This window comes from Dryobates pubescens, chromosome Z, assembly GCF_014839835.1.
Source record: "Dryobates pubescens isolate bDryPub1 chromosome Z, bDryPub1.pri, whole genome shotgun sequence".
Taxonomy (NCBI): Eukaryota; Metazoa; Chordata; class Aves; order Piciformes; family Picidae; genus Dryobates; species Dryobates pubescens.
This window is the reverse complement of record NC_071657.1, coordinates 78,375,835-78,492,826: the sequence shown is the minus strand read 5'-3', so window position 1 is coordinate 78,492,826 and position 116,992 is coordinate 78,375,835. Positions and strand designations below refer to the sequence as shown.

The 116,992-nt window shown below is 57.8% G+C and overlaps 2 protein-coding genes across 2 annotated transcripts; one reads left to right on the top strand and one right to left on the bottom strand.

Annotated features, from left to right (window-relative positions):
* Positions 1-50,046: 50,046 nt before the first annotated feature.
* On the bottom strand, positions 50,047-79,008 carry MELK (maternal embryonic leucine zipper kinase). Its single transcript, XM_054177800.1, has 18 exons — positions 78,929-79,008; positions 77,985-78,070; positions 76,025-76,141; positions 75,374-75,517; positions 72,345-72,413; positions 70,950-71,042; positions 68,727-68,825; positions 67,929-67,997; positions 66,319-66,417; positions 62,192-62,278; positions 59,733-59,864; positions 57,938-58,084; positions 56,390-56,515; positions 56,293-56,344; positions 55,856-55,922; positions 53,478-53,646; positions 51,300-51,403; positions 50,047-50,218 (listed from the first exon to the last, which is right to left on the bottom strand). The coding sequence occupies exons 1-18, from the start codon at positions 78,990-78,992 to the stop codon at positions 50,047-50,049; spliced, it is 1,896 nt and encodes a 631-aa protein (XP_054033775.1). The 5' UTR covers positions 78,993-79,008.
* A 1,901-nt stretch (positions 79,009-80,909) lies between these two features.
* Positions 80,910-116,686, top strand: ERAP1 (endoplasmic reticulum aminopeptidase 1). The gene is made up of 24 exons (XM_054177799.1): positions 80,910-81,111; positions 82,172-82,260; positions 87,073-87,636; positions 88,066-88,173; positions 88,287-88,451; positions 91,529-91,629; positions 92,582-93,979; positions 95,142-95,280; positions 96,130-96,264; positions 97,325-97,445; positions 98,836-98,990; positions 101,027-101,140; positions 103,281-103,412; positions 104,379-104,510; positions 106,169-106,246; positions 106,646-106,803; positions 108,397-108,476; positions 110,862-111,045; positions 112,070-112,226; positions 112,319-112,503; positions 112,951-113,112; positions 113,892-114,032; positions 114,116-114,197; positions 116,519-116,686. Exons 1-24 carry the CDS (start codon positions 80,910-80,912, stop codon positions 116,684-116,686), a joined length of 4,950 nt encoding a protein of 1,649 aa, XP_054033774.1.
* Positions 116,687-116,992: the final 306 nt, after the last annotated feature.

Here is a 116,992-nt window from a genome sequence, read left to right as displayed (position 1 = left end):
CTGCAGACTCCCTTCTGAAGGGCAGAGAGGCCCCAGTGTGCCAGGCTGTGCCCCTCACCACAGGCAGGTCTAGAGCCTGAGCCTGGCACAGCAGCAGGAGTCTGCCCAGCCTGGAGTGGCTGTCAGACCCCTACCCACTGCTGGTCTCCCCAGGAGGCTGCACCCCACAGTCTGAGGGGAACCAAGAGACACTGCAAGGCCTTGGCGGGGGTTGGTGAAGGAGCCTGGGGCACAAGGGAGTCTCTTTGCACTCCTGCCAGTGGCAGGAGGTGGCACAGGGTGGAACAGAAGGATCCAGCCCACAAACAACTGGGTGCCAGCCTGGGGCTGCAGGCAGGGCTTTGGGCTCTCTGCTCAGGGCTGGGTTTGTCAGCCCCCAGCCCTGCCAGGGACAGAGGCTGCTCTGGCAGGGGGCAAAGAGCCCCAGGACAAGGATTATCAGGGCTCACTCCCAGGGCTTTCAGGTGGATGGGGAAGGGGCTGCAGCTGGGGTGGCACCAGTGGGGCACTGCTGTGGTGTGCATGGAGAGCAGGCGGCCTCCCACCCCCTAGGGTGGGCTCAGCCTGCTCAGCTCAGCCTCAGTGGTGGCTACTGGGGTTGGCATCACTTAGAATCCTGGAATCATGGAATGGTTTGGGTGGGAAGGGACCTCTCAAGGTGATCAGCCCCCTGCAGGCAGCAGGGACACCCCCAACTAGATGAGGAGGAGTGAGGGGCCCAGAGCTGAAGGCAGCACTCAAGCTGCAGCCTCAGCAGTGCCCAGCCCAGGGGCACAAGCCCTGCCCTGCTCCTGCTGCCCACACCATTGCTGCTCCAGCCCAGGCTGCTGCTGCCCTTCTTGCCCCCCTGGGCACCCCCAGTGCATGGGGAAGGAGCAGGAGGAGTCAGAGATGTGTGTGGGGTCAGGGGGCAATGCCAGAGCTCTGGTGGCACAGCTCAGGGGGCTGGGCTGTGGCCAGGGAGGTCTGTGTCTGTCTGAGGACAGAGAGGGCACTAAGGGGAGGTTGCTTTGCACCTGAGAGAGCAACCACAGCCTGTTGAGGTCTGTCCAGGTGTGGGTGAGGGGTGAGGTGACAGCATGGGGGTGGCACTGAAGGGACAGGCTGGCATGGGGGACACTCCTGTGGGTGCCTGGCACAGGCAGAGGAAGCTGATGAGGCCTTCTGCAGGCAGGTGGTGGCAGCCTTACAGCTCTGCTTCTCATGGCGGGGTTTGAGCTCCCTGGGCATTTGCTGGAAGGCCTCAGACTGCCACCCACTGCCCAGGAGGTGCCTCCAGGGCACTGATGATGACTTCTTGATGCAAAGGGTAGAGGAGGCAGCTGGGAGAGGAGCACTGCTCACTGACAAGGGGGCTGTCTGAAGCAGTGAAGGTCGAGGGCAGCCTGGGCTGCAGCCAGCATGAGATGCTGGAGTTGAGGGTCTGGTGTGGTAGGAACAGAGCTCCAAGCAGCATCACAAGCCTGGACTTCAGCAGGGCCAGCCTTGGCCTCTTGAAGCAGTTGCTGAGGGGGATGAAATCCCATGGGAGCGATACAGAGGAAGAAGAAGACAAAGAAGAGGAAGACAGAGAAGAAAATAAAGACTATGAAGAAAAAGAAGGTGAATTAAAGAGGAAGAAGAAAGGCATTTGGGGAGAGCAGGGTGGGCTTGGGGAGAACAAGGGAGAGCTTTGGGGGGACCTGGTGGGTTTGGGGAGTCCCTGGTGTGGTGCACCAGGGGAAGCAGGTGGTGGGCAGAGGGAGGGCTTGGGTAGAAATGATTCTTGTTCTCGTCCTCCTGTGTCATCCTCTCTTGCCTCAGGGCCTTCTTCCCCTTCCCCTTCCCCTTCTCCTGTGCCCTCCTTGTCCTCCCCTTTCTGTGTTGTCCTCTTCTGCTTCCTCTCCCTTCCTTCTCTTGCACCCTCAGTTTTGCCTCTTTGCTGCCATCCTCTTGCATCCTCCTCTTCCTCTGTGCTGTCCTCTTTGTGTCATCCTTGTCCTCTGCATCTTCCTCTTGGCACCATCCTTGTCCTTTGTGTTGCCCTTTCTGTGTCATACTCTTCCTCTGCATAGTGCCCTTGGTGCCATCTCCTTCCTCTGCATTCTTCCCTTGGCACCAGCCCCTCCTCTCCTACTTCTCTCTTCCCCTTCTTGTGCCTCCTCCTCTCCTGCCTTGTGCCTTCCTCTGCACTCGCCTCCTCTGCCTCCTTCCCTTCTCCTCCTTTTGTTTCATTTCCTTGGCTCCTGCTCTGCCTTCCCCTTCCTCTCCTTCCCTCTGTGTTGTCCTTTCTTCCCTTTGGGCCCTTCCTCTTCTTTCCCCTTTTCCTCTTGGAGGAGAAGATTGTGGGCTTGTGGAAGAAGTGCTGGTGGGCATGGGTGGTCATGGGGAGAAGAGGGTGGGTTTAGGGGTAACCAGGGATGGGTAGAGAGGAAGAAGAAGAGAAGGAAGATGAAGAAGAGGTAGAAAAAGAAAGAAAAAGGAGAAGAAGAAGCTGAATGAGAAGAGGGAAGAGGAAAAGGATTTGGGGAGAGCATGGTGGGATTGGGAAGAAGAGGGTGAGCTTGTAGGGGAAATGATGGGCTTGGAGGTGGGCATGGTAGGCATGGGTGGGCATAAGTTTGGGGAGAATATGGGATGGATACAGAGGAAGAAGATGGGGATGAAGCAGAAGAAGAGGCACAAGTGAAACTGAGGAAGGAGGAGAAAAGGGGAAGGAGAAGGGGAAGGAGAAGGAGAGGAAGAAGAAGGAGAAGGAGAGGAAGAAGAAGGAGAGGGAGAGGGAGAGGGAGAGGGAGAGGAAGAAGAAGGAGAGGGAGAGGGAGAGGGAGAGGGAGAGGGAGAGGGAGAGGGAGAGGGAGAGGGAGAGGGAGAGGGAGAGGGAGAGGGAGAGGGAGAGGGAGAGGGAGAGGGAGAGGGAGAGGGAGAGGGAGAGGGAGAGGGAGAGGAAAGGTGCAGCTGTGGTGAGGTTTTGGCTGCTACTTGAACATCTCCATCTTTCCTGTCTGCTTCTGTAGGCAGCTAGGAGCTGGAACCCCTCAAGTACTCCTCCCAGGCAGCCACAGCCACCTCAGTGTCCAGATGGAAAGCAGAAGGCTGCACTAAAGGTGTCCTAGGTTGCAGCAGGGGGGTTGGACAAGATGACCCTGGCAGGTTCCTTCCTTGCCAGTGCAAGCTGTGAATGTGGTGATCTGCAGGCAGCTTGGGTGCTGCAGGCCTGGGGTCATTCCATGCTGATGTAGCACCTGAAGGTCCTCACATGCCAGCTCTGGTAAAGTCTTCATCAGGACACCTTCTGATGCTGGAGGCAGAGGCTAATGCACTAGTTTATCCCTTTTCAGGATACCCCTCCCTGTTCTAGGCAATTAGTGAATGATTAGGCTCTTTTGTCTATTTACCTCCTGTCTTTGGAAATGCCAGAGCTGGTGGCTTGCCAACAGCCAGCAGAGAAGGCTAGACAGCAAAGCTTGAGAAGGCAGTGCCAGAACAAGGACCATGCAGTGGGCACCAGCTCCTCCCTGCCTCAGCTGGCCAAGAGGGAGCCAGGAGCCTTCTGCACCACCATCCAACACTGTCCTGTCCTTTGAGGGAGATGCAAAGAGGCTCAAAGCCTCCATCCAGCATGGAATCACAGAGTGGTTTGGGTTGGAAGAGCCCTCTGAGGTCACCCAGTCCAACTGCAACCCAGCCCCACCATGGGCACCAAACCAAAGGAACAAATCTGCCCTTTGGTCAGTAGCTTTTATTTGGGTGATTGTTCTTTGATACAGAGCCAATAAAAAGCTCTGGGGATCACAGCGTGGCAGGGGCTGGGAGGGACCTCTGGAGAGCACCCAGCCCAAACCCCCTGCCAGAGGGACATGACCCTCCAAGAGCTGCTCTGTTAGTGATGTGAACCTGGCTGGGGCAGAGGGACAAGCTGGTGGGACAAGCTCAGAGCAGTGCCAGCAGGAGCAGGATGAGTGCTGGGAAACACACCACAGACTTCCACACACCACCAGCTGTGTAAAGCAGAGCAGGGCAGAGGGGTTGGGCTGGGAAGGTGCTTCTGAAGGTCATCCATTCCATCCCCCCTGCAGCCAGCAGGGACATCCCCAGCCGGAGCCCCAGGCAGCCTGAGCTGGGATGGTTCATAGAGCACAAACATTTGTGTTAAGTAAGAAATGCCTGGGTGAGGTCCCCTGGGCTGCAGCCTCCTCTCAGGGAGCTGCAGAGAGCAAGGAGGTCTCCCTCAGCCTCCTCTGCTCCACACCAACCCCCCCAGCTCCCTCAGCTGCTCCTCCCCAGCCCTCTTCTCCAGACCCTTCCCCACCTTTCTTGCCCTTCTCTGCCCCTGCTCCAGCCCTCAGTCTCCTTCTGGCAGTGAGGGGCCCAGAGCTGAAGGCAGCATCAAGCTGCAGCCATTAGGATCCACACTGGACCCTGCCTGCTGTCTCAGCCCTCCCCAGACCACTGTGGTCCTCCTCCAAGCCCAGCAGAGATCTCTTCCCTGCAAGTTTCACCAAATGCCAACAGCTCTGTTTGGTCCCTGAATGCCTTTTGTCATCATCATCAAGCTGTGCTTACTGATCATTTCCTAGGGGGTCAGTTTGAGTGGGCACCTATGGATTTTCCTTCTCTTTGGGTTAAACCTGGAGGTGTCACCTCGGGGGTGGGCTCCTGTCAGTCAGCTCTGACCCTCTCCTCCTCCTCCCTGCCCACAGCCCAGAGCTGCTGCACCAGCCTGAGGAGGTAGAAGGGCTGCAGTGGGGCAAGGGGAAGGGCTCTGCAAGGAGGCCACATGGTTGCATGCACTTCATCAAGTCCTAATTAAGCCTGGTTGGCAAATTCCAAGCCCTCCCAGCTGGAGATGATAGAGTGCCTTGGCTAGGGCTGTTAGGGCTCATAGCTGACACAGGATCACACAGGATATCAGGGGTTAGAAGGGGCCTCTGGAGACCTCCCAGTGCAAGCCCCTGCCAGAGCAGGAGCAGAGAACCCAACACAGGTCACACAGCAACACATCCAGACAGGGCTGCAAAGGCTCCAGAGAAGGAGACTCCACAACCTCTCTGGGCAGCTTGCTCCAGGGCTCTGGCAGCCTCCCACTGCAGAACTTCCTCCTCCTCTGGAGCTGGAACCTGCTGGGCTGCAGTTGCCATCCACTGCCCCTTGGCCTCTGGCAGGCTGCAGCTGAGCAGAGCCTGTCCCCTGCCTCCTGACCCCCAGCCCTCAGCTCTTGAGAGACATTGATCAGATCCCTCTCAGCCTTCTCCTCTGCAGACTGAACAGCCCCAGGGCTCTCAGCCTCTGCTCCCCAGGCAGTGCTCCAGGCCCTTCCTCATCCTTGTAGCCCTCCCTTGGGCTGAGTGCAGCAGCTCCCTGTCCCTCCTGAGCTGGGGAGCCCAGAGCTGGCTGCAGTCTTCCAGGTGAGGTCTCAGCAGGGCAGAGCAGAGGGGGAGGAGAACCTCCCTGGCTGTGCTGGACACACTCCTCTGAATGCCCCCCAGGACCCCCTTGTCCTTCTTGTCCCCCAGGGCACATTGCTGTGCCATGCAGAACTTGCTGCCCCCCAGCACTCCCAGGTCCTTCTCCCCAGGGCTGCTCTCTAGGGTGGGTTTGGGTTTGCCACATCTCTCCTTACCCTGAGCTTTGCTTTTGAGGTTTGGTTTGGGGTTGTGTTGTGGGTTTTTTTCCCACCTAATAAAACCAACTTTTAAACATAACTGCAAGCCTGAGTTCATTCACTCCTGTGCCCAGGTCCCTGAAGAGGCAGGGAAGTGAATTATATTCTCCCTCCTGGTCTTGTGCAGTTCCTAAATTAGATTTTTAGCACCTGAAATTAGCAGCTAAGTGGAGGCTGGCAAGGGAGGGAGGAAGGGAGAGGAGGTAATGAATTGTCTGAAGATGAGAGGAAAGAGCTCTGCTTCTCCTGCCTGCTCTTGCTGAGCCAAGGAACCAGCAGGCAGACCTCAGCCCATGAACAGCCACAGCCCAGCACTGCTGGGGCCACACCTGGAAGCCTGGGGTTAGGTTTGGGCCTTTCATCCCCAGAAGGAGGGCAGGGAGGCTCTGCAGAGGGCCCTGGGCAGGCTGCATCCATGGGCTGAGGCCAATGGGATGAGGTGGAACAAGGCCAAGGGCTGGGACCTGCCCTTGGGGCACAACCACCCCAGGAAGGCTGCAGGCTGGGGGCAGAGTGTCTGGGAAGTGCCCAGCAGGAAAGGCCCTGGGGGTGCTGGGTGGCAGCAGCTGGAGCTGAGGCAGCAGTGGGCAGGGGGGCAAGAAGGGCAGCAGCAGCCTGGGCTGGAGCAGCAATGGTGTGGGCAGCAGGAGCAGGGCAGGGCTTGTGCCCCTGGGCTGGGCACTGCTGAGGCTGCAGCTTGAGTGCTGCCTTCAGCTCTGGGCCCCTCACTGCCAGAAGGAGACTGAGGGCTGGAGCAGGGGCAGAGAAGGGCAAGAAAGGTGGGGAAGGGTCTGGAGAAGAGGGCTGGGGAGGAGCAGCTGAGGGAGCTGGGGGGGTTGGTGTGGAGCAGAGGAGGCTGAGGGAGACCTCCTTGCTCTCTGCAGTTCCCTGAGAGGAGGCTGCAGCCAGCTGGGGCTTGGGCTCTGCTCCCATGGAACAAGGACAGGACAAGAGGAGATGGCCTCAAGCTGCCCCAGGGCAGGTTCAGGTTGGCCATGAGGAACAATTTCTACCCCTTAAGGTCTGTCCAGACCTGTCCCAGGCTGCCCAGGGCAGTGCTGGAGTCCCCATGGCTGGAGGGGTTTCAGAGCTGTGGTGCTGAGGCCATGGCTTAGTGCTGCCCTGGCAGTGCCCTGGCCAGTGCCAGGCTAACAGCTGGGCTGGGTGGTCTCAAGGATCTCCTCCAGCCCAAATGATTCTGTGCCTGCATGGCTCTATGGAGCACCTGCTGTGGGTGCTGATGCCCCCAGAGTGCTGTCCTGGGATAGAAGGCTGGGAGCTGGCCACCCCCCACGTGGCTGGCAGGGCTGGGAGCGGCTGGGCAGGGGCAGACCTTGGGACCAGCAGCAGTTTGTGCCATGCCTGATACCAGCCAGGAGTGAGAAAACAGAGCTGGCCTGGGAGAAGGGAGGTTGCAGATGTCTGTGGGTGAAGCCCAGGGAGATTTCTGCTCCTCCACTCCATGTGCCCAGCAGATCTCAGCTGCCAGCTGAGCTGAAGCTGCTCTCTGGGCTGTGAGCTTCCTGGAGGGACATGAAGCAGCTGTGGTGAACAAAGGCTGCTGCTGGCTCTACCTTCTGCACAAGTCTCTGCCCCAGCCCCCCCCTGCAGCTCACTCTAGGACAGGTCCCAAGGGTGCTCCTGCACTGCTGCTGGCTCACCAGGGAAGGGAGTCCACCAAAAAGGGATTTCCACCTGAGGGAGGGTGACCACCACAGAGGGGGACACCCAGATGAGCAGAGGGCTGAAGAACCTCCCCTGTGGTTGCAGGCTGGGAGAGTTGGGGCTGTGGAGGCTGGAGAAGAGAAGGCTCCAGGGAGACCTCAGAGCAGCCTCCCAGGACCTCAAGGGGCTCCAGGAGAGCTGGGGAGGAACTTGGGACAAGGGCTGGGAGTGCCAGGACCAGGGACAATGGCTTGGAGCTGGGAGAGGGGAGACTGAGAGTGGAGAGGAGGAAGAAATTGTTGGCAGTGAGGGAGGGGAGAGCCTGGCACAGGTTGCCCAGGGAGGCTGTGGCTGCCTCCTCCCTGGAGGTGTTCAAGGCCAGGCTGGAGGAGGCCTTGAGCAGCCTGGGCTGGTGGGAGGTGTCCCTGCCCATGGCAGGGGCTTGGTGCTGGGTGAGCTTTGGGGTCCCTTCCATCCCCACCCATTCTGTGACTGTGATCTTCACAGAGAAGCTGAGATGACTTTCTTCAGGCTTTGCCATTTCATCTTGGCTGTTGCAGCATCTCAACTAAAGCAGCTGCAGAGGGGGAGACCTGCTCTGGTGACCACAACCTGCTCCCTGCTGTGTGGGAACAGCAACACCTGACCCTAACCCAGCAAAGAAAAGGAGGAGGGGGGTGGGGGGTGGGGAAATATATATAATAAAATAATTAAAGCAAGGTTGAAGGAGATAAAGTAAAGCCAAATAATTCAAGGAGAGCAATTTAAACTCATCCTGGCAATAATAATGTGCACTGGTCCACATCTGATCTGCTGCTGCTTCCAAATTACACAGAGATAATCAAAAAGAAAGAGGATCTGCTGCACCTCCCTCTGCAGAGCTGCAATTAGTGAGCCCAGGCCTAGGGCTGATCAATAGTGACCCTCCCTGGCAGCTCTGGGTGGTTCTGCCAGGGAAAGGTCACTGCTGCTCTCCTCCAGCTGCAGGGGGAAGAGGAGAGGAGCTTTACCCTGTGGGTGCTGGCCCTGGCTGGAGCAGGAGTGTGGCCCAGGAGGGTTTTGTCATGAAGTGCCCACCCTGTGGCACTGAAGGATGTAGGCTGCACAGAGCAGGGCTCCTCTCAGCTGCTTCTCAGGAAGGTGCCAGCATGGCTGAGGCTGGCAGAGGCAGACCCACAGAGAGCTGGAGCTGCTATTTGCATCCTTGAAGGGCACCGTGGCGGCAGGCAGCGGCATGGGGGCCTGGCACCTGGAGGGGAGGGAAGGATCCTCAGCTTCTCACCAGGCTTCTGTCAGGTCTGATCCCACTGCTCCGTTGCCAGCAGGCTGGCAGCTCACATCCAGCCCTGGATCCTCCTCCCAGCCTGGCTCAAAGGCAGCAGAAGTACAAACAGGGCCGAGAAAGAGCGGCAGGAGCAGCCCCTGCCACCAGCTCCTCCTGGCAAGGAGAGGACAGCCGTAGCGCTGCTCCAAGTGTCAGCCCCTGACAGCTTTCCCCTGGCTGCAGTGCTCTGAATCTCCTCCAAGCCTGCCCAAGCCTCCAGCCTGGGCTCTGCCAGGGAAAGACATCGCCGAGTCCCAGAGTGCCAGGCTGGAAGGGACCCCAGGGACCACCTGGTCCAAGGCTGCTGGGTGCCAGGGTTGAGCTGATGTGGTGGTGGGAAGTCACACCACCCACCACGGCTGGGGGGATGATCCCAGAGGTCTTTTGCAGCCTGAGGCATTGTGTGGTTCTGTGCTGGTGCAGTGGCAAGGAGCTGGCTCAGCACCCTGCCAGGCTGAGCCCTCACACTGCCCCAGGCAGGGGACTCCGCTGCTGCCCCTGGGAGGTGATTCCAGTGTCTGACTGTGCCCATGGGGAACATTTCCCTCTGCAGCCCCAGGGGAATGTCCCCAGCAGGAGCTTGTCCCCACCACCCCTCCTCTGCTCCTGCCACTCCTTGGACCAAGGGAGCCTCCCCACTGCTGGCAGCCTCCTTGGTGTCCTGGCCCATGGCAGTAAGGTGTCCCCTGAGCCCTCTCCTCTCCAGGCTGCACAGCCCCAGCTCTGCTCAGCCTCTCCTCACATGGCTGCAGGGTTCCTCTGCCCCTCTGCCCTCTCCAGGAGGTGCTGAGGTCTGCACCTGGAGTCACAAAGTCATTTTGGTGGTCAAAGCCCTTCCAGATCCTCCTGCCCAACCCTTCTCAGCTCTGCCCAGGCTGGGGCTGACCATGGCCCTCAGCACCACAGCTCTGCCCCCACCCTCTGCAGAGGGTGCACTCAGTGCCACTCTCCATGCCACCCACAAAGATGTTAAACAGGACTGGTCCCACGGCTGATCCCTGAGGGACTCCACTTGTCACTGGCCTCCACTGGGACATGGCATCAAGCCAGTACTTTATCCACTGAATGGTCCATCCACCAGACCCATTCTGCACCAGCCTGGAGACCAGATTGTGGTGCAGGACAGTGTCAAAGGCTTTGCTCAGGTCCAGGTGAATGATGTCAGCTGCTCAGCCTTCATTTATTGGTGTTGTGACCTTGTCACAGAAGGCCACCAGGTTTGTCAGGCAGGATTTGAGGCTATTTACTGACAGGATAAAGTGGACAGAACAGAAAAGGGGAGACAGAGAGGGGGGGGATGAAGAAAGAGAGAAGCAAGGAATTATATTACCACCCTCCTCCCCCCAGTCCCAAGAGAGTTTGGGTCTGTGGAAGGCTGCTGCTGCATCCTGGGTGGCTTTGCTGTCCTCCCTGGAGGAGGGGAGGGAGTGATCCCAAAGTCCAAGTCCTTCTCTGAGCAGCCTCCAGCATGCTTTGTCTTCAGTCAGGAAGTCTTTTCTCTTCTCTAGGAGCTGCAGCAGGCACAACTCAGGGCAGGGAGAGAGGGTTCCTCCTGGTCTGCTGCCTCCAGGCTGCATGGTGATGTCTTTTCTCCTCTGTCCTTTTCCCTCCTTCTGTTTTCCTCTTCTCCCGAGCAGGGATCGTTCAGAAGGTGTTTTTTACAGCTCTTTCAATCACAGTTTCTTCAGGTGTGTGTCCAGGCATTGTCCCCAGGGCATGCCAGGTGGTGAATCCATTGTATTTTCACCATCCCCCCCTTTCAAGACTCCAGAGAGTCCTTTATCCAGTGGCTGCCCTCCCTTTACACACTTCTGTTGTCTGGGGGCAAAGGTGATTTTATCTTTGTTGATTTATCTGGAGAGAGAGGAGATTTAGTCTCTATCAGACAGCAGGCAGCTCCCTTAGCTCTCCTGGGTGCACCCCACCAGGCTCCACGGGCTTGGGTTTGTGCCCAGGTCAGCTGCTCCCTAGCCTGATCCTCCTGCACCAAGGTGAAGTGTTGCCTGCCCTGGCTTTCCCACCAGCCTCACCATCGAGGGGAGGGGGGGAGGGGGAGGGGGAGGGGGAGGGGGAGGGGGGAGGGGGAGGGGGAGGGGGAGGGGGAGGGGAGGGGGAGGGAGAGGAGAGGAGAGGAGAGGAGAGGAGAGGAGAGGAGAGGAGAGGAGAGGAGAGGAGAGGAGAGGAGAGGAGAGGAGAGGAGAGGAGAGGAGAGGAGAGGAGAGGAGAGGAGAGGAGAGGAGAGGAGAGGAGAGGAGAGGAGAGGAGAGGAGAGGAGAGGAGAGGAGAGGAGAGGAGAGGAGAGGAGAGGAGAGGAGAGGAGAGGAGAGGAGAGGAGAGGAGAGGAGAGGAGAGGAGAGGAGAGGAGAGGAGAGGAGAGGAGAGGAGAGGAGAGGAGAGGAGAGGAGAGGAGAGGAGAGGAGAGGAGAGGAGAGGAGAGGAGAGGAGAGGAGAGGAGAGGAGAGGAGAGGAGAGGAGAGGAGAGGAGAGGAGAGGAGAGGAGAGGAGAGGAGAGGAGAGGAGAGGAGAGGAGAGGAGAGGAGAGGAGAGGAGAGGAGAGGAGAGGAGAGGGGAGGGGAGGAGAGGAGAGGGGAGGAGAGGGGAGGGGGGGGGAGGGGAGGGGAGGGGGGGGGGGGGGGGGGGGGGGGAGGGGAGGGGAGGGGAGGGGAGGGGAGGGGAGGGGAGGGGAGGGGAGGAGCTTATTGTGGTACAACCAGTTTAGGTTCCTTATCTCTCCAATGGGATAGCTTAGAATGATCTTTATTTTCCTTTCCACACCCAGCAGTGATTTGTTTACATTTTGCTACTTTTTCTGCTGAAGATCTGTGAAAAAAAATAGTAAAGGCATAGCCTAAAACTACCACATTTAAATATTTCATATTTAACATTCCAACACCAGCACAACTTACTTACAAAGTGTGTCCACAGGTTCTGTCACTCGGTTCTGAGTGACACACTCCACATGTGAAGGCACTTACAGGATTTAAGGACAGATGGAAGACTTTCCAAGCCACTGATTCAAACTGCAAATACAGCTGCTGTGACCTGTGCTTTGTGTCCCCACAAGTGGCATTCTGTGGCAGATTAGCCTGGCACTCATGACCTGCTCCTCTCTCTGGTATCTTCCCTGATGCAGTGGGAGTTGCCCTTGGCTCAGAGAGGGCTAAGAGCCTCTCTCCTCTCATGCCCAGTTCACAGTCTGCAGCTTGCCCTTGGCTCAGAGAGGGCTAAGAGCCTCTCTCCTCTCATGCCCAGTTCACAGTCTGCAGCTTGCCCTTGGCTCAGAGAGGGCTAAGAGCCTCTCTCCTCTCATGCCCAGTTCACAGTCTGCAGCTTGCCCTTGGCTCAGAGAGGGCTAAGAGCCTCTCTCTCATGTGCTCTGTCCCTGGGCTGTAGCCTTTCTGTGGCTCTTCTGGGACTCATTTCTCTTGGAGCTTTCCCCTTTCCGCCTTGGTCCAGGTGCAAGGCCTGGGTGTAATTGTTGCCTGTTAGGCCAAGTTCTTCAGCTGCTGCCCTGGCAGCATTTGGCTGTTGTTGCTGTCTGGGTGAGACCAAGTCAAGTTGCCCAACTTCTCCTCTGCTGTAAGTACTGTCCCAAGACAGCTAATGCCCTTTGGTGACAGAGAGCCCTGACAGCTGGACCTACGTGATGAGGCATATCCAGACATGTCCAGGGGCACACACAGTTCACAGCTGTGTCACAAAGCTAATCACATCTGGTACAGGTTTCTCTGGACCCCAGGAACTGACCAGGTCTGCATATTCACAGCTGCTTAGCCCCTTGTCTGGGTTAGGGCATGCTCAGAGTTTGACCCTTCAGGACATCCCCATCACACCAGGACCCTGCAATGGCACAAGGACCCCTCCTTGCTCCTTGCTGGTGGACTTCTCAGGGAGGGACTCCTGGGAGCTGTTTTTCCTGACAGGGTTGTGAGAGCTTTCCCCACAGCTCTGTCAGATGGGACCTCCCTCCTTCCTCTGGGTACCCCTGGGGTTGGCCTCCTTTAGCCCTCTCTTGCTGGCTGAAAGCTGCCTCCTGGTCAATTTACCCCAAGGTCTCTGTTGCCATCATCCTGGGCTACCACTTCCTCAGCTGCTCCTGGTGGTCCTTTTCCTACCCTGTGGATCCTAGTTTGAAGCTCTCTGTACCAGGCTGCCCAGCCTGCTGGCAAAGGTCCCTTGGGCTGTGCTTGGTCAGGTGGATCCCATCTCTTCCAAGGAAGCCTCAGTCTCTAGTTGGATCCCCTGGTCACAAAACCCAAACTGTGCCAACATCAGAGCCACAACTAATTGTTAACCTGCAAGATCTACCTGCTCCTCCTTGTCCTCCTCCAGCCCTTGTCCCTCACTGACAGGATCAAGGAGAGAACTGCCCAGACCCTCACTGACCAGAGAGCCAACAAGTCAAACTTGATGCTTTCCAGGTCACCCTGGCAGAAACTTGGGTGCAAGTTCCAGGTCTGGGCTGGAGCAGGTGGATGGATCACAGGAATCTCAGGATGGTTTGAGATGGAAAGGAACCAAACTTCCTTGCTTTGGGCAGGGACAGCCTCCACCAGGCCATCTCACCTGGCCTTGGGATGAGCAGAGGGCTGGAGCTGCTCTGCCATGGAGACAGCCTGAGAGAGTTGGGGCTGTGCAGGCTGGAGAGGAGAAGGCTCCCAGGAGAGCTTCTTGTGGCCTTCCAGGATCTGCAGGGGGCTGCAGGAAAGCTGGGGAGGGACTTGTGAGGGTGCCAGGGAGTGATAGGCCTGGGGGGGATGGAGCAGAACTAGAAGTGGGGAGATTGAGCTTGGCTGTGAGGAAGAAGTTGTTGCCCATGAGGGTGGTGAGAGCCTGGCACAGGTTGCCCAGGGAGGTGGTGGAAGCCTCCTGCCTGGAGGTGTTTGCAGCCAGGCTGGAGGTGGCTGTGAGCAACCTGCTGTGGTGTGAGGAGTCCCTGCCCATGGCAGGGGGCTGGGGCTGGGTGAGCCTTGAGGTCCCTTCCAGCCCTGACAGTTCTGTGATTCTAGGACATCCACAACATCTCTGGGCATCCTGTTTCAGGGCTTTATCAGCCTGCTGGTGAAGACATTTCCAGTGCTGTCTTGGTCCAGAGGAAGGAGAGAGGCTCAGTCCTCTTTGGAACATTTCTGTGTTGTGAAATTAGGGCACAAGAGAGGGCCAAATATCAAAAGCAAGGCTATTTACTGAAAGAGAGAAAAAGAGGAAGAGAGCAGGACAGGATTACCATCCCCACCCCTCCAAGACAATTTAGGTCTGAGGAAGGGAGTTGCTACCTTGGCTTGGAGATGTCCCAGGGTTCACCTCGTGCTGGAGGAGAGGAGGGAGAGATCCCAAAGTCCAAGCCCTTCTCTGAGAATCACAGAATCATAGAATAGTCCAGGCAGGAAGGGACCTCCAAAGCTCATCCAGTCCAACCTCCTGCAGCCAGCAGGTTTGTCCCCAAACAGATCAGGTTGCCCAGAGCCCTGCCCAGCCTCACCTTGAACATCTCCAGGGATGGAGCCTCAAACACCTCCCTGGGCAGCCTGTGCCAGTGTTTCAGCAGCCTCCTGGTGAAGAGCTACTTCACATCCAATCAAGATCTGCTCTGCTCTAGTCTGGAGCCATTGTCCCTGTTCCTGTCCCTGCAGGCCTTTGCAAACTGTCCCTCTGCAGCCTTCCTGTAGCCTCTTCAGGTACTGGCAGGCTGCTGTTAGGTCTCCCTGGAGCCTCCTCCCCTCCAGGCTGAGCACCCCCAGCTCCCTCAGCCTGGTCTGGTAGCAGAGCTGCTCCAAGCCCCTGATCATTTTCATGGCCTCCTCTGGAGCTCTCCATCATTTTTCATCACTCCTGGCTCACTGGAGAGATCCCAGATGACTGGAAGCTGGCCAACGTGGTGCCCATCCACAAGAAGGGCCGGTTGGATGAGCCAGGGAATTACAGACCTGTCAGCCTGACCTCAGTGCCAGGAAAGATTATGGAGCAGGTCATCCTGAGTGCAATCACACAACACTTACAGGATGGCCAAGGGATCAGGCCCAGCCAGCATGGGTTTAGGAAGGGCAGGTCCTGCCTGACCAACCTGATCTCCTTCTATGATCAGGTGACTGCCTGGTGGATGTGGGGCAGGCTGTGGATGTAGTCTACCTGGACCTCAGCAAGGCCTTTGACACCGTTCCCCATAGCAAACTCCTGGCCAAGCTGTCAGCCCATGGCTTGGATGGGAGCACACTGAGATGGGTTAGGAACTGGCTGGAGGGCCGAGCCCCGAGAGTGGTGGTGAATGGTGCCACATCCAGCTGGCAGCCAGTCACCAGTGGTGTGCCCCAGGGATCAGTGCTGGGCCCCATGCTCTTTAACATCTTTATTGATGATCTGGATGAGGGCATCGAGTCCATCATCAGTAAATTTGCTGACGACACCAAGCTGGGGGCAGGAGTTGATCTGCTGGAGGGTAGAGAGGCTCTGCAGAGGGACCTCGACAGGCTGGGCAGATGGGCAGAGGCCAAGGGCATGAGATTGAACACATCCAAGTGCCAGGTTCTGCACATTGGCCACAGCAACCCCATGCAGAGCTACAGGCTGGGGTCAGAGTGGCTGGAGAGCGGCCAGGCTGAGAGGGACCTGGGGGTGCTGGTTGATGGTAGGCTGAACATGAGCCTGCAATGTGCCCAGGCAGCCAAGAGGGCCAATGGCATCCTGGCCTGCATCAGGAACAGTGTGGCCAGCAGGAGCAGGGAGGTCATTCTGCCCCTGTACACTGCACTGGTTAGGCCACACCTTGAGTCCTGTGTCCAGTTCTGGGCCCCTCAGTTTAGGAAGGATGTTGACTTGCTGGAATGAGTCCTGAGAAGCGCAACAAAGTTGGTGAGGGGTTTGGAACACAGCCCTGTGAGGAGAGGCTGAGGGAGCTGGGGTTGCTTAACCTGGAGAAGAGGAGGCTCAGGGGTGACCTTATTGCTCTCTACAACTACCTGAAGGGAGGTTGTAGTGAGGCAGAGGTTGGTCTCTTCTCCCAGGCAACCAGTATCAGAACAAGAGGACACAGTCTCAGGCTGCGTCAGGGGAGGTTTAGGCTGGAGGTTAGGAGGAAGTTTTACACAGAGAGAGTGATTGCCCATTGGAATGGGCTGCCTGAGGAGGTGGTGAGGTCGCCGTCGCTGGGGGTGTTCAGGGCGAGGCTTGACAGGATGCTTGGTGCCATGGGTTAGTTGATTAGGTGGTGTTGGATGATAGGTTGGACACGATGATCTTGAAGGTCTCTTCCAACCTGGTTTATCCTATCCTATTCTATTCTATTCTATTCTATTCTATTCTATTCTATTCTATTCTATTCTATTCTATTCTATACTGAGCCTCTCCATCAGCTCCAGGTCCTTCCTGTGCTGAGGGCTCCAGACCTGCACACAGCACTCCACGGGAGGTCTGAGCAGAGCAGAGCAGAGCCAAGTGGTGTCTTCAGTCAAGATGCCTTTTCTCATGTCCAGGAGGAATTCTTCTCTCCTTACAGCAGGCAAAACTCAGAGCATGGCACAGTGCTTCCCAGGAAGGCTGCTGCTGGAGCATGGTGGACAGAGGGCTCCTGGGCTGCAGCTTCCAGGCTGCATGGGCATGTCTTTCTCTCTTTTTTGAGCAGCTAAGGCTCATTGTCTTTTACTCAGTTAATGGCAGCTCCCCCTGGCCCACACCTGTAAGAGACTAAAGCTGCTCTCTCCTGATGTGAATCAACAAAGATAAAACCACCTTTGCCCCTGACCCAGTCAACAGCTGCCCAGGGAGGGGAGGGTACAGAGACCCCCCTGGGATGTCCAACAAAACGATCAGACTGCTGTGAAGGACCTTCCTGAGGGGTCAGCTCTGCACACTGAGAGCACCTGGCAGTCACATAGGCATTAATGTGACTGGGGTGTGGGCCAGGGGGAGCTGCCAGTGAGTGAGTAAAAGACACTGAGCCTGAGCAGCTCAAAAAAGAGAGGGGGAAGGACAGGCACAGAGAGAAAAAGACAGAAAAAGAAAGACACAGAGAGAAAAAGACATCACCAAGCAGCCCAGAAGCAGCAGCCCAGGAACCCTCTCTCTCCCTGCCCTAGGTTTTGCCTGCTGTAAGAAGAAAAGAAGAGCTCCTGGAGAAGAGAAAAGAGATCTTGACTGGAGACACCACACACTGGAGGCTGCTCAGAGAGGGACTTGGACTTTGGGATCTCCCTCTGCCCTCCTCCAGGGAGGACAGCACAGCCAACAAGAACATCTCCTCCAAGCCAAAACAGAACCAAGTCTCTCTCTCCATCCAGACCAAGACAACACCCAGGTCACATCAATGCTTATGTGACTGCCAGGGGCAGAACTGACCCTTCAGGCAGGTCCTTCACAGCAATCTGGTCTTTTTGTTGGCTTGCACCCTCCCCTCCCTGGGCAGCTGCTGCCTGGGCCAGGTGGTTTTATCTTTGTCATTCACATCAAGAGAGACAAGATTGAGCCATGGCACTGCTGCCCAAAACCGAGGATTGTGGTGCCCATGGTGGAGTAGACCTGTGAGGGTCAACAAGGCCAAGGGCAAGGTCCTGCAGCTGGCTCAGGACAATCCTTGATATCAATCCAGGCTGGGGGTGATGAGACTGAAAGCAGCCCTGCAGAGAAGGACTTGTGTGGCCTCCCCAGAGCTGAGTCCCAGGGCACAGTCCTCTCCCTGCTCCTGCTGGGCACAGCACTTCTGATCCCAGCCAGGATGCCTTTGGCTTTCTGTGCCACCTGGGCACTGCTGGCTCCTCTTCAGCTGCTTGTCCATTAGCAACCCCAGGGCCCTTTGAGCCAGCAGCTTTCCATCTGCACTGCCCCAAGCCTGTGGTTGCTGTGCCCAAAGTGCAGGATCTGGCACCTGGCCTTGTTGAAGCTCCTCCTGGTACTGCTGGCCATGGTTCATCACCGTGCTCACTGTGGCCAAGCTGCCTTTGTCCTTCCACCTGAGTCCTGCCTCAGCCCTTCCACCTCTGCCCTGGGACTGTGGGATAGTGAACATGGGCACTGGGCAGTGTCCCTGGGCACACAGCATGGCTGGGTGGGGAACATGGGCTCTGGGGGTGCTGGGTGGCAGCAGCTGGAGCTGAGGCAGCAGTGGGCAGGGGGGCAAGAAGGGCAGCTGCAGCCTGGGCTGGAGCAGCAATGGTGTGGGCAGCAGGAGCAGGGCAGGGCTTGTGCCCCTGGGCTGGGCACTGCTGAGGCTGCAGCTTGAGTGCTGCCTTCAGCTCTGGGCCCCTCACTGCCAGAAGGAGACTGAGGGCTGGAGCAGGGGCAGAGAAGGGCAAGAAAGGTGGGGAAGGGTCTGGAGAAGAGGGCTGGGGAGGAGCAGCTGAGGGAGCTGGGGGGGGTTGGTGTGGAGCAGAGGAGGCTGAGGGAGACCTCCTTGCTCTCTGCAGCTCCCTGAGAGGAGGCTGCAGCCAGCTGGGGCTTGGGCTCTGCTCCCATGGAACAAGGACAGGACAAGAGGCTTCCAGTTCTGCCAGGGGAGGTTTGGGTTAGGCATGAGGAACAATTTCTGTGCTGCTGGAGTTGTCAGGGACTGTCCCAGGCTGCCCAGGGAGGTGGTGAATTCCCCATCCCTGGAGGTGTTTAGAGGAGACAGACAAGGTGCCAAGGGCCATGCCAAGGAAGGCTCAGGTTGGACAGGAGGAACAATTTCTGCCCAGGAAGAGTTTCCAGGCTGCTCAGGGAGGTGGTGGAGTCCCCATCCCTGAAGGTGTTTCCAAGCCCCCTGGATGTGGTGCTGAGGCAGGTGGTGCAGTAGCAGTGGCTCAGCAGCAGTGCTGGAGTTGAGCTCTGGGTGAGCTGGGACTGGATGAGCTCCAAGGTCTCCTCCAGCCTCAGCAGTTCTATGCTGCTCTAATTTCAGGCAGTGTGAGCAGGGACAACCTCCTGTTGCAGTTGTACCTCCTGCTCCTCAGAGGACAGTGCTCAGGTGGCAGCAAGGCAGGAGGCAGAAGCAGGAGGTGAAGCTGAGGAGCAAAGAATCATAGAAGCACAGAATTGTCAGGGCTGGAAGGGACCTCAAGGCTCACCCAGTCCCAACCCCCTGCCATGGGCAGGGACACCTCACACCACAGCAGGTTGCTCACAGCCACCTCCAGCCTGGCTGCAAACACCTCCAGGCAGGAGGCTTCCACCACCTCCCTGGGCAACCTGTGCCAGGCTCTCACCACCCTCATGGGCAACAACTTCTTCCTCACAGCCAAGCTCAATCTCCCCACTTCTAGTTGTGCTCCATCCCCCCCAGTCCTAGCACTCCCTGACACCCTCAGAAGTTCCTCCCCAGCTTTCCTGGAGCCCCCTGCAGATCCTGGAAGGCCACAATTAGGTCTCCTGGGAGCCTCCTCCTCTCAGTTTGAGGAGGCCCTGGCCCAGCAGCAGCAGCAGCAGTGCAGGAGGTGAATCACTCTGCCAGCGTTCTGCAAGGCTAACTTTGACTTATCACAGAACTTAGCAGGTAACACCAGTAAGACCCTGCAGGGAGACTATTTTGGCAAGCAATTTGCCCTCCCTGACCTGCCTGTACTCCGTGGTGGCAGCTCTCATTGCTGCAGCGCTGAGTGGGCTGGAAAAGAGACAGAAGGATAAAAAGATGTCTTGGGGAGGAAGGGAAATGAAAAGAAAACCAACAGCAAAGAGAGAGAGAGAGAGAGAGAAGTGTTGCAGCAGGGAGCCTGCCACTGGCAGCCCCCAGCACAGGCAGCTGGAGGTGCTGCTGCCTGCCTGCTCCTCTGCCCTGAGGCTGTGGCACCCCTCCCACCCCCACCCTGCACCAGGTCCCCCTTGCTGCTGGGTGAAATTCCTCCCAGCAGCACCCAGCCCTGCTTCAGAAGAGCTCTGCTCTGCTCTGCTTCTCTGCTTCTCCCTGCAACCTCATCCCAGCAGCTGTTGCAGACCAGGCTGGACCAGGGTTTGGGGTTGGACTCGACCTCTGGAGGTCCCTTCCAACCCCTAACATGAATCACAGAAGCACAGAACTGTCAGGGCTGGAAGGGACCTCAAGGCTCACCCAGTCCCAACCCCCCTGCCATGGGCAGGGACACCTCACACCACAGCAGGTTAGGCCACACCTCCAGCCTGGCCTTAGAAAAACACCTCCAGCCTGGCCTTAGAAAAACATGCTGTGATCTGTGATCCTGTGACCCTGTGACAGGGCTCCAAGCAACCTCTTCCAGCTGAAAATGTCCCTGCTCAGCACAGGGCAGTTGGAGGAGAGGAGCTCTGAAGGTCCCTTCTCATCCAGACCAGTCTGAGATTCTGTGCACCTGGGCAGGGAGAACCTCCCGAGGGTCAACAAGGCCAAGGGCAAGGTCCTGCAGCTGGCTCAGGGCAGCCCTGGAGACCAATCCAGGCTGGGGGAGATGAGACTGAGAGCAGCCCTGCAGAGAAGGACTTGGGGTGCTGGGGGGCAGAAGCTGGAGAGGAGTCAGCAATGGGCACTGGCAGCACAGAAGGCCAAGGGCAGCCTGGGCTGCATCCAAAGCAGTGTGGCCAGAGCTGCAGAGAGGGGATCCTGCCCCTCTGCCCTGCTCGGGGGAGACCTCCCCACGGGGTAGCCAAGTCCCAAACTGCCCCTGAATCCTCAGCACAGATGAGAGATGCCTATTGCAGGGTCCTCCCTCACCAGCTGTGTTCCTGGGTTTGCTTCATGAGTTCAACCCTGTGGTGGGAGTGATCCCTGCCCAGGGGCTCTGCCACAGCCAGGGGTGCTCCTGGACCCTCCAGTCCAACCAGGGACCTGCATGGGAGGCAGGAGGGTGATAAAGAGACTTGACCAAGCTCCAAACCACAGGGCACTGAGACACAGACAGCTCCACATGTGGTGGCACCAGGAGGGTCACATCCCCAGGCACAGAGCCATGCAGGGCTGCTCCCAGCAGTGCAGTAGAAGTGGGGAGATTGAGACTGACTGTCAGGGAGAAGTTGTTCCCCATGAGGGTGGTGAGAGCCTGGCACAGGTTGCCCAGGGAGGTGGTGGAAGCCTCAGCCCTGGAAGTGTTTGCAGCCAGGCTGGAGGTGGCTGTGAGCAACCTGCTGTGGTGTGAGGTGTCCCTGCCCATGGCAGGGGGGTTGGGGCTGGGTGAGCCTTGAGGTCCCTTCCAACCCTGACAGTTCTGTGATTCTATGACAGTCCCAGACTGGTTTGGGTTGGGAAGGACATCTGGAGGTCACCCAGTCCAGGTCCCCTGCAGTGAGCAGGGACATCTGCAGCTGGGGCAGTTCAAATCCAACCACCAATCCCTGCCCCACCATGGGCACCAGACCCTGGCCCCAGGTGCCACGGCCACAGCTTGCTGCAACACCTCCAGCCATGGGGACTCCACCACCTCCCTGGGCAGCCTGTGCCAGTCCCTCACCACTCTGGCACCACAGAAATTGCTCCTCATGGCCAAACTCAACCCTCCCCTGGCACAGTTTCAGGACATTTCCTCTCCTGATGCAACCCCCCCACCACCACCACGATTGCTGTGAAGTGCTGCAGCTTCTGCAGGGTGAAACACCTGAGAAGTGTCAGCGTGGCTGCTCCACAGCCACATCACACTGTGACTAAGTGACACTTCCTTAATTACCTCCTTCTCTCCCCAAGGCAGATCAGCCACTTCAGGACACCACGAGGTTAAACGGCTCTGGATCTCTTCCTTTGTCTCTTCACAATTACTGCAAAAAAAAAAAAAATCAGAACTGCTTTAATTTCTCCAATTTTTTCCCTCTATTTTTTCCCCTCTCTTTTTTTACTCTCTCTTTTTTTTGCCCTCTTTTCCCCCCCTTTTTTTTCCCTCTTTTCCCCCTCTTTTTTCCTCTTTTTTTCCCTCTCTTTTTTTCTCTCTTTTTTCTCTCTCTTTTTCCCCCTCTTTTTTTATCTTTCTTTTTTCTCTTTCTCCTTTTTTCCTCTTTTTTCTCTCTCTTTTTATCTTTTTTCCCCCTCTTCTTTTCCTCCTTTTTTCCCCTCTTTTTTTTTAATCTTTCTTTTTCTCTCTCTCTTTTTTCCTCTTTTTTCCTCTCTTTTTTCTCTCTCTCTTTTTTCCTCTCTTTTTTCTCTCTCTCTTTTTTCTCTCTTTTTTCCCCCCCTCTTTTTTCCTCTCTCTTTTTTCCTGTCTTTTTTCCCCTCTTTTTTTTTTACTCTTTCTTTTTTCTCTCTTTTTTTCCTCTTTTTCTCTCTTTTTTTTTCCTCTCTTTTTTCTTTCTTTTTCTCTCTCTCTCTCTTTTTTTTCAATCTTTCTTTTTTTCCTTTCACTTTTTTCCTCTTTCTTTTTTTTTTCCTCCCTCCCTCCCCCCCCGCCCCCCAACCTGACCTGAAACAAAGCTGAAGCTCTGTAGCAGTGCTCAGCGCCAGGTGGACAGTGAGGTCTGAGCTGTGCTCTGTATGTACTGCATGGCATGGCCAGGGGTAAATTAATTACTGGAGGACAGCTAATGAGAGTTCTCCTACACACAGCCTCCAAGCCTTGGGCTGTGCACAGGCAGCCACTGCTGGTGGGGGTCCACCCAAGCCTCCTGAGACATCCCAGGGGCATCCAGCACCCTGATGGGTTCCTGCCAAGGAAAAGTGGTGGTCACTGGCACTGCTAGCACTTGGGGGGACTGGCAGGGAAGATGCCACCAGGCTCATGAAAGGTAGATGTGAGGTGAGAAGGAAGGAATCACAGAACCACAGCATGGCTCAAGCTGGAAGGGAGCTCAGAGCTCATCCCCTGCAGCCTCCCCACCATGCCCAGGGACACCTCTCAGCTGCACTCAGCTGCTCAAGGCCTTCAACACCCCCAGTCAGGAGGCAGCCACAGCCTCCCTGGGCAGCCTGTGCCAGAGTCTCAACACCCTGGCACTGCAGAACTTCTTCTCAGCTCCAGTCTGACCCTGCTCTGCCTCAGGTCCAAACCATTCCCCCTGCTCCTGTCTCAGACACCCTCACAGAAAAGGAGTGAGGAAGAGGAAGGGAAAGGAGCACAGAGACTGCCCACACACCACCACCCAGCTGAGCAGGCTGCTGAAGAAGCAAACCTACATTTTGTCACCTCCCTTCTGGGAAATCTGGGAAGAGCCTGCTCAGATGGGATCCCAGGCTCACAGGATGTTAGTGGCTGGAAGGGACCTCTGGAGATCTCCCAGTGCAAGCCCCTGCCAGAGCAGGAGCAGAGAATCCAGCACAGGTCACACAGGAACACATCCAGACAGGGCTGCAAAGGCTCCACAGAAGGAGACTCCACAACCTCTCTGGGCAGCCTGCTCCAGGGCTCTGGCAGCCTCCCACTGCAGAACTTCCTCCTCCTCTGGAGCTGGAACCTCCTGGGCTGCAGTTCCATTGTCTTTATCAATGGTCTGGGTGAGGGCTTGGAGGCTCCCCCAGGCAGTTTGCAGAGGACACCAAACTGGGTGGCAGTGGTGATCTGCTGGGGGGCAGGGAGGCTCTGCAGAGGGCCCTGGGCAGGCTGCATCCATGGGCTGAGGCCAATGGGATGAGGTGGAACAAGGCCAAGGGCTGGGACCTGCCCTTGGGGCACAACCACCCCAGGGAGGCTGCAGGCTGGGGGCAGAGTGTCTGGGAAGTGCCCAGCAGGAAAGGCCCTGGGGGTGCTGGGTGGCAGCAGCTGGAGCTGAGGCAGCAGTGGGCAGGGGGGCAAGAAGGGCAGCAGCAGCCTGGCTGGAGCAGCAATGGTGTGGGCAGCAGGAGCAGGGCAGGGCTTGTGCCCCTGGGCTGGGCACTGCTGAGGCTGCAGCTTGAGTGCTGCCTTCAGCTCTGGGCCCCTCACTGCCAGAAGGAGACTGAGGGCTGGAGCAGGGGCAGAGAAGGGCAAGAAAGGTGGGGAAGGGTCTGGAGAGGAGGGCTGGGGAGGAGCAGCTGAGGGAGCTGGGGGGGTTGGTGTGGAGCAGAGGAGGCTGAGGGAGACCTCCTTGCTCTCTGCAGCTCCCTGAGAGGAGGCTGCAGCCCAGGGGACCTCACCCAGGCATTTCTTACTTAACACAAATGTTTGTGCTCTATGAACCATCCCAGCTCAGGCTGCCTGGGGCTCCAGCTGGGGATGTCCCTGCTGGCTGCAGGGGGGATGGAAGGACCTTCCCAGGTCAGAAGCACCTTCCCAGCCCAACCCCTCTGCCCTGCTCTGCTTTACACAGCTGGTGGTGTGTGGAAGTCTGTGGTGTGTTTCCCAGCACTCATCCTGCTCCTGCTGGCACTGCTCTGAGCTTGTCCCACCAGCTTGTCCCTCTGCCCCAGCCAGGTTCACATCACTAACAGAGCAGCTCTTGGAGGGACATCTCAGCATCTTCTAGACAGCCCTGGGTGGAGTCCAGACCTGTGCAAAGCACCAAAACTGCTCCTTGGTGCTTGTACCTCACCACATGCCCTGTTCCTGCATGGTGACAAATCCTGGTCCAGGTGCAGCTCCTCAGTGGCTCTGAATCTCATGGACTGGCTCAGGCTGTGGCTGCCTTCTCCCTGGAGGTGTTGAGGGCCAGGCTGGATGAGGCCTTGAGCAGCCTGGGCTGGTGTTCCTGTCCATGGCAGGGGCTTGGAGCTGGATGGTCTTGAAGGTCCCTTGCAGCCCATCCCTGGCTGTGAGTCCATGACAAGGCCAGCCTGGGGACGTGGCAGAGGCTTTGCTGCTCCTTAGAGCTGCTGAAGTTGTTGTCCCAGGATGCTGACGAGGCAGAAGAGGTCTTGCAGCGGACAAGGGAAAGGACATTGGGCAAATGGCTTCTGGGGGAACAAAACACTGGGATGGCTGCAGCCAGACTCAGTCCCTGTGGGAGCTTCTCTCTGGCTCATGAACCACCTCTGTTCTCTGCTGCCTCCTGCTCTCAACCAGAGGATCACAGAAGATTTGCTTGGCAGAGACCTTTGAGAGCCTTTAGTCCAACCTGCAAGGTCTGGGAAGCAGAGGCGACGACTTTCTCCCTTGCTGCCACCCCATGTCCAAGGAGCAGGACCTGGCACAGGGAAGCCCAAGCCCCCCTGAGGCAACCTGGGGGTCGACCACCCCCCTGGAGGCCCCTGCCTGGTGGCCCAGCCCGGACCCTCCGTGCTGGCAAGCTGCCAGCCTCCCAGGAGGGACCTGGTGGCTGCAGGTCTGCCGCTTTTATCATGCACACTAAGAGGAGACATAATCAATTCCCCAGTTGGCACTTTGCACTGAATACCCACTTTTTCAGTCTGATAGCAGGACTAAATTAGTTATTTAGCAACGAGACCCTAATTTAAAGTGAGCAACTGCCCTGACAGGGATCATTGTTCAAGGCCGTCCCCCCTTTGCTTTCAGATGAGAGGCCCCCACCAGTCCCTGGAAGGTGATAAATAGACAATTAGAAAACAGATATATTTTGTTGGTTCTGCAAAGCTCCCTGGCGCTGTCAGGCTCACAATGAAGGGGGCTCCAGCAAATTGGTGGGCAATGAAAGCCAGCTGCACGGCCATCACTCCTGCAGACACCGAGCCATATGTGGCCATTTACAGGACATCCCCGGGAATGGATGGAGCCCAGAAGAACCAGGGGGGGAACTAAAAATACTTGACAAAGTTGGCTGCTCTTCATTTAACAAGAATAAAATATCTAATGGAGTGTAATGGAAGCCATCAATCAGCCCTGCGTGGAGCACGGCCTCCACACGCCACCCTCAACTGTTAGTGCAAGTTCTGATTCACCAGGGACAGCCCAGGGGGGACAGGATCCGGCCGGAGGCACAGCGGGGAACAGCCCAGGGGGAACAGGATCCGGCCGGAGGCACAGCGGGGAGCAGCCCAGGGGGGACAGGATGCGGCTGGAGGCACAGCAGGGAACAGCCTAGGGGGGAACAGCCCAGGGGGGACGGGATCCGGCTGGAGGCACAGCGGGGAACAGCCCAGGGGGGAAGGGATCCGGCTGGAGGCACAGCGGGGAACAGCCCAGGGGGGAAGGGATCCGGCCGGAGGCACAGCGGGGAGCAGCCCAGGGGGGAACAGCCCAGGGGGGACAGGATCCGGCCGGAGGCACAGCGGGGAGCAGCCCAGGGGGGACAGGATCCAGCCGGAGGCACAGCGGGGAGCAGCCCAGGGGGGAACAGCCCAGGGGGGAAGGGATCCGGCCAGAGGGACAGCGGGGAACAGCCCAGGGGGGAACAGCCCAGGGGGGAAGGGATCCGGCCTGAGGAACAGCGGGGAACAGCCCAGGGGGGAACAGCCCAGGGGGGAACAGCCCAGGGTGGGACGGGATCCGGATGGAGGCACAGTGGGGAACAGCGCAGGGGGGACAGGATCCGGCCGGAGGCACAGCGGGGAACAGCCCAGGGGGGAAGGGATCTGGCCGGAGGCACAGGGGGTGGCAAGGGATCCATGGACACCCTGGCCCCGGGACACACCATGGGCTTAGGACACACCATGGGCTTAGGACACAGCATGGGCCTAGGACACAGCATGGGCCTAGGACACAGCATGGGCTTAGGACACAGCATGTGCCTAGGACACAGCATGGGCCTAGGACACAGCATGGGCTTAGGACACTCCATGGGCCTAGGACACAGCATGGGCTTAGGACACACCATGGGCCTAGGACACAGCATGGGCTTAGGACACACCATGGGCTTAGGACACAGCATGGGCCTAGGACACAGCATGGGCCTAGGACACAGCATGGGCTTAGGACACAGCATGTGCCTAGGACACAGCATGGGCCTAGGACACAGCATGGGCTTAGGACACTCCATGGGCCTAGGACACAGCATGGGCTTAGGACACACCATGGGCCTAGGACACAGCATGGGCTTAGGACACTCCATGGGCCTAGGACACAGCATGGGCTTAGGACACACCATGGGCCTAGGACACAGCATGGGCCTAGGACACACCATGGGCTTAGGACACAGCATGGGCCTAGGACACAGCATGGGCCTAGGACACACCATGGGCCTAGGACACAGCATGGGCCTAGGACACAGCATGGGCTTAGGACACACCATGGGCTTAGGACACACCTTGGGCCTAGGACACACCTTGGGCTTAGGACACACCTTGGGCTTAGGACACACCTTGGGCCTAGGACACAGCATGGGCCTAGGACACACCATGGGCTTAGGACACAGCATGGGCCTAGGACACACCATGGGTCTAGGACACACCATGGGCTTAGGACACAGCATGGGCCTAGGACACACCATGGGCTTAGGACACACCATGGGCTTAGGACACAGCATGGGCCTAGGACACAGCATGGGCCTAGGACACACCATGGGCTTAGGACACAGCATGGGCTTAGGACACAGCATGGGCCTAGGACACAGCATGGGCCTAGGACACAGCATGGGCTTAGGACACAGCATGGGCCTAGGACACAGCATGGGCTTAGGACACACCATGGGCTTAGGACACACCATGGGCTTAGGACACAGCATGGGCCTAGGACACAGCATGGGCCTAGGACACAGCATGGGCCTAGGACACAGCATGGGCTTAGGACACAGCATGGGCCTAGGACACAGCATGGGCTTAGGACACAGCATGGGCTTAGGACACACCATGGGCTTAGGACACAGCATGGGCCTAGGACACACCATGGGCTTAGGACACAGCATGGGCCTAGGACACAGCATGGGCCTAGGACACACCATGGGTCTAGGACACACCATGGGCTTAGGACACAGCATGGGCCTAGGACACACCATGGGCTTAGGACACACCATGGGCTTAGGACACAGCATGGGCCTAGGACACAGCATGGGCCTAGGACACACCATGGGCTTAGGACACAGCATGGGCTTAGGACACAGCATGGGCCTAGGACACACCATGGGCCTAGGACACAGCATGGGCCTAGGACACACCATGGGCTTAGGACACAGCATGGGCCTAGGACACACCATGGGCCTAGGACACACCATGGGCTTAGGACACAGCATGGGCCTAGGACACAGCATGGGCCTAGGACACACCATGGGCTTAGGACACAGCATGGGCCTAGGACACACCATGGGCTTAGGACACAGCATGGGCCTAGGACACACCATGGGCTTAGGACACAGCATGGGCTTAGGACACAGCATGGGCCTAGGACACACCATGGGCCTAGGACACAGCATGGGCCTAGGACACACCATGGGCTTAGGACACACCATGGGCTTAGGACACACCATGGGCCTAGGACACACCATGGGCCTAGGACACACCATGGGCTTAGGACACAGCATGGGCTTAGGACACAGCATGGGCCTAGGACACAGCATGGGCCTAGGACACAGCATGGGCTTAGGACACAGCATGGGCCTAGGACACACCATGGGCCTAGGACACAGCATGGGCCTAGGACACAGCATGGGCCTAGGACACACCATGGGCCTAGGACACACCTTGGGCCTAGGACACAGCATGGGCTTAGGACACAGCATGGGCCTAGGACACAGCATGGGCCTAGGACACAGCATGGGCTTAGGACACACCTTGGGCCTAGCAGAGGGAGAGGGACTAGCTCATGGGGAGGGTCTAGCTAGTGGTGAGGGCCTAGCTAATGGAGAAGGCCTAGCTAATGGTAAGGCCCTTGACCATGGTGAGGGTTCAGCTAACGGTGGGGGCTTAGCTAATGGTGAGGACTGGCGAGTGGTGAGGGCTTAGATGACCGAGACGGCCTAGAAAGGCTGAGGGCACAGCTCATGTGCTGCGCCAGGAAACAGTGAGGGCTCCGCTCATGGTGAGGGCCGAGCTCCTGCTGAAGGCCTATGTAATGGTGAGGGCCCTTACTAGCAGTGAGGGCCTAGCTAGTGGTGAGGCCTAGCTAGTGGTGAGGCCTAGCTAGTGGTGAGGCCTAGCTAGTGGTGAGGCCTAGCTAGTGGTGAGAGCATAGGTAACGGTGAGGGCCGAGCAAGTGGTGAGGGTCTAGGAAGTGTTGAGGGCCTAGCTAATGGTGAGGGCCTAGCTAATGGTGAGGGCCTAGGACATGTTGAAGACCTAGCTAATGGTGAGGGCCTAGCTAATGGTGAGGGCCTAGCTAATGGTGAGGGCCAAGACTGTGCTGAGGAACTGTCTAATGCCGAGGGCCTAGGCAGTTGTGTGTGCCTAGTGACTGGTGAAGGAATAGCTAATTGTGAGGCCCAGCTAGTGGTGAGGATCTAGCTAGTTGTGAGAGCCTAGCTGAAGGTGCGGGCCTAACTAGTGGTGAGGGCCCAGCTAATGCTGAGGGGCTAGCTGGTGGTGAGGGCACAGCTAGTGGTGCAGGCCTAGATAATTGTCACAGCCTAGCAAGTGGTGAAGCCCTAGCTATGATCTGGTGACTGCCTGGTGGCTGTGGGGCAGGCTGTGGATGTAGTCTACATGGACTTCAGCAGGGCCTTTGACACCATTCCGCACAGCAAACTGCTGGCCAAGCTGTCAGCCCATGGCTTGGATGGGAGCACACTGCGATGGGTTAGGAACTGGCTGGAGGGCCGAGCCCAGAGAGTGGTGGTGAATGGTGCCACATCCAGCTGGCAGCCAGTCACCAGTGGCGTCCCCCAGGGGTCAGTGCTGGGCCCTGTGCTCTTTAACATCTTCATTGATGATCTGGATGAGGGGGTTGAGTCAGTCATCGGCAAGTTTGCAGATGACACCAAGTTGGGAACAGATGTTGATCTGCTAGCGGGCAAAAGGGCTCTTCAGAGGGACCTCGACCAACTGGACAGATGGGCAGAGTCCAATGGGATGGCATTTAATAAGTCCAAGTGCTGGGTGCTGCACTTTGGCCACAACAACCCCATGCAGAACTACAGGCTGGGGTCACAGTGGCTGGAGAGCTGCCAAACAGAGAGGGACCTGGGGGTGCTGATTGACAGCTGCCTAAACATGAGCCAGCAGTGTGCCCAGGTGGCCAAGAAGGCCAATGGCATCCTGGCCTGTATTAGGAATAGTGTGGCCAGCAGGAGCAGGGAGGTCATTGTGCCCCTGGACTCTGCATTGGTTAGGCCACACCTTGAGTACTGTGTCCAGTTCTGGGCCCCTCAGTTTAAGAAGGACATTGAGACACTTGAACGTGTCCAGAGAAGGGCAACAAGGCTGGGGAGAGGCCTTGAGCACAGCCCTCTGAGGAGAGGCTGAGGGAGCTGGGATTGTTTAGCCTGGAGAAGAGAAGGCTCAGGGGAGACCTCATTGCCCTCTACAACTACCTGAAGGGTGGTTGTAGCCAGGAGGGGGTTGGACTCTTCTCCCAGGCAACCAGCACCAGAACAAGGGGACACAGTCTCAAGCTGTGCCAGGGGAAGTTTAGGCTGGAGGTGAGGAGAAAGTTCTTCACTGAGAGTCATTGCCCATTGGAATGTGCTGCCCAGGGAGGTGGTGGAGTCACCGTCCCTGGAGGTGTTCAAGGGGAGATTGGACGTGGCACTTGGTGCCATGGTCTGGTCATGAGGTCTGTGGAGACAGGTTGGACTCGATGATCCTTGAGGTCTCTTCCACCCTCGGTGATTCTGTGATTTCTGTAATGGTGAGGGCTTCAAAATGGTGTGGGCCTAGCTAGTGTTGAGGACCTTACTCGTGGTGAGGGCCTAGCTGATGGTTAGGGCCTAGGCATTGGTGAGGGCCTAGCACATGGTGTGGGTCTTGTCAGTGATGAGGGCCAAGCTAATGGTGAGGGGCTAGGTAGTGGTGAGAGCCCAGATAATGTTGAGGGCCTATGAAACAGAATAGACTAGACTAGAATAGAATAGAACAGAACAGAATTAGCCAGGTTGGAAAAGATCTTCGAGATCACCGAGTCCAACCTATCACCCAACCTATCCAATCAACTAAACCATGGCACCAAGTGCCTCATCCAGGCTCTTCCTAAACACCTCCAGGCATGGTGACTCCACCACCTCCCCAGGCAGCACATCCCAAAGGCCAATCTCTCTTTCTAGGAAGAACTTCTTCCTAACCTCCAGGCTAAGATGAGGGCCAAGCTAATGGTGAGGGCCTTGAGAGTGGTGAGAGCCTAACTGGTGGTGAAGGCCAAGCTAGTAGTGAGGGCCTAGCTAGAGGCAAGGGCCTAGGAAATGGTGAAGGCTTACCTAGTAGGGAGGGCCTAGATAATGTTGAGAGTGTAGCCAGTGGTGTGAGTCTAGCAAATGGTGAGGGCCTAGCTTGTGGCGAGGGCCTAGCTAGTGCTGGCAGCCAAGCTAATGGTGAGGGCCTAGCTAATGGTGAGGGCCTAGCTAATGGTGAGGGCCTAGACAGTGGTGAGGGCCTAGACAGTGGTGAGGGCCTAGACACTGGTGAGGGCCTACCAGGTGGTGAAGGCCTAATAGTGGTGTGGGCCTAGCTGGTGGTGAAGGCATTGGAAATGGTGAGGGCCTAGCTAGAGGAGAGGGATTAGAAAATGCTGAGGGCCTGGCAGATGGTGAGGGCCCAGCATACGGTGAGGGCCTAGATAGTTGAAGGCCTAGCTAGTGGTGAGGGAGTAGCTAATGGTGTGGACCTAGGAAATGGTGAGGGCCTAGCTAGTGGTGTGGGCCTAAGAGATGGGAGGGCCTATCAAATGCCAAGGGCCTGGCTAGTGGCTGGGGAATAACTGGTGGTCAGGGCCTAGCAAATGGTGAGGGCATAGTTAATGGTATGGGCCTAGGAAATATTGAGGCCCTAGATAATGGTGAGGACCCAGCTGATGGTGAATGCCTAGCTGATGGTAAGGGCCTAGACAGAGGTGAGGGCCTAGCTAATGGTGAGGATCTGTGTAATACTGAGGGCCTTGAGAGTGGTGAGGGCCTAACTGCTGCTGAAGGCCAAGTGAGTGGTGAGGGCCTCGCTAATGGTGAGGGCACAGCACACAGTGAGGTCCCGGCTAGTAGTGGAAGCCCAGATGATGGTGAGGGCCTAGGTAAGGATGAGAGCGTAGCCAGTGGTGTGGGCCTAGCAAATGGTGAGGGCCTAGCTTGTGCTGAGGGCCAAGCTAGTGCTGGCAGCCGAGCTAATAGTCAGGGCCGAGGTAATGGTGAGGGCCCAGCTGCTGGTGAGGGTCTAGGTAATGGTGAGTGCCTCACAAAATGTAAGGGCCCAGATAGTGGTGAGGGTCCAGCAAATAGAATAGAATGGAATGGAATGGAATGGAATGGAATAGAATAGAATAGAATAGAATAGAATAGAATAGAATAGAATAGAATAGAATAGAGCAGGTTGGAAGAGACCTTCAAGATCATCGAGTCCAACCTATCATCCAACACCACCTAATCAACTAAACCATGGCACCAAGCACCCCATCCAGTCTCCTCCTGAACACCTCCAGTTATGGTGACTCCACCACCTCCCTGGGCAGCACATTCCAATGACCAATCACTCTCTCTGTGTAGAACTTCCTCCTAACCTCTAGCCTAAACCTCCCCTGGCACAGCTGGAGACTGTGTCCTCTTGTTCTGGTGCTGCTTGCCTGGGAGAAGAGACCAACCTCTGCCTGTCTACAACCTCCCTTCAGGTAGTTGTAGAGAGCAATAAGGTCACCCCTGAGCCTCCTCTTCTGCAGGCTAAGCAACCCCAGCTCCCTCAGTCTCTCCTCACAGGGCTGTGCTCCAAACCCCTCACCAACTTTGTTGCCCTTTTCTGGACACGCTCCAGCAAGTCAACATCCTTCCTAAACTGAGGAGCACAGAACTGGACACAGGACCCAAGGTGTGGCCTAACCAGTGCAGTGTACAGGGGCAGAATGACCTCCCTGCTCCTGCTGGCCACACTGTTCCTGACCCAGGCCAGGATGCCATTGGCCCTAGATGGTGATGAGGCCTGGCTAGTTGGGACAGCCTAGCAAATAGGGAGGGCCTAGCTATTGGAGAGGGCATAACTAGTTGTGAGGGCCTAGAAAATTGAGAGAGCCTAGCCTGTAGCCAGTGGTGAGGCACAGCCAGTGGGGAGGCACAGCGAGTGGTGAGGGCATAGCCAGTGGTGAGGGCATAGCCAGTGGGGAGGCACAGCGAGTGGTGAGGGCATAGCCAGTGGTGAGGGCATAGCCAGTGGGGAGGCACAGCCAGTGGTGAGGCATAGCCAGTGGGGAGGGCACAGCCAGTGGGGAGGCATAGCCAGTGGTGAGGGCACAGCCAGTGGTGAGGCACAGCCAGTGGTGAGGCATAGCCAGTGGGGAGGGCACAGCCAGTGGTGAGGTATAGCCAGTGGTGAGGCACAGCCAGTGGTGAGGCATAGCCAGTGGGGAGGGCATAGCCAGTGGTGAGGTATAGCCAGTGGGGAGGGCACAGCCAGTGGGGAGGCACAGCCAGTGGGGAGGGCATAGCCAGTGGTGAGGTATAGCCAGTGGTGAGGCACAGCCAGTGGTGAGGCATAGCCAGTGGTGAGGGCACAGCCAGTGGTGAGGCACAGCCAGTGGTGAGGCACAGCCAGTGGTGAGGGCACAGCCAGTGGTGAGGCATAGCCAGTGGGGAGGGCACAGCCAGTGGTGAGGCATAGCCAGTGGTGAGGCACAGCCAGTGGGGAGGCATAGCCAGTGGTGAGGCATAGCCAGTGGTGAGGCACAGCCAGTGGTGAGGGCACAGCCAGTGGGGAGGGCACAGCCAGTGGGGAGGGCATAGCCAGTGGTGAGGGCACAGCCAGTGGTGAGGGCATAGCCAGTGGGGAGGCACAGCCAGTGGTGAGGGCATAGCCAGTGGGGAGGGCACAGCCAGTGGTGAGGGCACAGCCAGTGGTGAGGGCATAGCCAGTGGGGAGGCACAGCCAGTGGTGAGGGCACAGCCAGTGGTGAGGGCATAGCCAGTGGTGAGGACACAGCCAGTGGTGAGGCACAGCCAGTGGTGAGGGCACAGCCAGTGGTGAGGGCACAGCCAGTGGGGAGGGCACAGCCAGTGGGGAGGCACAGCCAGTGGTGAGGCATAGCTAGTGGTGAGGCATAGCCAGTGGTGAGGGCACAGCCAGTGGTGAGGCACAGCCAGTGGTGAGGCATAGCCAGTGGTGAGGGCACAGCCAGTGGGGAGGGCACAGCCAGTGGGGAGGCACAGCCAGTGGTGAGGCACAGCCAGTGGGGAGGGCACAGCCAGTGGGGAGGCACAGCCAGTGGTGAGGCACAGCCAGTGGTGAGGGCACAGCCAGTGGTGAGGCATAGCCAGTGGGGAGGGCATAGCCAGTGGTGAGGCACAGCCAGTGGTGAGGGCACAGCCAGTGGTGAGGGCACAGCCAGTGGTGAGGCACAGCAAGTGGGGAGGGCACAGCCAGTGGGGAGGCACAGCCAGTGGGGAGGGCACAGCCAGTGGGGAGGCACAGCCAGTGGTGAGGCACAGCCAGTGGTGAGGGCACAGCCAGTGGGGAGGCACAGCCAGTGGTGAGGGCACAGCCAGTGGTGAGGCACAGCCAGTGGTGAGGGCATAGCCAGTGGTGAGGCACAACCAGTGGTGAGGGCACAGCCAGTGGTGAGGCACAGCCAGTGGGGAGGCACAGCCAGTGGGGAGGCACAGCCAGTGGGGAGGGCACAGCCAGTGGGGAGGCACAGCCAGTGGGGAGGCACAGCCAGTGGTGAGGCACAGCCAGTGGGGAGGGCACAGCCAGTGGGGAGGCACAGCCAGTGGTGAGGCACAGCCAGTGGTGAGGCATAGCCAGTGGGGAGGGCACAGCCAGTGGGGAGGCACAGCCAGTGCGGAGGCATAGCCAGTGGTGAGGGCACAGCCAGTGGGGAGGCACAGCCAGTGGGGAGGCACAGCCAGTGGGGAGGCACAGCCAGCGGTGAGGCATAGCCAGTGGTGAGGCACAGCCAGTGGTGAGGGCACAGCCAGTGGGGAGGGCACAGTCAGTGGGGAGGCACAGCCAGTGGGGAGGGCACAGCCAGTGGGGAGGCACAGCCAGTGGTGAGGGCACAGCCAGTGGTGAGGCACAGCCAGTGGTGAGGCATAGCCAGTGGTGAGGCACAGCCAGTGGGGAGGGCACAGCCAGTGGTGAGGCACAGCCAGTGGTGAGGCACAGCCAGTGGGGAGGCACAGCCAGTGGTGAGGTATAGCCAGTGCGGAGGGCACAGCCAGTGGTGAGGGCACAGCCAGTGGGGAGGCATAGCCAGTGGGGAGGGCACAGCCAGTGGGGAGGCACAGCCAGTGGTGAGGCACAGCCAGTGGGGAGGGCACAGCCAGTGGTGAGGCACAGCCAGTGGGGAGGGCACAGCCAGTGGTGAGGCACAGCCAGTGGTGAGGCACAGCCAGTGGGGAGGGCACAGCCAGTGGTGAGGCACAGCCAGTGGGGAGGCATAGCCAGTGGGGAGGGCACAGCCAGTGGGGAGGCACAGCCAGTGGTGAGGGCATAGCCAGTGGTGAGGGCACAGCCAGTGGTGAGGGCATAGCCAGTGGTGAGGGCACAGCCAGTGGGGAGGCACAGCCAGTGGGGAGGCATAGCCAGTGGTGAGGGCACAGCCAGTGGTGAGGCACAGCCAGTGGTGAGGCACAGCCAGTGGGGAGGGCACAGCCAGTGGTGAGGCACAGCCAGTGCGGAGGCATAGCCAGTGGTGAGGGCACAGCCAGTGGGGAGGCACAGCCAGTGGGGAGGGCACAGCCAGTGGGGAGGGCACAGCCAGTGGGGAGGCACAGCCAGTGGGGAGGGCACAGCCAGTGGGGAGGCACAGCCAGTGGTGAGGGCACAGCCAGTGGTGAGGCACAGCCAGTGGTGAGGGCACAGCCAGTGGGGAGGCATAACCAGTGGGGAGGGCACAGCCAGTGGTGAGGCACAGCCAGTGGGGAGGGCACAGCCAGTGGTGAGGGCACAGCCAGTGGGGAGGCATAGCCAGTGGTGAGGGCATAGCCAGTGGTGAGGCACAGCCAGTGGGGAGGGCACAGCCAGTGGGGAGGCACAGCCAGTGGGGAGGGCACAGCCAGTGGGGAGGCACAGCCAGTGGGGAGGCATAGCCAGTGGGGAGGGCACAGCCAGTGGGGAGGGCACAGCCAGTGGGGAGGCACAGCCAGTGGGGAGGGCACAGCCAGTGGGGAGGCATAGCCAGTGGGGAGGCACAGCCAGTGGGGAGGGCACAGCCAGTGGGGAGGCACAGCCAGTGGGGAGGGCACAGCCAGTGGGGAGGCATAGCCAGTGGGGAGGGCACAGCCAGTGGGGAGGCATAGCCAGTGGGGAGGCACAGCCAGTGGGGAGGGCACAGCCAGTGGGGAGGCACAGCCAGTGGGGAGGGCACAGCCAGTGGGGAGGCACAGCCAGTGGGGAGGCATAGCCAGTGGGGAGGGCACAGCCAGTGGGGAGGCACAGCCAGTGGGGAGGCACAGCCAGTGGTGAGGCACAGCCAGTGGGGAGGCAGAGCTAATTTTTAGGTCTAAGCGAATGGTGAGTGCCGAGGAAATGGCAGGCGATGGTGATGGCCCAGCTGATGGTGAGGGCCTGATTAGTGGTGATGGAGTAGCTAATTGTTTGGGCCGTGCTAGTGCTGAGGGCCTGGCTGGTGGTGAGGGACTGGACGATGGTGAGGGACTGGCTGGTGGTGAGGGACTGGACGATGGTGAGGGCCTGGCTGGTGGTGAGGGACTGGATGATGGTGAGGGTCTGGCTGGTGGTGAGGGACTGGATGATGGTGAGGGTCTGGCTGGTGGTGAGGGTCTGGCTGGTGGTGAGGGTCTGGCTGGTGGTGAGGGACTGGACGATGGTGAGGGACTGGACGATGGTGAGGGCCTGGCTGGTGGTGAGGGCATTGGAAATGGTAAGGGCCCAGGTAATGGTGAGGCCCCAGCTAGCGGTGAAGGCCCAGCCAGTGGTGAGGGCCTCGGTAATGTTGACAGCCTGGCTCATGGTGAGGGCCTGGACACTTGTGAGGGCCCAGGCAGCAGGGAGAGCCTAGCTAGTGGTGAGGGGCTGAGGCAACAGTGAGGGCCTAGCTAGTGGTGAAGGTCCGGCTAATGGTGAGGCCTAGGCAGTGGCGAGGGCCCAGCTAGTGCTGAGGGCCTAGCACGTGGTCAGGGCACAGGCCGTGGTGAGGGCCTAGCCCGTGGTGAGGGAGCATGGTGAGGGCCTAGCAAATCGTGTAGGCCTAGCTGGTGGTTAGGGCACAGGCAGCGCTGCAGGCCTGGCTTCTGGGGAGAGCCTATCTGATAGTGAGGGCCTAGCTGCTGGTGACGGCCTAGCGAACCGTGAGGGCCCAGCGAACGGTGCAGGCCCAGCTAGGGCAGACTGCCCTGCCGGGGGCGAGGGCCCAGCCGCGGGCGAGGGCCGAGCTGGCGGCGCGGGCCCGGGCAGCGCTGAGGGCGTAGCGAGCTTGAGCGCCTGTCACGTTGCCAGGGCCCAGCGCAGTGTGCAGGCCCTGCAGCGCCGACTGCTGGTGAGCAAACCGAGAGACAGAGGCGTGAGGGCCGCCCGGAAGGTAGAGAAGCAGAGAAGGGATCAGGCTGGAAGGGACCTCCAAGCTCATCCAGCTCCAGGCCCCTGCCATGGGCAGGGACACCTCCCACCCGCCCAGGCTGCTCAAGGCCTCATCCAGCCTGGCTGCAAACACCTCCAGGGAGGAGGCAGCCACAGCCTCCCTGGGCAACCTGTGCCAGGCTCTCCCCACCCTCACTGCCAACAATTTCTTCCTCCTCTCCACTCTCAGTCTCCCCTCTCCCAGCTCCAAGCCATTGTCCCTGGTCCTGGCACTCCCAGCCCTTGTCCCAGGTCCCTCCCCAGCTTCTCCTGGAGCCCCTTCAGGTCCTGGGAGGCTCTCTGAGGTCTCCCTGGAGCCTTCTCCTCTCCAGGCTGCACAGCTCCCTCAGCTTGGCCTCACAGGGGAGGTTCTGCAGCTTCTGATGGAGGCCTGAGGAGAGGAAGCCCCAGATCAGCAAGCAGCAAGCTCCGGGCGTCCGGACCCCCGCCCCGCCCAGCCCCGTCCTTGCAGGTAGGTAAAGGTGGCATATGCTGCAAGGTGGCTGCCTGCTCTCCCCTGCCTATTTTTAGCTGCTTTTGCAGGACAGGAGCTGTAATTTATGTTGCAGGACACCAAATGTCAGATCCTGTGAGCACTGTGTTGTGCAGGACGCAGTCCCCAAGCGGGGGAAGAGTGACCTTCCATAATGGAAGTGTCCTATAGAACTAATAGGAAATGATAACCCATAGGTTTTAGCAGGTAATTAGATCCCTCTTCTAGAGCAGCTGTAGAAGCCAAGGACGTCTCTCTGCCTCCACAAGGTTCTGCACTTCAGCCTCCTTTCACTGGGGGCTTTTGATGCTTCTTCCTTTCTTTCTTTTTCAATTCCATTAGAGCCCAAATCCCTTCAACCTCTGCCCACCTCCAGGGAAATTCACATTGGTGCTGGCAGGAATTCAGAGGTGAGGCTTTACCCCTTTCACTCTCAGCAAGCAGCCTGTCCTGCAGGCTTACAAGACCTGCAGTGCCCCAAATCCTGCTTAAATGACCTTAAATCTGCTATGTTTTATTGCCAGGGGGATTGATGCCTGCAGGATGCATATGGACACCTCTGTGGATGGCCACACTTGAGAGCAGCCCTTGGACCTCCTCTGCAGCTCTGAGCTGCCTGGAAGAGTTGGGGCTGTGCAGCACGGAGAAGAGAAGGCTGCAGGGAGACCTCAGAGCAGCCTCCCAGGACCTGAAGGGGCTCCAGGAGAGCTGGGGAGGGACTTGGGACAAGGGCTGGGAGTGCCAGGACCAGGGACAATGGCTTGGAGCTGGGAGAGGGGAGACTGAGAGTGGAGAGGAGGAAGAAATTGTTGGTAGTGAGGGTGGGGAGAGACTGGCAGAGGTTGCCCAGGGAGGCTGTGGCTGCCTCCTCCCTGGAGGTGCTGAGGGCCAGGCTGGATGAGGCCTTGAGCAGCCTGGGCTGGTGGGAGGTGTCCCTGCCCATGGCAGGAGCTTGGAGCTGGATCAGCTTTAAGGCTCCTTCCAGCCTCTCCCCTCCCCCCCCCCCCCCCCCCCTCCCCACCCCTGCCCTCCCCTCCCCTCCCCTGCCCTCCCCTCCCCTCCCCTTCCCTTCCCTTCCCTTCCCTTCCCTTCCCTTCCCTTCCCAAACCTTCCCAAACCTTCCCTTCCCTTCCCAAACCTTCCCTTCCCTTCCCTTCCCTTCCCAAACCTTCCCTTCCCAAACCTTCCCTTCCCAAACCTTCCCTTCCCAAACCTTCCCTTCCCTTCCCAAACCTTCCCTTCCCAAACCTTCCCTTCCCAAACCTTCCCAAACCTTCCCAAACCTTCCCTTCCAAACCTTCCCAAACCTTCCCTTCCAAACCTTCCCAAACCTTCCCAAACCTTCCCTTCCAAACCTTCCCAAACCTTCCCTTCCCTTCCCTCTGAACCAAACCTCTCCTCCTCTCTCCTCTCCTCCTCTCTCCTCTCCTCCTCCCTTCTCTTCTCCACTTCGTTTACATTTGGTGGAGCATATTGAGGCCGTGGTGGTGCTAATTGTGCCCCTGCCAGAGACATGATTCAGGATCTCAGCCCTACCCTTCTCAAATGGAATTGCCCACAGAGGTAATTGCTTTCCAGGAGGAGCTTCTGCTCATTCAGATGATTATGATTTGTTGATTATCTTTCTTTTTTATTCTTTTTCCCCCCCCCCACCTTTCCTTCTTCCTGTTCTGTGCATAGTAAGCAGGATCTTCCCCTTCTGTAACTTCATCATTTTAATAAACCTTGGCATGCCAGCAGCCACACAGAGATCATCCTGACCTGCCTGTGACCACCTGAGCCCTACTCCATCACCTTAATTAATTTACCTTACACAAGTCCTTTATATCAACTTTAATCAACTCTGTTTGATATGAGCCCCCCCCCTCCCCCCCAAAATCAACTGGGGGCCACTCTCCTTACCTTCTGTGAGGGGTGGGAGGTTGCCCAAGCTCCTGAGTTTGGGGCCATGGCTAAATGAAGTCACAGAAGCACAGAACTGTCAGGGCTGGAAGGGACCTCAAGACTCATCCAGCTCCAGCCCCCCTGCCATGGGCAGGGACTCCTCACACCGCAGCAGGTTGCTCACAGCCACCTCCAGCCTGGCTGCAAACACCTCCAGGGCTGAGGCACATGCAGGTGAGAAGCAGTTAGAGTAACTCAGAATCAATGAGTTAATGTTAGGGGTTGGAAGGGACCCCTGGAGATCATCCACTCCAAGCTCCCTGCTCAGCCAGGGGCACCCAGAGCAGCTTGCCCAGGACCATGCAATCACAGAACCATGGCTCAGGCTGGAAGGGAGCTCAGAGCTCATCCCCTGCAGCCTCCCCACCATGCCCAGGGACATCTCTCAGCTGCACTCAGCTGCTCAAGGCCTTGAACACCCCCAGGCAGGAGGCAGCCACAGCCTCCCTGGGCAGCCTGTGCCAGAGTCTCACCACCCTGGCACTGCAGAACTTCTTCCTCAGCTCCAGTCTGACCCTGCTCTGCCTCAGCTCCAAACCATTCCCCCTGCTCCTGTCTCAGACACCCTCATGGGAAGTCTCTCTGCAGCCTTCCTGCAGGATCCCTTCAGGTCCTGGCAGGCAGCTCTGAGATCTCCCTGGAGCCTTCTCCTCTCCAGGCTGCACACCCCCAGCTCCCTCAGCCTGGCCTCACAGCAGAGCTGCCCCAGCCCTTGGATCATCTTTGTGGCCTCCTCTGGCCCTCTCCAGCAGCTCTGTGTCCTTCTCCTGCTGGGGACAGCAGAGCTGGAGGCAGGACTGGAGGTGAAGTCTCAGGAGAGCAGAGTCCAGGGGCAGAATCCCCTCTCTTGCCCTGCTGCCCACACTGCTCTGGCTGCAGCCCAGCACACAGCTGCCTGCTGGGCTGCAGGAGGGCACTGCTGGCTCCTGGGGAGCTGCTCAGCACCCAGCCTGGATTTGTGCCTGGGGCTGGCCCAACCCAGCTGCAGCTCCCTGCACTGTGACTTGTTGCCCCTCCTGCTGTAGGCACTGGACCCTTCTCAAGGCTGCCAAGACCCTACTGGATGGATCCCTGCCCTCCAGTGAGTCCATGGCACCACACAGCTTGGTGCCACCCCGAAACCTGCTGAGGATGCCTCAATGCCACAGCCCAGGAGCACCATGGGCAGGGTGGGGGTTGGAAGCTCTCCACACCAGGAGACTCCACAACCTCTCTGGGCAGCCTGCTCCAGGCCTCCAGCACCCTCACAACAAAGTTTTCCTCAGCTTCTCCAAGCAAAGGCAAAATCCAAGAGGAGCCAGACTGGTCCATGCAGCCCCTCTGGGTGTGAGCAGTGTGGGATGTCCAGGGAGGAGAACAGCAAAATGGGAATCTCTTTTATTGAGCTTTTACCTCAGTATTTTCCCACTCAATAATGGTTTGGAGCTCCTGAGGCATCTCCTTTGTCCACCTCAGGAACACAGGGGAGGGCAAAGGAGCACCACATCCACCCTTGAGTTTATAAACTGGATGCAGAAAAAGCAGAGGGAGAAAAAAAGGGGGGGAAAGAGAAGAAAGAAAGGCAGAAAAGGATGAAAAGTTGACTCACAGCTTCAAACCTGGACAAAAAATGCAAGCTCATGTCACACTGGGAAAAGCACAGAGGGACACAAAAGCAGCTTGGGACCCTGAGGCACCACCATCCCTGGCAACCTGGGATGTGCTGTCCCCAGAATGACTGAGTGCAGCCTCAGCAGCTCTACAGAGGGCTCCAGGCTGAGTGGTGCTGGTGGTGAGGCTGAAGGGTGGGAGGGGAACCACCCAGAGGAACCTGGGCAGCCTGCAGGGGCTCAGGAGACCCTCAGGAGGTACAACAAGGACAAGGGCAAGGTCCTGCAGCTGGCTCAGGGCAGCCCTGGAGACCAATCCAGGCTGGGGGAGAGGAGACTGAGAGCAGCCCTGCAGAGAAGGACTTGGGGTGCTGGGAGGCAGAAGCTGGAGAGGAGCCAGCAATGGGCACTGGCAGCACAGAAGGCCAAGGGCAGCCTGGGCTGCATCCAAAGCAGTGTGGCCAGAGCTGCAGAGAGGGGATCCTGCCCCTCTGCTCTGCTCTGGGGAGACCTCCCCTGCAGGGCTGTGTCCAGCTGTGGGGACACCACCAGAGGAGAGCCCTGGAGCTGCTGGAGAGGCTCCAGAGGAGACCAGCAAGATGCTGAGAGGGCTGCAGAAGCTGTGCTGTGGGGCCAGGCTGATGTCCTAGAGGCTGCAGAAATCTTCAGGGTCATGGAGTCCAATGACTGCCAGGGCAGCACCAAGCCATGGCCTCAGCACCACAGCTCCACAGCTCTGAAATCCCTCCAGCCATGGGGACTCCAACACTGCCCTGGGCAGCCTGGGACAGGCTTGGACAGCCCTCAAGGGGTAGAAATTGTTGCTCATGGTCAACCTCAACCTGCCCTGGGGCATCCTGAGGCCATCTCCTCTTGTCCTGTCCTTGTTCCATGGGAGCAGAGCCCAAGCCCCAGCTGGCTGCAGCCTCCTCTCAGGGAGCTGCAGAGAGCAAGGAGGTCTCCCTCAGCCTCCTCTGCTCCACACCAACCCCCCCAGCTCCCTCAGCTGCTCCTCCCCAGCCCTCTTCTCCAGACCCTTCCCCACCTTCTTTGCCCTTCTCTGCCCCTGCTCCAGCCCTCAGTCTCCTTCTGGCAGTGAGGGGCCCAGAGCTGAAGGCAGCACTCAAGCTGCAGCCTCAGCAGTGCCCAGCCCCAGCAGTGCCCAGCCCAGGGGCACAAGCCCTGCCCTGCTCCTGCTGCCCACACAGGACCAGAGCAGGTATGAAGAGATTCATCTGTGGTTCTCTGGAGGCCAAAAGGCTGCTCTGCTCCCAGGGGTTCTCTGGGACTTCTGGAAGTCTCCATCTGCTCCCATGTGGAACCCAGAGGAAGTCAAACCAGAGTGCCAGGCTGGTTTGGGTGGGATGGGAACTTCCAAGCTCATCCAGGCCAACCAGGGACATCCCCACCCAGAGCAGGATGCTCAGAGCCATGAACAACCTGACCTGCAATGGTACCAGGTCTAGATGGCATGTAATGAAGGAGCTGGGTGGAGAAGCAGGGCCATGGCTTTGTGTGCCAGGCTGCAGAGAAGAGCATTGGGCAAAAGGTTTCTCTGCTGCTCCTGCATTGAGTGCTCCTCCAGCAGGCAGCTGGACTGGGAGGGGTAGCACAGAAGGGTTTGGGGTGGAAGCCACCTTGGGGATCAACTAGTTCCAATCCCCTGCCATGGGCTTTGGAGCTGAGGCAGAGCAGGGTCAAGCTGGAGCTGAGGAAGAAGTTCTGCAGTGCCAGGGTGGGGGCAAGCTGAGGGAGCTGGGGCTGTGCATCCTGGAGAGGAGAAGGCTCCAGGGGGGCCTCAGAGCTGCCTGCCAGGACCTGAAGGGATCCTGCAGGAAGGCTGCAGAGAGACTTCTTATGAGGGTGTCTGAGACAGGAGCAGGGGGAATGGTTTGGAGCTGAGGCAGAGCAGGGTCAGGCTGGAGCTGGGGAAGAAGTGCTTCAGTGCCAGGGAGGTGAGACTCTGGCACAGGCTGCCCAGGGAGGCTGTGGCTGCCTCCTGCCTGGGGGTGTTCAAGGCTTTGGGCAGCTGAGTGTAGGTGAGAGGTGTCCCTGGGCATGGTGGGGAGGCTGCAGGGGACTGGACGTGGCACTTGGTGCCATGGTGTAGTCATGAGGTCTGTGGTGACAGGTTGGACTTGATGATCCTTGAGGACTCTTCCATCCTTGGTGATACTGTGAGCTCTGAGCTCCCTTCCAGCCTGAGCCATGCTGTGACTCACCACAAGGCCTCTTCTCTAATGGACAGATGGGCAGAGTCCAAGGGCATGAGATTTAACACATCCAAGTGCCGGGTTCTGCACATTGGCCGCAGCAACCCCATGCAGAGCTACAGGCTGGGGTCAGAGTGGCTGGAGAGCAGTCAGGCTGAGAGGGACCTGGGGGTGCTGGTTGACGATAGACTGAACATGAGCCTGCAGTGTGCCCAGGCAGCCAAGAGGGCCAATGGCATCCTGGCCTGCATCAGGAACAGTGTGGCCAGCAGGAGCAGGGAGGTCATTCTGCCCCTGTACACTGCACTGGTTAGGCCGCACCTCGAGTACTGTGTCCAGTTCTGGGCCCCTCAGTTTAGGAAGGAGGTTGACTTGCTGGAACGAGTCCAGAGAAGGGCAACAAAGCTGGGGAGGGCTTTGGAGCACAGCCCTGTGAGGAGAGGCTGAGGGAGCTGGGGTTGCTTAGCCTGGAGAAGAGGAGGCTCAGGGGTGACCTTATTGCTCTCTACAACTACCTGAAGGGAGGTTGCAGACAGGCAGAGGTTGGTCTCTTCTCCCAGGCAAGCAGCACCAGAACAAGAGGACACAGTCTCAGGCTGTGCCAGGGGAGGTTTAGGCTGGAGGTTAGGAAGAAGTTCTACACAGAGAGAGTGATTGGCCGTTGGAATGTGCTGCCCAGGGAGGTGCTGGAGTCACCATCATTGGAGGTGTTCAGGAGGAGACTTGATGGGGTGCTTGGTGCCGTGGGTTAGTTGATTAGGTGGTGTTGGATGATAGGTTGGACTTGATGATCTCAAAGGTCTCTTCCAGCCTGGTCTATTCTACTCTGTGCAGAGGGCTTTGCAGGTCAGAGGATGCTGAGCAGCTCCTGACAGAGCTCCAACCATGGCCATTAAGTAAATTGATTATGTGGATGTCCCTGGAGGTAACTCAGGTCTGCTCCAGCTGCAGCAGCTCCATCCCAGCACTGCCTGAGCCCTCCTGGTGTCACCCCAGGGCCGTGCTTGGATAGAGAACCTCCAACACCACCTCTGACAGTCCTGGGCTGATCATCCTGGGGGTGTTTTAACCACTTATCAGGGATGATATAATCATCTTAGGGGCGTTTAAATATAATGGGGTGGGTGGGGGTGTTTTAATCACATTTTTGGGTGTTTAAATCACATGTCTTAAGTGTTTAAACCATATTTGGGGTGTTTTAGTCACATATCAGGGGTGTTCTAACCCCATTTTGGGGTTTAAATCACCTTTTGGGGTGTTTTAATCACCCATCTGGGGTGTTTTAGCCACATTTTGGGGTTTAAGTCACTTTTGGGGTGTTTCATTCTCCTCTCTGGGCTGTTTTAGCCACATTTTGGGGTTTAAAATCACCTTTTGGGGGGTTTTCATCACCCATCTGGGGTGTTCTAGTCACATTTTGGGGTTTAAATCACCTTTTCAGGTGTTTTAATCACCTCTGTGGGCTGTTTTAGTCACATTTTGGGGGTTAAATCACTTTTGGGGTGTTTTAATCACCCATCTGGGGTGTTTTAGCCACATTTTGGGGTTTAAAATCACCTTTTGGGGTGTTTTAATCACCCCTCTGGGCTGTTTTAGTCACATTTTGGGGGTTAAATCACTTTTGGGGTGTTTTAATCACCCATCTGGGGTGTTTTAGCCACATTTTGGGGTTTAAAATCACCTTTTGGGGTGTTTTAATCACCCCTCTGGGCTGTTTTAGCCACATTTGGGGGTGCTCCAGTCACCCATCAGGGCTATTTTAACCACTTTAGGGATGCTTCAATCACATTTTGGGGGAGGGCTAATCATAGCAGGAGTGCTTTCAATCACATCCCCTCGTTTTCAAATCATATTAGGGCAGTTTTGATCATCCTGGGGCTGTTTCCCAGCCCAGAATTCCTCCACTTCCCCCATCCCTGAGTTATTTATGGTGCTCCCAGCCAGCTTGCCTTCCCTTTCCACCCCCATGGGAAGCTCCACTTCAGCTCTCTCCTATTTTAGTGTGTGTGTGACACCAGATAGATGTCATTGTATCATCATTATTATTACTTTTAATTCTGGTTTAGGTTTAGTCAGGGCTACAAAATAGTTTACCAATGTTCATTTAAATTGAAATGAGTTGTGTGGTGGTTGGGACAAATCATCCTCAGCCCCCTAGAGCTCTTCATTCTCATTCTCCCACTGTTTCCCATGCATAAATTTCTCTCTCTCCCCCCCTTCCCCCCCCCCCCCAGCCCCTCACCCTTTTCATTTTGTTCCAAGTGCTGGTTAGAGAAATGTTAATTTTGGCTTCCCCCCCTCCTGCTCTACTACTCCTTTAATGTTATCTTCCCTCTGTGCTTAACAAGTCCATGATTAAAGTTTAATGTTAAAGACAAAGGCTGGAAACACACCCAGAACAAACCCCCCCTTCAAGGGGGTGGTGTCTGGGGATAAAGGGATTCATCCCTGGGGGTGCTCAAGGGTAGCTTGGATGAGGCCTTGAGCAACCCAAGACCTGGATGAACTTCCAGCTCCCTCCCAACCCATTCTATGAGTCCAGGAAGCTTCCAGCTCCCTCCCAACCCATTCTATGGATCCAGGAAGCTTCCAGCTCCCTCCCAACCCATTCTATGGATCCAGGAAGCTTCCAGCTCCCTCCCAACCCATTCTATGGATCCAGGAAGCTTCCAGCTCCCTCCCAACCCATTCTATGGGTCCAGGAAGCTTCCAGCTCCCTCCCAACCCATTCTATGGGCCCAGGAAGCTTCCAGCTCCCTCCCAACCCATTCTATGGATCCAGGAAGCTTCCAGCTCCCTCCCAACCCATTCTATGGGTCCAGGAAGCTTCCAGCTCCCTCCCAACCCATTCTATGGGCCCAGGAAGCTTCCAGCTCCCTCCCAACCCATTCTATGGGCCCAGGAAGCTTCCAGCTCCCTCCCAACCCATTCTATGGGTCCAGGAAGCTTCCAGCTCCCTCCCAACCCATTCTATGGGTCCAGGAAGCTTCCAGCTCCCTCCCAACCCATTCTATGGGTCCAGGAAGCTTCCAGCTCCCTCCCAACCCATTCTATGGGCCCAGGAAGCTTCCAGCTCCCTCCCAACCCCTTCTGTGATTATGTGAATCCATGAACTTTTTTTTGTGGAAGTGAAGGGTGAAAGCCAAACTCTCTCAGCATTGGGCAGACCTTGTGGTGTTTCCTCAGCAGAGGAGCAGAGATCAAGCTTTTGGAAGCAGCTCTTCCCCATCAGGGGTAGGAATGTGGTTGTCCACTGGTGCTTGGGCACTGCTGAGGCTGCAGCTTGAGTGCTGCCTTCAGCTCTGGGCCCCTCACTGCCAGAAGGAGACTGAGGGCTGGAGCAGGGGCAGAGAAGGGCAAGAAAGGTGGGGAAGGGTCTGGAGAAGAGGGCTGGGGAGGAGCAGCTGAGGGAGCTGGGGGGGTTGGTGTGGAGCAGAGGAGGCTGAGGGAGACCTCCTTGCTCTCTGCAGCTCCCTGAGAGGAGGCTGCAGCCAGCTGGGGCTTGGGCTCTGCTCCCTGGGAACAAGGACAGGACAAGAGGAGATGGCTTCAAGTTGCCCCAGGGGAGGTTGAGGTTGGCCATGAGGAGCAATTTCTACCCCTTGAGGGCTGTCCAGGCCTGTCCCAGGCTGCCCAGGGCAGTGCTGGAGTCCCCATGGCTGGAGGGGTTTCAGAGCTGTGTAGCTGTGGTGCTGAGGCCACGGCTTGGTGCTGCCCTGGCAGTGCTGGGCTCCATCTTCAGGCTCTCTTCCAAGCCTAACCCCTCTGTGGCTTCATGACTGTGCTGTCACCAACACCAAACCTCACCAGTGCTGGTCAGACACTGCTGGGATCCCCTGCCCTGTGTGGGCATCACCACTGACAGCAGCCCTGTGGCTGCCTCCCCTAGCAGAGGCACAGCCATGGATCACCCAAGCCCCCCCCCAGAACCCTGACCTAGACCCTGGCCCTGCCAGAAGTCCTCTGTTTAGTGGCCACCAACCCCCTCCAGCACCGTGGAGCCTCAGCTTTGCAGCCTCAGCCCCTGCAGCTCCCCCAGGACAACAGCTGACCAGGGCTGCTTGTTGGCTGCCCACCAGGCTTGTGTTCCTCTTCCTCAGGGTCCTGTTCAGAGAGGTCCTGTGCCAGATGTCCCCTCCAGGCTGAAGTTGATCACCTTCCACTCACCCTCACCAGGTGATATGACCTTGGTTCTCAGGACATCCTCTCAGCCATGCTCCTGCCAAGCTCTTCCCCATGTTGTCCTCTTCTCTTGCTCTCCACTTCTGCATCTCAATGGTTTCACCACCAGGAGCACTTCAAGGAGCAGCAGCTCCCTCCTTGCACACAGCCCTGGGGACACTTCTACCCTTTCTGGAGCCTTCAGTGGAAGTGTTCCTTGGAACTGAGGAGCAGCAGAGGGACAGCTTGGCATTGGAAAGAGCAAGGTGGACACTTCCACCTTGGCTGGTAGCTGCCTGGACAAACAAAGCCCTCCAGGCACTGCACTGAGGAGCAGGAGGGCAGAGAAGAGAGGAGGACCCAGGGGGGGCAACCATGTAGAGGGCCCCATAGCTGCTGAGGGTCCTGGAGCATCTCCTGGGGTGCATGGAGAAGAGTATGGGCAGCAGGGCAAGGGAGGTTCTCCTCCCCTCCGGCTCAGCCTTCATTTGGAGTCCTGCAATCATCTCTGAGCCCCCCAATTCAGTACAGACAGGGAACTGCTGGAGAGAGTCCAGGGGAGACTGTGAGGATGATGAAGGGACTGGAGCAGCTCTGTGAGCAGCAAAGGCTGAGAGCCCTGGGGCTGAGAGCCTGGAGCAGAGCAGCCCCAGAGGGCAGCTGAGCAATGCTCAGCAAGAGCTAAAGGAGCTGTGGGGGGCAAGAGGCTGGGGCCAGGCTCTGCTGAGTGGTGCCCAGGGACAGGCCAAGGGGCAAGGGGCAGAAAGTGGAGGGCAGGAGGTTGGATGTGAGCAGGAGGAGAAAGTTGTTTGGTGTGAGGGTGCTGGAGGCCTGGAGCAGGCTGCCCAGAGAGGTTGTGGAGTCTCCTATAGAGACTTTCCAGCCCTCTGTGTCTATTGTGTTCCTGCCCTGGGTGCCCCTGCCCTGGCAGGGGGCTGGGCTGGGTGATCTCTGGAGGTCCCTTCCAACCAGCTCTGTGGTTCTCCTGAGGTGAACCCCTCCACCCCATCCCCTGCCTCACTTTGCTGGCCCCTCTGTATTCCACATTTTATGTCTAGTGCCTGAGTTGTGTCCCAAGGAAGATGAAGGCCACTCTGAGCTCCTCCTGGCAGTCAGGGCCACCAAAGTCCTCTCCTTTCACAGCACCTCCAAGGTGCTATGGCTCTGAGGGAGCTTGATCAGCACCACTGAGGCTTCTTCATGAGATACAGCTTCAGTCCTGGCTGCCTTCACACCTGCTGTGGCCAACACAGAGCAGCTCTGGGAACCACAGCTGTGACCTCTGTAATCCTCTCCATAAATCCCAGGTGGGACCAGGAGAGTTCTGCAAACGACTGCTGCTGGCAGCTGGTAACTGAAGGCAACCCAAAATCCTCTCCAGCACCCACACAGCAGCACTCAGCCACAGAGGGGTTTGGGTTGGAATAGACTTCAAAGCTCACCCAGTCCAAATCCCCTGCACTCAGCAGGGACATCCTCCAGCAGAGCAGGTCGCTCAGAGCCATGTCCAGCCTCAGCTTGAATGTCTGCATGGATGAAGCCTCCACCTGTGCCAGGCTCTCCCCACCCTCCCTCTGCACAACTCCCTCCTGAGGGACAACCTAACCCTGCCCTGCTCCACTGCCAAACCACTGCCCCTGGGCCTAGCCCCACAGCCCCTTCTCAACAGTCCCTCCCCAGCTTGCCTGCAGCTGCCCTGCAGAGATGCAAATGCAGCTCTCAGCTCTGCCTGCAGCCTTCCCTTCTGCAGGCTGCACAGCCCCAGCTCTGCCAGCCTGGCCCCACAGCACAGCTTCTGCAGCCCTCTCAGCATCTTGCTGGCCTCCTCTGGAGCCTCTCCAGCAGCTCCAGGGCTCTCCTCTGGCGGTGTCCCCACAGCTGGACACAGCCCTGCAGGGGAGGTCTCCCCAGAGCAGAGCAGAGGGGCAGGATCCCCTCTCTGCAGCTCTGGCCACACTGCTTTGGGTGCAGCCCAGGCTGCCCTTGGCCTTCTGTGCTGCCAGTGCCCATTGCTGGCTCCTCTCCAGCTTCTGCCCCCCAGCACCCCAAGTCCTTCTCTGCAGGGCTGCTCTCAGTCTCCTCTCCCCCAGCCTGGATTGGTCTCCAGGGCTGCCCTCAGCCAGCTGCAGGGCCTTGACCTTGTCCTTGTTGAACCTCCTGAGGGTCTCCTGAACCCCTGCAGGCTGCCCAGGTCCCTCTGGGTGGTTCCCCTCCCAGCCTTCAGCCTCACCACCAGCACCACTCAGCCTGGAGCCCTCTGCAGGGCTGCTGAGGCGGCACTCAGTCTCTGTGTCATTGATGGAGATGTTGAGCAGCACTGCTGCCAGGGCAGACCCCTGAGGGCCCCCACTTATCCCCCATCCCCACCTGGACATGGAGCCATTGACCACCAGCCTCTGGCTGTGACCACCCAGCCCCCTTCCTCAGCCCCTGGCCAGCCCCCCAGCTGGGAGGGAAGGCTGCTGTGGGGCCGTGCCCATGGCTGGGCAGCACTGCTGCAGCCCCTGTGGATGACAGCAATCTGGAGTGGGGAAGCAGGCCCAGGGCTTGTTGCAGAGGGGCTGAAGTGACAGAACCTTTATTACAAACAGAGAGGGGCTGCCCAGAGGGCAGAGCAAGGCAAGGCTGAAATATCCCCAAGCAGCAGCAGCTGCACTCCAAGGGCCAGTGCCAGCCTGGCACAATCCCTTCACCCCTGGGGGTGAGGGCAGCTGGCAGCCCCCAGCAGGGAGCTGCTGGGTGCCAGTCAGAGCTGGCAGCTGGAGAGGATGTCTTCCACCAACCTCTTGTAGAGCCAGGCGTCCCCCCTCAGGCGGCGGCGGCGGACGCCCAGGGCGCCGGCGGCGCCCAGCTGGCACACCTCCAGCTCGAAGGCCAGCGACACCATGCCCTGCTCCCACTGGCAGCACAGGCTGTACCTGTGCACACAGGGGAGACACAAGAGTCCCTCCCTCACACCAGCACTGCCTGCTGGGGCGAAGGGACCCCTGCAGACCACCCACACCCACCCCCCCACACCAAGGCAAGGGGCACCCAGGGCACGGGAACACAGCCGGGCGGGTGGGGAGGGCTCCAGAGAAGGAGGCTCCCCCAGGGCACAGAAACACAGCTGGGGGCAGGGGGATGGAGGAAGGCTTCAGAGAAGGAGGCTCCCCCAGGGCACAGCAACACAGCTGGGGGCAGGGGGATGGAGGAAGGCTCCAGAGAAGGAGGCTCCCCCAGCCCCTCTCTGTGTGGTTTGGGATTACCAGGAGCACTTCACAGCTGCTGAAGCCACAGCTGGAGTCCTGGGGCCAGTTCTGGGCTCCCCAGGTCCAGAGGGACCTGGAACTGCTGGAGGGAGCCCAGGGGAGGCTGGGAAGAGGCTGAGGGACCTGGAGCAGCTCTGTGAGCAGCAAAGGCTGAGAGCCCTGGGGCTGAGAGCCTGGAGCAGAGCAGAGGGGACCTGAAGAGCTAAAGGAGCTGTGGGGGGCAAGAGGCTGGGGCCAGGCTCTGCTGAGTGGTGCCCAGGGACAGGCCAAGGGGCACAATCTGGACCCCAGGAGCTTCCCCCAGCTCCCTCAGCTGCTCCTCCCCAGCCCTCTTCTCCAGACCCTTCCCCACCTTTCTTGCCCTTCTCTGCCCCTGCTCCAGCCCTCAGTCTCCTTCTGGCAGTGAGGGGCCCAGAGCTGAAGGCAGCACTCAAGCTGCAGCCTCAGCAGTGCCCAGCCCAGGGGCACAAGCCCTGCCCTGCTCCTGCTGATCCAAGCCAGGATTGCTGTAGGCAATGAACCTGCTCTGAGCCTTCCCTGGAGGTGTTTCAGGGGAGGTTGGATAAGGCCTGGAACAACCTGAAGATCACCCAGTTCCAACCCCCCTGCCATGGGCTCTGCCCATGGCAGGGGGGTTGGAACTGGGTGATCTTCAAGGAGGGTTGAAACTGGATGACCTCCAAGGTCCCTCCCCAAGCCAGAGGGAGCTGTGTGTGGGCAATCTGAAGCCACCCCACTTCCTACTCACCCACTGAGGACATACTCCACGTGCTTCTGGGTCAGCACAGCCATGATGTCACTCAAGACTTGGTCTGGGTTGAAGAGCTGAGTGGTGGTGACGTTGTAGTGTGCCTGGCAAGAGGGTCCCAGAGCAGCCAAGGGGTGGGGGTGGGGGTAAGAAGGCAAGACACAAAGAAGAAGAAGAAACAAACATCACAAAAACCCTTTCACCCCTCCTGGAACTCAAAAAACACCCCCACACACATAGGGACATGAATGACAGCAAGCTGACAAAGCAGAGAGGAGCTGGAGAGCATCCAACCAGGCTGACCCAAAGCCACCTGCAGAGCTTCTCAACACTGAGGTCAGCAGCACTGAGGACACAACCAGCAGCTGCTGGGCAGCTGAAGACCAGAGCAGCTCCAAACCAGGAACCATCCTCAGATCCAAAGCAGAAGGGATGGGGCCAGGGCAGCGTGGAGGCTGTCAGGAGCCAGGGGGTGAGCCCCTGGAGAGGGCAACAGAAGACAGGAGCATGGTGGAGGTGGTGGAGCTCAGGGCAGCCTCCTGGGCACACCCCACAGCTGAGACTGGGCACTGCTGACACTGAAGGGCAGGCATGGCACCAAGTGGCTTCTCAGTGATTTCAGGGGCTTCTCAGGGACCTTAGTGCCTTCTCAGGGACCTCAGTGGCCTCCCAGGGACTTGAGTGGTTCCTTGTGGACTTAAGAGGCCTCATCATGTTAGCAGCAGAAAGGCAGCTCCTGAGCTGGCTGCTGCAGGGGGTTTGCATCACACCTATGGCTGGATGGAATGAGTTCTCCCCTGAGTGCATTCCTGGACAGCTTTCAGAGGCCATGAGGGAACTGTGCCACTACTGTACCAGGCCATGAGTGCTCCACCAAGCTCCTGGAGTCCCAGAGGCAGATGAGAGGAAGAGCAGGCCATAAAGCAGCCTGAGAAATGAAGAGAGGCTGAGGGTGCTCAGGGGGAGCAGAAACTCCCTTCAGAGCCATGTGGGCCCTGCCATGAGCGCTGCAAGGCTGTGGCAAGCAAGGTCCACCTCCCTCTGTCCTGCTCCAGGGTGGCTAAAACAGGAGGCACTCATTCTGCCTGTGCTAGGGGGAAAAGAAAGGGAAGCTGCTGCTGAAAGGATCAACTCTTGGAGACACTCAGAGCTAGCTCCTGAACGATCTGCAGCCAGGACTCTGCTGCTGTCCCACCAGCTGGTCAGGGTCTGCAGCCCAACAAACTGTCCTGAGCTCCACTGGCTGCCACTTTGCCTCTGGCAAGGGCCTCCTGGACAAGCTTCCAGCTGCACTGCAGGAGCTGAGGTCCATTTACACAGGCTGCAAAAACACAAAGGGCTTCTTTTTACTGGGTGGGCAGCTCCCTGCCCACCTGCAGGTGTCCTGGCAGCTACAGCAGGCAGCCAGCTGAAGGGGCACAGCACTGACTGCCATGGAGCTGCTGTGGCCTCTCTGCCAGCCTGGCCTCTCCCACGCTGCTCATGTGCCCCAAGCACAGCACACACAGATTCAGGGGCAGGTTCCTCCTGGAGTGGCTTCTGAAGAGCACTGGATGATCCTGAGTGCTGCATGCACAGCACCAGAGTGCACAGAGCCATGGGATGGGGTGGAAGGCACCTCCAAGGGTCACCCACTCCAAGCCCCCTGCACTCAGCAGGGACAGCTGCAGCCAGAGCAGGCTGCCCAGGCATACAGCCAGCCTCAGCTTGAGTGGCTGCAGGGATGGAGCCTCCACCACCTCCCTGGGCAGCCTGTGCCAGGCTCTCCCCACCCTCCCTCTGCACAGCTCCCTCCTGAGGGACAACCTAACCCTGCCCTGCTCCACTGCCAAACCACTGCCCCTGGGCCTAGCCCCACAGCCCCTTCTCAACAGTCCCTCCCCAGCCTGCCTGCAGCTGCCCTGCAGAGATGCAAATGCAGCTCTCAGCTCTGCCTGCAGCCTTCCCTTCTGCAGGCTGCACAGCCCCAGCTCTGCCAGCCTGGCCCCACAGCACAGCTTCTGCAGCCCTCTCAGCATCTTGCTGGCCTCCTCTGGAGCCTCTCCAGCAGCTCCAGGGCTCTCCTCTGGTGGTGTCCATGGCAGGGGGCTTGGAACTGGATGATCTTCAAGGTTCCTTCCAACCCAAACCATGAACCCTGGACCACAGAAACCTAAGCCCAGAGCCCTGCAGCCATACCTTGAGTTTCCTTGGGCCATCCCTGGTGTACCTCCTCTTCTTGCCTGGAGTCAGCATTGTGATCACCTTATCCAGGCCTCTTTCAAGGCTTCCAAAGATCTTGGCTTTCCTCTTCCTCTGGCTGCTGCCCACCTGAGCTGGGTGGAGGTCTGAATCCACTGCAAGGCTCCTGTGGAAATGACCAAATTTGTTTTTTGTTACTCATAAGGGTGGTGGTCAATGGCTCTGTGTTCAGGAGGGGATAGGGGATAAGTGGGGGCCCACAGGGGTCTGCCCTGGCAGCAGTGCTGCTCAACAACTCCATCAATGACACAGAGACTGAGTGCAGCCTCAGCAGCCCTGCAGAGGGCTCCAGGCTGAGTGGTGCTGGTGGTGAGGCTGAAGGCTGGGAGGGGAACCACCCAGAGGGACCTGGGCAGCCTGCAGGGGTTCAGGAGAGCCTCAAGAGGTTCAACAAGGACAAGGGCAAGGTCCTGCAGCTGGCTCAGGGCAGCCCTGGAGACCAATCCAGGCTGGGGGAGAGGAGACTGAGAGCAGCCCTGCAGAGAAGGACTTGGGGAGCTGGGGGGCAGAAGCTGGAGAGGAGCCAGCAATGGGCACTGGCAGCACAGAAGGCCAAGGGCAGCCTGGGCTGCATCCAAAGCAGTGTGGCCAGAGCTGCAGAGAGGGGATCCTGCCCCTCTGCTCTGCTCTGGGGAGACCTCCCCTGCAGGGCTGTGTCCAGCTGTGGGGACACCACCAGAGGAGAGCCCTGGAGCTGCTGGAGAGGCTCCAGAGGAGGCCAGCAAGATGCTGAGAGGGCTGCAGAAGCTGTGCTGTGGGGCCAGGCTGGCAGAGCTGGGGCTGTGCAGCCTGCAGAAGAGAGGGCTCGAGGGAGACCTAATAGCAGGCTCCCAGTACCTGAAGAGACTACCAGAAGGCTGCAGAGGAACTGTTCCCAAAGGCCTGGAGGACCAGGGGTAGTGGTTTGAAATGAGAGCAGAGCAGATGGAGATTGGATGTGAGGAACAAGTTCTGCACCAGCAGGCTGCTGAACACTGCCACAGGCTGCCCAGGGAGGTGGTGGAGACTACATCCCTGGAGACATTGGAGGTGAGGCTGGAGAGGGCTCTGGGCAACCTGATCTGGTTGGGGATGCAGGGGGTTGTACTGGGTGAGGGTGGTCCTTTCCTACCCAAACCATTCTATGTCTCCAAGTGCAGTGTAAGAGGTTCTGTGTGAGTCAGCTGAGGTCCAAGCCCAGAGATGTGCCCAGAAGCTGCAGCTCTCTGGGGCCACTGGAGCAGGAAGCAGCTCACACAAAGGCACACAGCAATGTGCTCTGAGGAGAAACCCTAAAAAAACCTAAAGAAACCCTAAAAGCACTTCTGCACCTTTTCACTGCCTCCAGAGCTTCACAGCAAATGTCAGAGGAGGTTTGTGGAAGGACTTCAACCAGAGGAATGGAAACAAGGAGCCTGCTGTTGTCAGAAGGCTTCCCAAGCAGTGGTTGGATCTCAGGCTCAGAGGATGTCAGGGGCTGGAAGGGACCTCTGGAGATCTCCCAGTGCAAGCCCCTGCGAGAGCAGGAGCAGAGAATCCAGCACAGGTCACACAGCAACACATCCAGACAGGGCTGCAAAAGCTCCACAGAAGGAGACTCCACAACCTCTCTGGGCAGCCTGCTCCAGGGCTCTGGCAGCCTCCCACTGCAGAACTTCCTCCTCCTCTGGAGCTGGAACCTCCTGGGCTGCAGTTGCCATCCACTGCCCCTTGGCCTCTGGCAGGCTGCAGCTGAGCAGAGCCTGTCCCCTGCCTCCTGACCCCCAGCCCTCAGCTCTTGAGAGACATTGATCAGATCCCTCTCAGCCTTCTCCTCTGCAGACTGAACAGCCCCAGGGCTCTCAGCCTCTCCTCCCCAGGCAGTGCTCCAGGCCCTTCCTCATCCTTGTAGCCCTCCCTTGGGCTCTGTGCAGCAGCTCCCTGTCCCTCCTGAGCTGGGGAGCCCAGAGCTGGCTGCAGTCTTCCAGGTGAGGTCTCAGGAGGTCAGAGCAGAGGGGGAGGAGAACCTCCCTGGCTGTGCTGGACACACTCCTCTGAATGCCCCCCAGGACCCCCTTGTCCTTCTTGGCCCCCAGGGCACATTGCTGTGCCAGGCAGAACTTGCTGCCCCCCAGCACTCCCAGGTCCTTGTCCCCAGGGCTGCTCTCCAGCAGTTCCCCTCCCAACCTGTGCTGCTGCAGTTTGTTCTTGCTGCCCAGCTGCAGGACTCTGCTCTCATCCTTGTTGAGCCTCAGCAGGTTCCTCTCTGCCAGCTCTCAGCCTATTCAAGTCTCTGAATGGCCTCACAGCCTTCATGTGTCTCAGCCAAGCCTCCCAGGTTGGTATCATCAGCAAACCTGCTGAGCAGGCTCTCTGTCCCCTCACCAGGGTCATTGGTGAAGATGCTGAACAGGAAGGCCAGCCCTGCTCCAAGACAGAAGTGCAACACCAACACCTGGACCTTTACCTTGCTTGCTGCAGATCCTCAGCTCCTCTGCCTCCCTCTGGCTCTGTGGGGCTTGCAGGCCTCTCCCTCAGGATGGCAGCAGGGATGTGGCTCTCTGCAAGACAAGCAGCCAAGCCACAGGCAGCTTGATTGATGCACAAAGGGTTTCAGGAAGGGTTTATCATCATCAACTACGAGCCCAGATCCCTTCTGTTGTTTTAACAGAGACTTATAAACAGATTGGGTGAGGCCTTGAGCAGCCTGGGATGGAACTGGAGGATCTTCAAGATCCAGGGTGCATTCCCCTTGGAATTCACAACCATTCCCAAGCAAAGCTGCCCAACATACCTGTGCAGCGCTGGAAGGGAGTGTTTGGCACTTGTGCCTCCAGCTGCTGCCTCTTTGGGAAGGGAGTCCCTGGAAAAGGCAGCACCAGGGGCACCACCTTCCTCCCAGCTGGCTGCGTGCGATTGTTCTCTTTGTTCTCATCCTGCTTGGAGGACACTTTTCTGGTGACTGGAGTGGATGGTGGGAGTTCCCTGTCCTCCAGCTCAGCAGCATGGCTTGAGGGCTGCAAGAGATGTGACCAGAGGCAGGCATGGAACCATGGAACCAACCACACAGCAGTCACAGAATGGTCTGGGCAAAACTGAAGGCAACCAAAAACCCAAACACCACAACTCAGAGACCCACAGAGGGGTTTGGGTTGGAAGGGATCTCCAGAGCTCACCCAGCCCAACCCCCTGCACTCAGCAGGGACATCCTCCACTAGATCAGGTTGCCCAGAGCCCTCTCCAGCCTCACCTTCAGTATCTCCAGCCTCAGCCACCTCCCTGGGCAGCCTGTTGCAGTGTTCCAGCAGCCTCCTGGCGCAGAACTTGTTCCTCACATCCAATCTCCATCTGCTCTGCTCTCATTCCAAACCATTGCCCCTTGGTTGCTGAGCAGAATGCCCCAGAAGCTTTCCAGGACTTCCCATGCCCTCCAGAACCACCACCAGCAAGCTGGCATCTCTTTATCTGCTCTTCCACACCCTTCAGCTCCCACATTTTAGGGCAGATTTGCATTGGACATCAGGAGGAAGTTCTGCACAGTGAGGGTGGGGGAAGACACTGAAACAGGCTATGGATGCTTCCCCCTCGGGAGGTGTTCCAGGGCAGGCTGGGTGAGGCCTTGAGCAGCTTTGGCTTGAGGGTGATCTTCAAGGAGGTTTGGAACTGGGTGGTCTTAAGGTCCCTTCCAACTTCAAAGCCTTACCAAGCTCTAGCCCAGCTCCAAGATCTTGTTTATAGAACCACAGCATGGCTCAGGCTGGAAGGGAGCTCAGAGCTCATCCCCTGCAGCTTCCCCACCATGCCCAGGGACACCTCTCAACTGCACTCAGCTGCTCAAGGCCTTGAACACCCCCAGGCAGGAGGCAGCCACAGCCTCCCTGGGCAGCCTGTGCCAGAGTCTCTCCACCCTGGCATTGCAGAACTTCTTCCTCAGCTCCAGCCTGACCCTGCTCTGCCTCAGCTCCAAACCATTCCCCCTGCTCCTGTCTCCAGACACCCTCATGGGAAGTCTCTCTGCAGCCTTCCTGCAGGATCCCTTCAGGTCCTGGCAGGCAGCTCTGAGGTCCCCCTGGAGCCTTCTCCTCTCCAGGCTGCACACCCCCAGCTCCCTCAGCCTGGCCTCACAGCAGAGCTGCTCCAGCCCTTGACCACCTGTGTGTGCTGTACCTTATCCTTCCCTCCTCACTGCCTCACCCTCCAGATGCTGGTTTCATGCACATCAAGAAGTCAAAGCTCAAGCTCTCACCCCATGAACCATGGCCTGGGAGGAAGCTGCAATTGTTTTGTTCAGCTGTGCACTTCACTCATTTCTCTCCTCAGTTTGTGACTCCCCTTGGCCAGGGTGAACCACACCTCTAAATACATCATTATTTGCCCCCTCCCACAGTGAGAACAGCAGCTCTTGGGTTCAGGGCTTAGTTACTTATTCCTCAAAACACCTGCTTTTTCTTGTGAGCTTTTAGGATTAATCTTTCTGGTGGAGACTCCTCAGGTGCAGAAGATGCAGCAGGAAACTCCATGGACCCAAACACAGTTGGCAGCTGACTGCAGCCTGGCATCTCTCTCTGGGTCACAGCTTGGTCAGGCTGGAAAGGAAGAGATTCAGCTGAGGTTCCACCATCCAAAGCAAGGTTTCAATCAGGAAAGCTCCATTACAGTCTTAAGCCTTAATTGCTTTTTAAGCTGCTAATTGATTGCTGGCAGCTCATGGAGGTTTCACCTGTTTGGGGCCCCAAGCTTTATGGTGTGGCTCTAACATTGCCATTGATGATTTGTCCTTTGAGGTTTAGGTTGGACACAAAGGACAAGGGACAGGAGAAGAGGAAATGGACTCAAACTGCTCCAGCAGAGCTTAGAGGAAGTATTTCTGCCCCAAAAGGGCTGTCCAAGGCCTGGCCCAGGCTGCCCAGGGCAGTGTTGGAGTCCCCATGGCTGGAGGGGTTTCAGAGCTGTGTAGCTGTGGTGCTGAGGGCCATGGCTTGGTGCTGCCCTGGGGCAGTGCTGGGCTCAGGGTTGGACTCCATGACCTTAAAAGTCTCTTCCAACCAAGACAGTTCTGTGACTCTGTGTGAAGTTACCCCCAGAGCACCCCCAGCAAGGCATCACTCACCAGTTCTGTCAAGAAGGGAAGCAACTGATGACTAAACAGCATCAGTCCAGGCTGGGGGGGATGAGACTGGGTCTTAGTCCAGGACTGAGGGGCTCCTACCTATACATTTAGGCCTCTCTTGCTTTGTGGTGCATAAAAAACCAACCAACAGCCACTGGAAGGTGAATTTTGAGCTTCTGAGGTTATTCAGCACAGTGCAGTGGTGATTGTGTCACAGGTGGGGGCCCTCAGGGGTCTGCCCTGGCAGCAGTGCTGCTCAACATCTCCATCAAGGACACAGAGACTGAGTGCAGCCTCAGCAGCCCTGCAGAGGGCTCCAGGCTGAGTGGTGCTGGTGGAGAAGCTGAGGGCTGGGAGGGACCTGGGCAGCCTGCAGGGGCAGCCTGCAGGGCTTCAGGAGAGCCTCAGGAGGTTCAACAAGGACAAGAGCAAGGCCCTGCAGCTGGCTCAGGGCAGCCCTGGAGACCAGTCCAGGCTGGGGGAGAGGAGACTGAGAGCAGCCCTGCAGAGAAGGACTTGGGGAGCTGGGGGGCAGAAGCTGGAGAGGAGCCAGCAATGGGCACTGGCAGCACAGAAGGCCAAGGGCAGCCTGGGCTGCATCCAAAGCAGTGTGGCCAGAGCTGGAGAGAGGGGATCCTGCCCCTCTGCTCTGCTCTGGGGAGACCTCCCCTGCAGGGCTGTGCCCAGCTGTGGGGACACCACCAGAGGAGAGCCCTGGAGCTGCTGGAGAGGCTCCAGAGGAGGCCAGCAAGATGCTGAGAGAGCTGCAGAAGCTGTGCTGTGGGGCCAGGCTGGCAGAGCTGGGGCTGTGCAGCCTGCAGAAGGGAAGGCTGCAGGCAGAGCTGCTCCAGCCCTTGGATCACCTTTGTGGCCTCCTCTGGCCTCTCTCCAGCAGCTCTGTGTCCTTCTCCTGCTGGGGACACCAGAACTGGAAGCAGGACTGGAGCAGAGTTCTGAGCAGAGCAGAGCCCAGGGGCAGAATCCCCCCTCCTGCCCTGCTGCCCACACTCCTCTGGCTGCTGATGTGGAGCTGCTGCTTGGAGGCTGAGCAGGGCTTTGGCTGAGTGCACAGCAGCCAGGGCAGCACTGCACCAGCCTTGCCCTGCTGAATTCCAAAGCCTTACCTTGAGGGCTGCAGGTGGTGTGGTGCTGCCATGGCCCTTCAGAGGTGGAGGAACCCTCAAGGAAACTCCTTTGCCACGACCCTTCTTGGAGTGGAGCAAGAGGTAGGTGGCTGAGATTTGGTCATATTTCCACTGGGAAGAGAACAAAACAGAACCCAAACTCATTTCATCAAGCACAAAGCAAGCTCAGCCTCCAGAAAACTTGTGAGCCACTGCAGGTTGCTCTACCTGACAGGCACCCCTGATGCTGGAGCCTCTCAGTGCTGAAAGCAGCTGGGAGATGGGTGGGGGTTTGGCTCTTCTCCCAAGCAACAAAGGGACAGGAGAAGAGGAAAGAGCCTCAGGTTGCACCAGGGGAGGTTTAGGTTGGACAGCAGAAGAAACTTCTTCCTTGAAAGGGTTCTCAAAGCCTGGTCCAGGCCTGCCCAGGCAGCTGTTTGAATCCCTGTCCTTGGAGGAGTTTCCCAGAGGCAGAGCTGTGGTGCTGAGGGCCATGGTTGGGCTGGAGGACCTGGAAGGGCTTCTCCAACCAGAATGATTCTTCCAACCCCACTTAGATGCATTCCTGTGTGCCCTGCTCTGGCAGGGACGTTGGGCTGGCTGATCTCTGGAGATCTCTGCTAACCCCTAAGATTCTCTGGTTCTCCTCATTCAATGTCACTTTGATCACCCAAGTGTCACTGCAGAGGATCCTCACTATGTGCCTGAGCCCTGGCTGCTCTTGGCCAGTTCAGGATGTGGGGGACACAGACCAGCCTGAAAACTGAAGCTGGGGCCAGACTCCAACACCTGCAGTGAGCTGCAGAGCTCTCCACTCAACTTCAGCCACTATTTCACCCAAACTCTGAGGTTTGTTGGAAGGCCTTCCCCATTCCTCTTGGGTGAAGAGTACTTGGGTGACGTTTGCTGCATCTTGCTGGACTAGTTGCAAGGGATTTGAGGTCCTCAAGCCCTCCATGCAGGTGCCACAAACCTCTTTTTTGCCCTGTGCAGATCACTCAAGACTGTCCTGTAGCTGCAGAACAGGGAACATTAACCCCACACAAACCCACCCTGAGCACCACACTCTTGAAAAGCTCTGCTGCTGCTGCTCTCACCTTGAAGAGAATTTGCCAAAGCCAAGAACTAGGTCACTGCCACCACCTGTGCTGGGCTGCAGCCAGAGCAGTGAGGGCAGAGGGCAGGAGAGGGGATTCAGCCCCTGGGCTCTGCTCTGCTGAGACCTCACCTCCAGTCCTGCCTCCAGCTCTGCTGTCCCCAGCAGGAGAAGGACACAGAGCTGCTGGAGAGGGCCAGAGGAGGCCACAAAAATGATCCAAGGACTGGAGCAGCTCTGCTGTGAGGCCAGGCTGAGGGAGCTGGAGGTGTGCAGCCTGCAGAGGAGAAGGCTCCAGGGGGACCCCAGAGCTGCCTGCCAGGACCTGAAGGGATCCTGCAGGAAGGCTGCAGAGGAACTTTTCCATGAGGGTGTCTGGAGACAGGAGCAGGGGGAATGGTTTGGAGCTGAGGCAGAGCAGGGTCAGACTGGAGCTGAGGAAGAAGTTCTGCAGTGCCAGGGTGGTGAGACTCTGGCACAGGCTGCCCGGGGAGGCTGTGGCTGCCTCCTGCCTGGAGGTGTTGAGGGCCAGGCTGGATGAGGCCTTGAGCAGCCTGGGCTGGTGGGAGCTGTCCCTGCCCATGGCAGGGGTTGGAGCTGGATGAGCTTTGAGATCCTTCCCAACCCAAACCATTCTGTGACTCCATGCACAGAGAAGCAGCAAAACATTTAGTCTGCAGTGAGACTTTCCAGAGCAAGCTTAAAGCTTTAAGGGCCTTCTACAGCCCACCAGGTCACTGCTAGCACTGAGGCTGGATTCTGGGAGCAGTCAGGTCCAGGTTTTGCTGTTTGTACCCAGAAGTGACTTGGTTTTAGTTTTCCATCTGTGAACAGTAACACCAATAAAACCCCACCACAAACACAGACCCAAAGTTATTCTTTGATGCCTGGGAGATGCTCTGTTAGTTTTATCCTGCCTCTTTTTCCTCCCTCTCTACTTACTGAAGCACTTCAGAGCCAAGTGGCAGCCCAGCAGGCAGCACCTGGTCTTCAGCTGTATGCTACTGGAAGCCTTTTGTGACTCCTAAGGGATTCAGAAGGATTTTCATCTGGTAGTGGAGGTGGAGTGGGGTGGGGAAATAAATCAGAGGTTTGCTTTTGTTATTGTTGTGTTATGCCAGGGAAACAGCAGTAAGCAAACACAGTAATGGAAACACTGCAAAGGCAGTAATAAAAATCATTACCAGCACAATTAGAGGAAGAAACAGGGCACAACCCCCAAGGCCAAAGCCAAAACCAACCCAACCTAATTTTGACTCCAGAGCTGTAGCTGTAAGCTAAGAAGTTCTGGAGATCTGCAGCAGTCTGCACACAGCAGATGCCACACCAGGGTGGTGTCTGGTGACTGATCATTCATCCTTACCTGGGAGATCAGCTCCAGCATGCTCTCCCTGCTCTGCTGATGGAACACAGAGAGCTCTGCCACACAGTCTTCATCAAGGTGTGCCAGCTGCAACAACACAGTCACAGAAACATGGAATGGTTTGGGTTGGCAGAGCCCTCCAAGCTCACCCAGTCCAGACCCAACCTCAACCCCACCATGGGCACCAAACCCTGGCCCCAGGTGCCATGGCCACAGCTTGCTGCAACACCTCCAGCCATGGGGACTCCACCACCTCCCTGGGCAGCCTGTGCCAGTCCCTCACCACTCTGGCACCACAGTAATTGTTCCTCATGCCCAGCCTCAACCTCCCCTGGCACAATTTCAGGCCATCTCCTCTTGTCCTGTCCTTGTTCCCAGGGAGCAGAGCCCAAGCCCCAGCTGGCTGCAGCCTCCTCTCAGGGAGCTGCAGAGAGCAAGGAGGTCTCCCTCAGCCTCCTCTGCTCCACACCAACCCCCCCCAGCTCCCTCAGCTGCTCCTCCCCAGCCCTCTTCTCCAGACCCTTCCCCACCTTCCTTGCCCTTCTCTGCCCCTGCTCCAGCCCTCAGTCTCCTTCTGGCAGTGAGGGGCCCAGAGCTGAAGGCAGCACTCAAGCTGCAGCCTCAGCAGTGCCCAGCCCAGGGGCACAAGCCCTGCCCTGCTCCTGCTGCCCACACCATTGCTGCTCCAGCCCAGGATGGGTACTGAAGCCTGAGGCTTTCAAGGGGTCCCACAGTCCATATCAGCCTGGAAACTACTAAGTCCATCACCCATGCTTTTACACCCTGCATTTTATACAGCCAGCACCAAACCTGACCCTTGCAGGGATCAGACTGGAACAGTCAAACAATTTCACCAAGTCCACAGCCTGGCCCTTCCTGGGTGAGAGGCTGCAGATGCAGGAAAGCTGACAACAGAGGACATTTGTCAGCAGAGTGGAAGCCACCCTTTCATCTCACCATAAACCTACACAGCTGCCAGAGGTGCTCACCACTTCCAGAGGCAATGGGGAGGGAAGCAGGCAGCAGAGGGAAGGTGCACCTTAGCTGGAGGAACAGTGGCATCCAGTGGCCACAGGGAAGCAGAGCTGCAGAGCTGCTCACCACCTCCAGGAGCCTCCCACACAAGTACAACACAGGACAGAGGCAGGAACAGCATTCCTGAGGATGCCTCAGTCCCTCTGTCAGTGCTGCTGACCAAGCTGTCCAACAGCACTGGTGCCTCAGGAGTGGGTACTGGGAGCAGTGCTGATGGAACAGCTCTGTGGGTGACATGAGCAGGGCCACTGAGGCTCCCTGAGCCTCAATTCCATCCCTTCGGGGGTGACACCAAGCTGTGAGGCCTTGTTGAGAGGCTGGAGGGAAGGGATCCAGCCAGAGCCTCCTGGACAGGCTGCAGGGCAGGGATCCAGCCAGAGGCTCCTGGACAGGCTGCAGGGCAGGGATCCAGCCAGAGCCTCCTGGACAGGCTGCAGGGCAGGGATCCAGCCAGAGCCTCCTGGACAGGCTGCAGAGCTGGGCCCAAGCCAACCTCCTACAGTTCACCAAGGCCAAGGTTCCTGCAGCTGGCTCAGGGCCATCCCCAGCACCAATCCAGGCTGGCTGAGGAGTGGCTGAGAGCAGCCTGCAGGAGAAGGCCTTGGGGGTGTCAGCTGGTGACAGACTCCCCAGGAGCCAGCAATGGTCCCTGGCAGCCCAGCAGGCAGCTGTGTGCTGAGCTGCAGCCAGAGCAGGAGAGCAGCAGCACTGGGAGGGGATTCTGCCCTCTGCTCTGCTCTGACCCCACCTGCAGCACTGCCTCCAGCTCTGGGACCCCCAGCACAAGAAGGACCTGGAGCTGCTGGAGAGGCTCCAGAGGAGGCCACAGAGATGAGCAGAGGGCTGCAGAACCTCCCCTGTGGGGCCAGGCTGGGAGAGTTGGGGCTGTGCAGGCTGGAGAAGAAAAGGCTGCAGGGAGACCTCAGAGCAGCCTCCCAGGACCTGAAGGGGCTCCAGGAGAGCTGGGGAGGGACTTGGGACAAGGGCTGGTGTAGGAGACTAAATCTTGTCTCTCTTGATGTGACTCAACAAAGATAAAATCACCTTTGCTGCTTGCCCAGACAATAGCTGATGTGTATTGGGCAGATACACATTGGCCACTGGATAAGGACTCTCTGGAATGTGCACAGACAAAATCATCTCTGCCCATCAGCTACCCTGGAAAGGGAGGATGGTGCAAGATTGCTCACCAGACTGCAGCTGCCCTGGAAACAATGGGCAGGGGCCACTGCTGTCCATACCCTCTGGAGTATGCACAGTCACCACCTGGACACATCCCTAAACAGCTGTAGCAAAGACCTGAGCAACTCCTGGCTGGGGAGAGGGAAAAGACCTGGGCAGTGCTGCTGTGAAGAAAAAGCAAGAGAATACCAGGAGAGAAAAGGACAGACAGGAGAAGACATCACCATGGAGCCTGGGGGCAACAGAGCAGGAGGAGGTTCAGGCTGGAGGTTAGGAAGAAGTTCTTCACAGAAAGAGAGATTGGCCATTGGAATGTGCTGCCCAGGGAGGTGGTGGAGTCACCATCACTGGAGGTGTTCAGGAGACTTGATGGGGTGCTTGGTGCCATGGCTTAGTTGATTAGATGGTGTTGGGTGATAGGTTGGACTTGATGATCTCAAAGGTCTTTTCCAACCTGGTTAATTGTATTCTAAGTTCCACCTGCTGCAACTCCTGGGGCTGAAGAGGCTGCTCAGAGAAGGGCTTGGACTGGGACTTTGGGATCTCTCCCTCCCCTCCACTGCTGGAGGACAGTGCAGCCAACCAGGATGACCTCTCCTCCAGGCCAAAGCTGCAGCAGGCTTCCTCACAGACCCAAACTGTCCTGGGGGGTGAGGGTGTGGTAAAAGAATTCCTTTCCTCTGCTCTCTCCCTCTTCTCTATTTTCTCTCTCTCTCCTGCAGATCCATCCACTTTATTCTGTTCATAAATAGTCTCAAGGGCTGTTGATATTTTGGCCTCCTTTGTGCCTCTAGTTTCACGACACTGAATATTCAAAGGAGCTGAGTCTCTTTCCCTCTCTGGACTGAGACAGCAAGGAGTGCCAGGACCAGGGACAGTGGCTTGGAGCTGGGAGAGGGCAGACTGAGGCTGGAGAGGAGGAAGAAATTGTTGGCAGTGAGGGTGGGGAGAGCCTGGCACAGGTTGCCCAGGGAGGCTGTGGCTGCCTCCTCCCTGGAGGTGTTGAGGGCCAAGGCTGGATGAGGCCTTGAGCAGCCTGGGCTGGTGGGAGGTGTCCCTGCCCATGGCAGGGGCTTGGAGCTGGATGGTCTTGGAGGTCCCTTCCTATTCTGTAGTTCCATAATCATCTGCTTTCTACACCTTCCAGCACTGAGCAAGCAGCCTGCAGAACCAGCTGGTCATTACCTGAAGAAAGAGTTCATGACCTGATGAGGGGTCAGGAGTTCTGCAAACTAAGTTGCAGAATAAAAATAAGGGAAAAAGAAACCCCAGCAACCACCACAACAACCACACAAAACCCAACCAGATCCACATTTCAAATCCCTTAAGAAAAATCAGCAGAGAGGAGAAACATTTTGGCACCAAGAGGAATCACAGCATGGAGGGGCTGGAAGGGACCCCTGGAGCTCCCCCAGCCCAAGCCCTGCTCCAGCAAGGCACCCACAGCAGCTTGCCCAGCAGCACAATGCCCAGGGGGGGTTGGAAGCTCTCCACACCAGGAGACTCCACAACCTCTCTGGGCAGCCTGCTCCAGGCCTCCAGCACCCTCACACCAAACAACTTTCTCCTCCTGCTCACATCCAACCTCCTGCCCTCCACTTTCTGCCCCTTGGCTCTTGCCTGTCCCTGGGCACCACTCAGCAGAGCCTGGCCCCAGCCTCTTGCCCCCCACAGCTCCTTTAGCTCTTGCTGAGCATTGCTCAGCTCCCCTCTGGGGCTGCTCTGCTCCAGGCTCTCAGCCCCAGGGCTCTCAGCCTTTGCTGCTCACAGAGCTGCTCCAGGACCCTCAGCAGCCTTGTGGCCAGGAATCATCCAGGACCACCTCAAAGCCCACCTCTGGAGAGTTGTTTTCACTCCTCCATGGTGAGAGGACAGCAGAATGCCAGGGGGGATGTCACAGATTCACTTACTGTGCACTTGCTCTGCCACTGAACAGCATCAGAATAACCTTGCATCAGCCAGGGGTGGCTCAGGAGATTATTGACTGTGATCCTCTTCTTGGGGTCCACCTGGGGGGACAATGAGAACTAAGTTAATCCTTCAGTGATTCAGGAAGGCTGATGGAACCATGTGTCTGCTGCTCAAAACATCAGGGTGGACAGAAGCTCACTGCAACTGCTCCACAGCTTCCACCAAAGGGAAGCTGCAGCCAGCTGGGGCTTGGGCTCTGCTCCTTAATATCAAGTGATGGAAGAAGATGAAAGGTCCTGAAATTGTGCCAGGGGAGGTTGAGGCTGGGCATGAGGAACAATTTCTGTGGTGCCAGAGTGGTCAGACACTGGCACAGGCTGCCCAGGGAGGGGGTGGAGTCCCCATGGCTGGAGGTGCTGCAGCAAGCTGTGGCCATGGCACCTGGGGCCAGGGTTTGGTGAGCATGGTGGGGTTGGACTGGATTGGATGAACTCAGAGGGCTTCTCCAACCCAAACCAGTCTGTGGTTCTGAGATGTGTGTCCCAGAAATACAGAGCATGGTCTTGGTCACTCAGATCCAGCCCAAACCCATATCTGATGCTACCTTCATTTATTGAGGAAGCTTTTAGTTGCAGAGTTAGGAGCAAACAGCTCCTGGCAGCCTGAAGCCTTTGTTTAACCCTTTCAATGATTTCTATACCAAATCACTCTTCTGAAAGCATTTTCAGCAGCAGACAGCACCAATCTCCCCATCAATGAAGTGTTCTACAAAAAATCACAGACTGGTTTGGCCTGGAAAAGGCCTCTGAGCTCACCCAGTCCAACCCCAACCCAGCCCCACCATGGGCACCAAACCCTGGCCCCGAGTGCCATGGCCACAGCTTGCTGCAGCACCTCCAGCCATGGGGACTCCACCACCTCCCTGGGCAGCCTGTGCCAGTCCCTCACCACTCTGGCACCACAGAAATTGTTCCTCATGCCTAACCTCAACCTCTCCTGGCACAGTTTAAGGACATTTCCTCTCATCCTCTCACTTGTTCCTAGGGAGCAGAGCCCAAGCCCCAGCTGGCTGCAGCCTCCTCTCAGGGAGCTGCAGAGAGCAAGGAGGTCTCCCTCAGCCTCCTCTGCTCCACACCAACCCCCCCAGCTCCCTCACCTGCTCCTCCCCAGCCCTCCTCTCCAGACCCTTCCCCACCTTTCTTGCCCTTCTCTGCCCCTGCTCCAGCCCTCAGTCTCCTTCTGGCAGTGAGGGGCCCAGAGCTGAAGGCAGCACTCAAGCTGCAGCCTCAGCAGTGCCCAGCCCAGGGGCACAAGCCCTGCCCTGCTCCTGCTGCCCACACCATTGCTGCTCCAGCCCAGGCTGCTGCTGCCCTTCTTGCCCCCCTGCCCACTGCTGCCTCAGCTCCAGCTGCTGCCACCCAGCACCCCCAGGGCCTTTCCTGCTGGGCACTTCCCAGACACTCTGCCCCCAGCCTGCAGCCTTCCTGGGGTGCTTGTGCCCCAAGGGCAGGACCCAGCCCTTGGCCTTGTTCCACCTCATCCCATTGGCCTCAGCCCATGGATGCAGCCTGCCCAAGTGTGATCCAGTGACCAGCAACAGCATCTTTACCTGCAACATCTGGCTGAGCAGCAGAGCACTGCTTGGAGACAGCCACTTTGGGACACTGTATTTTCCTTTCTGCAAGAAAGAAGGGGATGCAAGGTGAGCCTGGAGCAGATGCAGCACCTGGGTGTTTGAGACTCCTTGTCCAGGCAGGAAGAGCAGGCACCTGCAGGCTTAGCTTTGGGAAAGAAGAAGTTCAACAGCAAGCACAAACCCAGCTCTTTTGGCACAGAACCACAGAACTGTCAGGGCTGGAAGGGACCTCCAGGCTCACCCAGTCCCAACCCCCCTGCCATGGGCAGGGACACCTCACACCACAGCAGGTTGCTCACAGCCACCTCCAGCCTGGCTGCAAACACCTCCAGGGGTAAGGCTTCCACCACCTCCCTGGGCAACCTGTGCCAGGCTCTCACCACCCTCATGGGCAACAACTTCTTCCTCACAGCCAAGCTCAATCTCCCCACTTCTAGTTCTGCTCCATCCCCCCCAGTCCTAGCACTCCCTGACACCCTCACAAGTCCCTCCCCAGCTTTCCTGCAGCCCCCTGCAGATCCTGGAAGGCCACAAGAAGCTCTCCTGGGAGCCTTCTCCTCTCCAGCCTGCACAGCCCCAACTCTCTCAGGCTGTCTCCATGGCAGAGCAGCTCCAGCCCTCTGCTCCTCCTCGGGGCCCTTCTCTGGACACCTTCCAGCACCTCCAGAGACTTCCTGGGACAGAATCCCCTCCCTGGCGCTGCTGGCCACACTTCTCTGCATGCAGCCCAGGACACAATGCAGTGACAGCACAGAGCCCACAGGTCCTTACCATGATCTTCCTGAACACCCCCATGACATTGTCATCATCAAAGGGCAGGAAGCCACACAGCAGAGCATACAGCAGCACTCCCATGCTCCAGATATCTGCCTGCAGAAGAGAAAAGCAAGAGGAAAAATCACCAAACCTTGCTTGCAGAGCCCACACACAGCTCATGGCCAGCAGGCTCCTTCCAGACACCACTGCTCTGTCCCAGGGGAAAGCACTCAACCCACATTCAATTGTCAATGCACTCAAGCAGGAACACTCGTGACAGCAATGTCTCTCCCCAGGTCACCAAACTGCTGCATTGCCTCCAGCCTACAAGGATTTCACTGGCAGGAAGGGAACCAAGCTCACCACCAGGGATTTCCTACATCTGACTGCCTGCAGTAGCTCCCAGCACAGCTATCAGTGACTTAAAAGCCCTGAAATGGCCTCAGATTGTACCAGGGAGAGTTAGGTTGGCCATGAGGAACAATTTCTGTGCTGCCAGAGTGGTGAGGGATTGGCAGAGGCTGCCCAGGGAGGTGGTGGAGTCCCCATGGCTGGAGGTGCTGCAGCAAGCTGTGGCCATGGCACTTGGGGGCAGGGTTTGGTGCCCATGGTGGGGTTGGGGTTGGACTGGGTGGTCTCAGATAGCTCTTCCAACCCAAACACTGCCATGGCTGTGTGCCTGCCCAGGCACAGCAAGCTCTACATGCCTGCTACCAGCTCATGCTGTCATTCCCACTTAGGCCTTGAGGGAGAAGCAGGCTTGGAAATCACAGAGTCTCAGAATGTGAGAGGTTGGAAGCAATCTCTGGAGATCCTCCAGGATCACCCAGGGCAGGGCACACAGCAACACATCTAGGGGGGGCTCTGAACCTCTCCAGAGAAGGAGACTCCACAGCCTCTGTGGGCAGCCTGCTCCAGGGCTCTGGCACCCTCACAGTGACAGAGTCTTTCCTACATGGAACCTCCTCTGCTCCAGCTTGCACTGGACTCCATGGGCTGGGCTCCACTGGGCTTCAAGGACAACAACAAAGCAGGAGGGAGTAGCCCAGGACAATGAAGGAGGAGAAGACACTGAGACCCTCCAGCAGCACAGCAATTCCAGAAGCTTGAGAGGGTGGCAGCTGAGGCATTTTTAGTTGATTAGATGGTGTTGGGGGATAGGTTGGACTCAGTGACCTCAAAGGTCTCCTCCAACCTGGTTAATTCTATTCTATTTGGGGTGGACTGATGAAGGCAAGCAGCACGTCTGGGGGCCTGGAATGACGAAACACCAGGTTGGAAGGGACCCAGGGATCACAGAATCACAGAACTGTCAGGATTGGATGGGACCCTCAAGGCTCATCCAGTCCCAACCCCCTGCCATGGGCAGGGACACCTCACACCACAGCAGGTTGCTCACAGCCACCTCCAGCCTGGCTGCAAACACCTCCAGGCAGGAGGCTTCCACCACCTCCCTGGGCAGCCTGTGCCAGTGTCTCTGGTCTAGCCTTTCTAGGTGAGACAAAAATCAGCAAGCAAGGGTGGGTGGCCTGGTTTAGCCTGGGACAGAGATTATTTTCCTTCTCAACAGCTACAGGAAGTGTTTGGGATCCAGGATGGGATCTGGTGTGAGAAGAATGTTGGCCAGAAATCGGTGTGTGGGTAATCAGCAGAATAAGTTAGGAGATGGAGTGGCCAGCCACAGGGTTTTGGGTCTCAGCAGTTGAAGGCTGGAAGCCCTCTGCTGTGAGGCTTGGGGCTGTGCAGCCTGGAGAGGAGAAGGCTCCAGGGACAGCTTCTGATGGCCTTGCAGTGCCTAAAGGCTGAGCAGAAAGCTGGGGACAGACTTTTTCTCAGGGCCTCTTGTGCCAGGACAAGGGGGGAGGGTTTGGAGTGCAAGAGGGAGACTGAGAGTGGAGAGAAGGGAGAAATGTTTGAGCCTGAGGGTGGGGAGAGCCTGGCCCAGGGTGCCCAGAGAGGTGGGAGCTGCCCCATGGCTGGCAGCAGTGGGGGTCAGGTTGGTTGTGGCTGTGAGCAGCCTGCTGTGGTTGGGGATGTCCCTGGGGGCTGCATGGTGAGGGTTGGGCTGGAGCAGCTTGGGAAGTCCTTTCCCACCCAACCCCCTCTGAGAGTTGTGAGCCATGAGCTATCCCCAGGACTGCTGAGGTTGGCCACACAGCTTCTGAGCACCACCTGGGCCCAGGTGTCTCAGAGGCACTTCAGAGAGAGACCTGTCTGAGCCCCCAGGCTGTCACCTACCTCAGAGCCAATGTAAGCTTTGCCCTGGATCAGCTCTGGTGCTGCATAGGCTGGGCTCCCACAGCAGGTGCTCAGGCAGTAATCAAGGCCACCCTGCAAAGGAAGAGACACAGAGCAAAGGCCACAGTGGAGCACTGCCTCCAGCACAGCTCAGGTTTTCTGCCCATGACACAACAGAGGCCTCCTCCTCTCTGCTGGGTATGCACATCCAGCTCTTATTTGGGTTGGGTAATAAATGTCTAGGCAAATGGTCTAAGACCAGGAACAGCCCTACAGCAGCTGAGACCCCAAGCTGCTCACTCAGCTGTGAAGCCAGCAGCCCCCTCCCCTCCTCTCCACTTGCATCTCTGCACAGTTAGAAAGGGAAGAGAGTGCTCTGTGAGCTCCTGAGCAAGAAGCTACCTGCAGAACTGTCCCAGTGTTGCACAGACTGGTGAAATGGTTTAGGTGAGAAGTGACCATAGAATTGCCAGGGTTGGAAGGGACCTCGAGGTTCACAGGATCCCAGGGTGTTAAGGGTTGAAAGGGACCTCTGGAGATCTCCCAGTGCAAGCCCCTGCCAGAGCAGGAGCAGAGAATCCAGCACAGGTCACACAGGAACACATCCAGCCAGGGCTGCAAAGGCTCCAGAGAAGGAGACTCCACAACCTCTCTGGGCAGCCTGCTCCAGGGCTCTGGCAGCCTCCCACTGCAGAACTTCCTCCTCCTCTGGAGCTGGAACCTCCTGGGCTGCAGTTGCCATCCACTGCCCCTTGGCCTCTGGCAGGCTGCAGCTGAGCAGAGCCTGTCCCCTGCCTCCTGACCCCCAGCCCTCAGCTCTTGAGAGACATTGATCAGATCCCTCTCAGCCTTCTCCTCTGCAGGCTGAACAGCCCCAGGGCTCTCAGCCTCTCCTCCCCACACAGTGCTCCAGGCCCTTCCTCATCCTTGTAGCCCTCCCTTGGGCTCTGTGCAGCAGCTCCCTGTCCCTCCTGAGCTGGGGAGCCCAGACCAGGACAGAACACTCCAGTTGTGGCCTCACCAGGGCAGACCAGAGGAGGAGAACCTGCCTTGCCCTGATGCCCACACTCTTCTTCATGCACTGCAGGATGCCACTGCCCTTCTTGGCCCCCAGGGCACATTGCTGCCCTGTGGAGAACTTGGGACAAGTTATGTTGGGCCTCCAAGATGCTCTGAGTACAGTAAAATGCTCCCAGGACAAGGACCTTCCACTCAGTCAGACCTTCCTCCCACTGCACTGCTCAACAGCACCCACTTGGAGGTGAAGCTAAGAAGCTCCTAGGAGCTGAAGTGTAGGCTCAGGGAACAGCTGAGGGCACACAGGAGCAGGGCTGTGACTGGCAGCATTGTGAGTGTGCAGCAGCTGACTCAGGCCCAGTCTGTGGCAGCTCTTACCTTGGGCTTTGCACAAAGTCCAAAGTCTATCAGCTTCAGGTTATGGTTCCCATCAATCAGCAGATTTTCCTGGAGGAAGAGAAAGTGCTGAGGGCTCCCTCCTGCCACCCCAGCAGCCAGAAAGCCACATCTGCATTCACCTCACCTCCTCCAGCCATTAGCAGCTGCTCACAGCATCCCAGACTGGGTTTGGTGGGGAAGGACCTCCCAAGCAGCTCCAGCCCAGCCCCCTGCAGCCCCCAGGGACATCCCCAACCACAGCAGGCTGCTCACAGCCACAACCAACCTGACCCCCACTGCTGCCAGCCATGGGGCAGCTCCCACCTCTCTGGGCACCCTGGGCCAGGCTCTCCCCACCCTCAGGCTCAAACATTTCTCCCTTCTCTCCACTCTCAGTCTCCCTCTTGCACTCCAAACCCTCCCCCCTTGTCCTGGCACAAGAGGCCCTGAGAAAAAGTCTGTCCCCAGCTTTCTGCTCAACCTTTAGGCACTGCAAGGCCACCAGAAGCTGTCCCTGGAGCCTTCTCCTCTCCAGGCTGCACAGCCCCAAGCCTCCCAGCCTGGCCCCACAGCAGAGGGCTTCCAGCCCTGCCAGCACTGCTGTGGCCTCCTCTGGCCCTGCTTCACCAGGTCCCTGTCTGTGCTAAGGGCTCCAGAGCTGCCCCAGCATTGCAGGGAGGTCTCAGCAGAGCACAGCAGAGGGGCAGAATCCCCTCCCTTTCCTGAAGCCAGAGGATGGCCACCAGTTTGCTTTCTCAGTGAGGAGAGGCTGAGGGGAAGCATCTTTCAGCCTGCAGTGAATAAAGCCTCAGGGGAGAGCTCATGAGAAGCTTCTAATACCTACAAGGGGAGCACAGCAGAGTGGCCCCACAAAGTCTGTCCCCCAGGAAAGCTGCTGCAAAGGGGAAAACAGAGGTCCCTGCAGCACTGCAGCTCAGATCCCTGTCTCTGCTGCACTGCCAGCTGCAGTCTGCTGTTCAGAGGAAGCTCCTTCCTCAGACACAGCCACAACACAGCTCAGCTGGGAGGAGCTGAGGATAAGGACTTGGCTGGGTGGCTGCACCCAGAAAGCTGCAGCCCATGGCTCAGTGTCCAAACAGAGAGCAGTGACAAGGTCAGAACCTCAGGGGTGGGTTGGACTTGATAATGCTGAGGGCTTTTTCCAACCTGAATGTTTCTGTGATTGATTCTGTACTGGAACCAGTGCTGATGAACAGCTTTGTGGGTGACAAGGGCAGGGCCATTGAGGCTCCCTCAGACCCCACTGGGGGTGACACCAAGCTGTGTGGCCTTGTTGAGAGGCAGAAGGGCAGGGATCCATCCAGAGGCACCTGGACAGGCTGCAGAGCTGGGCCCAAGCCAACCTCCTACAGTTCACCAAGGCCAAGGGCAAGGTTCCTGCAGCTGGCTCAGGGCCATCCCCAGCACCAATCCAGGCTGGCTGAGGAGTGGCTGAGAGCAGCCTGCAGGAGAAGGCCTTGGGGGTGTCAGCTGGTGACAGACTCCCCAGGAGCCAGCAATGGTCCCTGGCAGCCCAGCAGGCAGCTGTGTGCTGAGCTGCAGCCAGAGCAGGAGAGCAGCAGCACTGGGAGGGGATTCTGCCCTCTGCTCTGACCCCACCTGCAGCACTGCCTCCAGCTCTGGGGCCCCCAGAACAAGGAGGACCTGGAGCTGCTGGAGAGGCTCCAGAGGAGGCCACAGAGATGAGCAGAGGGCTGCAGAACCTCTGCTGTGGGGCCAGGCTGGGAGAGTTGGGGCTGTGCAGCATGGAGTGGGCTCCAGGGTGACCTCAGAGCAGCCTCCCAATACCTGAAGGGGCTCCAGGAGAGCTGGGGAGGAACTTGGGACAAGGGCTGGGAGTGCCAGGATGAGGGACAATGGCTTGGAGCTAGGAGAGGGGAGACTGAGAGTGGAGAGGAGGAAGAAATTGTTGGCAGTGAGGGTGGGGAGAGCCTGGCACAGGTTGCCCAGGGAGGCTGTGGCTGCCTCCTCCCTGGAGGTGTTTGAGGCCAGGCTGGATGAGGCCTTGAGCAGCCTGGGCTGGTGGGAGGTGTCCCTGCCCATGGCAGGGGCTTGGAGCTGAATGAGCTTTGAGGTCCCTTCCATTCCAATCCATTCTGTGACTCTCTGACTCTAGGAAAGCAGCAGAGATCCTGCTTCAGAGGATGCAGGCACAGAGCCCTAAGCACAGGAATGCAGAGGGCATTGGTGGCTCTGGTTTCTGTTGTGGAGATGGAGCTGTCAGTTGGACCACAGAACCATCCAGGTTGGAAGAGACCTCCAGGATCACCAAGTCCAACCTCTCACCCAACCCTAACTCACCAACCAGACCATGGCTCTGAGTGCCTCATCCAAGCTCTCCTGAAACACCTCCAGGGATGGGGACTCCAGCCCCTCCCTGGGCAGCCCATCCCAAGGGCAGTCTCTCTCTCTGTCAACAACTTCTGTCGAAGATCAAGGCCTAAACCTCCCCCTGCACAGCTTGAGGCTGTGGCCTCTCTTCTGTGCTGGGTGCTGGGAGCAGAGCCCAGCCCCCACCTGGCTGCAACCTCCCTTCAGGCAGATGTAGACAGCAATAAGGTCTGCCCTGAGCCTCCTCTCTCCAGGCTGAACACCCCCAGCTCCCTCAGCCTTTCCTCACAGGGCTGTGCTCCAGACCCCTCCCCAGCTTTGTTGCCCTTCTCTGGACTCGTTCCAGCAAGTCAACCTCCTTCCTAAACTGAGGGGCCCAGAACTGGACACAGACTCAAGGTGTGGCCTAACCAGTGCTGAGCACAGGGCAGGATGACCTCCCTGCTCCTGCTGGCCACACTGTTCCTGACCCAGGCCAGGAAGCCCTTGGCCTTCTTGGCCACCTGGGCACACTGCTGGCTCATCTTCAGCTGCTGCCAACCACTACCCCCAGGTGCCTCTCTGCCTGCCTGCTCTCCTGCCACTCTGAACCCAGCCTGTAGGGCTGCCTGGGGTTGCTGTGGCCAGCATGGGGATGGGGCTGCCCAGGGCAGCATGGGGGGAGGGCTGAGGCTTACTGGCTTGAGGTCCCTGTGGGCATAGCCCTGGCTGTGGATGTAGGCCATGGCCGAGACGATCTGTCGGAAGAAGCTGCGAGTCTCCTGCTCCGACAGCCGGTCCTTGGAGATGATGTAGTCAAACAGCTCTCCCCCAGGGCAGTACTGCAGGGGCAGAGGGACACAGAGAGCTGCAGCACACACACAGGGCACAGGGACAGCAGCAGGAGCCCTGGGCAGCAGCTGCACCACAGCTGCAGCTGCCTCTGCTCCGCCGCGGCAGGCCCTGGGCTGGGGCTGAGGCAAACTGAGGAGAGAGTGGCAGAGGGGAAGGGGTCCCTGGAGGCCATCTCCTGCAGCCCCCTCCAGAGCAGGGCACACAGGCCCAACCACACAGGAACACATCCAGGCAGGGCTGGAAAGGCTCCAGAGAAGCAGACTCCACAACCTCTCTGGGCAGCCTGCTCCAGGCCTCCAGCACCCTCACACCAAACAACTTTCTCCTCCTGCTCACATCCAACCTCCTGCCCTCCACTTTCTGCCCCTTGCCCCTTGGCCTGTCCCTGGGCACCACTCAGCAGAGCCTGGCCTCATCCCTCAGGAGAAGGAAGCTCCACCACCTCTCAGGCTGCTGCCCAGGGCTGTGTCCCCCCTGCCCAGCGTAACTCTCACCTCCAGGACCATGAATATCTTCTTTCTTGTCTCTACCACATGATAGAGCTGGCAGATGTGCTGGTGGCTCAGGTTCTTCATGGCATCAATCTCCACCTTCACACGGGGCAGGTCGTCCTAGGAGACAACCACCACAGCAAGCTGTGGCCCTGGGGGATGCTCTGGGGGGTGGCACACAGCACCAGGCCTGGGTGGCACACAGCACAGTGCCACAGCAGCTCTGGCATCCAAGAACCCACAGGCAGCTCAGCAAACCCCTCTGCTGCTGCTGCTGCTCCCCTGCCCTGCTGGCAGGTTGGGTCAGCAAGGCCCCAGAGCAGCAGGTGTGAAAGAGCTGCTGGCTGCTCCCCTCAGCTGTGGCAGTTTCAGGCTGTGCCCCTGGAAAAGGTTCCACAGGCCTTGAGCAGAGAGTGAGAGAATGCAAACAGATTACCATTGGCTGTACAAACCAAGCCACAACACAGGCAAGCAAGGACAAGATCTAAGCCACCCCTTCGGTCTGACCTTTAGTGAGTTGAGGGGGAAGCTGTGGGTCACCCCCCTGGTTCTGCCCCGGGGAGGTTCTTGTGCTGCTTACAGCCTGTAAATGTCTGTCCATAACTTCACTTTGTGCACATTCCATGCAATTCATTGCAGTTCTGCTTGTAAAGGGAGCTTCCTTTGCTTCCAGCTGAGCTGGTCTAGCAAGGTTATGATGGGGGGGGAGGAATTTCCAACCCACATCACCACAGCAGTATCCTGCATGGACTGCTGGAAGAGCCTTTAATTCCTCCCCTTTGCAGCCCTCCCACAAGAGGAGCCAAGATTCCACAGAGCCACAGAGTGCTAGAGGGTGTGAGGGACCTCCAGAGATCACCCAGCCCAAGCCCTGCCAGGGCACACAGGAGCACATCCAGGGGGGTTGGAAGGTCTCCACCCAAGGAGGCTCCACCACCTCTCTGGGCAGCCTGCTCCAGGCCTCCAGCACCCTCACCCTGACAAAGTTTTCCCTCCTGTTCCCCTGGCACCTCCTCTGCTCCACCTGGCCCCCAGTGCCCCTTCTGCTCTCCTGGGACATCCCTGAGCAGAGCCTGGCTCCAGCCCTGCACATCTTTGTCCCCAGCCGTGAGGGCAGCCCTCAGGCTCCTCTGCTCCAAGCAGCCCCACAGCTCCCTCAGCCTGGCCCCACAGGAGAGGTTCCACTGCCTGCAGCAGCTCTGTGCCTCTGCCAGGGACTCTCTCCAGCACTTCCCTGAGCTCCTTCTGGAACTGAGGGCCCAGAACTGGACACCAGGTTGCAGATGTGGCCTCGGCAGGCCAGAGCAGAGGGGCAGGAGAACCTCTCTGACCTACTCCCCACAGCCCTTCTGGTGCCCCCCAGGATGCCCTTGGCCTCCTTGGCCACCAGGGCACCTTGCTGCCTCAGGGGCATCCTGCTGGCCACCAGGACCCCCAGGTCCCTCTCCTCTGCGCTGCTCTCCACAGCTCAGGCCCCAGCCAGCTCCCTGGGGCTGTTCTCTCCCAGCTGCCAGACTCTGCCCTTGCCCTTCTTGGCTTTCATTCCCTTTCTGCCCACCCAGCTCTGCAGCCTGCCCAGCTCTGGCTGGATGGCAGCACAGCCTGAGGGCTCTCCCCACTGCTCCCAGCTTGGTGCCACCAGCAAACTGGCTGCCAGTGCCCTCTGTGCCCTCAGACAGGTCCTTGGTGAAGACACTGAACAGCTCTGGTCCCAGCACTGACCCCTGAGGGACCCCACAAGGCACAGGCCTCCAGCTGGACCCTGTCCCACTGACCACAGGCCCCTGAGGGACCTCACCCAGGAAGACAGCAGCTCTGTGGCCTTCTGTTGAACTCCCTGTCAGTCCCCAACCCCTACAGTCAATACCCCAGAGGAGCAGCAAGCAGCAGGCCTCCTGTGGCTCCCCATGCCCCGGGGAACAGCAGAGGAGGCTGCAGACCTGGAGGCCTCCTTTTGGCTTACCCCTAGGGCAATTTTGTCCATGATTTTGATTGCCACTTTTTCACCTGTGAGATGATGTCTTGCAAGCTTGACCTTGGCAAACCCTCCTGGAAATCAAGAAGCAGGCAGGCAGTCAGAGCTCAGGCTGGGGATGTGTTCTCTCCCCTGCAACCTCACAGCTGCTCTGCAGTGTGCACAGCCTGCAAGGGGCTTAGCTGGGGGAAGAAGCCACAACTGACACCAGCTTCCAGGACAGAGCTCTGTCCCCCACAGCAAACACTTGAAACAGAGAATCATGGAAGGGTTTAGGTGGGAAAGGACTTCCCAGGCTGCTCCAGCCCAACCCTCACCATGCAGCCCCCAGGGACATCCCCAACCACAGCAGGCTGCTCACAGCCACAACCAACCTGACCCCCACTGCTGCCAGCCATGGGGCAGCTCCCACCTCTCTGGGCACCCTGGGCCAGGCTCTCCCCACCCTCAGGTTCAAACATTTCTCCCTTCTCTCCACTCTCAGTCTCCCTCTTGCACTCCAAACCCTCCCCCCTTGTCCTGGCACAAGAGGCCCTGAGAAAAAGTCTGTCCCCAGCTTTCTGCTCAGCCTTTAGGCACTGCAAGGCCACCAGAAGCTGTCCCTGGAGCCTTCTCCTCTCCAGGCTGCACAGCCCCAAGCCTCCCAGCCTGGCCTCACAGCAGAGGGCTTCCAGCCCTGCCAGCACTGCTGTGGCCTCCCCTGGCCCTGCTCCACCAGGTCCCTGTCTGTGCTGAGGGCTCCAGAGCTGCCCCAGCACTGCAGGGAGGTCTCAGCAGAGCACAGCAGAGGGGCAGAATCCCCTCCCTGCCCCTGCTTGGTGCCAAGCCATAGACTCTGCTGTAAAGAGTTAATCTACAGTCTGGTAAGCTAGCCCCAGGTAAGGAAGTCAGACAGCTGCACACATCTGTCTGCAGCCACAGGTGAAGCCTACCTGTTCCAATGGTCTCATGCAGTTCATAGTACTTGAGAATTTCTTCATAGTCACCCAGAGCCATTCTCAGGGGCGCAAGGATCTGCAATTCCTCTCAGCACCTGCAAGGAGAAAGCAGAGCCAGGGTTCCACCCTGGCCACTGTGAGCAGACTCCTGGACATTTGCTGCAGCTCTGTTTGGGGAAGGGCAACTGGTGAGCAGCTTTCAGAGTAGTCTTGGTTGGAAGAGACTTTTAAGGTCATGGAGTCCAACCCTGAGCCCAGCACTGCCAGGGCAGCACCAAGCCATGGCCCTCAGCACCACAGCTCTGAAACCCCTCCAGCCATGGGGACTGCACCACTGCCCTGGGCAGCCTGGGACAGGCCTGGACAATCCTTTTGGGGCAGAAATTTTTCACAGGATGGTAGGGGTTGGAAGGGACCTCCAGAGATCATCCAACCCAACCCCCTGCCAGAGCAGGGTCACCCAGAGCAGGGCACACAGGAACACACCCAGGCAGGTTTTGAGTATCTCCAGAGAGGGAGACTCCACAACCCCCCTGGGCAGCCTGCTCCAGGGCTCTGCCACCCTCACAGGGAAATAATTCTTCCTCCTGTTTCCAGGGAACTTCCTATGCCTCAACTTCCACCACTGCCCCATGTGCTGGCACTGGGCAGCACCCAGCAGAGCCTGGCTCCATCCTCTGGGCATCACCCTGCACATCTTTGTCAGCAGCAATGAGATCACCCTCAGGCTCCTCCTCTCCAAGCTACAGAGCCCTCAGCTGCCTCAGGCTCTCCTCATGAGGAAGATCTTCCACTGCCTGCAGCAGCTCTGTGGCTCTGTGCTGGGCTCTCTCAAGCAGTTCCCTGAGCTCCTTCTGGAACTAAGGGGCCCAGAACTGGACACAATATTCCAGATGTGTTCTCAGCAGGGCAGAGCAGAGGGGGAGGAGAACCTCTCTGACCTACTGACCACAGCCCTTCTAATGCACCCCAGGATAGTGTTGGCCTTCCTGGCCACAAGACCACACTGCTGGCTCTTTCCTCCTTGTGTCTAACCTGAATCTCCCCGGGAGCAACTCGAGGCAGTTTCATAGAACCACAGAATGGTTTGGGTGGGAAGGGACCTCCAAGCTCACCCAGCTCCAAGCCCCTGCCATGGGCAGGGACACCTCCCACCAGCCCAGGCTGCTCAAGGCCTCATCCAGCCTGGCCCTCAGCACCTCCAGGGAAGAGGCAGCCACAGCCTCCCTGGGCAGCCTGTGCCAGGCTCTCCACACCCTCACTGTCAGTCTCCTACAGACCAGGACCCTAAGGCTGCCTCCATAAGCCGACAGCTTCCTCCTCCACAGGACGAATATCGAGACGCAGAAAGACGCCGCAGGGCCCAACCCTCCCCCGCTTCCCTCCGCCTCCTCCCCCGGCTGTCCGCAGCTTGGCTCCCGCGCCGACCGTACCCCTAAGGCACCACACGGCGAGGGCCCGAGTTTAGACTCCGGCTTCCCCGGGGCCTTACCGCAGGGTGCCCAGAGAGAGGGCCGCGGGCCGCGGGCAGTAGCGGCACAGTCGCTGGCTCTGTCGCGGGGGAGAGGCGGGGGGAGGGGGGGGGGCGGTGGGAAGAGGCGGCGGCCGCAGTCACAGGCCCAGGGGAGCGGCGGCGGCGGCGGCGGTAGGGGGGCGGTAGGGCAGGGGTAGCGGGGCAGCGGTAGCGATGGTAGGGGCGCGGCGGGGGAACGGAAGCGGCGGCAGGGGCGCGGCGGCAGTAGTCACAGGCACGGCGACGCCCCCAGCGCGGACGTTGCCGTTCAAATCTCCCGGCCGCCTAGCCGCTTCCGGCCAGGCCTCCCCGACAACCAATCCCCGCGCAGGGCCTGACCGGAAGAGGCGGGGACGCGCCGCCCGTGATGGGCGGGAGGTCGATGCGGCCATGATGGAAGGGTCACCGCTGCTCTCTCTTTGCCGGCGGGGACAGCCTCGCCTGTGGCCGCTCTCCATGTAGATGGGAAGCAGCACGGGCTCTCACCGGGAAGCTCGTGGTCTCCATCAACCCGCATACACCGGAGCCCTGCCCCGCCGGGTGTGCCGCCACGCACAAGATGGCGTGCGGGGCGGGGCCGGACTGCGGCTGCTAGCGGACTCGGCAGGCCCTGCGCCTCTCCCGTCCGGTGCCCACACCGCGGCGCCGCTGCAGCCCGGGCCCCGTGAGGAACGGGCACAGCAGCACAGGGCTGGCTGTGCCAAGGCTGGGATCGAACGTCAGCCTTGGCTGTAGCTTGCTGCTCCCTTGCAGCCTTTTACTTTCGTGGTCTCGTCCGGAAGCCACACGCCGAGAAACAAAGGGGAAGAACGCACGCTTCTTTAAATGCCTGGCAGAGTAAATCTCTCTCGAATGAAGAGGAGGGGGCAGCCGCTGCTGGTGTGGGAGGCCTGGGGACATGGCAGGGTGGGAGCCTGTCTGGGTGTCTGAGGGGCAGCAGGATGGGGCAGAAGCCCTTGTGAGAAACGAACTCACTGCTGACATTTATAACCAGTTTATTATATAATAAAGGCAACACAGCGCTGGGCGCAGAGCGAGTTTGCTGGAGGCGCGCCTTAACAACACGAGCTGAACTTATATAGACGACAAACATACATATTAATATAGAACATACATATTCATATATTCCCCAACACGCTCCCACCCCTCTCCATCAGGACTGAGACAAAACCTGCACTCCTGACCCGGCCAGTCGTCAGACCTGTTGGCGCCCCACCCCTCTCTCCCAATGCCCCACACAATACAAACCAATCAGCCCGATGACCGAACCCCACGGTCCCTGCCAAAGACAAATACTAAAGGCAACACAATTTCTCACAATCCCTCCCCTTCTTTTTACTGCGTTTGGCTTGAGCCATAATAACCTAACTCAGCAACAATTCTACAATAAGCAAAAAAGGATTCCAATTTCAACTCCCTGGTAAAAGCAATGGAATAACAACTGATGTTCCTTGCCTGAAAATAGTTTCTGTTCTACTTTACACAGGGAGTGGATATGGTATATATATACCCACAACCTTCTCCCTCTGAGGGGTTAATCCTGGGAATTAGGAGTTCGGTTTGACTTGCAACTCCACTCACATGGCCTATGGGGTTGCTGCCCACAGCCATGGCTCTGGATCTTCTTCGTGGCAATCGCAGAGGTCTACCCGGTCTTGTCTCCTTCAATCCCACCAATCTGCTTGGATTATATCCCCGTGTCCAAGGAAATTTTATGTTTTCAGGCAAGGACCATTACCACTCCTGCTCTGATAGTGGAACTCGTCTGATGACCATCCTTAGGTCCTCCATTTGGGGTACCACAGTCCATTCGGTGGGTGGATCCACGGCTCCTTTAACTCTTGTGGCGTGTGTCCATCCTCTCTCTCGGCTGTCCGCACTGCAGTCTCTGTAGTAAGCAAGACCTGAAAGGGTCCTTCCCACTGAGGTGTTAAGTGTTTGTTCTTTCCACATCTTTATCATAACCCAATCTCCTGGTTTAAATTCGTGGATTTGGAAATCTAAAGGAACTGACTGAGATAACATCCCTTGAGCCCGTAAATGTTGTAATGTTCTCCCAATTGCCATCACATAGTTTCTAATGTTTTTGACCCCCCCCAATTCATAATTAGCCATTTCCCTCCCACCTTGTAAATAAGGTAACCCAAACATCATTTCATAAGGTGATACACCAACATCAGATCTCGGCTGTGTCCTGATCCGGAGCAGGGCCAAGGGCAGGCACTTAACCCATGTCATTTGGGTCTCAATCATTAATTTAGTAAGGGTTTGTTTCAGTGTTTGGTTCATTCTTTCTACTCTCCCTGAGCTCTGTGGGTGCCAGGGGGTATGAAGTTCCCAATGTATGCCCAAACGGTCCATTAGTTGTTGGACCACCTTTGATGTAAAATGAGTGCCTCGATCAGAATCTGTCCGGTGTACCAACCCATACCTGGGAATTATGTCTTCCAATATCACTTTAGTTACTACATTGGCGGTTGCTCTGGAGACTGACACAGCTTCTACCCAATGTGTCAAATGATCCACTGGAACTAGGAGGTATTTCCATCTATTAATCTGAGGTAGTTCAGTAAAATCTACTTGAATAGCTTGGAAGGGGCGTAAGGATATGGTACGTCCCCCAGATGGAAGCTGTCTCATGACTTTCTTGTTTACTTTTTGACATACTAGGCATTTGCTGGTTACCTGCCTTGCTATCTCATAAACTCCAATACAGCCATACTCCCGTAGGAAATGATCACACAGAGCTCCTGTTCCCCAATGGGTGTTAAGGTGTAATTGCTCAAGGATTTTTCGGGCTAAGGCTTTTGAAATCAGTTGTCTCCCATCCTCCAATTTCCAGATCCCTTTTTCATCTTTCCTTCCCCCTATCTTTTCAAGTGCCTGTTCCTCTGTAGGAGTGAATACTGGTGATTCCTCCTGTTCATCTGATGCTGCTACCTGTACATGGAGGACCCTCTCCTAAGCTAAGCTACTTGCTTAGCTTCACTGTCAGCTAAGTTGTTCCCTCTTATGATTAATGAAGTTCCCTTCTGATGTCCTTTTACATGAACCACCGCTATTTCTTCTGGTAGTTTCAATGCCTCTAAGACTTCCCTAATTAGGGCTTCATGAATTAAATTTTTCCCTTTTAACATCCCTCTTTCTTCCCAAATTTTTCCAAAGGTATGAACTATTCCAAAAGCATACTTAAGAGTCTGATATAAATGGTTCCAAATTTATTCATTAAAAGATGCAAAGCCCGATTCAGTGCATATAATTCACAGGTTTGAGCTGACCAATGAGAGGGCAATTTCCCTTTGTCAATCGTTTCCAATCTTAGCCCATCAACCACTGCGTATCCCGACAAGCGTTTCCCATTTACGCGCCCCGAGGACCCATCCACAAAATATTTCTCCCCTTCTGGTTAATTCCTGTTCAAATAAATCTTCCCTTTTTTCAGTCTGGTATTGAATAACCTCCAGACAGTCGTGTGCTAAAGCTTCAGTAGGCTCCCCATACAAAAATGGAGCTGGATTTAGGCTTTGGCTAGTGGAGACTGTTAGATCTGGACCATCAATCAAGATTGCTTCATATTTTAAAATCCTAGACTCAGTTAGCCATTTTTCTGCTTTTTGGTTCAGTGTATTTCTCACTGAAGGGGGAGTATATACTTCCCATTTTCCTCCTAGTGTTAATTTTCTACTTTCTTCCACCATGAGTGCTGTGGCTGCCACTGCTTGAATGCATGCCGGCCAACCTTGGCTTACAGGATCTAGTAACGGATGTTGGTCTCTTCTCCCAGGCAAGCAGTACCAGAACAAGAGGACACAGTCTCAGGCTGCGCCAGGGGAGATACAGGCTGGATGTTAGAAAAAAGTTCTATACAGAAAGAGTGATTGCACATTGGAATGGGCTGCCTGGGGAGGTGGTGGAGTCGCCATCACTGGAGGTTTTTAGGAGAAGACTTGACGGGGTACTTGGTGCTGTGGGTTAGTTGCTTGGGCGGAGTTGGATTGGTTGATGGGTTGGACGCGATGATCTTGAAGGTCTCTTCCAACCTGGTTTATTCTATGTATTCTATGTATTCTATGTAACTTTGATAAGTATGCTACTGGTTTACGTGACCCTCCCCATTCTTGAGTCAGAACTCCACAAGCCACCGCTCCCTCCACATTAACAAAGAGCTGGAATGGTATATCCAGGGAAGGGAGGCTCAAAACTGGAGCAGTAGTCAAAGCCTTTTTAATTGTTTCAAATTTCTCCTCATCTTCCCCTGTCCAAACGAAGTTATCATCCCCTACTAATTTTTCATATAAAAACTTGACTAATTGACTATATCTCTCAATCCATCATCTACAATATCCTAGTAATCCTAATAATCTTCTGACTTGTCTCTTTGTTTCAGGGGCTTGAAGAGATATAATCCCTTCTGCCCTTTCAGGATCTATCTTCCTGGCTCCATTACTTAACCATAGTCCTGAATATTTAACCTCAGGTTCCACAAATTGTAATTTGCTTTTTGATACCCTTAATCCTGAATTTCCCAGGAAATTCAAAAGGTTGATGGTGGTCCTTCTAACTTCAACTGCCCCTTCTCCTGAGATTACATACATATTGTGTGATTAAAACATCCTTTTCCTGTGGAAATGACAATAACAGTTTTTCCAGGTTTTGACCAAATAGATTGGGAGATTCTGTCAAACCTTGGGGCAATCTGGTCCACCTCAATTGTTGCTTTCTCCTGGTGACTGCATCTTCCCATTCAAAGGCAAAGATATCTCTACTGTTTTCAGCTAATGGGCAGGCCCAGGAAGCATCTTTAAGATCTATACCATTTATGATTTGGAGGTATGTGACTCAACAACGTGTAAGGCTTAGAAACTACAGGAAACCCGAGTCACGGTTCTCTTGTTCACCTCCCGCAGGTCTTGCACCAACCTGTAAGTCCCATCCTCTTTCTTTACTGGTAGTATGGGGGTGTTATGTGGGGACATAAAAGGTTCCAAGGTTCCCTCTTTAAGGAGGCAGTCTATAACTGGCTTTAATCCCTCCCTCCCTTCTTTAGGTATGGGATACTGTTTAACTCTGATAGGATGTTCTGGTTGCTCTATAGTTACTTGTATAGGTTCAATGTCTAAACTCCCTCTATTTTCTTCACTAGCCCAGACTTCTGGGTTAATCTCTGCCTCCTCCTCAGTGTTTAATTGCAATATTCTAACCCTCATCTGCCCCTCTTCTGGAACTACCCCTATTCCCAACTGAACTTGTAAATCTCTCCCTAGTAAATTACATCCTGCGCTTGGCACTACCAAAGTATCTCCTACCCCAATTCTAGCCTCGGTTTCTAATTTAACATCCTTAACTACAGGGACTTTAAACCCTTCCCCCTTTGCCCCTAAAACCTTTACAGTATTTTTACTCTCCACACACCCTTCAGGAACCTTGGTAACACTCGTAACGTTCAGCTCCTGTATCTACTAAAAATTCTACAATTTCTTCCTGGGGTCCTACTTTTAATTTTATCAAGGGCTCCTGTTGGTATTTTTGCCCCAGGTAAAAGAGCCCCTGACACCCCTATTGCTGATCTTCCTCAAAAACTTTTAAGATCTCTCTTCCTCCTTTGACAATCTCGTTTAAAATGCCCCATTTTCCCACAATAATAACATTCAGTACCCTTACTTCCAGTCTGAGCATTCCCCAGGTCCCAGTGAGGCCTGGGGGTTTTATCCCTAGGTGGAGGGTGGGAGAATTGTGTTTTCTGGCCTGCTTTCCTCATGCTAGCTACCATGATTTTGGCCTTAGCTTTTGCTTTTTCCTCATCTCTACGCACATACACCTTCTGTGCTTCCCTCAATAATTCTTGAAGTCCTCTATCTTGCCAGTCTTCTATTTTTTCCAATCTCTTTCTAATATCTGGCCAGGAATGAATGACAAAATTTACCTTTAACAATACCTGGCCATCCTGACTGGTGGGATCTATTCTTGAATATTGCTGTATATTTTTCCATAACCTCTCAAGCCAATCAGTAGGGGTTTCCTCCCTTCCCTGTTGACTATTGAATGCCTTTTTTGTATTTTGCCCCCTGGGTATTGATTCCTTTATGCCTCTAATAATCAGGGTTCGATATTCATTCATGTTTTGTCTGCCCCTATCATCATTACGGTTCCAATTAGGAGAAGCTAGGGGCATCTTCTGATCACCTGGAGGTCCCTGCTGATTTTCCCTTTCCCAAATCCTCATTCCCGCCGTCCTAATCATCTGTCTTTCCTCTGAAGTAAAAAGGATTCCCAAAATTGATTGCATTTCTTCCCACGTGTAAATATTTGGCCCCAAGAATTGATCAAATTGTTCTGCTACTCCAATTGGGTCTTCCAGGAGACCTTTTAATTCCTTCTTAAAGGCTCTCACCTCAGTAGAAGTGAGAGGGACATTTACATATCCAATTCCCCTATTCGCTCCCCCCAGGGGCACCTCTCTCAAAGGATATAATGGCACTCCTTTATGTGGAGTGTCTGAGTCAGTAGACTCTTCCTCTAAAACCATGATATTTGTCTGTCTTCCAGTTTGCCTATCTCCTTTCCTTTGGCGGGTGGATTTAGACGGGGGAGGACTCGGGGTTGGGCTAGTATGTCCCTCTGAAAGGGGGGCGGGGGCTGCCGCCGAGGGGACGGGGGCTGCCGCCGAGGGGACGGGGGCTGCCGCCGGGAGGACGGAGGTTGCCGGCGGGAGGACGGGGGCTGCCGCCGGGGGGACGGGGGCTGCCGGCAGGAGGACGGGGGTTGCCGGCAGGAGGACGGGGGCTGCCGTCGGGGGGACGGGGGCTGCCGGCAGGAGGACGGAGGTTGCCGGCAGGAGGACGGGGGCTGCCGTCGGGGGGACGGGGGCTGCCGTCGGGGGGACGGGGGCTGCCGGCAGGAGGACGGAGGTTGCCGGCAGGAGGACGGGGGCTGCCGCCGGGGGGACGGGGGCTGCCGGCAGGAGGACGGGGGTTGCCGGCAGGAGGACGGGGGCTGCCGCCGGGGGGACGGGGGCTGCCGGCAGGAGGACGGGGGTTGCCGGCAGGAGGACGGGGGCTGCCGCCGGGGGGACGGGGGCTGCCGGCAGGAGGACGGGGGTTGCCGGCAGGAGGACGGTGGCTGCCGCCGGGAGGACGGGGGTTGCCGGCAGGAGGACGGGGGCTGCCGCCGGGGGGACGGGGGCTGCCGCGTTATAAGGTGGGGGTAAGTGATTCAGTGGTTCCCACTTTTTAGGTTCTGGCTCTTCCTCCACCTTAAAAGCCGTTACTGTCGCTGCTGACCAGACGTTGCCTTTCCAGCAAGCGGCATATTCACTCTCCTCCTGATTGAAAGGCTCCTTACTGTTAACATGAAGGTTGACAGCCTGACAGATCCATCCTTCCGAGGACCCATACTGGGGCCAAAATAAATTGTCCGATCTAATCTTCTCTCTAGCCCATATCTCCATACAATAATATATCATTATTCCCTTATCTTTATCCCGCGTATTAGGATTCTCATCCCAATACGCTAGTTGTAACCCCAGAGGGCTGTCCGGGGGTATATCCCTGGGTACCCTTTCGCTCCCGTTTTTCCCGGGGCTGGTCTGTTTACCCGACCCTTGCCCCATTTTCCCGAGGTCCACGTTTCCGTCACCAACCGCTTCGTCCCTTCACTGGCCAAGTCCCTCGCGGGATATTGGAAACGCAGTTCGAAGGACTCCGCACTCGCTTCGTGGATCCGGACTGTCCAGCCCACGTCTCACGCACACACACACACTCTCACTGACCTCAATAGCCGCCCAACCGGACAGTACTTACAGCCCTTTTCTTGCCCGGGATTTGTGCACAAGAATTACAGGCAGCCGCGGCAAACCGGGAGCTCCTTCCCTTGCCTTTATCTTACAATGTTGGCTGGATCGTCTACCCGTGCTCCGAGAGGCTTCCAGGGTCCTTCTTCCGGGCCGCCGAAATCGGCGTGGGCACCCCCCCTTTCCGAAGGGTCAAAGAAGTCCTCGCAGGCAGGGTAATCGCGTACGGGTCACCAAATTGTGAGAAACGAGCTCACTGCTGACATTTATAACCAGTTTATTATAAAATAAAGGCAACACAGCGCTGGGCGCAGAGCGAGTTTGCTGGAGGCGCGCCTTGACAACACGAGCTGAACTTATATAGACGACAAACATACATATTAATATAGTAGAACATACATATTCATATATTCCCCAACACGCTCCCACCCCTCTCCATCAGGACTGAGACAAAACCTGCACTCATGACCCGGCCAGTCGTCAGACCGGTTGGCGTCCCACCCCTCTCTCCCAATGCCCCACACAATACAAACCAATCAGCCCGATGACCGAACCCCACGGTCCCTGCCAAAGACAAATACTAAAGGCAACACAATTTCTCACACCCTCCACCCAAAGTCCTTCAGCCTCTTTACCAGTGTCTTAGCTGTGCTAATGACATGTGGGAACAAACTCTGCAAGTATTGGAATCAGAGAATCACAGGACTGTTGGGGCTGGAAGGGACCTCAAGGCTCACCCAGCCCCAGCCCCCTTGCCATGGGCAGGGACACCTCACACCACAGCAGGTTGCTCACAGCCACCTCCAGCCTGGCTGCAAACACCTCCAGGCAGGAGGCTTCCACCACCTCCCTGGGCAACCTGTGCCAGGCTCTCACCACCCTCATGGGCAACAACTTCTTCCTCACAGCCAAGCTCAATCTCCCCACTTCTAGTTGTGCTCCATCCCCCCCAGGCCTAGCACTCCCTGGCACCCTCCCAAGTCCCTCCCCAGCTTTCCTGCAGCCCCCTGCAGATCCTGGAAGGCCACAAGAAGCTCTCCTGGGAGCCTTCTCCTCTCCAGCCTGCACAGCCCCAACTCTCTCAGGCTGTCTCCATGGCAGAGCAGCTCCAGCCCTCTGCTCCTCCTCGGGGCCCTTCTCTGGACACCTTCCAGCACCTCCAGAGCCTCCCTGGAACAGAGGCTGCAGAAGTGGACACAGAGCTCCAGGTTGGGCACAGGGAGATGTCTCCACAAAGCTTGCACACCGTACAGCGTTAGTAAGGGATTTGTGTAGTGTCAAATCACACACAGTCATTATAGTTCCACCAAATGGTGGGGTTAAGATAATTAGCTCTAAGGACCCATTTACATCATCCACCCCCCAAAATTCATTCCTTCTGTGCTTGCACAAAGCCATGAGGTGGGGATGGGCAGGGGTCTCAGGATGAAGTAAGTAGTCCTCCTCACAACTGTAGTTGTCACCTGGTACCTGTGTAATGGTCTGGCTGCTTGGCTTTCCATCCTCTTCTTGCCAGGTGTCATAGCCCCTAGCCTTGAGCAGATACTTTAGTTGATAATGAGCTGCTGTATCAAGCCTACATCCTGACAGTGAGCTACTTTCTCAGGCCTGCTGATTCTCATTATAGAATAGTTAAAATGGTCTACCAAACATCTGCAAGGTCAAACAGCTTCAGAGTCAGATCCTAAAATGACTTTGCTGTTATAGAATCACAGAATCAATAAGGTTGGAAAAGACCTCAGAGATCATCAAGTCCAACCTGTCACCCAAGACCTTGGGACTTCTAAACCATGGCACCAAGTGCCTCATCCAGACTCTTCCTAAACACCTCCAGTGATGGTGACTCTACCACCTCCCTGGGCAACACATTCCAATGGGCAATCTCTCTTTCTATGTAGAACTTCTTCCTAACATCCAGCCTAAACCTCCCCTGGCACAGCCTGAGATTGTGTCCTTGTGTTCTGGTGCTGGCTGCCTGGGAGAAGAGACCAACTCCCTCCTGGCTACAACCTCCCTTCAGGTAGTTGTAGAGAGCAATAAGGTCACCCCTGAGCCTCCTCTTCTCCAGGCTAAGCAACCCCAGCTCCCTCAGCCTCTCCTCACAGGGCTGTGCTCCAAACCCCTCCCCAGCTTCATTGCCCTTCTCTGGACTCGTTCCAGCAAGTCAACCTCCTTCCTAAACTGAGGGGCCCAGAACTGGACACAGGACTCAAGGTGTGGCCTAACCAGTGCAGTGTACAGGGGCAGAATGACCTCTCTGCTCCTGCTGGCCACACTGTTCCTGATGCAGGCCAGGATGCCATTGGGCACCTGGACACACTGCAGGCTCATGTTCAGCCTACTATCAACCAGCACCCCCAGGTCCCTCTCTGCCTGGCTGCTCTCCAGCCACTCTGACCCCAGCCTGTAGCACTGCATGGGGTTGTTGTGGCCAATGTGCAGAACCTGGCACTTGGACTTGTTAAATGCCATCATGTTGGACTTGCCCATCTGTCCAGCCTGTTGAGGTCCCTCTGCAAAGCTCTCCTACCCTCTAACAGATCAATTCCTGCCCCCAGCTTGGTGTCATCTGCAAACTTACTGATGATGGACTCAATGCCCTCATCCAGATCACCAGTGAAGATACTGAACAGGATGGGGCCCACTCCTGTACATATTTATTCACATAGTCTGATACATACATCTAATACCTATCCTCATACTAACACCTAGTCTAATACATATATTTATCTAATCTAATCTTATCTAATCTAATCTTATCTAATGCTTTGTGGAGACATCCCCTTGCACCCAGCACCATGAATAAACTGACCTGCTTTATGGCTCTCTAGTAAGAGTTGGAGAGTTTGTTTCCACACGTCAAAAGAAGCCCTCAAACAGCACTTAAAGTCCTTCTGCCTCTTTACCAATGCCTTAGCTGTGCTCAGGTCTCTGCAGGGTGGTTCCTCCCTGACCAGATCACCACCATGGCACCTGGCTGCTCCTCAGGCTCCATGGCACACCCATGGGAGCTGTGAGCCTTGGCCCACCTGGCCTCTGCCCCTTAGGCCATGGCCACCCCTGTCCCTCAGCTCTTCCCATGGCCAGGAGGGAGGCAGAAGCACCAGCACCACCCATCAGAAGAGTGTGGTGGTCCTACGCCCCTGCTCTCCCCTGCTGAGGCTGTATCTGGAGTCCTGGGGTCCAGTTCTGGGCTCCCCAATTCAAGAGGGACAGGGAACTGCTGGAGAGTTTCCTGCTCCTGAGAGGAAGGGGCACCTAGGTCACCCTCCACCCGTGGTGGATCTCACAGGTGAAGAGTGCCTACCTGGCAGAGCTCTTCTACCCAGTGCTGATGTTCCAAGAGGAGCTCAACAGGCAGTGCAGCAGCTGGGAAGATGCCAGCATGGCTGGGTGGCACTGCACAACGTCCCAGCCTGAGCCTCAGCCCTGCCTGAAGGCTGCACAAGTGGAAGCTTGGCCTCAATTCAACCTTGACAAAGGCACCCTTAGGGTGAAGGAGGCTGGACCCTTGTCTGTGCATACTCCAGCACAAAGGCTGTAGTTGGCATGGTCCTGTCTTTCAACAGAAGGCCACAGAGCTTCTGTTTTCTTGGGTGAGGTCCCTCAGGGGACTGTGGTCAGTTGGACAGGGTCCAGCTGGAGGTCTGTGCCTTGTGGGGTCCCTCAGGGGTCAGTGCTGGGACCAGAGCTGTTCAATGTCTTCACCAAGGACCTGTCTGAGGGCACAGAGGGCACTGGCAGTCAGTTTGCTGGTGGCACCAAGCTGGGAGCAGTGGGGAGAGCCCTCAGGCTGTGCTGCCATCCAGCCAGAGCTGGGCAGGCTGCAGAGCTGGGTGGGCAGAAAGGGAATGAAAGCCAAGAAGGGCAAGGGCAGAGTCTGGCAGCTGGGAGAGAACAGCCCCAGGGAGCAGGAGAGGTTGGGGCCTGAGCTGTGGAGAGCAGCGCAGAGGAGAGGGACCTGGGGGTCCTGGTGGCCAGCAGGATGGCTCCGAGGCAGCAAGGTGCCCTGGTGGCCAAGGAGGCCAAGGCCATCTGGGTCCCTCAGTTTAGGAAGGATGTTGACTTGATGGAACATGTCCAGAGAAAGGCAACAAAGCTGGGTAGGGGTTTGGAACACTGCCCTTTGAGGAGAGGCTGAGGGAGCTGGGGTTGCTTAGCCTGGAGAGGAGAAGACTCAGGGGTGACCTTATTGCTCTCTACAACTACAATCCCTCAGCCTCCTCTGCTCCACACCAACCCCCCCCAGCTCCCTCAGCTGCTCCTCCCCAGCCCTCTTCTCCAGACCCTTCCCCACCTTTCTTGCCCTTCGGTACACCTGCTCCAGGCCTCAGTGTCCTTACAGTGATCCCCATCCCCCCTGCTCCCGGCTGGCTGCGGCTCAGCACCCGGAGCCGCTGCCTCTCCACGCCCGGCGGGGCTTCCGGCGCAGGCTCCCCGCACCCTGCGCTGCACCTCCGCGCTTTCGCTTTCGCTTTCCCGGCGAGGTCGGCGGTGGCGCGGCAGGGACCGGGGTCCGGCCGGAGGTACCGGAGAGGCTGAGGGGAGCCGGGGTCCGGCCGGAGGTACCGGAGAGGCTGAGGGGAGCCGGGGTCCGGCCGGAGGTACCGGGGAGGCTGAGGGGAGCCGGGGTCCGGCCGGAGGTACCGGAGAGGCTGAGGGGAGCCGGGGTCCGGCCGGAGGTACCGGAGAGGCTGAGGGGAGCCGGGGTCCGGCCGGAGGTACCGGGGAGGCTGAGGGGAGCCGGGGTCCGGCCGGAGGTACCGGGGAGGCTGAGGGGAGCCGGGGTCCGGCCGGAGGTACCGGAGAGGCTGAGGGGAGCCGGGGTCCGGCCGGAGGTACCGGAGAGGCTGAGGGGAGCCGGGGTCCGGCCGGAGGTACCGGAGAGGCTGAGGGGAGCCGGGGTCCGGCCGGAGGTACCGGGGAGGCTGAGGGGAGCCGGGGTCCGGCCGGAGGTACCGGAGAGGCTGAGGGGAGCCGGGGTCCGGCCGGAGGTACCGGAGAGGCTGAGGGGAGCCGGGGTCCGGCCGGAGGTACCGGGGAGGCTGAGGGGAGCCGGGGTCCGGCCGGAGGTACCGGGGAGGCTGAGGGGAGCCGGGGTCCGGCCGGAGGTACCGGGGAGGCTGAGGCGGGCGAGTTCAGGCACCGGGCGGGCTGAACGGAGCTGTCTGTCTCAGGCTCCTTCCCGGCGGCTCGATCCCCGCGGTTCACTTCCACCCTGGGTCCCGTCCGGGATGGCCTGTCCTCGGCTGTCCGGACGCGTTTCGGCCCCGCTGTCGGCGCCGGTGTCCGCGGCGCTGCTGGCGCTGCTGTGCGGTGCCTGGGCTCTGTCCGTCGCCCCGGAGAGCGCCGAGTTCCCCTGGACGGCGGTGAGGCTGCCCACCGACGTCGTGCCGCTGCACTACCGGCTGCTCATCCACCCCAACCTCACCACGCTGACCTTCGCCGGCACCGCCGACATCCAGGTGCTGACCACCCGGCAGACCGGCGCCGTCATCCTGCACGGCAAGCGGCTCAACATCAGTGAGGCCACCCTGGCCGAGGACGCCGTGGGCGAGGCGGCCGCGGGGCCGGCGCTGAGGGTGCTGCAGGAGCCCAGCCGGGAGCTGGTGGCTCTGCTGGCGCCGCGGCCGCTGCTCCCCGGGCGCCGCTACACGATCCGCATCCGCTACCGGGCGCGGCTCTCGCAGTCCTTCCACGGCTTTTACAACAGCAGCTACCGGACCCGGCAGGGAGAGCTCAGGTAGTGCTGCTTGGGAGCAGAGCCTTCAGCAAAGACAAGTGCCAGGGCCGGCACTAGGGGCACGACAGCCCCCAGCAGTGCTGCAGCCGTGGGGCAGTGTGGCTGCAAAGCTGCTAGCAGAAAGGGACCTGGGGGTGTGTTTAGGGCTGCAAAGATGCTGAGGGGACTGGACTGTCTCTATCCTGCCCTAGTCAGCCCACAGCTGGAGTCCTGGGGTCAGTTCTTGGCTCCCCAGGTCAAGAGGCACAGGGAAATCCTGAAGAGAGAGTCCAGGGGAGGCTCTGAAGCTGCTGAGGGTCCTGGAGCAGCTCTGTGAGCAGCAAAGGCTGAGAGCCCTGGGGCTGAGAGCCTGGAGCAGAGCAGCCCCAGAGGGGAGCTGAGCAATGCTCAGCAAGAGCTAAAGGAGCTGTGGGGGGCAAGAGGCTGGGGCCAGGCTCTGCTGAGTGGTGCCCAGGGACAGGCCAAGGGCCAAGGGGCAGAAAGTGGAGGGCAGGAGGTTGGATGTGAGCAGGAGGAGAAAGTTGTTTGGTGTGGGGGTGCTCGAGGCCTGGAGCAGGCTGCCCAGAGAGGTTGTGGAGTCTCCTGGTGTGGAGAGCTTCCAACCCCCCCTGGGCATTGTGCTGCTGAGCAAGCTGCTGTGGGGGCCCTGCTGGAGCAGGGCTTGGGCTGGGTGAGCTCCAGAGGTCCCTTCCAGCCCCTCCATGCTGTGGTTCTGGGCTCACAACACAGTCTCAGGCTCCTTGCTCCCTGCACTGACATTTCCCTGTCAGCCACACTCACAAAGCAGAGGCTGTTCCCTGTGGCACTTTCCCTGCTCTGCAGCAGGCTCCAAACTCCTCGTTTCAGTTTGGTGCTGTGCAGGAAGTTGGTGCTGAGCTGCTCCAACAGCTCAGCCAACAGCTTGCACTGCTGTGTGCTCTGCAAGGCCAGAAGGTTCCAGAGCTCCCTCGAGCTGGTGAGAGTGCAGCAGCAGGGCACAGGGCCGGGTGCCAGCCACACAGAGCCACCCAGAGCTGCTGAGCTCAGCCAGGGTTGGTGCCACTTGCCCTGCACTGTCACCCACAGGTCCCTTCCAGCCTCCACCGTGCTGGGGCTCTCCTCTGGGGCAGCAGGGAGGAGAGCACTGCAGGTGTGAGCAGAGCTCTCTTGTCCCCTGGCGCAGGGTGCTGGCAGTGACACAGTTTGAGCCCACAGCTGCCCGGATGGCCTTCCCCTGCTTCGATGAGCCAGCCTTCAAAGCCACCTTCTCCATCCGGATCCGCAGGGACCCCGAGCACCTCGCCCTCTCCAACATGCCCATTGTAGGTGGATGCTTCTCACTGCCTGCTGCTGGTCTGTGTGACCTCTGAGATGAGAGCAGAGTGTGGGAATGGCATCTGAATGCTCCTGGAGTTCTTACGAGTGTGTGGTGCTGTGGAGGTGATCCTGGCACAAGGCTGGAGAGGAATGAAGGAGATACGCACCCTACAGGGTGCTGCTTCCCAGCGGGGGGGTGGCAAAGATCAGCACAATGCAGGCTCCATAGTCTTTATCTTGCTCACAACATGCTTGGAGGGCTGTGGAGATGATCAGAGGGCTGCAGAACCTCCCCTGTGGGGGCAGGCTGGGACAGCTTCAGCCTGGGGAAGGGAAGGCTCCAGGGAGACCTCAGAGCAGCCTCCCAGTCCCTGAAGGAGCTTCAGGAGAGCTGGGGACAAGGGCTGGGAATGCCAGGACCAGGGACAATGGCTTGGAGCTGGGAAAGGGGAGACTGAGAGTGGAGAGGAGGAAGAAATTGTTGGCAGTGAGGGTGGGGAGAGCCTGGCAGAGGTTGCCCAGGGAGGCTGTGGCTGCCTCCTCCCTGGAGGTGTTGAGGGCCAGGCTGGATGAGGCCTTGAGCAGCCTGGGCTGGTGGGAGGTGTCCCTGCCCATGGCAGGGGCTTGGAGCTGGGTGAGCTTTGAGGTCCCTTCCATCCCAAACCATTCTGTGTCTCTCTGAACCTCTGAAAGTTAAACCTTCACCATGCAATGCAGCCTCTGTACAAGGCAGCAGCTCCCAACTGCCAGGCCCTTGAAAGATAGCACCAGGAAAAGTGTGACAGTTGCTGGGCCCCAGATCCTCTACCACCATCCCTCCCAGCTGACGATGATGAGCTCTGGTGGCCTTTCAGGTGAAGTCTGTGACTCTGTCTCCCTGGCTGGTCGAGGACCACTTTGATACCACAGTCAGGATGAGCACCTACCTGGTGGCCTTCATCGTTTCAGACTTCAAATCCATCAGCAAAATGAGCAGCCATGGAGTTAAGGTAACTCTGATCTCCCTTCCTGAGAGCTTTTCAAGCCTCTGTGAGTTCCTGAATGGTTGGCTTCTCACTTACATTGCTGGATTTGTGTATCCCAGTGTTTTGCAGGGGAGAAGGAAATGTGCTTTGCAGTGGGGTGAGTGCTTTGCATCCTGAGCTGTGGTGGCTTCAGACATTTTTGTCAATGGCCTTGGGTTTTGTACAGTTCTATGCATGGGTGTCAGAGTTTGTTTCATGCCATCCAGAGGGACCTGGGCAGGCTGCAGAGGTGGCTGAGGAGAGCCTCAGGAGGTTCAATAAGGCTAGGGGCGAGGTCCTGCAGCTGGCTCAGGACAATCCTTGTTATCAGTCCAGGCTGGGGATGATGAGTCTGAGAGCAGTCCTGCAGAGAAGGACTCAGGGTGCTGGGGGGCAGAAGCTGGAGAGGAGCCAGCAATGGGCACTGGCAGCACAGAAGGCCAAGGGCAGCCTGGGCTGCATCCAAAGCAGTGTGGCCAGAGCTGCAGAGAGGGGATCCTGCCCCTCTGCTCTGCTCTGGGGAGAGCTCCCCTGCAGGGCTGTGTCCAGCTGTGGGGACACCACCAGAGGAGAGCCCTGGAGCTGCTGGAGAGGCTCCAGAGGAGGCCAGCAAGATGCTGAGAGGGCTGCAGAAGCTGTGCTGTGGGGCCAGGCTGGCAGAGCTGGGGCTGTGCAGCCTGCAGAAGGGAAGGCTGCAGGCAGAGCTGAGAGCTGCATTTGCATCTCTGCAGGGCAGCTGCAGGCAGGCTGGGGAGGGACTGTTGAGAAGGGGCTGGAATCAGCAGCAGAGCAGGCCTGTTTCAGCTGGGTGCCTCTGGCAGGGTGGGGTGGAAGCTGCAGAAGCCTCTGCAGGAACATGGCAGTTGTGCTGAGCAACTTTCACCATCTTCACTCCAGTTCTGCTAATGTTTTCCTGCAGATGTTTTTGTGCCTGTTGTAGAGGAGGGTTAGGTGCTGGCTTTAGTGCCCCTTTTAGGGTTAATCCTGTGTTAAGGAGCCACCTGTGTGAGCTGGCTGTGGAGTGCTGCCTGCTGTTGTGCTGCAGGTCTCTGTCTACTCGGTGCCAGAGAAGATCAGCCAAGCTGAGTATGCCCTGGAGGCAGCAGTGAAGCTCCTGGACTTCTATGAGGACTACTTTGGGATTCCATACCCTCTACCTAAGCAGGGTGAGTGGCAAGTATTTGTTGGTTGTACCCCAGGACATTAAGCATGGAGAGTAAAAGAGCACAAAATCAGTAACTTAGAGAATTAAGACAGGGCTGCAGCAGCTCTGCTGTGAGGCCAGGCTGAGGGAGCTGGGGGTGTGCAGCCTGGAGAGGAGAAGGCTCCAGGGGGACCTCAGAGCTGCCTGCCAGGACCTGAAGGGATCCTGCAGGAAGGCTGCAGAGAGACTTCCCATGAGGGTGTCTGAGACAGGAGCAGGGGGAATGGTTTGGAGCTGAGGCAGAGCAGGGTCAGACTGGAGCTGAGGAAGAAGTTCTGCAGTGCCAGGGTGGAGAGACTCTGGCACAGGCTGCCCAGGGAGGCTGTGGCTGCCTCCTGCCTGGGGGTGTTCAAGGCCAGGATGGATGAGGCCTTGAGCAGCTGAGTGAATGGAATGGAATGGAACAGAATAGAATAGAATAGAATTCACCAGGTTGGAAAAGACCTTCGAGATCATCGAGTCCAACCTATCACCCAACACCACCTAATAAACTAACCCATGGCACCAAGCACCCCATCCAGTCTCTTCCTAGACACCTCCAGGCATGGTGACTCCACCAGCTCCCTGGGCAGCCCATTCCAAAGGCCAATCTCTCTTTCTATGAAGAACTTCTTCCTAACATCCAGCTTAAACCTCTCCTGGCACAGCTTGAGACTGTGTCCTCTTGTTCTGGTGCTGGCTGCCTGGGAGAAGAGACCAACCCCTACCTGGCTACAACCTCCCTTCAGGTAGTTGTAGACAGCAATGAGGTCTCCCCTGAGCCTCCTCTTCTCCAGGCTAAGCAACCCCAGCTCCCTCAGCCTCTCCTCATAGGGCTGTGCTCCAAGCCCCCCTCACCAATGCAGCTGAGAGGTGTCCCTGGGGATGGTGGGGAGGCTGGAGGGGATGAGATCTGAGCTCCCTTCCACCCTGAGCCAATTTAGGACTCTGTGAGGACAGAGCCAAGCTGAGTTTACAGATTTTCACCTGGCTGCCTCAGAACTGAGGGCACAGCTGCCCTGGCAGCTGAAAATCCTCCTCCTCTGTGCAGAGCTATTCTTTAAATGACACTTTGTGATTTCATTGAAGACAGTCCTTAGAAGAACTCCTTTTAGAGAGCTGTGGAGAGCCAGAAGGTCTCCCCTCAGCCTCTTCTTCTCCAGGCTAAACAACCCCAGCTCAAAGAGTCATGGGTTGGGTTGGAAGGGACCTGGAAGCTCATCCAGTTCCAGCCCCCTGTGGTGGGCAAGGACACCTCCCACCAGCCCAGGCTGCTGAAGGTGATGAAGTGAGCTGTGTGGTTGAGTTCTTTCCTGACTCACCTGGATCCAGCACTGCCTGAATGTTCCCTTTCCCTCTCCCCCCTGCCCCAGATTTGGCAGCTGTCCCTGACTTTCAGTCTGGTGCTATGGAGAACTGGGGGCTGACCACCTACCGGGAGTCAGCCTTGCTGTACGACCCTGAGAAGTCCTCCTCATCCTCTAAACTGTGGATCACCATGGTGATAGCCCATGAGCTGGCCCATCAGGTGAGCCTGGGGGAGGAAGGGGGAGCTGGAGCCAGCCTGCAGAGGGCTTGGTGCTGAGGGAGGGCTTGGTTCTGAGGGATGCTGTGTGGATGGGAGCATCTTGGAGCTGTGGAATCACACAACACACAGAGCTGCTGAGGCTGGAGCAGACCTTTGAGATTGAGGTTGGAGAAGGTGATCCTTCAATCATAGAAGCACTGAACTGTCAGGGCTGGAAGGGATCTCAAGGCTCACCCAGTCCCAGCCCCCTGCCATGGGCAGGGACACCTCACACCACAGCAGGTTGCTCACAGCCACCTTCAGCCTGCTCTTAAACACCTCCAGGGCTGAGGCTTCCACCACCTCCCTGGGCAACCTGTGCCAGGCTCTCACCACCCTCATGGTCCCTTCCCACCTGGTGTTCTATGAACCTGTGAGTCTGTGAATCATCCAAGCCCAGCACTGCTGCTGAGACACTGCCACTGAACCACCTCCCTCAGCACCACATCCATGAGGCTCTTGGACCCTTCCAGGGATGGGGACTGCACCACCTCCCTGGCAGCCTGGGCCAGTGCCTGACCACCCTTGCTGGGAAGAATTTATTCCTAGCATCCAACCTGAACCTCCCCTGCCACAACTGGCAACCCAGCACTGCCAGGGCAGCACCAAGCCATGGCCCTCAGCACCACAGCTCCACAGCTTTGAAACCCCTCCAGGCATGTGGACTCCACCACTGCCCTGGGCAGCCTGGGACAGGACTGGATGACCCTCAAGGGGAGGAAATTGTTCCTCATGTCCCACCTGAACCTGTCCTGGCACAGTTTCAGGTCATTTCTTCTATCACCTAAGACTAGGGAGCAGAGCCCAACCCCCACCTGGCTGCAGCCTCCTCTCAGGGAGGCTCCACAGCCTCCTTTTCCCCACACCAAACACCCCCAGCTCCCTCAGCTGCTCCTCATAACTAGAGGCTGAACATTGTTTTGACCCTGAGGTTGCTCCAGTGTGAATCTCAAGGACAGTTCTGGCTGAAGGCTGCATGGATGTGGGGAGCTGCAGACAAAGGTGTTCAGCCCAGCAGCTCCAGAGCTGCCAGGACTTTTCCACCCCTGAAATGAACTGCAGGCTAGCAAAAGGTGTCTGGCAGAAAGGGCCCTGGGGTTGCTAATGGACAAGCAGCTGAAGAGGAGCCAGCAGTGCCCAGGTGGCACAGAAAGCCAAAGGCATCCTGGCTGGGATCAGAAGTGCTGTGCCCAGCAGGAGCAGGGAGGGCACTGTGCCCTGGGACTCAGCTCTGGGGAGGCCACAGCTCCAGTGCTGTGTCCAGTTTGGGGCACTCAGCACAAGAGAGATGTGGAGGTGCTGGAGCCAGGGCAGAGCAGGGCAAGGGAGCTGTGAAGGGCCTGGAGAAGAAAGCTGATGAGGAGAGCCTGAGGGAGCTGGGGATGGTTAGTGTGAAGCAGAGCAGGCTGAGGGCAGAGCTCATGGCTGTCTCCAGCTCCCTGAAAGGAGGCTGTGGAGAGCTTGGTGCTGGCCTCTGCTCCCAGGGAATTAGTGACAGGACAAGAGGGAACAGCCCCAAGCTGCCACTGGGCAGCTTCAGACTGGACAGGAGGGAACATTTAGTGCCAGCAAGAGTGGTCAGGGACTGGAATGTGCTGCCCAGGGAGGTGGTGGAGTCCCCATTAGGGAGGAGGTGTTTCAAGGTGGTTTGGATGTGGTGATTGGGGCTCTGGTTTAAGGGTGACCCTTGGAGAGTAAGGTCAGGGGTTGGACTTGGTGCTCCTGAGGCTCTGCTCCAACCTGGGTGTTGCTGTGAGTCTGGAAAGAGGCAGGTGGAGGCTTTGAAGGGTTCACAGTTTGGTGTGTGGCTCTCCTGGCACACCTGGCTTCTTTACAAGGCTTCCCAGCAGGTGAGTGGAAGCCACAGAAGAGATGGGGTGTGAAGGGGCCAGAGCAAGCTGTGTCACTGACAGCAGGCTCCTCTGAGCTCAGTGAAGTCCTTTCCTCATAAATTACATCTTTACTTCTTTTTCCCCCCTCTTTTTGCTCCCCCACAGTGGTTTGGCAACCTGGTGACCATGGAGTGGTGGAATGACCTGTGGCTGAATGAAGGCTTTGCCAAGTTCATGGAGTTCGTGTCAGTCAGTGTCACCCACCCAGAGCTCAGAGTTGTAAGCTGCACTTGCTCTCTTTGGTTTCATAGCCACTGCCTTCTAAACACAGTATGGGTAGCACCCAGGGGTGCTGAGGCACTGCTGGGCCACTCTCCATCACCTGTGGTGAGTCCTGGGAACAGGAGAAGAGAACATGGAGTAGAGAAGGCTCCAGGCAGACCTCAGAGCAGCCTTCTAGTGCCTGAAGGGCTACAAGGAGGCTGTTCCCAGAGGCCTGCAGGGACAGGAGCAGGGGTAATGGCTTCAAACTAGAGCAGAGCAGATCTAGATTGGATGTGAGGAACAAGTTCTGCATCAGGAGGGTGGTGGGACACTGGAACAGGTTGCCCAGGGAGGTGGTTCCAGAGGCTGCATCCCTGGAGATACTCAAGGTGAGGCTGGGCAGGGTTCTGGGCAACCTGATCTAGCTGAGAATGTCCCTGGTGACTGCAGGGGGTTGGACTGGGTGAGCTTTGGAGGTCCCTTCCAACCCAAGCCATTCTGTGATTGCCAGGCCACTCTCCATCATCACCTTTGGCAAGAGGAGAGGAACCTGGGAACAGCAGGGCTGAGAGCTGGGGGAAAGCAAAGCTCCCTGCAGGCTTCAAAGAGGGCAAGAAGGAGGAGCTGGGTAGGCACAGAGCAGTCAGTCTCACCCCCATCCAGGTGCTGGAGCAGCTTCTTCTTGGTGCTGTCTGCAGGCACATCAAGGATCAAACGCTCCTTGGCAGAAGCCAGCATGGTTTTAGCAGGGGGCAGTCCTGTTTGGCCAGCCTGACAGCCTTGGGTGAGGACATGAGCAGCTGGATGGATGGTGGTGGAGCAGTGGATGTGGTTGATCTTGATCTCAGCAGGAAAGCCTCTGCCAGCCCCTGCCACAGCATCCTGACAGCCACACTGAGGGAGGGTGGGCTGAGGGGTGGGCAGGGAGCTGGGTGTCAGCTGGTGGAAGGACAGAAGTCAGAGAGCTGTGGTCAGTGGGACAGGGTCCAGCTGGAGGCCTGTGCCTTGTGGGGTCCCTCAGGGGTCAGTACTGGGACCAGAGCTGTTCAGTGTCTTCACCAAGGACCTGTCTGAGGGCACAGAGGGCACTGGCAGCCAGTTTGCTGGTGGCACCAAGCTGGGAGCAGTGGGGAGAGCCCTCAGGCTGTGCTGCCATCCAGCCAGAGCTGGGCAGGCTGCAGAGCTGGGTGGGCAGAAAGGGAATGAAAGCCAAGAAGGGCAAGGGCAGAGTCTGGCAGCTGGGAGAGAACAGCCCCAGGGAGCAGGAGAGGCTGGGGACTGTCGTGGGTGGGGAGGGACCTTTCAAGGTCAACCAGTCCAGTCAGCAGCTACAGCAACTCTCTGAGGTAGCTACAGAGCCACAGGAGTCACAGAATGGCTTTGGTAGGAAGAAGCTTTCAGGATCATGAAGTCCAAGCCTGAGCCCAGCACTGCCCCAGGGCAGCACCAAGCCATGGCCTCAGCACCACAGCTACACAGCTCTGAAACCCCTCCAGCTATGGGGACTCCAGCACTGCCCTGGGCAGCCTGGGACAGGCCTGGACAGCCCTTCTTGGGGAGAAACTGTTCCTCATGGCCAACCTGAACCTCCCCTGGGGTAACTTGAGGCCATCTCCTCTTGTCCTCTTCCTAGGGAGCAGAGCCCAACCCCCAGCTGGCTGCAGCCTCCTCTCAGGGAGCTGTAGAGAGCAAAGAGGTCTCTCTTTAGCCTCCTTTTCTCCGGGCTGAACACCCCCAGTTCTCTCAGAAGGTCTCCATAGCCTTCTCCTTGTTCTCCATACCCTTCCCCAGCTCTGCTGTCCTGCTCTGGACCTGCTCCAGCCTCTCAGTGTCCTTCTTGGAGCGAGGGGCTCAGAGCTGGACACAATATTCCAAGAGCTGTTGGGTGGCAAGTCCCCTGCCCTACAGCTGCCCCACAGAGCAGTGGGGACTGGTCCCTCAGGCTGTGGCCTTGCAGTGGGAACAGCAGAAGTCATCTGTCTGTCTGCCTGTGTTTCTGTCTGGGGTGTCCCTTATGTTCTGGAGTAACACCAAATGGATGTTTTGCTCTCTGGCTGTGATTCCAGGCACACCTGGAGTGGGCCTGGAAAGGGCATCCAGTGGTCACTGAGCAGAACTTAAACCAGCACTGTTTGGTTTTTTTCCTTCCTCTTAGGAAGACTATTTCCTGAGGAGGTGCTTTGATGCCATGGCTGTGGATGCTTTGAATTCCTCCCACCCTGTGTCTACTCCTGTGGAAGACCCAGCTGCCATCCTGGAGATGTTTGATGAGGTTTCTTATGTCAAGGTAAAGCACTAGGCTGCTGCTGCTGCTTCCAGCTGTGTGGTTCCACTCATGTCACCCCTGCACAGCAGACATCCCTGGCACCTGGTGCTGAGGGCTTTTGGGGCTTGTCCAAAGCACTGAGGTGGATGCAAGTCACAGGAGGGCTTGAGTTAGAAAGGGCCTTAATGAAAGGTTATCTCCTTCACACCCCATGGGGTTGTTGCCTTTTCCAGGACAAAGCCTTTGCATTTGCACACCCAAAAAACAGCACTGGCACAGGTTGCCCAGAGAGGTGGTGGAAGCCTCAGCCCTGGAGGTGTTTGCAGCCAGGCTGGAGGTGGCTGTGAGCAACCTGCTGTGGTGTGAGGTGTCCCTGCCCATGGCAGGGGGGCTGGGACTGGGTGAGCCTTGAGGTCCCTTCCAGCCCTGACAGTTCTGTGATCCTATGATTCTATGTCCCCTCATTTAATGAGACCTAAACCCCCTGAAATCCTCCCACTGCCTTTAGGAGGGGTCCTGAGAGATGCCATTCTCTCCCACAGTGAGGTGAGTGATGGCACTGGGGGGAGTTTGGCCACCCCTTAGGGTGAAGTTCACCATTGTAAGTGGAAACCTGCTCCCTTACCAACGCAGTCTCCAACCATGGCTTGGTGTTCTTAACCCAGGGAGCTTTGTGCCCCTGGAGCATGGTGTTAGCAAACCAGCAGCACACCTCAGTGTGCAAGGGGCTTGGCCAGGCAACAGGCAGCACTGCTCCAGGGTGCATCAAACACAACCATTCTGCAGCCAGAGAGGTGTTGAGCGCTCAGCTCCTGGGCATCTTGCTGACATTTCTCTGCCAGCTGAGTGCCAGCTTGGCAGGGACCCCAAGGCACCTTCCTAGGTGATGGTGGAGTTGGCATGAGCTGGCCCAGCACCCTGGCAGGGTGAGGGGGTGAGGGGGACTCCTCTTTTAAACACCTTCTCTCTGTTTTTTTGCCTTTTCAGGGGTCTTGTATATTGAATATGCTGAGGGACTACCTGACTGCTGATGTGTTCAAAGCTGGGCTGGTGCAGTACCTGCAGAAACACAGCTACCAGAACACCAGAAATGAGCACCTGTGGGACAGCCTGGCAAATGCAAGTGTTCTTTGTTCACAGGATCATAGCTGTGGGGTGGAAGGGCCCTCCAAAGCTCACCCAGTCCAACCCCCTGCACTCAGCTGGGACATCCTCCACCAGAGGGAAAAGGGTTCTAGGAAGGGAGTTGGCAGGTCTCTAGACTGGAAGGGGGAAGGGGCTGAAACCAGTCCCCCCAGGCAGGAGTCTGGGGGCAGTAAGCTAGGGTCAGAGGCCAAACCAGCAGCCCAGCTGCAGTGCATGTACACTAATGCACGAAGCATGGGAAACAAACAAGAGGAGCTGGAAGCCTTGTTGCAGCAGGGAAGTTATGACGTAGTTGCCATCACGGAGACGTGGTGGGATAGCTCACATGACTGGAGTGCTGCAATTGATGGCTACAGGCTCTTCAGGAGAGACAGGCAAGGAAGAAGGGGTGGAGGGGTGGCCAGGAAGGCCAGTGGCATCCTGGCCTGCATCAGGAACAGTGTGGCCAGCAGGAGCAGGGAGGTCATTCTGCCCCTGTACACTGCACTGGTTAGGCCACACCTTGAGTCCTGTGTCCAGTTCTGGGCCCCTCAGTTTAAGAAGGACATCGAGACACTTGAACGTGTCTAGAGAAGGGCAACAAGGCTGGGGAGAGGCCTTGAGCACAAGCCCTGTGAGGAGAGGCTGAGGGAGCTGGGATTGTTTAGCCTGGAGAAGAGGAGGCTCAGGGGTGACCTTTTTGCTGTCTACAACTACCTGAAGGGAGGTTGTAGACAGGTGGGGGTTGGTCTCTTCTCCCAGGCAACCAGCACCAGAACAAGAGGACACAGTCTCAGGCTGTGCCAGGGGAGGTTTAGACTGGAGGTTAGGAAGAAGTTCTACACAGAGAGAGTGATTTGCCATTGGAATGGGCTGCCCAGGGAGGTGGTGGAGTCACCATCACTGGAGGTGTTTAGGAAGAGACTTGATAGGGTGCTTGGTGCCGTGGGTTAGTTGATTAGGTGGTGTTGGGTGATGGTTGGATGGGTTGCACTTGATGATATCAAGTTTATTCTATTCTATTCTATTCTATTCTATTCTATTCTATTCTATTCTATTCTATTCTATTCTATTCTATTCTGTTCTGTTCTGTTCTGTTCTATTTCTATTCTCTCCAGCAGCTCCAGGGCTCTCCTCTGGTGGTGTCCCCACAGCTGGACACAGCCCTGCAGGGGAGGTCTCCCCAGAGCAGAGCAGAGGGGCAGGATCCCCTCTCTGCAGCTCTGGCCACACTGCTTTGGATGCAGCCCAGGCTGCCCTTGGCCCTCTGTGCTGCCAGTGCCCATTGCTGGCTCCTCTCCAGCTTCTGCCCCCCAGCACCCCAAGTCCTTCTCTGCAGGGCTGCTCTCAGTCTCCTCTCCCCCAGCCTGGATTGGTCTCCAGGGCTGCCCTGAGCCAGCTGCAGGACCTTGCCCTTGGCCTTGTTGAACCTCCTGAGGGTCTCCTGAACCCCTGCAGGCTGCCCAGGTCCCTCTAGGTGGTTCCCCTCCCAGCCTTCAGCCTCACCACCAGCACCACTCAGTTCACTTCAGTTCCAATTCTGTGTCTTCTCCTGAACATCCTGTCTCTCTAATGCACTCCCAAAGGCTGTGAGCAATACCCATGACTCTGACACCTACAGGAGGTGACCCCAAGGTTCTTTTCCCTTGCAGGTTTGCCCTACAGGACGTGCTGAGAAGAATGAGCTGCAAGGGTTTTGCAGAAGAGGCCAGCAGCCTTCTTCAAGTGCAGTAAGCAATCTTAGTTCCTTACCCATCAATATTTAGGAGCTGGACACCTCCCCATGTCCTCTCAGGTCACTCTTCTGTGCCATGGCATGGACAGATGCCCCTTCCAGAGGTCATTATTCTAGAGAGAGGGTTCATAAGATTCACAGAATGGTTTGGGATGGAAGGGACCTCAAAGCTCTTCCAGCTCCAATCCCCTGCCACAGGCAGGGACACCTCCCACCAGCACAGGCTGCCCAAAGCAGTGTCCTGCATGGGATGGAAATGTCCACAAGCAGACCACCTGGAGATGTCATGGCACCCAGTCTCATCAGGCTCAAGTGCAGACACCTCTGTGCCCCCATCACTCTGCTCTTCCATCCTCCTCCTCTTCTTAACCTGCCTTCTTTTTACCTCCTCCAGCACTGGACTCAAGGAGAGACTCTTGATGTGAAGGCAATGATGGACACTTGGACACTGCAGAAAGGTTATCCCCTGGTAACAGTCACAGTGAGAGGAAAAAATGTCCACCTGCAGCAGGAGCACTACATGAAGGGAGGAAAGCCTTCCACATCCACAGGGTAAACCTCAGCATGCAGAACAAAAGACCTGATGTGGAGGACAGCAGGAGCTGTGCACAGACCCAGAGCATGGAGGGGCTGGAAGGGACCCCTGGAGCTCCCCCAGCCCAACCCCTGCTCCAGCAGGGCCCCCACAGCAGCTTGCCCAGCAGCACAATGCCCAGGGGGGGTTGGAAGCTCTCCACACCAGGAGACTCCACAACCTCTCTGGGCAGCCTGCTCCAGGCCTCCAGCACCCTCACACCAAACAACTTTCTCCTCCTGCTCACATCCAACCTCCTGCCCTCCACTTTCTGCCCCTTGGCCCTTGGCCTGTCCCTGGGCACCACTCAGCAGAGCCTGGCCCCAGCCTCTTGCCCCCCACAGCTCCTTTAGCTCTTGCTGAGCATTGCTCAGCTCCCCTCTGGGGCTGCTCTGCTCCAGGCTCTCAGCCCCAGGGCTCTCAGCCTTTGCTGCTCACAGAGCTGCTCCAGGACCCTCAGCAGCTTCCCAGCCTCCCCTGGACTCTCTCCAGCACTTCCCTGTCTGGATTGAACTGGGGAGCCCAGGGCTGGCCCCAGGACTCCAGCTGTGGCCTCCCCAGGGCAGAGCAGAGGGGCAGGAGAACCTCCCTCACCCTGCTGGCCACACTGTCCTTGGTGCACCCCAGGAGGCCCTTGGCCCTCTTGTGCCTGAGGGCAAGGTGCTGTGCCATGGGTGACAAGCAGACCCTGCCTGAGCTGTGAGCCTCTCCCTGCAGCACCCCCTGTGGGTTTGGTTGGCCTGGCTCAGGGGCCTGTGGCTGCAGAGCTGCAGTTGGCTCTGGGTGAGCCTGTGCTGAGGATGTGCTGGTGGGACTGGGCTGGAAAGTTCAGTGCTGCAGCTCCAGGGCTAATGAGGAGAAACCTGGCCAGAGGTAGGTGGCTCTGCACTGAGCTCAGGTTAACAGAGTCACAGACTTGTTTGGATTGGAAGGGACCTCAAGGCTCACCCAGCCCCAGCCCCCCTGCCATGGGCAGGGACACCTCACACCACAGCAGGTTGCTCACAGCCACCTCCAGCCTGGCTGCAAACACCTCCAGGCATCAGCAGGAGGCTTCCACCAACTCCCTGGGCAACCTGTGCCAGGCTCTCACCACCCTCATGGGCAACAACTTCTTCCTCACAGCCAAGCTCAATCTCCCCACTTCTAGTTCTGCTCCATCCCCCCCAGTCCTATCACTCCCTGACACCCTCACAAGTCCCTCCCCAGCTTTCCTGCAGCCCCCTGCAGATCCTGGAAGGCCACAAGAAGCTCTCCTGGGAGCCTTCTCCTCTCCAGCCTGCACAGCCCCAACTCTCTCAGGCTGTCTCCATGGCAGAGCAGCTCCAGCCCTCTGCTCCTCCTCGGGGCCCTTCTCTGGACACCTTCCAGCACCTCCAGAGCCTTCCTGGAACAGAACTGGACATAGTTCTCAGCAGAGTGGAGCAGAGGGGCAGAATCCCCTCCCTGGCCCTGCTGGCCACACTTCTCTTGCTGCAGCCCAGGCTCTGCTTGGCTCTCTGGGCTGGGACAAGCTGGAGAAGCTTTGGCAAAGTTCTTCCAGTGATCAAACTCCTTCTGTTCTGCAACAGGTCCCTGTGGCACATCCCCCTGACCTACATCACCAGCAAATCTGACACAGTCCAGAGGTTCCTGATGACTACCAGAGCAGGTAATGGCCTTCACCAGTTCATAGAACCACAGAATACTGGGGGCTGGAAGGGACCTCTAGAGATCACTGAGTGCCAGAGCAGGGGCACCCAGGGCAGGCCACACAGGAGCACATCCAGGAGGGGTTGGAAGCTCTCCACACCAGGAGACTCCACAACCTCTCTGGGCAGCCTGCTCCAGGCCTCCAGCACCCTCACACCAAACAACTTTCTCCTCCTGCTCACATCCAACCTCCTGCCCTCCACTTTCTGCCCCTTGGCCCTTGGCCTGTCCCTGGGCACCACTCAGCAGAGCCTGGCCCCAGCCTCTTGCCCCCCACAGCTCCTTCCAGCGTTTGTAAAGATGAACTCAAGGTCTGTCTGCAGCCTTCTGCTTCTGCAGGGCTGTTTCAGAATGGGGAGCTGGACCTACTGGTAGCAGCCTGGTGTCCCCTTACTGTTGCCACTGCAGTGACCTCTCCACCTGCTCTGAAGCTGAGCCACTGTGTGCTTTGCACCACTGGTGCTGGAGCTGGGCAAGGAGGCTGCTGAGGGGTGTGGAGAGCAGGTCTCATAAATGGAATCATGGACTGGGCTGGAAGGGACCTCCAAGGCTCACCCAGTCCAACCCCCTGCACTCAGCAGGGACATCCCCAACCAGATCAGGTGGCACAGAGCCCTGTCCAGCCTCACCTTGATTTATCTCCAGGGATGGAGCCTCCACCACCTCCCTGGGCAGCCTGTGGCAGTGTTCCAGCAGCCTCCTGGTGCAGAACTTGTTCCTCACATCCAATCTCCATCTGCTCTTCTCCAGTTAGAAGAGCAGTAGAGGCTGAGGGACCTGGGGCTGTTCAGCCTGAAGAGGAGGAGGCTGAGGGAAGCCTTCATGGCTCTCTACAGCTCCAAGAGAGGATGCTGCAGTGAGGTGGGGGTTGGGCTTCTCTCCCTAGGAACTAAGACAGCACAAAAGGAAACAGCCTCAAGCTGCACTGGGAGAGCTTTAGGCTGGAGATGAGGGACAATTTCTTTGCTGCAGAGTGGTCAGGAGCTGGCAGAGGCTGTCCAGAGAGGTGGTGGAGTCCCCATGGCAGGAGGTGTTGCAGCAAGGAGTAGATGTGGCACCTGAGGATGTGGCCTGGTGGCCATGGAGGTGTTAGGGACAATCACTGATCTCAAGAGGCCCTTCCAGCCTCAGTGGCTCTGTGCTGTGCCTGCAGCAGTGAGGCCATGTGGTGGGGTGAATTTCCCCCTCCCCCCCAGCATTCAGTTTGCCAGAGCAGCTCAGCTGGCAGCAAGTGAGAGCTGTATTTACAAGCAGAGCTACAACCTGCAATGGAATGCAATGAATGTGTACCACATCTACAGGATGGACAACAGCTACAGGGATTTACAGCTAATGGACAGCACAAGAACCCCCCTGGCCAAGGACCAGGGGAAGCTGCCAGCTTCTCCCTCTCTGCCTCCCCTTTAGCCTCCTGGACAAAAGGGGTGAGAGAAAGGAGCAGAGAAAGGAGGCCCTCAGGAAAGCTGGGGAGGGACTTTTCAGGGTGTCATGATGGGGATTCTGCCCCTCTGCTCCACTCTGCTCAGACCCCACCTGCAGCTCTGGGTCCAGGTCTGCAGCCTCTGTCCCAGGAAGGCTCTGGAGGTGCTGGAAGGTGTCCAGAGAAGGGCCCCGAGGAGGAGCAGAGGGCTGGAGCTGCTCTGCCATGGAGACAGCCTGAGAGAGTTGGGGCTGTGCAGGCTGGAGAGGAGAAGGCTCCCAGGAGAGCTTCTTGTGGCCTTCCAGGATCTGCAGGGGGCTGCAGGAAAGCTGGGGAGGGACTTGTGAGGGTGCCAGGGAGTGCTAGGACTGGGGGGGATGGAGCAGAACTAGAAGTGGGGAGATTGAGCTTGGCTGTGAGGAAGAAGTTGTTGCCCATGAGGGTGGTGAGAGCCTGGCACAGGTTGCCCAGGGAGGTGGTGGAAGCCTCCTGCCTGGAGGTGTTTGCAGCCAGGCTGGAGGTGGCTGTGAGCAACCTGCTGTGGTGTGAGGTGTCCCTGCCCATGGCAGGGGGTTGGGACTGGGTGAGCCTTGAGGTCCCTTCCAGCCCTGAGAGTTCTGTGATCCTATGACTCTGTGACAGGTAAATAGCAGTCACCACCAAAGCAGTGCAGCCAAGGTCAAGCAGAAGCCAGTTAGTAGCTCCCAGCCTGAGGAAGAGAGGAGCAGCTGCTCCCATTGCCAGCTGGAGTTCCCTGTCTCCAGTGGCACTGTTCAGAGTTACCTTTACTTCCCTTTTGACACCCAGTGGTGAGGTATTCACATCCTGCCTGCTTTCCACTCTTGGTTTGTGAAAAGCTTTAGAAGGCATAGCCTGAAACCACCACAGGCCCAAGGTGATGTCTGTGTGTCTGTGTGTCTGCAGATGTCCTGCTCCTGCCAGAAGAGGTGGAGTGGATCAAGTTCAACGTGGACATGAAGGGCTACTACCTGGTGCACTACGCAGGGGGGATGTGGGACCCCCTGATCAGCCTCCTGAGGGACAGGCACACCCTGCTGAGCAGCAGTGACAGAGCCAACCTCATTAACAACGTGTTCCAGATGGTCAGGTGAGGCCTGGCAAGCACACACAACTGCTGGTGGCCTGCCTGCTGCTCACTGCAGCCAGAGATCCATCCCATGGTGTGGGCCAGAAGGGACCTGAAAGACCACCCAGTTCCAGCCCCCTGCTGTGGGCAGGGACACCTCACTGGGGTGACTTTGGCATGTGAGATGAGATGCTGAAGGGCCTGCAGCACTGCCTGGGGAGCAGAGGCTGAGAGCCCTGGGGCTGTTCAGTCTGCAGAGGAGAAGGCTGAGAGGGATCTGATCAATGTCTCTCAAGAGCTGAGGGCTGGGGGTCAGGAGGCAGGGGACAGGCTCTGCTCAGCTGCAGCCTGCCAGAGGCCAAGGGGCAGTGGATGGCAACTGCAGCCCAGGAGGTTCCAGCTCCAGAGGAGGAGGAAGTTCTGCAGTGGGAGGCTGCCAGAGCCCTGGAGCAGGCTGCCCAGAGAGGTTGTGGAGTCTCCTTCTGTGGAGCCTTTGCAGCCCTGTCTGGATGTGTTCCTGTGTGACCTGTGCTGGATTCTCTGCTCCTGCTCTGGCAGGGGCTTGCACTGGGAGATCTCCAGAGGTCCCTTCCTGCCCCTAACATCCTCTGATGCTGTGAGATGGGGCCTTCCATGGTCCTTCTGCTCCTCTCTTGCTGCAGAGGTCAAACAGGAGGTCTCCTGCCTCAGGGAATGAAGCAGGAGTTCAGGTAGCTGCCCAGAAACATCTCACCCCAAAAAAACCAAAGTGAGAAGGGGGTTGGAATGGGAGGGCTTGGGGGGGACCCCTGGAGATCATCAGATCAACCTTGAAATGCCTTCAGGATTTTGCTGTTTGTTTGGTTTGATGGAGGGCCTTCTGGAGGACCTTCTGAGGGCCTTCTGGAGGACCTTGTGGAGGGCCTTCTGGAGGAGTTTCTGAAGAGCCTTCTGAAGGACCTCCTGAAGGACCTTGCAAAGAGGCTGGCTGGGATTCTGCTGCTCCCTTCACCTTCTCACTGTAGCTGTAACTGTTCTCCTGCCTCTCCCCTGCCCCCCCCCCCAGCATCAAGCAGCTGCCCATCTCCAAAGCTTTGGACCTGACTCTGTACCTGCAGCAGGAGACTGAGATCCTGCCTGTCCTGCAGGGCCTGCACGAGCTGATCCCCATCTACAGGCTGATGGAGGCCAGGGGGGAGGATGGCACCACCCAGCAGCTGCAGGTCAGATTCTCAGTGCCCAGACCCCCTCCCTTTGGAGCTCTGTGAACTGGCCCCCTTTCAACCAGAGGTGCTTTTGGTGCCCCTTCTTCCAGGAGCACCTGGTGAGGCTCTTCAGGGAGCTGATTGACCACCAGTCCTGGAGCGATGAGGGCTCGGTGTCGCAGCGGCTGCTGAGGAGCTCCCTGCTGCTCTTTGCCTGCCTGCACCGCTACCAGCCCTGCCTGGACAAGGCCTCCAGGCACTTCACACAGTGGCAGCAGTCCAATGGAACCCTCAGGTCTGCTCCTGGCAGGGTGGGTGGGGTTGGAAGGCAGCTTGAAGGTCAGCCAAGGCTCCGATGGTGGCTGTCTCGGTTAGATTTGTGGATTCCTGGAGTGGTTTGGGTTGGAAGGGACCTGGGAGGTCATCCAGTTCCAGCCTTCCTTGAAGGTCATCCAGTTCCAGCCTTCCTTGAAGATCAGCCAGTTCCAAGCCCCCTGCCATGGGCTCTGCCCATGGCAGGGGGCTTGGAACTGGCTGATCTTCAAGCCCTGGCTGATCTTCAAGCCCTCATCCAACCTCCCCTTCAACGCCTCCAGGGAGTCCACATCCACAACCTACCCCTGTGTCTCACTCTCCCCTCAAACATGCCCCCCAAGGTGCCTGCTGTGCCAGCCTGACCCTCTGATGGTGGGATGGCAGGGCCTGGGCAGTAACTCCTGGCCCCCCAACCTTCTTCTTGCAGCTTGCCAGCAGATGTGAAGTCAGCTGTGTACGCCGTGGGGGCTCAGACAGCAGAGGGTTGGGAGTTCCTCCTCAGCAGGTACCAGCTGCCTGCCTTCAGCACAGAGAGGGAGGACATGGAGATAGCTCTCAGCCTCAGCAGAAGCCAGGAGAGGCTTCAGTGGTGAGTGCTGGCAGCAGGGAACCAGGGGCTGGAAGCTGTGCTGGGGGGGAGTTCCCAGAAGCATAGAGTCGTCAGGGACCTCAAGGATCGTCCAGTTCCAACCCCCTCTGCCAACCTCAGACATCTCATCCACGTTGAGAAAGGAAACAAGGAGGTCCCCCAGAGTCTTCACTGCTTGGCTTTTGGACTTCATGGTGTCAGGGATGCTCTGCAGAGCTGCTGTGGGCAGCAGGAAGGGCCTGGGCTGGTGGGAGGTGTCCCTGCCCATGGCAGGGGGTTGGAGCTGGAGGGTCTTTGAGGTCCCTTCCAGCCCAACACATTGCATGAATCTGGGGTGGTTCAGGCTGCAGCAGAGGAGGCTGAGGGAGACCTCCTTGCTCTCTGCAGCTCCCTGAGAGGAGGCTGCAGCCAGCTGGGGCTTGGGCTCTGCTCCCTGGTCTCAGGTGAGAGAAGGAGAGGAAATGTCCTGAAACTGTGTCAGGGGAGGTTGAGGCTGGCCATGAGGAACAATTTCTGTGGTGCCAGAGTGGTCAGGGACTGGCACAGGCTGCCCAAGGAGGTGGTGGAGTCCCCATGGCTGGAGGTGTTGCAGCAAGCTGTGGCCATGGCACCTGGGGCCAGGGTTTGGTGCCCATGGTGGGGCTGAGGTTGGGTCTGGACTGGGTGAGCTCAGAGGTCTCTGCCACCCCAAACAGCTCTGTGGTTGTGAATCCCCAGGGCACAGTCAGTTGTCAGCTTTCTCCACAGCCACAGCTGAGGTCTCTGCTCTGGTTCCTCAGGCTGATGGACCAAGGTCTGCATGGGGACATCATCAGGACCCAGGACCTGCCCTCCCTTCTTGTCTTCATTGCCAGGAACCCCTCTGGCCATGACCTGGCCTGGGCCTTCCTGAAAGCCAACTGGGACCAGATCACAGCAAAGTGAGGCACAGAGCTGCTTCCCCCCTCTGCCCCCAGCTCTCCCCTCCAGACCTCCTCTGAGCCCAGGTCCCTCTGTTTGCCAGGTTCGAGCTGGGCTCCAGCTCCGTGGCACAGATGGTGACAGGAGTGACCAGGAGGTACTCGACACGGGCACAGCTGGCACAGGTGAGGCACACAGCTGCTGCTGGCATCACTGGGCACCTGGGGCAAGGGGTGGCCTGGGCACAGGGTGGCCAGCAAGGGGTGGCCTGGGCACAGGGTGACCAGCAGAGGGTGACCTGGGCACAGAGTGACCATGAAGGGGTGACCTGGGCACAGGTTGGCCAGCAAGGGGTGACCTGGGCACAGGGTGACCATGAAGGGGTGACCTGGGCACAGGGTGGCCAGCAAAGGGTGACCTGGGCACAGCATGGCCAGCAAGGGGTGACCTGGGCACAGGGTGACCATGAAGGGGTGACCTGGGCACAGGGTGGCCAGCAAAGGGTGACCTGGGCACAGCATGGCCAGCAAGGGGTGACCTGGGCACAGGGTGGCCAGCAAAGGGTGACCTGGGCACAGAGTGGCCAGCAAGGGGTGACCTGGGCACAGGTGGCCAGCAAGGGGTGGCCTGGGCACAGAGTGGCCAGCAAGGGGTGACCTGGGCACAGGGTGGCCAGCAAAGGGTGACCTGGGCACAGAGTGGCCAGCAAGGGGTGGCCTGGGCACAGGTGGCCAGCAAGGGGTGGCCTGGGCACAGAGTGGCCAGCAAGGGGTGGCCTGGGCACAGGTGGCCAGCAAGGGGTGGCCTGGGCATGGGCTGGATCCACCAGGGCACCTTCAGGCTGTGGGACCTGTGGGTGGTGTGGGCACAGGGAGAGCCTCAGGCCAGTGCCAGCAGGAAGGTGTTGGTGTCAGCACTGGAGCTGCAGTGTGGAGGCTCAAGGGCGTGTTTGGCACCCAGCCTGGCAAGGCCCCAGCAGGGCTTGGCACTGAGCAGGCAGGAGGAGGGTGCTGGAGCAGTGCCACCTCCTGTGGGGCAGCTCCTGCCCTCCATCAAAGCACCTTTTTGTCTGCTGGTTCCACAGCCTCCACGGGCGGCAGAGCCCCCAGGCTGTGCCACGGTGCCTGGCACCCCAGCCAGCTGCTGCCCAGGAGCTTTTGTGGCCAGGGCAGAGCTTCTGCTGCAGGACAGACCACAGCCAGCACCACCTGACCTGGGCTGTGAGGGAGCAGCATCCTGCGTGGTGCTGAGCTCATCCCTGTGCACCTGGGGCTGGGTTGGGGCCCTCTGGATGTCCTTCCACCCAGGACCTCTGCTCCTGTGCCTGAGGGACTCTCCATCTGCTCCTGGCAGCATCCTGGCTGCTAGCACAGCCTCTGGGGACATTCCTGCTCTGCTCAGTGCTGCCCAGGGACAGGGCAAGGGGCAAGGGGCACAAACTGCAACCCAGGAGAGCCCTGGGGCTGAGAGCCTGGAGCAGAGCAGCCCCAGAGGGGAGCTGGCTGTGTTCCTGTGTGCCCTGCCCTGGGTGCTGCTGCTGTGGCAGGGGGCTTGGGCTGGATGGTCAGTGGAGGTCCCTTCCAGTCCCTGCCATGCTGTGGTTCTGAGATCTCCTGTATGAGGACCCAGGAGACTTCCTGCAGAGCCTGAGCACAAAGTCAGTGTCAGGGTGAGAGGGGACCCCAGCATCTCCCTTCCCTGTGCCCTCTGTGTCCTGTTCCACACAAGGGTTTGCATCCTGTGGGTCAGCTGGCAGCAAACCCCAGAATCCAGCATGGAGGGGCTGGAAGGGACCCCTGGAGCTCCCCCAGCCCAACCCCTGCTCCAGCAGGGCCCCCACAGCAGCTTGCCCAGCAGCACAATGCCCAGGGGGGGTTGGAAGCTCTCCACACCAGGAGACTCCACAACCTCTCTGGGCAGCCTGCTCCAGGCCTCCAGCACCCTCACACCAAACAACTTTCTCCTCCTGCTCACATCCAACCTCCTGCCCTCCACTTTCTGCCCCTTGGCCCTTGGCCTGTCCCTGGGCACCACTCAGCAGAGCCTGGCCCCAGCCTCTTGCCCCCCACAGCTCCTTTAGCTCTTGCTGAGCATTGCTCAGCTCCCCTCTGGGGCCAGTGCCAGCAGGGCCCCTGCTGTGGGCACAGCCTGAGGTGTCCAGCAGAGCTGAGCTGCAGGCTGTGGGGCAGAGGCTGCTCTCTCTCTCTCTCCCTGCTGATGTCCTCCCCCACAGGCTGCCCTCCTGCCCCTGCTGCCATGGTGCCAAGCCCCCAGGGTCTGCTGAATGAGCAGGACCTGGCTGGGCTCCCCCTGGCATCTCCTCCCTCTCCATGCTGGTGCCATCATCCTGGGCTGTTCTTGCCTTCCTCTGCTGAGGTGCAGACACGGCCAGGAGGCTCCAGGGCAGGTTCTAGTGCCTCAGATGTCCTGCTGGGCTCCTTGGGCACCTCAAGAGATGCTGCTGCTGCCTCCTGAGCAGCTGCTCTGCCACCTTTCTGCTCCCCAGGTGGAGGAGTTCTTCAGCTCCCTGGAGGAGAAGGGCTCCCAGCTGCGCTGTGTGCAGCAGGCCATGGAAACCATCCAGGACAACATCCAGTGGATGGACAGCAACCTGGAGCAGCTCAGGAGGTGGCTGCACAACCACCACCACAAGGGTCCTGGTGGTCAGGAATGACTGAAAGGGCTCTGAAAAGCTCTGAAAACTCAGTGCTGGAGGTGGCTCAGGGGTGGAGCTTCCTGAGCAGGAGCTGCAGGGCAGCATCAGGGACTCACTCCGGCTGGAGGACAACTCCAAGGCCATGGAAAGAGCAGCTGACCTCACCCTGACAAGTCCACCCCTAAGCCATGGCCCTCAGCACCACAGCTCCATGGCTTTTGAGCCTCTCTAGTCATCAGGACTCCACCACTGCCCTGGGCAGCCCTTCTGGGGCAGAAATTGTTCCTCCTGTCCAACCTGAGCCTCCCCTGGAGCCCCCTGAGG

What these genes read in the sequence shown, in the direction of transcription:
- MELK (XM_054177800.1), bottom strand. Translation starts at nt 78,992, where the DNA reads ATGGCTCTGGGTGACTATGAAGAAATTCTCAAGTACTATGAACTGCAT. An exon ending in GACTTTGTGCAAAGCCCAAG is followed by an intron (nt 71,043 to 72,344) that starts GTAAGAGCTGCC and finishes CTTCCTTTGCAG; the next exon opens with GGTGGCCTTGATTACTGCCT. An exon ending in AAGCTCACAAGAAAAAGCAG is followed by an intron (nt 56,516 to 57,937) that starts GTGTTTTGAGGA and finishes CATCTCTTGCAG; the next exon opens with CCCTCAAGCCATGCTGCTGA.
- ERAP1 (XM_054177799.1), top strand. Translation starts at nt 80,910, where the DNA reads ATGGGAAGCAGCACGGGCTCTCACCGGGAAGCTCGTGGTCTCCATCAA. An exon ending in AACGTGTTCCAGATGGTCAG is followed by an intron (nt 111,046 to 112,069) that starts GTGAGGCCTGGC and finishes CCCCCCCCCCAG; the next exon opens with CATCAAGCAGCTGCCCATCT. An exon ending in CACGGGCACAGCTGGCACAG is followed by an intron (nt 114,198 to 116,518) that starts GTGAGGCACACA and finishes TCTGCTCCCCAG; the next exon opens with GTGGAGGAGTTCTTCAGCTC.